The 117,819-nt window shown below is 36.5% G+C and overlaps 1 protein-coding gene and 1 long non-coding RNA gene across 4 annotated transcripts; one reads left to right on the forward strand and one right to left on the reverse strand.

Annotated features, from left to right (window-relative positions):
- Positions 1 to 18,045: 18,045 nt before the first annotated feature.
- Positions 18,046 to 34,325, reverse strand: LOC106628061 (uncharacterized). Its single transcript, XR_001331284.2, has 5 exons — positions 33,982 to 34,325; positions 25,859 to 25,959; positions 24,731 to 24,835; positions 18,969 to 19,068; positions 18,046 to 18,143 (listed from the first exon to the last, which is right to left on the reverse strand). It is a non-coding gene; the product is annotated as an uncharacterized LOC106628061 (long non-coding RNA).
- Positions 34,326 to 34,507: 182 nt separating this feature from the next.
- Positions 34,508 to 113,278, forward strand: PPP2R5C (protein phosphatase 2 regulatory subunit B'gamma). Of its 3 annotated transcripts, none has more exons than XM_005520126.3 (16): positions 34,508 to 34,630; positions 36,186 to 36,251; positions 53,599 to 53,758; positions 84,804 to 85,003; positions 91,032 to 91,142; positions 91,762 to 91,854; positions 91,950 to 92,080; positions 94,648 to 94,707; positions 96,530 to 96,638; positions 98,973 to 99,026; positions 100,785 to 100,955; positions 101,538 to 101,665; positions 103,199 to 103,300; positions 105,187 to 105,259; positions 107,542 to 107,658; positions 110,605 to 113,278. In XM_005520126.3, exons 1-16 carry the CDS (start codon positions 34,604 to 34,606, stop codon positions 110,734 to 110,736), a joined length of 1,734 nt encoding a protein of 577 aa, XP_005520183.2. In that variant the 5' UTR covers positions 34,508 to 34,603; the 3' UTR covers positions 110,737 to 113,278. The 3 variants fall into 3 exon arrangements, with proteins under 3 accessions (XP_005520183.2, XP_087913590.1, XP_005520181.1); XM_088057464.1 differs by lacking the exon at positions 34,508 to 34,630 and adding an exon at positions 35,655 to 35,673; XM_005520124.3 differs by lacking the exons at positions 34,508 to 34,630; positions 36,186 to 36,251; positions 53,599 to 53,758 and adding an exon at positions 65,591 to 65,835.
- Positions 113,279 to 117,819: the final 4,541 nt, after the last annotated feature.

Consider the following 117,819-nt stretch of genomic DNA (forward strand, 5'->3'; position numbering starts at 1 on the left):
GATAGATGATAGATGAGAAAGAGTCAGCAAGAAAGAGACACAAACTATTTCTGGAGTTAACACCCTGTACAACAGAATATAAATCAGCAAAGTAATAAATTCTGAAAAACACTTTTTAACACATTTCATGAGATGAGAATTCATATTTCCACAGATGTTTGACAAAAGTAATTGCATTTTCCATTTTGGCCATTACACAACTTCCTCAAATCAGTTTTAAAGTTAGCCCTCACACTGCTTCTGCATATGGATAAATGATCAGTGTTTCCTCCAAGTCAGGAAGTGTTGGCACACCACACCACTGCATGCAAATTAAACTTGTTTTGAAATCGAAACAAGCAGTAGTTTGATATTGGAAAGATACTTTTTCTAAAATAATTCACAATTTAAGGGTCATTCAGAGGCAGAGGTCAACAATCCCCAGCCCAAGAAGACTGTACTAGATTGTATACCAGGAGTGAGACACTGACCTTTTAGATTCAGCCTGCTGCTATCCATTTGTTTGGACACCTCTTTCTCTATTTCCTTTGTGTTTTTTCCCCCTTATATAGATATTTATTGGTTTCTTTGATACTTCTTCCTGGTAGAAAGGTAAGAGATGATTGCTCATTTTCAAAAGTGATGAAGTGCTCATTTTCCATTTTTACAGAAAAAAAAAAAAATATGGTTCATTGGTAATTGTCTTATTAAATATTTGATGGACTCTTTGACACTATGACAGATCATTGACTGCAAATACTCCCAGAAATTTTGTCTTCCAGCCAAGGATGAAACTTAAAACATGACTTTAAGTCAAAATTGAAAGGGAGGAAACTGAAAGATGCAGAGTGGAGAACTATTGCAATACTGTCTTATATTTTCCACTGTGTTCAGTATCCTGCCAATTAAAACATGCTTATCAAGATATTTTCTATATCTTTCCATCGAGTATACCATTATGTCCTATGACATAACCTAAGAAAGCATGAGATCCTAAATTGTAAGGCAAGCCAAGCTGAAGGAATTATGGAAAGAAAATATTTCAATAAGCAATATTCACCTCTAGAGAAAGAACCAGAAATTATGACTATCAGAAGCCCTACCTATTCAGGAGGAAACATTTAAAAATAATTTTAAAACATTTTACAGTGACATGTATTTATCTTCCACATACTGAACACAGTGACAAACAAGTGTAATACAAGAAACAAAGCCAATTTTAAGGAAAAAAAAATGTTTGCTATTGAAGCCATAGATCTAGTAACAGATGGAAATTGAACCTTTTAGACTGTTCGTACCATAATGACTACTTGGAGAACTTACTAAGTCCAATTATAGCCACAATTAGCACTTTTTAAGGACATAGATGTATAAAGAACTGAGACAGATCTAACACCAATAAAAAAGTACCCTGCTTTCTCTTATGTTGGCTGATCAGACTCCGCAACTGGAAAAGGATTAATCTTTTTCACCACTTCCCCAGATTTTCCCTGTTCTGGCTTCCAGGGAATGGATTTGTCTTCATGATTTTTAGTGACACCTTCAGTTCTCTAAGAGAAGTGCACTACATTTTTTTCCCCATGGTGCAACCCCAGCACATTGCCCTCTATCCCATTTCTCCAATAACGAGGCACTGGGCAGAGCCAGAGGGCACAAAATGAAGTTTTCCAGTGGTTGTTGGATCATCCCAGTGGGGACATTGGCAGTCAGCTTACCTGGGATAGACGAACTCGGAGCACTGCTCTACTATCAGAGAACTTATATAGAGCTTTCTTCCCTTTCCCCTAGGCAACTCCATGGTATATCCCACTTGCAGCTCAAGGTCCAGCAATGTCTCTTAAGCTAACCTAGAATCCTGGCACTGTTTAACTATCACTTTCCAATACACTGTATCTTCCTAGAGCTCCTTCTCATAGAATTTAATCTTCTTTCATTCATAGTCATATTTTAGTTAAACATTACCTGGACAAGAATTATTAACCCACAATGCAGACTGAATTCCTCTTAAAAAGAACTTCTGACATCAGGAGGTTGTTGATACACAATTATTGTTTATTTAAAGAGCTTCTGAGAAACTGTGAGAAGGCTCATTGCTATTTATCCAAAAGCATGGATGTTAGCCTGCAGTTGGAATGGAAACAGACTAATGTTTCCAATGAAAAAAACCCCTTCTAGCCAAATTTTAATTGAAGCTAGATTGCAATTGAAACATTTTTTTCGCCTGGGGAATAGAAGACTCTGAAAACAAAATTGTATCAATGAATTTGGGATTATTTTAATACCAAAATTATAAACAATATAAATTATATACAGAAAACTATTTAGAAATTCTTTTGTGAATAAAGAAAAGCCAAAACTTTTTTCCAGAAAATACTGAGGTGGATACTGACGTGTTTTTCCAATGTGAAAATACTTATCTGTTGGAAATCTGATATCCCCAGCTCTGTCTGCTCATGATCATAGACTAATTCTCAAAATTAATTCTTAGGATTTTCATTCCACAGTTTTAAAATGAGTATCAATGTGTTCTGAAGGCTTTGTTGTCTCTTAGAATTTCACATTAGGCATTAAACAATCATCTTTCTTTGTATACACTGTTTACATCTTGCAGCAAGGTTTACCTTTAATAAATGGTGGTCCAACAAATATTCTGGAACAGACTAATTATTTATCACTACAACGCACAGATTTGTCTAAAAAAGAAGAGATGCTGTTATTCTGTAAATCACAGAAATAAAAATATAAGGTACCCAAATATGCAATTGCTGTATTTTTTGTTTACAAGACACATATACTAAAATCCATTCAGCGAAGCAGTTTGTAGTTCTTTATTCTTCTAGGAAAGCTTTATACAGAAGCTTCCTCTGTAATTCAAACTTAACTTCACACATACACCTTACTAGATCCTAGCTAAATACTCTGGATCAAGACCACAGCTGTAGTGTTCTATAAGCAAGGAGTGTCTGGAAAAATTACTCATAAAATGTTTGGTTCTCTGGGAATATCAAAACTAGTTACTTTAAAGTTTGCATAAAACCTGAGATCATGGTGAAATTAAAATGCCATCGCTGGCTATGCAGAAAAGTTGTGGAGGCTTGGATGGGGAACTTACAGGTGTATCTTAGTGCTGCCTAGGCAAGAGCTATTATACAGATATTTCATTGTATTTAAAAGATAAGAATATTATGAGCCCTAAAGAACTGTTTTCTAAGGGCTAGCGCTAATGCTATCATATAGAATATTACTCATATGCACTGCTATCTAGTCCCTTCAGTAATTAATTACCTCTGATAAAAGACAGTTTATTCACTTTGAAATAGTGGTTGACTTCCTCTCTCAAGTCCTTTGATTGCTAGACATGCTGAAGCCAGGATTCCTAGCTTGCCAGTTATTTCAATAATTTCTTTCAGTAGCCAGAGTCTCCATCCAAAATCTGAGTACAGAATGTAGAAAATAGGGGCATCCTGTGTCTATTGCAAGCTCCCTGGGAGGAAACATAAATCAAAAACTTAAAATGAATAATGCATGGCCAAGGCTTACAATCTTCAAAGCCTGTGAAGGCACAGATCATCTAATATCAGTAATTAGTAAAACATTGTTCCCTTTGCAAGAGAAGACTCCTGGCCAACAGAACTGGTCTAAGAATTCTAAAAACTGTGGAGTGGAGCTTAATTCTGGAAATGAAAATGAAGGAATAATTAGACAGCAAATTCTCTATGAGTTCTGAATGTCCTAGGTTGGCCAGTGTTCTATAGCTATGTAAATCACCCCTTATGAACAGGTAAGACAATAGAATGGGAACCTACATCTGCCATATCAAGAACTGTCAGGAGTGATGTCGTGGCTGAGAGACCGTCTGGCCTTCATTAAAAAGAGAGAAGGAAGTATTAGGACAAAAGAACACAGAGAAGAAGCCATTTGAATCTGTGTCTATAAAACAAAGCCAAATAGTTCAGCAGCCAACACTGCAATGGTGTTGAGAAATAAGCAAGCCCACTTAGACTGAGGAGAGAGGAAGTTGATCCACTTAAGCCAATTCAAGAAACAGACAGCCTTGGGGTAAAACACATACATACCACTGGGTAGTGATATGGAGAATTTAGACTCCCTGGCATGAGCTCTTCTTTTAGTGATTAGAGAGAAGATGAAAATACAAAAGCTTTCTTAACTCCTGAGAAAACCTCAAAGTCTAGCTGCCTTTTGCACAGTATTTGCATCTTGAACAATCAGCAAAGAGCCACATGTAGGCTTGGTCGTGACTTAACCTTTGCATGTTCTGCACAGCCAAAATGAGACTTTGGACTAAATCCTCAATTAAGGAGAAGCAAATATATTAATTGCAAAAGATACACAAATCATTCGCTTTCAACAAAAGAAGTTCCTTGTATTAAGACCAACAGCACATCTCTAGTTATATCACAAGGACAAAATTTTGGATCTTGAGTGCCTGTGATGTAGCAAACCCATTGTAATAGCTAACATGGACCCATTTCAAGAACTTGTGGTTTGAGAACAGACTGTTTAAGACCAGAGGGCATATCTAGGACTTGATTTTTTTTTTCCCCCGGCAACAATAACCTTTGAAGAAAGAGTATATTCTCTAGAAAGGTTGATCAGGCAGTAAATGGAAACAGCAGTGCTAAATATGCAAGGCATTTTGGGGGCCTGTTTCTTCAAATAAATACAGATTTGGGGCAGGTGCCAGACTTAAGAGGGAGAACAGAAATTTGGGGACTGTTCCTCATCAAAGAGATTATCCAATAATAGGGAAATACCAGAAGAATCCCCTTCCCACAAGGTGAACTGCACGTCTGTTCTTTCCTTAAGCCACAACTAACATACCATGCCTAAAATATGAAGTTGTTCAAAGGAGTAATGACACACATTCTTGGTGCACACAATATCACCCTTAAAACTACAATAGCAATAGCCCTGAAAATGTAAACATTGTTACAGTGTTTATCTCTGTACTGGATCACATAAAAAAAACACCCCAGGAAACCTTTTATCCTTCAACGTGTCCAACTGCAAACTGGTGTCCAAGGTCCTGCTCCTAAAAACAGGGTTAAAGCAGAAAGCTATCAATTTCAACAATGGAGGATCTAATTCTATCTGTAACACTAGACAAGAGACTCATATTTTCAGGTAGATCATTAGTCAAAGACCAATTTCTTAAGTACAGTATTTATCACAAAAATACTATGTGAACATAATAAAGGGTTAAGCAGAAACATTTAAAATCAAAACACTTATCATTCCTTTCCACTTTTATCCCTATTCATATCATAACTCCTCAAAAAATAGTGAATTATTTAAACAGTTGCAGATGGCATAAAATGCATTTGGAATAACCATTAATTTCTACAGCTTAAGCAGTAGCACGCTTTATCTTAAACAGTAAAAGGATGCCTCAGATTTGATTAATCTCTTCCTCAAATAAGTGTTTTCTACCTTGTGTAAAAAAAAATAGTAAAATTTTATTTTATAGTAAATACAAACTAGCCAAAGTAGGAAATTAAACAATTTTAGAGTTCAGAAAGGGATGGGAAAACATAAACTACATTAGATATAACAAAAAATGAGTGGAATGACCAATTAACTGAGGTTCTAAACAAACTTAGAAGTCTGATGAACTCTAAATGATTTATTACTTCAATTAAGTCTAATAGTACAGGAACAGAATAGGAGGAAGCATTATTGGCGACAAAAATTAGTCAGGACAGTCAAATCTAAAACTTACAGCTAGCATTTGCAGAATTATGCTGCACTGAGCACAGGAAGTAAAATTCATTAACTACAAAGACAGTATCTCTGACTTTGGAATTTCCTGAACTGCAAACTGCTGGAGCTGGGAAATTCTGAAAAAGTAACAGTACATGATTGCCCTGTTTGAACATTTTTTTTTCCAAGAGTATTTTATTTTAGCCAGTGGCAAAGGTAGGAAACTGGCCTAGGGTAACCTCTAGTTCAACCTAGGACTCATGTTCTTAACATGGATTGTGGATGCATAAAATCAATAAAGGCAGCATAATACATAAGATGAAATAATATAAAAACATAATCTCTTTTTATTATCATAATGAGAGGTGGTCTAAAGAAGACTAATTCTGGATAATTCTTTGAAAATCACACTTAAATATATACCAGGATTCAAAAAGGCACACAATACAAACTACTAGAAAAAACAAACAGAAATAATTCTAAAACAACATAAAACTACCATGTTCCCAACATCTACAAGTTTTGACATTCTATCTCAGAAAAAAAAGAACTTATAAAACAATAGTTTTAACTTCTACCATAATGTCTATAAAACTACAGAAACAGTATCAAAGACAAATAAAAGTGTGGAACAGTTTCACATGGCTGCTCAGGGCATGGATGGGAGCTCTGTTCACTGGGTAATAAACTGGCTGGACCCAGTGAATGGTGGTGACTAGATTTACATCCAGCTGGTGACCAGCCACCAGTGGTGTTCCCCAGGGATCAGTCTTGGGGCCAGTCCTGTTTAATATCTCTATCAATGATCTGATGAGGGGATCAAGGCACCCCCAGTCAGTCTGTTGACATACCAAGCATGATCTGCTGGAGGGCAGGAGGGCTCTGCAGAGGGATCTGGACAGGCTGGATTGATGGGCCAAAGCCAATGGTGTGAGGCTCAGCAAGGCCAAGTGCCAGGTCCTGCCCTTTGGTCACAATAACTCCTGCAGTGCTACAGGCTGGGGACAGAGTGACTGGAGAGCTGCCCTAGGGAAAAAGGCCTGGGGTGCTGGTCAATAGCAGCTGGACTTGAGCCATTGCGAGCCCAGGTGGCCAAGAAGGCCAATGGCATCTTGGCCTGTGTCAGCAATAGTGTGGCCAGCAGGAGCAGGGCAGGATCATCTCCCTGTACTCAGCACTGGTGAGGCCATACCTCAGGTGCTGTGTCCAGTTTGAGGCCCCTCAATTCAGGAAGACCATTGAGGGACTGGAGCATGTCCAGAGAAGGGCAATGAAGCTGGGGAAGGGTCTGGAGCACAAGTTCTATGAGGAGCAGCTGAGGGATGTGGGGGTGTTTAGCCTTTAGAGGAAGAGGCTCAGGGGAGACCTTATTGTTCTCTACAGCTACCCAAAATGAGGTTGTAGTGAGGTGCAGGTCACTCTCTTCTCCCAGACAACACATAATAGGACAAGAGGGAATGGCTTCAAGCTGTGTCAGGGGATGTTTACATTGGATATTAGGAAAAGTTTCTTCATGGAAAGGATGGTGAAGCATGGGAACAGACTGTTCAAGGAAGTGGTGAAATCATCATCCCTGAAAGTGTACAAAAGCCATGTAGATGTGGTGCTTAGGGACATGGCTTAGTGGTGGACCTGGCACTGTGATGTTAATGTTTGGACCTGATGACCTCAAGAGTGTTTTCCAATCCTAATGATTCTCTGTTTCTACGAAAAGAAAAACAAAACACAGTAAGATGCTTCACTTAAAATAATCCAGGAGACTGAGAGCAAAAGATTACTAATATTAATGTTGGGATAACTAAAGTCATTAATGCAACTAAAGAAGCTAACAGAGAAGAATAATCTGGTTTTTGTTGCTCCGCAAATAATAAGGCTGACCAACAGAATTATCACATAGCAAGTGAGAAGCTATATTAAGCTATACTGACCTTTAGTCTCATTTCATGTGACTGATCTGATATTATAAATTACATTAAGTAAACGGGGTCAATAACTTATACATAAATATTCATATAAAAATAATATAAATAGAACAAATGCTTACAATTATTATTATTTTATATATATTTATTTTTATGGGAAGAGCTACTTAAAGTTGAATCAGATTAGCAATTAGAGTTCAGGAAAATGCCAGCCACAGTAGTTTCCTGTACATTTTTACACCTTCTTTTGAAAGCACAAATGTATCAGCAATTTTCAGAGACAGGATACAGGACCAGATGGAATTCTTATATTCAGATGAACATAAAGTACAAGCCTTTAAGGTTCTGATTTTTCACAATTCCTGAATAATTTTCATCTTACAGAGCCACATATTATTCCAGGCAATATACTTATGAGGTCTTATTTATGGTTCTGTATTGTTGATGTTTCTCAAATCTTTACCCCAGGACTACTTCTTCTAAAATATACTTCTTGTCATCTCCCACAGCCCAAGCCTACTGATGTTTTATTTTTTCTTTTAAATTCCAATATGACTTAGGCACACTGAGTAAACAGATTTAATAAGCTGAACTCAATCGTGACTTCTCCACTTACATTTTTTGGCAGAAAATGCCTTTCTGAGTTTCTATTTCAGTAAGATTCACTTAATACATCCAAAGCTGAGTAGGCTTTGATCCACAATTACAAAGTTAATATATATGGAGAAAGAATAATGCTGGGAAAATGGTCTCTTGGCAAATAGAAGCTGGAGCAAATTAATCCCACAAATTTCCCACCTTTAATGAGTTCAAACCACCATTAATAATACTGAAATAGTTATTAACATTTATATAAATATAATGAGAAAAGGTCTTTGGACCTGCCAGCAGGATCGAAAGCTATTGGAACTTCTATCACATGAGCAAGATCAAAACTAAAGCAACTATACTCCTTTTTTTTTTCTTTTGCTTTAAGTAACTCCATAGCCCAGGCATCTGACTATCGTCTTGACTTAAAGTCCTTGGCTATAACCCAAAGACAGGTTCAAATAAGGTTCCTTGATTCCACACACATGCACATACACACGTTCTTTCAATCCACTCTCCTTGCATGCAGGAGTCAACAAGAGTTAAGGGCAGCACTTCAAAGTACACTCAGCACTTTGCAGGATGTGGCCCTTTATCCTTATTTGACCCCTTGTTCTTGCTTAGTTCTGTTTTTACCAGTTCTACTAATAATGTTCCTCTGCAACAACAAATATTGTCCAAACCCCACTGATGCCTACTGCCATCTTTCCTTGAGATCCTATATACCATCTAGCCCCAAGTTAGTAAATGTAGTTTATATATTCTATGTCATTAATTTTAGAAATTAAGATAATTCTAAAAACCAAGACAATAAAATTCTCACTTATATTTGCAAGGTTGGAAATTCTTTAGTAAATACATTTTTTTTTCCCTGAAATATTGTTCTATTGAAGTCTGTAATAAGATGTCTATTTATTTTTTAAAATATCAGGACTGAATTCTCGTTGCTTTAATCCTAAAATGTGGATTAGGGTTTACCCTGTCATCCACTTACTCTAATTTTATTCAGACTGGTAATCTGTCTAAACTGAAAACTTTCTGCCTGTATCCTTAGGTTCTCATTCAACACAAATGACAGCATTATATTAGTGGGAAAGAGGAATGATATGCATATAGAGCTTGTTCTGACAGTCACTTAAGATGCATGTCTGTATCCAGGACCTCACAGACACCATAGCAGAATTCAGTAGTGTATGCACAGCAGTTTTACAAAATTAGCAGTGATGAGTGCATTAAAAAGTCATGAGTCTTTTGGACTTTGTTTATGGATCACCAAATGAACTATTAAAATCTCCTACAAATCAGCCCCCAAAGGTTGCATTTTTTAATACATGTTTAGATACCAAAAAAAAAAAGTGACTTGAACTTTTTGGAAGACAGTCATCAGTTTAACTGTTTATGCCCCTACATAGCTGTTAAGGAATCACATTTTAGCACCAAAGCTTGCAAATATGAGTTCAAATGTTTTTGACTTTATTCTTAGAGCTCATTCTGCATTTAACAATGTAGACATTTAGCTTATCAATTCCTTAAAATTTCTATTGTTAAAGTAATCAATACATTTCCCACAAAGTTTTAGAAGAGCCAGGATGGAAGTTTATCTGATTGGAACCTGAATTGTGGAAACAGCACTGCAGAAGGATTTTTCATTATTGGCTTTTTAACAAGAATGTTCCTAATTTCAAGAAGCTAGGTAGAAGGAAGAAAAAGTTGTCCTCCATTTGAAACACATTAATTGTTTAAAATTTTTGAATTTTTTGATGTTTACAGAAGTATAATAACTTTGTATTCTGTTTCCAAGTAAATTAAATATTAATTGAGTTTTCATCTTTCCTCTGGTCCATTAATACCTTTGGAAAGAAGCAGCTAGCAAGACAGGGAAGAGTACCCCTACTGTAGTATCTGACACTCAGGTTAACACATCCCAACTTCTTTGAGATCTCCTTTTTAGTGTTTAACCATCACACCTCCTTTCCAGGCCTCTTTCTGTTCATCCACAATATAAAATTCTTATCAGAGTAATCAGATCTTTACCATGTTAATATTTTTAAGTACTTACACATTCTTAGATTATTGGCACTAAATAAATTAAAATTGCTGCATACAACTTGCAGACTCCTTACTTAACAAGTCTCATGAGATAGTTTATTAGCAAATAAATTCTCTGTGAGAAAATGAGAACATTGCCCACATATTAGTGTATAAATTCAATATTTTAAGAACTCCATTCATAGAATCATCTCTTTCTTGGAAAAATTGGCACTAGAAATTGCTTAGCCGTAGTCTCTATTATTGTTATTTGCACTAGAACCCGTATCTACTGCATTATTAGTACTAATGCATTAATAAATCAGGATGTATTTTTATATTAGTAAGATACAGTAGATGACTACTGTATGATTGTCAGAAAAAGTTATAATGTGTACACCAAGTCATACATTACAGATGTTGGATGATGTTACAATATAACATCATATCACATTAAATACAGTCCAGAAAATGAATTAAAATAAAAAGATGGGTCACAATACCCTGTAGAAACACCACTTTCCCCAAGTCTGTCTTATACACTACAACGATTTTTTATTTTCAAGTACAATTTACAAGACAGAATTCTACAATCTGTTTTAAAATACTTAAAAGACAGATATGAACGATGCTCACAAAAAAGCTTTGGAACCACCAATGCCTTTCAAGGCAAACAGTAAAGCTGAATGGTCTATTGGTTGTTTTCAATCAAAATGTATTTTTCTTATCCCATATAGGAACTTCAATTTAATATATGTCACAGCTCACTCTTTCCAATGAATCGGTGGTAGGAATCCTAAAAAATGCCGGCCACTGTCTTCTCAAATTTGATATTACTGCACTATTGCTAATCTCAAAACAGGCAACTGATTCATCTTGAAACATGCATTTTAATCTACACTATGTAAAATACTGATATCTGTCCTTAGTTTTGCAGCATTTTAATGTAATCAGTTTCCAAACTAAAGACTATTTTCACACTTAAACACACAAAAAAATAATTAGACCAAAAAAATTACAAGTCTGTAACACAATACATAATATTACATAAGCCACACATATGCAGAATGCATAAGGTCTCAGATTTTAATAGTAAATATTCTGTCATTTATCATTTGCCTCATTCTTCATACCACTCAGTTTTCAGAATCCTTCTTGTGATATGAAACCAATTTTTGTTTTTCACTGGAATCAGTAAGGAAGTAAAGGAAGAAAGAGGCAATTCAGAAAAAAAAACCCCACCCTGTGCATTTACCATTATATTAAATGGACTAAAGCAAATTAAGAAAAATTCTAAGCAGTCAAATAAATACTAAGGGAAGTTCAAATATAAACATTCAAGAAAAATTGAAGTTGTTACATACTCTATAAAGCACCTGGTTCTTCAATTGCAGACTGCTTGTATGTAGTCAAAATTCACAATAACAAAAAAAAGGAATGAAAGGGTAAAGAGAGAACAGTAAGGACAACATCTTGGGCTCCTCATCCAAGTGTTTTTCTTCTGCTGATAAAACTGAAAGGAACACACATTTCATTAAGCATTTCAATGTATAAGTCAGTTACTCTAAGACCTTTGGGGTCACATTTTGTGATCCATTCAGTATAATCAACTGCTACAGTCTAAGATTGTGATTAGATGACATTTAAGGTCCCTTCCATACCAAACCACTCTATGATTCTATGAACTGAGAAGAAAGCACAGAACAAGAGCAGAACAATTCAGCTGGAGCACTGCCTCATGTGGATCATAACTAAGGTGAAGAATTTTACTGGTTTTCTTTCTGTAATGCTGCAAGGGCTGATGTAAAACTGAATTTAGAATCTGAAAGTTCTAAGGTTCTCACTGCTGGCCCTTTGCCAAAAAACTCAGTCCATCATCATTAACATATTTTGAATCACCCTTCACCAGTTTCATCATATAATTCTCACAGAGGCAGTGCTCACATACAAATCTCGTTATTTACTGTAGTGAAGCTCAGAAACATAAAATCCTACCCTTGGTCCCCACCCAGGCAACCTCTACTATAAAATACTGTCTATGCAAAACTCTGAAGCTTTTTGTGCTTGTATGCACTAGCAAATAACAATAAAATATGCAGTTCCTTTTAGCAACAGGAGTACTCTTCTACAAATCTCAATTCTTTTTTAGAATGATTTGATAAATCTGTTAATACCAGTGAAAATTCTGGTTGTGAAAGAACAGCAACATCAGGGACTAGTCAGGAATATGGAAAAAGCAGAGTACTGTGACTAATATTGTTAATGCCTCTTTACACAAGATTACAGAGTCACATTCTCAAATCCTGAGGGGAATTTGGCTTAGTAGTTCACCCTCTCTGATACTTTTAAAGAACAGAATGTAAAGTGCTAAAAATATTTTTTTGGCAAGAAAATTATCTGAGACACTCTTAGGGGTAAAATAATTTCACAGTAGGTGGGTCCAGGCACAGGAAACAGTTTGGAAGGTAATGAAGAAACTGGAGTTGTGACTAACAGACAAAATAATATTATGGAGTCACGTTCTCCATTCCTCAAAATAAACGTGATCAATAACAAACTTTTTTCATGAAGTGTCTCAAAGTATCTACTTAATATTTTTTCCTTTGACTAGTAAATTACTTTGTAAAGTGGTATTATAAACAACAGACATGTAATGAAAGAATGGTTAGAATGTAGAGTCTCATGGGATTTTTTTTTAACTATCATACAATATATCAGAAGCCATGCGTTTGTTTTAGGTGTTGTTTAGGTAAACATACATGTTTGTTTAGGTAAACATGCAAAAAACCCAGCACGTAAGATTAGTATTTAGTTAAATATCTTTAGAAGTACAATTTGACTTACATTGCTAATTCCTCTATTCATAAGTTCGTGTTCTCAAACAAAGGAGAACATGGAATTTAATGATTGTTTTTTAAAGATAATATCAATGAAAAATGGGTATCCTGTCCTGAAGAAAACAGAAAGTAACATAATTATTCAGAAAAAATTAAGAATTAATGTTAATTTAGATTATTATACCAACACTACAGCACTGTTTGGTTTAGGCAAAATGTTTCTTATTCTTAAAGCACTTAGTCCTCTCTCACACTCCATTACCAGCAATTTTTGTAGCACTGTTTCCCAGGAGAGACCTGTCGAAATACAGAAATAGGCACTCCCTGGAAAAGCTGTGTGACTCCTCTGTCTGGTAGCATTTTTGTTACACAATATGTTGACCAAAACATTTAGAACTCTTGCTTAATTTAGAAATTTGTTTTTATCTCATATCAGTTTCTTTTGTTAACTTATTCAAATATAGAAATATGATCTCCCATCACAAACCAATATGTTGATGACTTTAGTACCATATTCTTCATTCACTCTTGCACTCAGCAACTTCTTCAGAGAAAGGCAGTAAAAAGTATGCACCTAGAAATGGTGCCATTTTCAAGCTGAAGAAACAACTCCCCTCTTACATTAAAAGGTTCTCAGTTTAAAACATAAGGCATTAAATTTAATAGCAAATGGCTCCCAGAACCAGATAATGAATGATTTTCACAGTGGTGAGTACTTATTCTCTTATGGTCCCAGCTCAACAAATAGGACAACTAATTTTTTAAGAGGCCATATTCTGGCCTTCTGTTCTACTTGGTAACAAATGAGTAGTTTTGTTGTTTCACACTACTGAGAGTATGTAATATTATTAAAAAATGAGAAGGACATAGCTTATTTTTCAACATACCCAGTCAACTTCTCCTTTCCTCATGTAAGATTTAAGATTCCTATCAGTATGAACCTGCCTGTAGCCTAGGTCTCCACTGAATCCCAGGAGGAGCTACGCCTTTCACAAGCCAGATTCTGATTTATACCATACCTAGAGACAGTTGTTTGAAAGTCTGCAAAGTAAAAAATAATGCAGTATTTTTTCCTCACAAATCCCACAAAGCTGTACATTGAAAACAATTTAATTTTCAAAAACTATAGCTCACAAATTGATACAAAAATTTTACCATCATGTAAAGTACTTAGTACTAAAATAGCTTTTTTTAGTAAACACATTTTTTTTTGGCTTCACATTATGGAAAATCACAAAGCTCTTTTATTCTAGAAAGATTAAGCAGTTGGTGTGGAACCTGACTGGAAAAAAGATTCTACTCTCTGTAGTTCTATAGTATAAAAAGTACTTTACATCTACCCTTCATTGTACTTTAGGTTCTTATACAGCCTATTCAAATCAAATAAATTCTCAGCACATGCTTATATGTTCTGTGTATTCAATTTATATTAAAAAGTAATTCTTAATATTTTCCAGATATTTTGCTTGGGCAGCAATACACATTGGAGTGAGCTGATACTTAATAAGTTTCTTTGCATCAAATCTAAATTACAGCAACTGAAATCAATGAAGACAGATTTTCAGATTTGCTGTCATAGCTCTGCCACATGCAGTTGGTCTGCTTTCTCTAACTTGATATCTCAGGGCCCTTTGTCTAAGACTGATTGCTTCCAGATGTATGGGATAGTATCAGTGGAGAGAAAGAGAAGGTATACTTCAACACTGGTGTAATTGAAATTGAAATGAAAAATACACTCTGCAAATCGAAGTCAACCCCTTCAATGTATTTATTTATCCCCTCCTCTGTTACATGCTAAATTATTATTTCTTATATTTTTAGTCAAACTCCAGAAAAACAGAGACATCTTGCCTGCACAATTTCTTAGACATAAGACTCTGTGCTGCACTATTCAGGGCAAGATGAAAAAAAACCTTATTCACTGAAGAACACCTGAATTGAATTCAGTGAAGCCATCTGTAAAGTGACACATTCGCCATATTAAAGATCTAATATTCTAAGCACTGCATGCAGTACATCATTACACCATGACAGGGGCTGCTTCCCATGGTTATTAGTGGAAACAGAGTATAACTGTGCCAGACTGCTAGTTCACATTCTCCAGGTCATTCCTGTGCAAATATTACCTGCACACGACATTGTAGCTCTTCATTGACCTGTGAGAAATACATCTGATGATTTTATTTCCTGTATTTCTTCACAGGTTTCTAACAGAAGTGAACACTCTGCCATTATTGGACTTTTTGTGCAAATCAGCAAGCAGCACAAATTTTGAAGAAGCAGATAAAATGAACCATGTTATAGGTCAACAGAGAAGGATACATCCAAGGAGATTTCACTATTCTTCCTGTGTTGTCTGCCCTGCTAATTCATTTCTGCAGAGCTAGCAGTCAAGCCCCATTTGAAAACAGGATATTGGATAAGAAAGTCTGTGTTTATCACAGAGCTCTTCAACTGTTCATTCTATACTTCAATGAAACACTGAGAAAGCTCTGCACTGGAATCGAAAACAATAAACCATGGGACTCCATAGCCAAACATATGTTTCCAAATGTTTCAGAATAATCCTTAAACTCCTACATTTGTATTTAAGGTGACATTCTTACAATTATGAATATATAACACTGCAAATTATAATTAATATTTGGTTTTATCGTACTTCTTATTACATAAACAGTACTTTTTCCAGAAGAAAAACTTTAAAAGGGAAAAAACACATAGAAGAAAATAACATTTCAAAAAGCACATCAAGTGTATAGAATTTTCAGTAACATAATATCAAATTAATTTGGTTGTAGCCAATGGGAACACTAAAACACATAATAACCAATATAATACTAAAACTCCATTTTCTTATGTCCTTAAATTATTAGTTCTGGATACATAGAATCAAGAAATACAGACTTCAAGAGAGGAAAGCAGAAACAGGTACAGGAGACAGATTCACCTCGTGGTACTGACCTATTGAAGAGAATGTGGAACTTAAGTAATTTTTCTTTATTCCCTCAGCATTACAGGTTTATTTTTACACAGCTCAAGAGATAAAGAGCACATTATTTTGGTCACCTATGATGTAGGACCTGTCTTCATATAAACAGATCACAGCCTGTCACAAACACACAGTTCTCTTTTACAGATACTCTAAAGCATTTCCCCCAGGATATCTGGGTATTATTTCTTCCTGACATAACTTTTCATTTCTTTATTTATCTGCAGAATACACATAGCAGAGGCAGAAATTCTGTGACTTCTCTTTATTTTACATGGACAATGCTCAACTTTCAGAGAAGAACTAGAGGAAAACAACAAGTCAATCTTCATTGGCAATTCAAACACTGCCAACAAAATCACAGGTTGGTGCTTTCTGTCATTGGCCAGTCTGCAATATAAACCTTTAACTGAATATTTTGGGACTGGACGCATCCAGTTAATTCATGAAACATAGTGTTATGCTGTGACATACAATATTTTGTCACTAGCATTGTGAACTGGAATTAAGTCAGAAGCAAGAGGATCCATAAGTCAATGTAAGACCTTTCAAGCATTGTAACATCTGAATTCTTTGCATGGTGTTTTATAATAACAGCATTCATTGCATAGTTACATCTGACCCTCAGTGGTGCACTACTTAGAGTACTAATAGTTCTTCTTGACACGTTAAAAATAGTTGTCGCCTCATTCAAGAGAATTGTTTCTTGACTAGTTATTGTTCTATGGTTCTAGAATTATGTTGTAACAAATTTGAAGTTTTCATATTGCAGTTTACCACTGCTGTTTATATGATTATAGCAAACACTGCTCAAGAGCATTGTGGAACAAAGGCAACAAGACAATGACTTCTCTCTGTGCACATGAGTTGTCCAAATCAAGTATTTCCTTTGGTCCAAGTACAGACCTCAGAGGGAAAAAAAAAAGGCACTGCAAAACTTTTGTAATATAAATTGAAGGCTGGAGAAAAGAATACTTATTTTTATGTTCTTATTTTTGCTTTTGTTTTTTAAGGACAATTCACATGGAAATTAAGAAATCATTTACCTTGAATTCTTTGTACAGAAAAGCAACTTGGCGCAGTAGGAACAAATACACTTTTGAATTAAAAAATTAGTTTATAAAAAACAAGTAAGTTATATGAATGATATCATATCAATACCAGCAGAAGTCCTTTAGTAGCCAATGTTTATATTTTATGGAGCATTAAATGGTAACATTTAAAAGGTATAATGCCACCTCCTACAACATGTCTAAGTCTGGCTATGGAGAAGAAAAATGGAAGCAATGTTAAGCCAGGTACGTGGTCCTCTAACTGGACCTGATACACAAGTGAGCTGGCTGTGTGTCAAAGGGTCTTCAAAAGTAAAATCAGAACAGTGGGAACATCAACATGTTCATTCCCATCCACTCTGCTTCCCACTTGTAGTAATTGCTCCATACCAAAAGCTAAAGTTGTGTCTTTAACTGGGTTTTCTCTGTTTCCTACTTTCACTTAGCATTGGATCTATGTGGTGCATGCATGAATGGGAAGCATCAAAACCTCCTTATTCCCAAAATACACGATGAAACATTTAGATAAGATTTCTGCAAAATGTGTCACACAAACCCACAAACCCTAACAACACAAACACACAAAGAAAAAAAAACCCACACCAACCAAAAACCCACAAAAAATATGACATAGGATTTTTAACATAGATAAATTTCTAAACTTCCAGAGCAGGAACATTTTTAGAGGATGAGTGAGAAATAATTCCATTTTTTGTACTATAGATACTCACAGTAAACAAATACACTTTCAGTCTAGACTTCAGCCATTTTAGTAGGTTTTAAAAAATGATGCATTGAAATTGCAGAGTTTGTTCTCTTACACCAAATTTTTCTTTTCCTTATTTTTCCTTAAGTCATATGCTGAATTTTTGAAATTTCAAACCAAAAAAAAAGAAATTAAGAATATTTTATGTGCTTGTGCATAACAATATCTAGAGACACTCTTACCATGAGAGTTAAATTTTAATAGCAGTGTTGAAGAGGAGACTAAAAAGTAGCTGGTGGTCAACCATGTTAAACACCACACCTATAAAAAAGTGACAATAGCAGAATACAGAAGTTCAATAGTCTAGAAAGTCACAAGAAATCAATATATATATATTAATCTTTTTTTTCTGATAGTGACAAAATATATGTAGTGATGCTGGTGGCTGGAGCACATGTTGTCATCCCATTGTATGCAGCATTCAGTTATTTGCTCCTTGTTGTGTTATGTAAATCAAAACTCTGAATTTATGTATAATAACAACCACACCCCATCTCTTCAACACACATAAACCAGCCCCCCACTCCTGTAGCTGGAGCCTTGTGTTAACACATTCTGCCACTAGAGGATAGTGTTGCCATATGACTGCACACGCCTTAAGTACAATGAGTACATAAAATTACTGAAAAGTTCAAGTTGTTTGTTTTGTAAAGCTAGGGAAAAAAAATATGTTTCAATAAATGTTTTTTTTTCCCCTGACAATCCTGAAGTCTCTTTTTTAATAAAAATAAGAAAGAACAAAATCATGTTGCATAATTTTTGATTAGCTTATTTTTAGTGGACTTAATATGTAATGTTAGTAATCTTTAACATGTTATATGTTTTAATAAATGAGAATAATGCACCTCAGGCTGAGTGTGCTACCTGGGAATCTCTTGGAAGGACACAGCCCTGATGCAGGGGTCTGACATAAAGCAGGTAACTGAATTTTTTTGTAGTGGTACTTGTGAGAACTAGAGGTATCAGACTGGAAAACTGACTGAGGACTGTTCTGAGGACTAGGAGCCAGATCAGGCCAAGCTTGGGAATACTCACTTATGCTAGTAGTAGGGAATCAGAAACTCACTCCTCTAATACATTACTTACACCTTCACTTCAGCAAAGCGGAGATAAATCAGCTGCAGTTTTCCATCAAAATGTGCAGATCACACTTAGGAGAAAAACCTGTGCAAGTCTCAGGAATATGCTGTATTAAATAAAAAGCCATAATGAATTGCTGCAATCAGGAATAAGAAAGGAAAGGAAATGATACTGTCTCAGTCATCCCCCACAGTTCTACCTGACACACTACATCTACGAATTTCTCCATGTTCAAGGTAAGAATTCTAATTTCTCTGAAAAAAAAAAATCAAAATCTAACTTCAATCCGGTGATTATATGGAGAGTATTCTTCCATGAAGAGGGCCAGGATACATTTTACATACATGTTTCAGCAGTGGGAATCTACAGTGGAACACAATGAACTCATTTATGGTGACCTTATGATGTTATTTCCCACACTGAGCACCACACTCTTCAGAACCAGAGAGCATTTTTTCTTAATGTTTATTAAATGTTCACAATTTACATTACTAACATGACAATACCCAAGGTAAGGTGTCTATTTAATGAGTTATTTTGTATTGCTTTCATTTTTAGCAATTGGTAATATTTAGAGAAGAAAAACAACAGTACATGTGGCTTAGAAAACACAACCTATGGGAGAGATGAAGAATTTGAGAGCACAGAACTTTAATTCTCCTTATACATTAAAAAGGTAGTTATAAAAAGATGATCATTTATTGCTCAATGCATTCACTAAAAGGAGGACTGGAAGAAGAAGAGAAAATATTAACTGAATACTACATTGAAAACAATTTAAATATATATAGTGATAATTCTGCCAAGCAGTAGACTCACTAAGAAGGCTGTAAAATCTTCTTTACCAAATGTTTTCAGTAAATGTGAGAGTGTTGTCATATATTATTCAGGAGAAAAAAGCTGACAAGAGTAATAGGTTATCATGGATTATCTCTTCAGGAATATTCCACCTTTCCTACATATTTGCAATTCTTGTATGATCCTAAGCTGCTGTGAGACAAAAATCTCTAGTCACTTGCAACCTTAGCAAAATCAATACAAACTGGGAAAATGGTATTGCGTCTGACAGGTCAACTCATGTTATTAGCAATAGTAATATGATATTTTTAGGAAAAGGGATCTGAACAAGGTATATACAAAAGCTATTAAAATTAAGAAAAATCCAACCCCATTCTTGATGGGATTCTTTCAGTTGTAAACACATTCTTAGCACACTTTTTTCTATGCCCTTGTACAAAAACGGCGATGTAAATAATTCCTCTTTTTTTAGCTATCAGTTCATCAACAATATTGAGCAATATCCAATCTTGGAGACTCTACTAACAATTTCTAAAAGTTTTTTCACAGTACTGAAACCAGTGAATAGAAAAAGAAAATAGTAGTTACTAAAAACAAAAGAACCCAAATGCTTCAGCTTTGTCATGCCACAACTGAAGCATTCTTCTTTCAAATAGAGTTATTTAAATTCAGTTAGGAATATAATTTTATTAGGTAGTCTTAATTTTAAATGAAGGAAATTTGAGTAATTTTGAACCCAGCAAACTCCAAAAACATTTAACTGGGATTTTTCCTGTGAACTGCTTCATTATGCATTATATTTCTACAGATAGAAGAACCTAACTATGATTGTTTTCATAAACTTATTTTACTCCCATTTTAGCAAACTTTTGTATTAACATCACAATCAAGCTTTACACTTTACTGTTTGAGATAAATAAAATTCTGTGTGTGATCTCTGCATTCTAAAGAAACCCACTAAATCTATCAGATCTTCTATACTGTGAACTGCTTTATTCAGATTAGAGTTTGGGTTTTTTGGCTATGACTGCTGAAACTGGTTTTAAGTTGCAGTTCTGATTTTCTTAACAATTAATTTCATTTTCCTTGAAACATTTGCAACAGCTATTTAATTTCATACAATGTCAGAACATGGGTCCTGTGTTGCTCAATTAAATCATTATTATTACATAATGCTATTATATCTGCATTAACAGGGTATTTGGCTGTAGGTATAAGTGTTTGGGCTCATTCAGCTTTGCTTTTAAACGTACATGATTAAGCAACTGTGAGTAGATAACTGCTGGCAAATGATCTTTACCAAAATGGCCAAGAGCTTTCATAAAAAAGACATCCAAATACATTGTCAACAGAGATACTAAACTCTGATGTACAAAGCATTTTAATCAGCATTAAGTCAGTTTTTTGGGCAAGGAGACCTGAAACTGAATTTCAGGTTCTGGACCGTGACCATTCACACATTACCCAGGGACATCAGTATAATTATTCTTGAAATTTAATCAGCAAGTCACAGAGATATTAAGAAATTATTTTCTCTCATATTTCCCCTTTCAGTCTCTTGGCTTTTGGGATATGGCTATGAAACATTTTCCAATTGCCAGTGACTCTGGAGGACCTGGATTTTTAATGTCAGAGTTGTAGCTGGCTTTTGTAATTTACACAATTCAGACACTTTTTGCATAATCTAAATAATAAAAACAAGAATGTTTCATATCCCACCTTAATACCCATCTCATCTTTAATGTAAGAGCTATATCTGAAGCTGAGTTTGACTTCAGGAACTTACTCATACCACTGAGTCAAACAAGGCCGTGAACCATACCCTGCTGAATGAGCTACTTATAGTGGTCAAAGTTGTGCAGCAGATGTTGCAATACTAGCAAACATGAAACAACATTTGTCCCACTTGAACAATAACAATAAATATGACTACAAAAAAAATCCCCATCTAAACCAGTTTAAGGCCCCTCTGTACCTATTTATCTACATAACCTCTTATACTTTCTTACAGGAGGATGAATACCAGGAACAAAAAATGCCTTCATGCTGGTCCTTTTCCTGAAGGTCAAAACCAAAATGAGCCATCAGACCAGCAAGGAGACCAGTCTGCAGCAAATCCTTAGAGATGCTGTAATTCATGCTGTCAGTTACCTACCAGGTACTGGTTGTCATAGCTATATCTCCTCTGTATACTGTGTACAGTGTACTGCAGTAATACAATCTTGAAGCCACAAAGGCATAAAACCTACAGAGATCTGTAGCAGAGGTAAACAGCCAAGCCTTTGGTGGTTTTGGCCAGTCATAATACCTGATATTAAAATTAATTTTAAAAAAACAATAGGCTAATTATCTTGTAGATGTCTTGGATCAAGGATGAAACCTGCATGCCGTTTTCTCCCAGACACATAATTATTTTCCAAGTCTGTACAAACCACTCTTTGTAAGGAAAAAAAAGATCAATACTTAGAAAAAAACAACACTTCCAGAGACATAAAAACTTAACAGCTAGTACAATCTTCTTTTGGCTGCAGGCTTTTCATCTGACAGAAGTTCAGATCATATTGTTCAGCATTTTAAAAATTAAACTCCTCCAAATGATAAAACTGTAAATTATGGGTTTGAATGGCTTAAGTTCTAATGCAATTATTGCATTGCCTGGTGAAACTGTTAATTAAAAATGTTAAAACACTGATCAAAACAAACAAAATTCTCTAGATATTTCTGGTTATTTTTCTAGCACTGACTTGAAGAGAGCTGCACCAATCCATGTCAGCACTCAACTTAAGTCCAAAGCATTGCATTACTTGTTTCATAGCATTAAGTGATTTATATTATTACGTACCAGTTGTTTTAGTTATAACAAACTGTTATACAAGTTACTCTTCTTTGTTCACACTCCCTCTTTTGGAAAACTATTTTGAAACAGCGATAAAACTTATTAATGTAGTAGAGATTCTTATGCAAACAGTAAGCAAACTCATAGATCAATTCTAATTTCATTCTTATGCTTTAATTCCTTTTATCCCCTAAAACAGAAAATACAAAATAACTTGCCAGGGCTACTAAGAAGATGCTGGAACTCAGAACCTAAATAATGATTATATATAGCTCATGCTGGAAGAATTAATAGCAACATCAAAGCTAGAGCACAATCCACAAATACATTATTAATGATGTTTTCTTCTCCAATCAGCAGATGGCCACTGAACAGCTCAAGTGACTGGTAATAGGATACACAGCTTTTCATCTCCAAGTATCTGCATCAGGTCTGTCTCAAGTGGGTTGTAACTGAAAGGTATTATTTGACAGGCATTCAATAGCAAAAATGTAACAGCCAGTCTCAGTCTAGAGACTGTGCTTTTCCTGTGCAATCTGGTTAACAAAGCTGCCATGTTATTTTCAAACTCAGGGTTGAGTAGGCCAGGAGACTTGATTATCCTTTTAGGTTAAAAGGGTCAGCCCATGAAAACAATTTTGAAACCCAGGTGCAAGTGGGACAATGGACACAGTGGTCAGTTTCCATTAGTGTCCACCAGGTGCTTTTTTCAATTACTAGATTAGCTTTTAAACACACAAACATAAAAAAGACAACAAGAAAAAAAAACTTAAATGAATGGGGAAAAAATAGTGTAATGAGATAGACTATTGCTTTCACAAAAGTTTGCATGAAGGACGTGATGTGTTCTTCTTCTGCACACTCAAGGCACAAAATTTTTTTGTATGGATACAAACATACAGTATGAATATAAAACATCTGTACTGTCAAAAAAAGAATTAATAAATTGATAAAATCAATTGTAATTGTGATTGTAACTCCCTTCTGCAGGAAGCCCAGCATCTGCTGTTCTCAACAAAACTTACCATGTTCAGTGGTCTCCATGAGCTTTGAATATTAGAGGTTTTATATGTTTACTGAACAGAACCACACTTACATTTGCAGGGAATGCAATTGAAATTCAGGGGACTTCAATACAGACTCAAAGGCTACCTTTACCACCTCAAATCTGATACAAAAAATAGTCATAATGCAGAAACCTCCTTTTTGTGATAAGTAAATTACCATCAGGGTATATTTGGAGTAAGCCTAGCAATAGACGTCTCAAACATAATTAATCAGCCAATCTCAAACACAAGGTCAGTACCATATGATAGGTTTTTTTGAGAATATTTCTGAAAACGTATCAGGAATGAAAGAGAATTTTACATGTAAAAGTGCTGCAGACATCTAGCAATAGGTGATAGAGTTGTTGAGTCAGAATTCTAAAAAATACAACTTTGTTACCTCCTTGACATCCATGGACATTATCTTCATGGTTTATCTTCTTCAATATCAGTACAGAATATGAAGACAGATGCTAAAGACTGCTCTCCAACAGGATTAAATCCCTTACGTTAAAGGTGGCTGAACATACAATTTAAATCTGTATCTCTGTATACCTATAAAAACCTATTATAGTCATATCTCAATAAAACAATTGAAATTCAGTTTGTATTTAAAGTTACTTGTTATCACTGTTATTAGAATCACAGTCCAGATTGTCTCCTTCCTTATTCTAGGCACTGTAGAGACAAATTGCCATAAAGATAGACAAGAGAGATATGAGAAAGAAAAAGAAACACTGAGGTTAACTTGCCAAAATCGCACTGCAAATTAATGGTCAAATTAAGAATAGAATCCAGATCATTAAAACCCCAGTCTGTTGCTGAGCTCACAGAGTATTCCCTCAGGCTTTTTCCAAGACATTTTTATTAGCCATCAGTGTTTACTGGCACTAATTAATCTTAGACCACAAAAAGACCTTTTAAACAAAGCATCTGAATTTACCATCTATCAAAATTCCACTTCCTCTGTAATATTTACAAAATAATCAAACAATTGACTAGGAGGCTCCTGAATGTTCATGTTGCACCAAATGTATTCAAAGTTCACTCAAGCCTACACGAGCCTCTCAGGCCAGCTGATGTCTTACCATCACCTGCAGCCAACAGCATGCAGAGGAATGCAAGGAGCAGCATCAGGTGATGAACTTTATCCTTAAGGCCAAGCAATGCTGACCTAGACACAGCTGAGAAGCCTGGAAAAGTATCATCAGAGCTTGAACACTCATGGCAGTGACTAGTGAGTCTTTGCACCCCTTAACATATGTCTACTTAATAAATTATACTATTTAGTTGCTCAGCTTATGATCACTTTCCCCTCATTCTGGTTTCCAGGCCACAACTTATGCATATAGCTAATTTAGCATTTAATTGAATAATACTATATATGATGCATACTGCTTGGGAAGTATATAGCAAAACCAGATTTTTCTGTGAAAAGGACATTTCCCTTACATTTCAATTACAGTGCTATAATGCTTCAGCCTTGAATTTAAATCCCTGGTTGGTTCCATAACACAAGTAAATTTTAAAAAAAATCTTTAAAGATTAGACATTAGTTCATCTAGTTTCTGACACTCTAGATAAATATTAAAGTGCCTTGACATATTTAGCAGAAATAAAATTCAAATCCAAGTTGGTGCAGTCAGAAAAACATCTAATTAACTTGGCATGATGAGTAGGATTTTTATATAAATGTATGTAAAGAAACCTTTATTTATGTATCTTACATACCTTATCTTGTTTCTGTACACAATTTATTTACCTTATTACCATTATCCTCTTTACATATATGAAAGAAGTTTTAAATGTAAAGTGCCCTGGGAATTATGAACACGCACTTACCAATCTTCTTCTTTTCTCTGCTAACAACAGGGATTTTTAATTTCAATTTATATTAAAAAGCAGATAACTTTAATTCAAATGCCTGCTAATTCTTTCTTTGAAAAAAATAAAAATGGAGTACATAAAGAAATCTGGGCATTCAGCCTATAAATTAGATAACACAAGACAGGCAAAGGGCTGTCCATAAAACTACCTTGGTAGCCCCAGGGAAAGGAAGAGAAGAACAGCTTTCACAATTGGTTCTTTAATCATCTTGTTACATGATTATGGAATACTTCTCTGAACAGCCAAGAAATGTATGAACCAAGAGTCTTCAGATAAAGTCGAAAATAAATATGTGAGAATAGCAAAAAAAGCAAAAGCAGAGAACATACAGCATGCTGGAGATGGGAGCTGGTCTGGGAAATTAAACTCTCAGAGAAGAGTTGTGATCAGCTGTGCTGACATCAATACATGCCATTTTCGCAGCAATAAACTGTGGACAGAAAAAAAAGGAGCATTAAGTTAAAAAAACCATGAACCTCTGTGAAGGTAATGCATAAAATATAAAGATTACGTGTCATGGTTCTGTGGAATGCATGCAGACAATAAATCTGTGTCAAAGGCCTTGTTTTATGACTTCTTAGTAATTGTCTACCCAATACTTCTAATCAACTTCCTGATGTTCAAAAGAAGTTCTAACATAGCTAAGAACTGGTGATAAAATGTAAATACAACTCATATCTATGCAAAATTTCTGAAATAAATACTGAACATAAGATGCAAACAAATTTAATGTTGGGGCAAAGTCTGTACAGGAATACCAGATAGTCAGTACACAGCATGATATAAATACAGATGGAAGAGAAATCTGCACTTAAGTTGGTCTAACATTTCCTATTGTAAGTTTCTGGTTTGAAATGCTTATAAGCTTTGCCAATGTTTAATTGCTTTGTCTAAATTCTTTCAGAGTATCTGATTTGCTTAAACCTTCAGTAAAAATGTGACTAAGCAAAAACATCCTGGTTTGATGAAGCTGATTAATTCTTAATAACTCTTATATTGAAAAACTGAATTTAGAATTATGAATTCCTCAGTACAAACAGACTGGACTAGAGCTCCTGGACTGATCTAGCTGGAGGGCTACAAAGGTGAGTAAGGGACTGGAGTGTCTCTCTTATGAGGAAAGGGCTGAGGTAGCTGGGCCTGTTCAACCTCAGGAAAAGCCAACTGAGAGGGGACCCCATAAATGCCTACAAGTATCTGAAGGGAGGGTGGCAAGAGAATGGATCCAGGCTCTTCTTGGTGGTGCCGAGCAACAGGACAAGAAGCAACAAGCAGAAACTGATGACCAGCAAGTTCCACCTGAACATGAGGAAGAAATTCTTTACTGTGCACTGACCATGCATTGGAACAGATTGTCCAGAGAAGCTGTGTAGTTTCTCTCTCTCAAAAACAATCTGGATGCAGCTCTGTGCAATGTGCTCCATGACAACCCTGCTTGAGCAGGGAGGTTGGACAAGATGACCTGCTGTGATCCCTTACAACCCAACTCATTCTATGAGAATGAGTCTCATTCTGAGATTCAGGACTTTTACCAGCCAGTAGAATCTACAGCTGAATCAGAAGCCAAGGCTTCCATCACAACACAGAAGGAGATTATGAATGCACCTGCGCTATCAGTTTGAATTACTGTCTGTTTTGTTCCAAGGTCCTCTTCATTAGCATTCACTCTAAATGTGCACGTTTGATTATTCCTGGAATACTCTCTGAATCAAAATAACAAGGCTTGCTCTTAGAAAAATTCTATAAGCCATACAGTGACGAGATAGCTCTAGGAAACGGTTTGAGAAAAAAATATCTCTATTCTTGGTCCAATCCTCCAACATCATCCTTGCAAGCCTTTGCCTGGCATGACCCTGTAACATGTCTCTCTGACAACATGGCATAGGAGGAGATAAGTGGTGTGCTGCAAGCATTTCTCCTTTTATCTTGGGCAAACAAAAAAAGTCTTGCTATTAAAGAACCTTTCAAAATTGTTCAGATGTCTCATATGCAAAGGTAGACTTCAAAGTGCATCGAGGGACTCGGTCTGGCAGAGGCTTCTAGACTATCACAGTTTTTGAAGACAGGGAACCCTGCAGGATTTACCCTGACTACCAAACCAGACCTGGTTGAGGCTGCTTCATGCCAAGGAGTTTCAGTGTAGATCCAGGCAATGATACTTAAACCCAAATTTCATCCTTCTTAGAGTACACAGTAAGAACTGGCCTGATCCCAGTATGTGAGCACAGCAGAGGAGTGATGCCTGTGCAATGCATGCAGAGAGGCTCTGGAAGGCCTGCAGAGCTCTGTAAGATCCCTGCAGAGCCTGCTCGGTGAAGCAGCAGGCAGCCTGCCCTAGGAGGAGCAAGACAAAAGCTCTGCTGGTGGAAGCTACTCCCCACAATCAGACAAGGAAGTACGGATTGCTCCCGAAAATCAAAAATCCAGCATACGCATCATCTCAGATGAACACTTCTGAGCATATGCAGACAGAGACCCTCATGAGTCCACAAATTCATGGTACTTGCAGGGTTAAGTCCTGAGAATGCCTTTTCCGTGTGTCTTTCAACTCTTCCCACACTGAGATAAAAATATACAGCTATATTAGCTATGACAAACCCTAAAAACAGCAGAAAAAAAGGTATGAAGTGTTGAAGGAGAAAATCTTGTATGACATCAACAGGAGGTACAATTAATTGGTTCTCTTCGTTCATTCTATAAATACCAACTTAAATATGATAAAAATGAAAATGTAGGAGTTTTAGCTGCAGTCACCTTTATGTTACTAGTCTCACTCATCTGATACAAAATTAATCTTTCCTTTGATATAGTGTAGGAAGAAGGAATGCTAGTACATGTATGGGAACATTGTACTTAATGCAGCAAAAAACCTGGAATGAACAAAGACTGCTAAAAATTGCACCAAAACACAACATAAAAATACAATCTGGACATGAAAAAGAGATGAACTATCAAAAATAAATATGTCTCTTCTACCTCCTAAATGCTAGGCACAAACAATAAATTTTAAACAGATTATTATATTATATTTTCAAGTAACTCTTAACTCATTATAAAGACAAAAAACAAACTCACAGAAATAGTGGAAATGTGAAAGCAGACATCCTAATTTATAAATGTCACAGAGTTGCATCTCTTTGAGGTTTTTTTCCTGAAAAGATTCAACTCCATGACATACAGCAAAGTCTTCCTTTTAACATCTTTTTATTTGCTTCACTGAGGCAGAACATCAAGCAATTTGTACAAAGTGTTTTAATGTTACTATTTCTGTAATTCTCATCTCTCTGGAATTTGGGTATCGGCACACAAATTCAGGCACTTCTCATAGGAATTAGCATTCTGGATAAGACAAATGGTTCATCCGGCTTAATAGCCTGTGTTTTACTTTGATCATCATCCGAATTCCCCCATGTAGGTCATCTTAATACTTAATAACCACTGTGGTACACACAAGCAGATAACATTTTTTTTAACTATCATTAGATATTTTTGTGATATATTTGTCCAGAATATTTCTGAATCTCTGTATAGATGCCTGTCATGGTTTAACCCCAGTAGGCAGCTCAGTATCACACAGCTGCTTGCCCACTTACCCCCAATGGAATATAGGTGAGAATGAAAAGGGGAAAAATAGGAAACTTCATAGGTTGAGAAAAAGACAATTTAATAATAATGAAAAGAAAATACACAAAGAAGAAAATATGAAAAAAAAAACAAAACAAAAAAAATTGCTCACCAGCAGCCAACAGATGCTCAGCTAGTCCCCAGGTAGTGCCAGCCCCAGGCAACCTCCACACACCCCCGTCCAGTTTTACTGCTGAGCAAGATATCACACAGTATGGAATATCCCTTGTGTCAGTTGGGGTCACTGTCATCGTTATGTCCCCCCCAGCCTCCGGTGTACTCCCAGTCTCCTCATTGGTGGGGCAGGGTGAGAAGGAGAAAAGGTCTTGAGGTTGTATAATCACTGCTCAGCAATAACAAAAACATCCTTATGTTCTTAGTACTGTTTTCATCACAAATCCAAAGCACATCTAGCCCCACAGAATCTACTAAGAAGAAATGTAGCTCTATCCCAGTTAAAAGCAGTACAACGCCTTAGTAACCTTCTGCATGAGTTGTCCATTCTCATTATTTATGTTTTTCAAGCTCATTTTAAAATTAAGTTGGCCCAAACAGAAATCCAGAATCCTCCATGTGTTAATTAATATGGACAATGGCTACTGACAAGATCTAATACCAGGCCTGTTTCCAGCCATATGTGATATTTCCAAGTGGTCCAGAAGCTCTATTAAAATTTTGGCCTGGGCACCCAAACCTGGCCCACTTTGTCAGAGCTGTATTTGCTTCCAGCCATGTCTCCTTCCCACATGATTTATTAATTGAACTTCCAAGGTGGACCTCAGGCTTACATTGCAGGTGCACCATTTTTGCTGGCCCTGGTCTCCTGGATGAGCCCTATAAACAATCTTCTGTCCAGCCTTGCCTCCAATCTAGATCTCCAATCTCTTCCACAGGAAGTCTTATCTTCATTCTGGCCTTTGGCTCTTTCTCCTGTCACTTTTGAGTGGATTTTTAGGGTGGATGCCCGAATTCTTGCCTTGCCTTGTCTCAGACTGGTACTGTCACCATCCTGACCCCACTGGGTCAATGCCCTGGTCAATGCCTTTGCTTTAGCCATGCTTTGCTCCCAGCTCTTTCTCATGGAGCATCTTCTGCTGCTCCCCAATACAAGACAAGCAAGCTGACTACTGATTTTGCCAATAGGCCTCTGGGAGCTTACTGAAAAGAATGTTAACATGAGTTTCACAACTTATCTGAAGGAAAGAGAGCTCTGATTTTTTTTTTAAAGGGAAAAATCTCCTAGCAAACGTTTTCTATAATGTTATAATTGCCTGAATAACTAATAATATTCATTACATTCAAATGAAGCCCTATTTATTTTTTTTTAAACTTAGAGGCAAGGAAGAGAGTAAAAAGGATCTAGAACAGACAAAACTTAGAGAAATCTGTATTTCAATGTAATAGTTCCACAGTGAGTGAAAATTCTTTAAGATTCAGATAGCATAATTAATCATACATGAACATTTTTTTTCATTTTTTACTAGTCCAAACTTTACAAAAATACAGAGTATTATTACAGCTAGAAGGCATCCAATATGATACTACTACACATATATATGTTTAACTATGGCTCTGAACACACATCTCTGGTTCTGTGTTAAGTGATGCCAATAATTGCCATTTGTAATTATGTGGTCACATGTAGGGCTAAAATATCATGTCGTTTACTTTCATGAAGTTCCAAATTTGACCTGTTACTAATTACCTCAAAAGAGTCTGACTTTTATATGGCTGTGAATAAATTGTTTTGTAGCCTTTACAATACTGCAGATTATGACAGCAGGCCATCCGACACTAACGGATTTTAAAATAATTGAGGAGAATTAAAGCCTTACAATTTATATTGAGAACAGCATAAGAATTATTTAATGTGATTCAGCATAAGCAGAATGAATCCATGCTTGTAAAGAAAGTCCCTGAAAGATTTCTAAGCTTTTTTGTGAAGTTGAGTATACTGGTTTTGCAGCTTTTGACGTTAGATTGCATAGAAGCAGAATCTATTGCAGGTGCTGATTAAGTAGTTTGCTCCCTCAGTTAGTTCCTTGAGACATAATCTGCCAGTTCCACTCTTCTTGCCAGGAAAGTTACCTTAAGTAGTATTTTGGCTCATGAAAGCACAAGAAAAAAATCTGTTTCTATTTCAACCCATCTATTCCAGCCTCTTTACAGCAATTGGTCCTTCAGGTTTCAGTTCTCTGTATCTGACACAGTGTGCCAGACAACAAAAGTCTGTCAATGAAGAGATGTTTTGAGAAACAGCCTGACAATGTTTGACAATTATGTATAATGATGGCAGTTCACTGGCTGCTAAAACCTTGTCCACAAGTGCTATTGCATAGTTTCAGCTGAACCAAATTAACAGCTTCCTAGCAAAAGGTCTCATTGTCTCCTGTCACCAGTGCTCAGTTTTCTGCCATTTTAACAAGCTGAACTGGCACACCACCCAATTAAACCAGAGACAGTGCATGGGAAGCAATAAAGTCATACAAGTGGGGATGGAAGATGTTACCCCTGTCACAGTGACAGTGATCCATTCAGTAAACTCAGGCCAGAGCATGACTGCTCAACCACTGTAAAGGGATTAAAAAACAAGCAACAAAAACATGAAAAGCAATCAACCAGACGAGAATATTCAATACAGCTGGAAAGGACTAACTGTGTAAATATTCCCCTTTCATTGGCACACAGGACACTTGGCCCAGTTTCAAGCTATTAAATATTATCCAGGTGTTTTACACAATACTTGACATTGTTTGGTGACTTAACTTTTGCAAATTTAGAGAATTTGATCAGTACTGTAAAAAATGCATATTAGAAACTATGCTACATGCACTAGGTTTTGATGTTTTAATTAGTGATAACCTAATCAGTGTGACTATGTTCTGGTTTTTGAAAACACCTAGTTTGCATAAAATGTTCAGAAGTTAATGCAAATATTAATATAGTCATATTCACACACAAATTACATCACCTTATTTACATAGTTATTCCTATTTCATAGCAGAATAATTAGGCCCACAGAGCCATACTGTTGTAGTAAAAGTAAGATTTCATCACTTAAGTCACTTATCTTAGTCTCATGTTTTATGAAGACACTAGAGCATACAGATGGAACTATTTTTCTCGTAAACCTTCTCCACCCACTGATTATTTCATATAATAGAGCAGGCCTTGAAAAACACAATTGCTTTCTGATACTGGTGAATTAGACTCTGCAGCAAAGTGAGGTGAGGGGGAGTCAAGTTTTCACAAGAGTTTCTACATCTGTGGTCACAAAGAAAACCTCATAAATGTTAACTGAGTCAGTACCAACTTTTGAACCTGCATTCAGTTCAATGTACTGATTCAAGGTTTCCCAACTAACTGCAAAATAAGGACAGACAATTTTTGCTACTCCTATTCAGAAGTACTTGGGTAAGAACGATACTGACAGAGTTTTTCCATTATTTAGAAAAACTATGAGCACTAGCAGCACAAAAGAGGCCAAGAGCCAATGAGAAACTCATTAAGCTGCTTAAACTGATCTAAATCTAGGCTGTTGAGGTCACATCCCGCCCCCACCACATATTTCCACCCCCTTCCTTCAGCCAATGCTGGTGTTTACAGAAGCAGGTGGTAGTGTGCCAGTTCAAGGCAAAAAAAAAACAAAACCAAACAACAAACTCCAAGCCAAAACTAAACCAACACACCAACACATAATTTTGTGAGGACAGTTTTCAACCTGATCAATCCTACAAAGAGGTTTAAGCTTCACAGTACCAGCATCAGTGCAGGGGAGGGAGAGAGCAGCTGGGAATTAAGAGTAGTTTAAGCTTCTACAAAATTGTAACCTAACTAAGAAATGGAAGCTCTTGCGTTTATCCTTAGCTATACAAACCCTTTCACACACTGATCAAACTCCAGACTACAAACGGAGGTAGATTTTTTTCCTTTGCTGTCTCTTAGTACTTCAAAAATCCATATTATTCTGTTGGTCAGAAATGTCATTTACCAGTAGCAATTCATTCATGACTCACTCTTAGCAGAGGCACAACGGTGATAACTGCACCTCATTTCTTAACTCTCAAACCAGAGAGGATGAGAGAGAGGATAAGAGGCAGGATAATATGTTTCCTAGCACTTAGGAAACAGGAACGAGGACTGAAGTAAGAGGAAGCAGCTCTCCACAGTCAGTAAATTTCTTTGCAGTGCCTGGAGAAGGGAAAGTTTCTTTGTCTTTTTCTCCAGAGCAAAAGCAGTGTTGGAATATAATGAATACAAGCTGATACAAGTATCTAACATTAGATACTATACCATCAGACACAACTGTTTACTAGAATTCCATATCCCAAAAATGACAGCATATGTGCTTGCTCATGCTGGATTTGATACTCACAGGCTGGGTAAGGAATGAGACCAATTTCACTTTTACACTGTAAGTAGTAATTAATTAAGTTGCAATTTTCCCATCCTTTAGCAGTACAACACAGTTAGAACTTAACAAGTATGTCCAATCTAAACGTAAAACATTTTACGTCTTGATGCTATTATGAGTGCTCATGACCTCTGCACTTTTCTCCTCAGTTAACAGTAATTTGTGGCTTAATCTGACCATGGGAGAAATGCAGTTTGCAAATTTTCCAGACTGAGTACTTGCACATTTCTTCTTTTGTCTAAGATTGTCCTAAATTTTGTATTCCGGTTTTGGAAGATTAAAAAGTGATTTGTTTGCTAAAAAATTACCTCTGGTACAGGTGGGCATCATGAACACTTGCACAACTGAACTTCAGGCTTTTAAAAGCAATCAAGATATCGTTTCAAAACCAGGCTGCAACTTCGCAACGCTCACCTTCCTCATCCACATACTGCAAGCGCACATTGAAGTCCTCAAAATGACGATGGACACACTGGATTTGTACAAGAGGGCCAGCGAACTTCAGGTATGCCCTATATTATCTTTTTTTTTTTTCCCCTTAACGTTTCCGCTCCCCGGTGACGAGCGCCCGGACGCCCACGGCGGAGCCCGTGCCCCTCGCCCAAGAGCGGCTGAGGGAGCGGCTGCAGGGACCCCTCGCTTCCCACGGGCTGCCACCGCCTGAGAAAGAGCCTGCCGGAGGCTTAGGGCCCTGAGGACACCTCAGTGCGTCTCGCTGCCCCGCTCAGCCTGCGGGAACACCCCGAGGCGTGGCCGGAGCCCAGGCGGAGCGCAGGAGCCGTCTTGGGAGCCCCGGACCCTTCAGGAGAGCGCAGGAGCCGCCGGGGGGCGGGGTCGCCGCCAGCCCCGCCCCCTGGTGACGCGCCGCGAGCTGCGGCCCACGTGACGCGCGCAGCCAATGGGCGGGCAGGGTCTGCTCCCCGCGGGCGGGGGAGGAAGGGGGACGCCGAGGCCGCCGCGGGGCGGGGGAGCGGCAGCGCGGGGCGGGCGCGGCGCGGAGCTAAGCGGGGCCGGCGGGGGCTGCGCCTCCGCGGCCATGCCGAATAAAAACAAGAAGGAGAAAGTGAGTTGTGGGGATCGGGAGAGGCCGAGCTGCGCGGAGAGGCTATGGGGTGCAGGCCCCGCGGGGAGGAGGGGCCTGGGGTGGGGGGCGGCAGCGGCGAGCGGCGCCCGTTCCCCAATGCTGAGAGAGCCGCGCGAGGGGCAGCCCCGGGTGAGGGGTAGCTCCCTCTTCCGCTGCTGTGTGCCGGCCTCCGCCTCCCCCCGGGTGCAGGGGAGGGGGCAGCTCCCGGCGGGGCCTAGTCTGGGGGTGCCGAGGCGGGGTCCTGGTACCGTCTCGCCGGCGGCCGGCGGAGGGAGGGAGTCGATGGAGGGCGGCCGTGGGTTTGGCGTGCGGGGGAGTGCTGCAGGGAGGGGATGAGAAACGTGTCCTCAGCCGGGGCTGGCTGAGGCGGAGCGGGGAGCGGAGGGTGTCTCGTTCGGGGCTGGCCCGGGGGCGTTGGGGAGGGGGGAGGGATTATTTCCACGGCAAGATGAGGGGTCTGTCCCCACGGCTGCTTGCCCGGGCCCCGTCCTGGAAAGTTTCGCTGCTGCGTAGCTCTGGCTGTAGTGGGAGTTGCGCTTGGGGGATCTCCATAAGTATTCAAGGAGCACTAATCGCCCCTCGGAGTCTTTCAGCTCCTTCCCCTGACAGTAGAATGAACCTGGCTTTGGCCCCGCTTTGCCTCAGGCTCCAGGGAGTGATTTGTCTGGCGGCTACGAAAGGGGCTTGCACAAGTTACGATCGCAGAAAACTTGTAAATCCGGCAGGAAGTTAGCTGGATTGCGCTTTATTTTGTGTGATAGGCAATTAGCCATGAGTGGAAGTCAGAAACAGTGAAGTGTGCTGTCTGCCTCAGGCTGCTGCCCCTCTCGACCACTTTTGTTTGGCTTTTAGTTTGTCAACGTCATTTTAAAATTAGATGTAGGGAGGTTGAGTGTTGTGGTTTGTGGGGGTTGTTTGCTTTAACATTTTCCCAATATCCTTGGCACTTTCCATGTTGAAAACATTGAAACTTTTCACTTTTCTCAGAGTACCAAATCTCAAAAAGGGGTAAAGGATTCAAGGTAAGTACAATGCTGTGAGGCAGAAAATTGAGTTGTGGGCCCACTTCTAACACTAGACTTTCTAGCCCTTAGAACAGACAAAATAATAAAGTATAAAAGGTGTACTATACTGATGCTGGTTTCAAAGCTAAAGGAAATATAAATGTTTCTGAACCAAAAAATCAAACACAGCAAGGTAGTAGAACTAAGTAATTTCTTAGAATCACTTAGGTTCGAATCACTTGCATTTTTTATCCCTGCCTGTTTACCTGTGTGAAAGCATATCTTTATAGGTGAATTTTGAGGCATAAATAAAATTACAGAGTCTTTCTTCAGATACCAAATATTTAAAGTGCCTTTGTAGAGACTTATAGTTCAATATTATCATCTTCCACTTAAAGAGTATCATTTTTATTCTGCCAATTTTATTGCTTTCAGCGAGTGTCTAAAAAAGCCTGATTCCTTGACTTGCAAATCTATCTAGATCTCCTTTTTTTAAAAAAAAACCCTGAAACTGCAAACTTTTTTTTAAGGAACCTGCAAAATCAGTCAAGAGTGGAAAAAGTGGCAAAGATGGACAAGATAACCAAGAACATGAGGTAAATATTACTAAAAGACATAGTATTTTTCACACTTACTTGTAGTTACTTCTAAAATGTGTTTTAAGTTTTTCTGCATTGTAATTTTAACATGACAGGTAGTTTTGAGGGAAAATCATTGTGGAACTACTGCCCTGGTATTTGCAAGATAAGAGACAAAGCTTTTAAGGAAGTCAGTTTTATTTAGAGTAAATAAATATTTGCTTGCTGCAGTCTTAAATACTCGTCTGTTTTCTTTTTTGGTTATGAGAAGTACATCTGTCTTATTTTCTGGTCTTACTGTGAGTTTTTGAGCTTCTCTTCTGTCGTTTTTAGAATCCTCTGTAATTCCCAAAGGTCTCTTCTCTCAAACTGTCGATGCTGGCATGTCAGTTAAGTGTCAGTAGCCCGGTTTATTGTCAGGAGACCTTAGGCTTAATCAAAGGCTGCCAGCTGTTCTGTTGTGTGGTTCCTTTTTATAATTATACAACGAACTATACCATTTTTTACTAATTATTCTGTTGATTTATTTAATTTTGCATTTCTCTCTGTTTTGCCCACCAGCAAGGCACAGCAACTTGAAAAGGGACGATTAAATCATTATTCACTTGTGCACAGTCATCCAGAAACTTAGAGTTAGTACTTTTGTTTGATTTGGAAATCCACTGTCTACATGAATTTCCTGAAATTTCCTTTAAAATATTCATAGTAGTTTGAATATAAAATGATTGACTGAAAAGTTATGTATTTCAGCCTCTAAACATGTCTTGATGATTTTGAGAACAAAAATACTCAGCAGCTTTACTGTTTCCCCTGCTCTGAAACGACTCTTGGGGTAGGTGGGTTGGACTATTTATTGTATGCAGTTCAGTGAGTTCTCATTTATCTGCTGTGCAGAGCGATTCATGCTATTGCCATAAATTAAGATCATTAAACTTGTAAATTACCTGTAAAAGTATTTTGGTAAATTCCCATAAGAATAACTGAGTTTGGATGGAGCTACTAGAAAGGATCTTAGCTACTAGGGTAGCTTGTAGAATGAAGTGGAAAATGTATCAGTGTAGATGTTTATAGTGGTATAAATAGATGTACTTCATTGTGATGTGTTCTGTCTTTATAGTATATTGCTATAGTATTAAAAAGAGTCTCACTTGGCCATAATTTTAATTCCTGTGCAGTTGTAAGGCTCGTAATTTTCAGTATATTTGCAGTATATTTGTTGACTACTTATTTTCTCAAGCTTCTGGATGACAACCTTGCTGAAACCAAGACTTATTTTTTTATTTCCTCTTGGTACTTAAGGATTGAGTGTAAAGATCCCCAAGATAATAAGTGAAGAGCTTTGTATGCTAGCCAAAAATGTATATGTGGGTTTCTTTGTCATTTGTTTCTGTCTTTGTAGACCTAGATTTTTGGGTTTTAAACTTGAAATGTGAGAGAGATTAATCTCAATTGAAGAATATGTTTTACTGTTCATACACTGTTTCTTTTGTCCACCCAGGTAGAATTCTCAATGAAAAATACAGTTCACTTGTCTATACTTGATCATATGTGAGCAGAGGCTGAATCGGAAAGGAACTGGGAATGTGACTGGCACAGTACGGTTCTCATTCCCAGTGGCCATTATTTAGTCTCGGTATAGTTTTGAACACCTCAGTGCTTGTCTCATTATCTTAATTAATAGATTAATTGCACACAAATAGTAACATTGACTTTGCATTCTAACGTGGCTGGCTGTAATCCTGCTGTATGTTAGCTGGTGCTTATATGAGCAGAAAGGAGGCTACTTATTAACATAGTGAAGATTGGTAAATATGGAGATATTCAGGAGCATGCTGTTAATACATTTCTAGGTTTCCTTTCTCTTCAGAAAAGGGTGTCATGTGTCTTTCTACTTATATTTTAATATGGCTTTTAAAAGAAATCCTTTTCTAGACTGTGAGTAGGTTTGGAAATATAACAGTTCATTTCAGCTTTTTGTTTCTCAAAATGCAGTTAATGCATATGCATTTAATGCAAATGAAGTTAATGCAAATGGTAGATTGTAAAGACTAGAAACCGCCTGCTATTCAAAGAACAGGGACAACACAAGCATCAGCAGCCCACAAATACTTTATTTATAGACAATTTTATAGCACTTAACTAAATTCATGATGCCGTGAACTTCTATAGATAAAAAAGTACAACAGTTCTTAGTATTTACAAAAATGAGTATGTGTTTTTCCTGTCTTGCAGTCAAGGAAATGAGGTTTCAGTTGGTGGAAGCTGTACAGCAAGTTTGAAAAGGGATTGAAATGATTCCTGGTATACCAGGTCCAGAATGCCCATTCTGAAAGAGGGTGAAAATCACTTAAGCTGATGGTTCTTGCATTAGCTGTGCATAGTAACTCAATGTAATACTAAAAAAGCCTTGCTACATGTGAAGTAACATGGATCTTCCTTCTGAATTACTATGTGGTCAGCTGCTGATGCTCGAGGAGAGAGAATTAGAAACAGAGTAGATGCATATGTATGATCTTCCATCCTGGTATACTTTTCTTTAAGCCAGTATATGGATTACAAGGTTGTTTAAATGGAAGTTGTGTAAAACTGGTTTTAAATTACTAATTATGTAATTGACATTTATTTATATTTTTAATATATATTTTAGATTTAGGTTTTTTTTTTCCCCAAAATCCTGCTTAATGTCCCCTAGATAGGAGGTTTCCTATTATTTTGATTGTCCTTCTCTTGTTTCCATCTACTGTTCTGAATTTTGTGACACAGATAGCAGAAAAGCGCAGTCTGTATGAGGTAAAGGCACCTTGTCCTTCTGTACCCAATGCCATTACTTCAGTTGCATGTTGCATGTTGCTCGTTACTGAACACTTAAGAAAAAAGCTGTCTCGGTTTGAAAAGACAGGTGTCTGCTAAGGAAGGCAGGAGTCTCTTTTGAAATGGAAAATGTGAACCCCCTCATTCTGAATTATTATAATTTTGAAATTAAAGGGTTCTCAGGCAAACATATGAGAGTAGGAATAACATTTTTTTTATTAGTATGTATAAATAAAAGAAAATCAACTATCACTTAATAGGAAAATTAAAATAAATGTAGTAGTATGTAGTAGTACAAAAAACACTGACAGTCAGAATATAACTTGACACCCTGTTGGCTAGGGTGTTGGTAGCAGTCTGATTAAGTGGTGGCTGTAGTCCTCCTGGAGTGACAGACATGCTTTTGTTGAAGCAGTGATCTTGCAGAAGGGTGTAGTTTTCTTCTGAAGGTCTAGCGGTGATACAGAACGGTCTGGTTTTCTTCTGGGAATCTAGTGGAAAAAGGCTGATGTGGAGTTCTAAGCGGCAGATTATATCCAGGTAGGAATGCTTGGCTCCTCCCCCTGGGAGGAGCATCTCACAATGGGATGATATAATTTTATCAGTCATGCAGTGAGACTCAATGTCCCATTAACAGAAGATACTCCCCTGGAGGGATAATGGGTCATGGAAGAGATAAAGAACATTGCTACACTTGGTTTGAACAGCTGGTAATAGAATACATACTTTTAGTTACATCTTTCATTGCAACTTAAGACAAAAACTAATATGGTTAAGCTCCTGTCTAAGCTTATTTTGTAACCTGTTAGTAAACGTTAATAAATTAGACTAAATAGTTGCCAGAACAATTAGGTAGAACCTCCTATTTCATCAGTTAGTCCAGCATATTAGTGTCTTCAGTTTGTGAACAAAGGCTTAATCTGTTTATTTCCTCACTATGGGAGTAGTGACTCTACTCTGGTCAGTTCTTGGGGCCTTTGTTTAACAGTGCCCAAAAACTATACTTGCACCAAAAACTAATACTGAAAATTAAATCCCCTGGGTGTGGTGATTGTCGATACACTTAGTACCTTGTGGACATATGCCCTGTGATCTAACTGTCTTTTGAAGAATTATTTGTCAGCTGGATAAGCCTTGTTGTAGAGTTCTGTTTTGTCACAGGGGTGTGGAGGTCTCCTTTTGAGTTGAGGCAGTAGTAATTTATGGACAGTCTAATTTTTTTAGAAAAGGTGACTTGGTAATATTTAATGACTGTTGAAAAGCATGACCTTTTTTTATCTCTAGAAAAACATAACCTAACACCTAAAATAATTCAAGTGCAGTACTTTAGCAGGGGTTTTCAAATACTACCACTGGGTAAGGAAGTTAAAATTTTAACCCTATATACTCTTTATTTCTGACTATTTTTTGTCTCTGGGAGAGCAGGTGCTAAAACTTGTTCTTTTCACCAGTCACTGGAACAATCCAAGACAATTAATTCACTACTGTGGTTCACCTGGAGGGATGGAAGAAGTAGCTGGTAGCCATTCATACAAGACAATAGTCTTGTATAAAACTAGGTGACTGGGAGTGATAGCTTCTTCTGTGTCTAGCTGGACTGGCCTAAACTGGCATGAAACTTTTAAATTTAATTTGTATTAATTTTCAATCCAGATGCTGAGTAGTCTGTAGAATACAAAGACTATTTTTGTTGTTTGAGAAAGTATTGGCTTGGTGACTATCAGCAAATGAAAGCAGAAATTATAACTCATTCTTCTACCATGCAGAAAAGTAAACGGAAGACTAATGTGGTTTTGAGAAGCATGTGTGTGTGTATTATCTTGTTTCCACGTGCTGTCCTTGTTGATTCTTTCTACTTTAAAGGTATTTTGTTGGTTTTTTTGGTTTTTTTTCTTTTTAATGCAGGCAAATCGAAATGTAATAAAATGCAAATTGTATTAGCCATTTTTCTTGCTGTGCAAGAAATGGATTTATTGACAGCATGTGTTGCTGATGTTGGACTATAATCACTGCCGAAACCAATTTTAAAAATAATTTAAAATCTTTTGAATGCTGATCCATGCTTCTATCCTGCCACTGTCTCACAACCATCGCTTTTCATTAAGTTTATTACTGTAATGGCTTCCAGTGCAGAAATTTTGTAAGGCTTTGTTTTCAGAAGTTTTTCTTCTGCGCTTTTTGAGGCCTTTTTAATTTAAAAGATAATTTCTTAAGCTACTTAGCATAGTGGTAATACTTTTCAGTAAATGAAATTGCCAAAAAATTACAGAAATCTGTGTTTAATGAGCCATCTTCAAAACACTACAGCACAAGTAAGGATTTTCATTTCATCCTTCTGAAAGAACCTCCAGAGGTGGCTATCCAGTTTTCCATGATCACCTTTCCTATATTAGCCAGCACATAGTGGGGAAAGACTGTCAGTATTTTCACTACTACTTTTAATGATTCCTGATTATATGAGCACATAGAATTGTCACTTTCATTAAAATTAAGAAATTACAAAAGGAATGAATAGTAGAAGCAATGTTGATGTCTTTTCATGCCTTTTTTAGCTGAGATCATATGTGGAAGTAACCTAACATTTAATGGAAGGCAAGGAGCAGACAAAAGCAATAAATCCAGCATTATTTTGTGACAACAAGTTTCTGTGATCAGCAGCAGAAGTTATTTAGAAAGTTGAGTGGATATTCTCTATATATGCTGCTTATTTTTCTTATGTTTACTGTTTGAGATTTTCAATGTGGTGCTGTTTACCCTGAGAAACAAATATACTTCACCTTGAAGATGGTGCATGGGGACTATTACACAATGTCCAGTTTGAGGCTAGAATTTTCTACTTCAGAATTTTTTTAAGTTATATTTGAAAGTCTTGGCACAAGTACTAATTTGGCAGTTCGTTTAGGCACCACAGCATAGGAGGTTGAGGTTTGGGGATTGGGATGGGGAGAAAGTTCTGGGATTGTTTTCTCTTCCTTGTTAACATGTAGTAGGACTACTCCTAAATAATTTCTGGTAATACTTTCTTGTCACAGATAAATATTTATTCAGTTATGTAAAGCATCCATCATTTAGGTCTTTTCCATTATTGTTCTTCAGTTGTAGAATCATGGAATGGTTTGGGTTGGAAGGGACCTTAAAGACCATCTAGTCCCAATCCCTCTGCCATGGGCAGGAACACCTTCCACTAGACCAGGTTGCTCACAACTCCATCCAGCCTGGCCTTGAACACTTCCAGGAGTGGAGCATTCACAGTTTCTAAGGGGAAACTGTTCCAGTGCCTTGCTACTCTCACAGTAAAGAACTTCTTCCTGATATTTAATCTAAACCTACTCTCAGTTTAAAGCCATTCCCCCTTCTCCTGTCCCTACATACCCTTGTATAAAGTTTCTGCATCTTTCTTGTAGGTGCCCTTCAGGTACTGGAAGGCTGCAGTTAGGTCTCTCCAAAGCCTGCTTTCTCTAGGTTGAACAAACCCAATCCTCTCAGCCTTTTTTCATAGCGGAGGTGCTCCCTCTCTCTAATCATCTTTGTGACCCTCCTCTGGACTTGCTCCAACAACAGCTCCATGTCCTTCCTGTGCTGAGGACCACACAGCTGGATACAGTGTTCCAGGTGGGGTCTCAACTGAGCAGAGCAGAGGGGCAGAATCCCCTCCCTCCCCTGCTGCCCATGGTGCTTTGGTGCAGCCCCGCACACGGGTGGTTTCTGGCAGCCAGTGCACATTGCTGGGTCATGTCCAGCCTCTCACCCAGCAGCACCCCCAAAGCCTTCTCAGCAGGGCTGCTCTCCATCTGTTCATCCTCAGCCTGGATTGATACCGGGATTGTCCTGAGCCTGGTGTAGTGCCAGCACTTGGTCTTGTTAAACCACATGAGATGGGCTCATTTCTCAAGCTTCTTCAGGCCCCTCTGGATGGCATCCCACCCTTCAGGTGTGTCAGCCCACACACCAGTTGGGCTGTCTCTGTAACTCAGTAGCGCTGCATTTTGGATACATTGCATTCATCATCTTTGAAGTGTAGGATTGTTATTCATAGAAGCTGGTGTCCTTAACAAAGAGGTACGTTTAGCACTGACAGGCATCTTCATCACATAACACTAGCTCGGCCCTGGTTCTTCTCTTCACTATGTGCTCAGTGTTGTGCCCCAGCTGGACAGCAGAGTAGCCAGTGCTTTCATGAGCCAGTCCCATGCAGTAGTATATAAAGGTGATCTCAAAACTGGTGGTCTTGCATTTGGAAGAAGACATATATTATGAAATAAAATTGAAATTTCAAACAACTTGTCATCTTAACTTTGAATCATGGAAGGACTATAAATAGACAGTGTTAGACACCTTATGTAGCTTTCTAGGGCTATTAATTTGGGATTTTACTTGTAACATTAGCAAAACATGATTTTAAACCAAAGCTGTGTATGAAGTTGAGATGTATTTTCTCTCAGTTATAACTGATACAAAATAAAGTCTGTGGGCTTTGGAGTCGGTTTGTTTGGTTTTAAATTGGTGTGCCAGCTTTTTTAAGAAGTTAATTTGAAAACTAATTTTTTATCATGTCTTGCAGTTCTGATTTTCTTTCCTAGAGAGATTATTTTAATGGGTTTATATAACCATTAAAAAATACTTGAGTGTATACACCTTTAGGACTAAACGGGAAGCTATTTACTGAGTAGAGAGGATGGCATATGTGTTATTCTTAGAGCATCTACGTAACTTTTTGTCTTTAACTTCTGTAATTTTCCTATTTCCAATTTTTATTGACATCTTTGCTTTTTGGTTTTGGGAACTGGAATTTCCTTCTGTGTTCCTGTCGTGGTTTTAAACCAATAACTAAGAAAATTACTTATTTCTTGCTGTGAGATATGGATTAGAACAAGAGCAAAACAGGCATAAAACTTAAAAGGGAAAAAAAAGAAAGTTAATTGACAAACTACAGTAAGAACACCAGAATAAACTTCCAGAAAAACCTTTTCATCCCCTGTCTACCCACTATTCCCTTGTTCACATGACAAAAGAGACAAAACCTTTGGAACTTTGATGGTTAAAACAGTCCCAATTCTTGCTACAGTCTTTTCACCAGTCTTTATAGAGAAACAGAAGTTTCTTCCTGTTAATTTATGGAGTTTCTCACAAGAAAAACTATTTTTGTTATAGTTTTCCATTGCTCTAATGTTAGCTGCCCAGAGCTGCTGTTATTAGAGCCCACTCCTCCCATTTTCACATCACTCTCAAGTGTGTATGGGCCATGAGTCTAGGGATGGGATTTTTAAGGATAAGTTATTCAAAGGCAAAAAGTCTTCTTCATCTGTTTCTGTGAGCATCACTAGAAAACAGTTTTCTCATTGCCTCTCAAGGCTTCAAATCTTCCAGCACTTCACTGTACCATAATTACTCTACTTTTTTACTCAAAATTTACACTTTGAACACTCTATTCCTCCCTATATACTGTCATGAATTAAAGGAGTGTTTTCAAGACCTTATTGTCCATTTCCATAGTTTTAACAGAAAGATATTTCAGCTTAATTAAAGCATCTTCTTAATTCTCTACCTTTTCTGAAGCTCCTTTTCTTTCCTGTCACTGGTAGTTTATAAAGTCTCTTTTCATGTTGATCACTCTCTTTTCTCTGTCTGGATAAAAAGATTAATCCGCAAGTCTCATCTGGGTAATGGAAGAGTTAAAATCTTGCCCAGGCTGTTGTAGGTAGTTCTGTGGCCTCGGCCGGTGCAGGAGCTGGAGCCGTCTGCGATGGAAAGCTCCTCATGGCTGCTCTGGAGAGTGCAGTCGCCGCGCCCAGCCCGCTGCAGGTCCAGAGCCTCTCTCTTTCTTCACTCAGCAGTCTCCAGTGAATCCAGCCACAGCAAAAAACCTGCAGCCGAGCCAGAGATCGGCTCGGCCCGGCCCGGCCAGAGCCCGGAGAAAACCCCCTCCACAGGGCCCGCATCCCCCGGCCGGGAGACGCTGGGCCCAGCCCAGTCCCCGCCCGGCCGCATGGCCTGGGCAGGGAACGGGAGGCCTGGAGCTCTGCCGTCCTTCCCAGCCAGGAAACAAAGAGAACCAAGAGAGCTCTGGTTTTACACTTTAAGGTAGGGTTCACAAGTTGATCCCACTTTTCAATGGCCTAAACTGCTGTCAATTCTCAGCAATGACCGATAATTGGTCAGGAGAAAAGACGCCAGGCAGATCCCAGCAACTTAAACTTTCTTAAAGGTAAAGTAACTCCATGACAGTTCCAAGCAAGGGCACGTTAATACTGAATAGTGGAGGAGTTACCTTAATGGCATTTGTTACGGAACTTTAACATTATGCTTTTAAAATTAATGGCATTATTAAAGTGTACCAAACACTGCTGTACACAAGTATTTTATTACCTAAAATGGACTGCTTCTGAAAAAGAGGATCTTATGCCCTTCTACTTCTTACACAAGGCTGACAACTACTTGTGTAACATAGGAGGTGTGAGAACTGTGTGCGGTTTAGTATTTGCTATCCTCTGCTTCCTAATGCTGTTTTTAAGCTCTCTGAATCCTTACTGAATGGAAGCAGCACAGCAATGAAGGTAAAGGCTGTTCTAATCAAAAGGAGCAAAGTGACTTTCAAAATTGGATGCCAGCATTTTAACTGAAAACATCCTTTTTATCCTTAGTTTCAAATTGCTTCTCTTAAATTTTTTTCGTAAGAGTTAAAGCCACTACCACAGAGAGTACTCAGATGTACATTAACACATGTAATACAGAATTATTAATGTAGTTACATCTTAAAGAATACAAACAGTGAGAAAAAACAGGTAGCTATGAATTTACCCATATGTTCACAGACTAAAAACGTACCTTGTGTACATTTTCACCCCCTCCATTTCATTTGAGGCCAGAATAAATATGTAATTCTAGAAATGGGATGGTAGGCTTTGGGGTTTTTTGTTTGTGTGTCATTCCCTGCAACAGGCTTAGAGGGGTATTCATAGAAACCAACCAACCAAAAGCTAGGAAAAAAAAATCCTGGCCTATTCCTGAATATGCTCCTTAAAAGATGACTGCCAAATATTATCATATGCTACACATTTATGGTGACTTTTATATACTTCCTAACCACTTCTCATTTTATCAGTCTGAAATACTGACACGTAAGCTTCTCCAGCGACATGTAAAATAAAAGCATGATGAGAGCCAAAGATGAAATTATTTGGTGTAACAGTTCTGTAGAAGCAGTTAAGGTTATTATTCATAGAATCATAGAATGGTGTGGTTGGAAGAAACTCATGCCCACCTGCCATGGGGAGGTACACCTTCCCCTAGACCAGATTACTTGTCATGGACTATAACTCTCTCAAATAGTATCTAATACAAATAACCAAATTGGTGGGCAGGAGACGAAGTAAAAAAAGATTTAAATATGAGTGTGTGAAGTGAGAAGCTTCTATGAATAGATCAGGGAGCACAAAAATATGGACCTCAGTGGTAAAGCCAAGTGCAGTTGCCTTACATCATACATATATATACATATATATACATCAGTAGCTGTATATATTTAAATTTACAGTAGAGTATAGGAGTGGGTGCCTAAAGCAAATGAGTTAGTGTGTGATTTCCTTCAAATAATGGGAACTTCACATGTGTATGTGTGTACATGGGTATGTACATATATATATATATATATATATATAAAAAGAACAAAGGTAGTTTTTGTTACTTTGTTGTTTTTTTTTTAAAGGCTCATCAGAGTGAAATTATAAATCAAAATCAAGAACTGAAGTAATTTAAGCCAGACCATCTTTTATCCAGATTCTTAATCCTTGTATTAATATAAATATTTTAAAATAATACTTAGGACATTATTTGGTTTAAAGCTTATTTAATCAGCTAACTGGTGGTTGCAGGTTACAATTTATTTTTTTTCTACGGCCATTTCTTGCTTTGAAGTTTTGTGATAGAAGATACATTAGGAAACAGGGATTGGCTTTGCTGCTTTTGTGAAGTACCAGGTGCTCACTGATGGTGGTGTTTTAGCAAATGCAAAGCAGTTTGAATCCACTGAAGTCTGAGCCTGGGCACCCTCTCATCTTTGCCAGTAGTCTGTGACCTTGGACTGAAGCTCTGAGTGAACGGAATCAAATATCATCTTGTTGCTGGAGTAAACTAGTTAAAACAAAATTAGGTTTACAAGAAGCAAATGGAAAACAAGCCTTATGCTACTAATATTTAATTGTGAATGTAAAATTATAGTGTATTAATGTCAAGGATGCAGCACACTAAGCTGAAACATGGGATTGGTTTGGTGTGTTGCAAGTCCAGTCTATTACACAAATCTGTGATGATACAATTCTTTAGAAGATAAAATTTGAGGTCTGTGTAGAAGCTACTAACAGGAAATACAAGCAATGCTTTGTGTTGTGAAAAATAAACAGCAGCAAGAAAGGCGGAAGAGCTTCAGCAAGTTGTGGATCAGTCTTCTAAACTGGTTTGTTGTGGGTACCCATCCACAGCGAAGAGGCCCAGATGGCCTTCACTGCTTGTAGGACACATCCCAGTCACTGACGCAATTCAACAGACTCCATGCTGTCTCTGGCAAAACACTAATGGAACTCCGTAGTTAGACATTGAGAATAGCCAGCAGTAGCACTGCTGTATGTAAATGCAAAGTCATGGTTGTTAAACGAGTACTACAGCATAAATCTGTGAGTGCCAAAATATACAAACTTTGCCATTACTATCCTGTTGAAAAGTTAATCTTTTTGTTTATCATTATTATAACAGCATTATAACAGCACAGATCCTCAAAGCTTTAGGATGCAGCTCTTGCTGTAATAAAAACATAGTAAGTTATGCTGAGATGTTACACTGGATAGTAATCTCAGAGTGCTTAACAATAATAAGTGTATTTGCTGGAAAGGGAGCTGCAAAGATCATTCAATCCAGGTATCATTCTGGCAAATGATATTGTTGAGGAAAAACAATAGACATCTAAATTGCCATCTGTGTGAAACCACCCAAAGCCTTCAGCACCATAAGCTGCCTCTCCAGAGACTCCTCCCTAAGTTGTCTGTCCAAACTGGCTTGTGGTGGTAAAACTAGTGAACAATAATGGCATAGTAGCAAGAATCCTTAACAAAGAACTTCAGACACATCTGGTGTCCAAAATGGTACCCTGCAAACTTGTTTCCCTGTTTCTCTGCTGTTTTCATCTATGTTGTTTATGGATCAGTGTTTCCTTTTTTATATCCAGTATACTCCATATCAAGCTTTGTATAGTTTGTACTGATTCTCTGTATATTGAAAATCCTGATGTTAAAAATCATACCTACTTGCTCCATAATAAACTCTGCCAGTACTTGTATGTTCTAGAATTGCGGCAGACTGAAAGCTCTGTCAGGCCTTATCTTTAATACCATTAGTAAAAAGAGTTTATTCTGATGTTATCCTCTTGGAAGTCATGTTGAATTGCTGCTGTTAATAACACAGAACTGCAATCAGCTGACAAATACTGCTCTCCTGGTTGTGTTGTCTTGAACAACTTTGCCTTTTTCCCAGCTGTTGATGTCCCATCACCAACCCACTTCTGTAGGCATGGTGTGGATATATTTACCAGGTTGATGGTAGCTGGGCCATATGCCAGATACAATCTGTCCTTGTTCCTACCCCCAAACTGGTAAATGAAGATTTGCAAAGGAGAGAGTTCTGTGGTAGTGTTCAAGATTCTTGGAGTGTGCAGAGATTTTCACGCTACTTTGAAGTTACTGCAGAGGGGAAAGAACTACACGGAAGGCTCTTTAACTGCTCTCCACCCATTTTGACTCCTTGATCTTTGATTTCAGTTCTCAAGAGATTAAATTAAATTCAGCTTCTCAGCCTAATTACATTGATTATGTGTTAAGCCTCAACCTGTTAGCCAAATTATTTTGGTTTGGTACATACTGGGCCGTCATAGAGTTTTTAAAATCAGATTGTTAATGTCCCTTTCATGTTTTGTGATGATCTATGTTTAGTTTCAATAACCTGTATTTCAATTTAATTGTAAGTATGTTTTTGATATAATCCAAAATGCTTTCATAGCATTCCGAGGGTGCCTTGGCAAGAAACAAACTCTTCTGGGTGCTGTAGATCAGACCTTTATTTATCTTAATGAAAAATAAGTCCGTGGAGGTTACTTACTATACTAAAAGGAGAGGGAAGGGATTAATTCTGCATTAAAATAAGCATTTTCCCTCTGTTTCAGATTCAGACTGATGATTCTTTTAGTGTTCTGTGCTTTTTGCTCTTGTATTTCACAGGGAACCTTAATCATGTATGAATTGCTACAGGGTACAGATATCGTAGTCCAGAGTTTTTTCTCAAGGTTTTGCTGCTGCCATTGTGGAATGGTGTGCACACTGATACAAACTTGAAATCAGTGGTGATGCTTCTTAGAAAGCAGAAACTTGCATATTAGCCTTAGACTGATCTATGTAAAGAAACACCATATAGGGTGCTGCCACCACCATGTTTCTTCAGGCAGAGGATCTCCATTGCCTTGTGCTTAGGAGATCAGATTTTTGTCACTAGTAAGCCATTCGGTTATCTTAATCTTTTATGACAGATGCACCAAGGTGATTTTACTGTCATTTTCAAAACCTCACCCTGCTCTTACTGGTTTATCTTAGAAGGCACTATGCAAACTTGCTGTATCATTATAGAGTTGATCCCACTCTAGGCTTGGCTTGATTTTTGATTTTGTGGATCAGAAGACTTTGTGTCCTTTGGTCTAATTCAGTTATTAGTGAGTGTGCTTTGAAAGGTAAGGTCAGAGAGTTCTTCTGGTTGCCCTTGTTTGTCAAGGTAGCTTGAATAGCACTTTGGGTAGACTATCAGAAAGGGAAAAACAGGTTCTTCTGAAAGACTTATTGATGTACATGGCATGCAGGGTGGATCCTCCTTCGAGGTCCCACCATACTCTCTCTTGTGCCTTAGATAGTTGTCCAAAAGTAAAAGTTGCATTGTGGGATGCTTGATGATTGTCAGTTTAATTTAAAAAGAAAAATCAACTGTAACTATAGATGTGGTTGCTCTACTCATATCTTTCTTTCCCTGGTTGCAAACTCAGCATTGTATTCTTATCTTTACCTGCCTGTGTAATGTCAGAAGGGTGAAAGATCCAATTTTGCTCAAAAGAGTGATGTCAAGAAACGGAATGTACCACATTCTGCTTGATGCAGGATTCAAGGGATGAAGAGATGCAAGGGTTATCTACCTTGAACTGTTGTGACTGGCAGGAAACCTTCTCCCCACCTTTTACTCTCTTGAATTAATTTTAAGCTTAGTCCTGGCACTGAGAAAAGTAAGCTGTATACTTTCAATTCTTAAAATGAGAATTTAAAAGTTGAATTCACACTTCGGCTGATTGTCTTAATGTTCATTGAAGTACGTAAAGGTCTAGCTTTTCAGAAATAAATTGATCAGAAAACCTGAGGGTTGTGTTTTAATAATGATTTGAAGAAATATTTTCAATGTGACATTTTTTTCTTAGCAGTTTGTGCACATTTTTAGATGTTTATCAGCACTTTTGGAATTGAATGTGTCTGCCTATATAAACATTTGAGTAGGAGGGAGCTGTTTGCCAGAACAAGGGCAAGAATAGGTATTGCTTATTCTAGTCTTAAGAAGAGAACTGATAAAAGGGTGTCTGCAGCTTGACTGTTCTGGTGTCAAATACATTGAACTGTTCACTGATGTAGCAGAATGTCCATCATTTACTCTTGGAAGTTGTGGTGTCTGTGGTGGTTTGGTTTATTACTGGGGGGAGGAAGCTGAGCTTGGCTCTTCCATCTGAACTCAAAGGCACTGCACTCCCATAGAAAGTGTGTTACCTTGAAATCTTTAGCAGATGAATACACAATTGTTAATCTGAATTAGTTTACCTTTTTTTAAGAGATGTGATTAAAATTGCTGAGCTTTGTGGCTTAAATTGACTTAGCTCACTTTCCAGGTGCTCTTCTATCCAATGTTGTCTGCAAGCCCTGGAGGCCAGCTCTTTCATGGTAGCATCATAATGCCAATTGCAGAGGTCATTGAGTACAGCTGTATGGCACTGAAATAATGGTTTAGAAATTATTCTAGCAGCTTTCTGGTATGTGCTGGCTGACAGGAGCATGATGGAAAAGCAAGGGTGATCATGGTAGGAAGGAGTTGGATAAATGGTCCAGTGATTCAGGGCTAGAATTACTCTGGAGTCATCACTTCTAGATGGGAAGTTGCCATAGCAACAAAAAATGCTTTCTTTCAACATTCTAATCAGAAATGTTACCCATCCTCTTAAATAACCACTTTTGGCTAATTTTAGAATTTTTCTGCCATTTAGAATACTTGCTTCCCTGAGATGGGTGCTACCTTAGGGTACTGTAGTGTGTGCATGTGTGCAGACACATGACAGCACCTGCTAATTTGAAATGGAGAATTTGTTTGGGAATAGAGGAAACAGGAAAATAGCTTTTCCTGTTCCAAGTAATGAAAAAATACAGGTGGCAGTGGAAAGTAGCCAGTTCAGAAAAACACCATTAGGCTCAATAGCAATATTGAAAGTACAGAATCCTGTGCAGTAGTAATGTTTATGAGGCATCTTAATTAGCATTTATTGCTTAATACTCAGTAAGTCATTGCTTCCTAATTCTTAGTTGCTGTTTTTCTTTTAGCTTAGTCTATTAATATTTTTTGTTTGTAATGCTTTTTAAAATTTCAATTAATGGATAGAAATTCTCTTGAATTTCACTTGTATTTCAGCATAAACATTTTAAGCATTTAGTGTCTGAGATTAAAAAGTGAAATAGTCTGAAGAATGCAATGTAACAAGTATTAGTTGTACATAAATGCTTTCATTTTGCTGATGTATTCTGTTTTTACTGGAACAAGCTCTAGAGTGTTTTTGGTAACTGGGACTTAAATATTCACTGTATTGTCTCCCCTTATTTGTTCTATAAGGCTGTATAAGGGGTTTTGCTTTTATAATATTAAATTTGCAAAATGGTCATCTTAAACATGTTTGATGAAACTTAAATTTTGCTTTCAGTCATCTTTGATATATTAAGTGCTGTATATATAATATAATACAATTGTTAATCTAATCTTGAAGCATGTATTCTTTCCCAGTCATGCTGCTAGAATAAAATCTGAATGAAATTACGTGGAGACTCAAAAGGTAGATATTTATGTATGGTAACGTTTCCATGCACACTGAATGTATACACTACAAGACTATGCAAATTGCTGATGAATAAGCTTTTCTAAGAATACTTTTCAGAACATGAAGAAAGTTGGTTTATCTTATTTTAGCAATATCTCTATGAAAATGCCAGTGATGTTATTTCATGCAGGAATGAACCTGCTTTCATACCTATAACACTTAACAAAATTCTAATTAAATCAAGTCAAACTGCCAAAGTACCAGTGTTACAACTTGATTTCCATCATGAATCCCATTCCCATCTGATTTTTTTTCCCTATTACTTATATTGCCTATTACTTGTGGGCACTTTCTGAGAAAAATATAGTCTTTCCTGTAAGGAAGAAGTGCCAAGGTATATTTTAAGACATGTGTGCTTCTAGTTTGCAAATTTCAGAGACTTCTACAGCAAATTAAGGGCCTACAAAATGAATTACAATGATATTGCAGCAAGAGAACATTGTCAGCTGTTTCTATATTTTTAGTGTAGGTCACTAAAAGATGTTTTATCATTTTTGTAATGAATGTCATGAAATCATTCATATTTTAAAAGTTAACTATTGCCTCCTTTCAATCTGCTTTTCCTCCTTAAAAAAAAAAAAAAAAGGGAATGAGAAAGGCAGTACCACAAGTTCTGACAGGCTTTTGTTAATGATGCATTTTATTCAGCTTGAGAGAGAGCACTGTCAAGTGCAGTCAAGGAAATAACAGCAAACAGGAAACCTGTAGTGGGAACCATTTTTCTGGATTTATGTTATAAACTTCATACAGAGGTACAGTGACAATCTAATAAGGATTATTACAGTAAAAGCAACTTGCTTCGAGTAGGCAGTAAACCACTACAAATCTTAATGTATGCTTTAGAAGCTGTTAAAGCTACTACAATAGTAAGACTCACTCCTTTAACTTCATATCAAACCTGACTGCCCTAGCCAAGCTTAGGACTCTAGCAGCAAGGCACAGGATGAATAGGTAGTGGAAGGTTCACCTTCTGTGCATAGACAAGTTTCTCTGGTCTCTTCGAAGATGAACTTAACTACCTAAGAGACCTCTCAGGAGCGGAGAAATGAGTAGTTGCGGAAATACATTATTTGAAAATTTCTTTTCAGTTGTCTGGTAACTTCAAATAAATGGGCTACTGCATGTACCAAGGTGAATTATTCCCATCTGTGTGAGGGGCTGTGGTACAGAAATGAGTGCTGAAAAGATGAGCAGAACAATAGGTGGCAGTACATTCAGAGGATAATGGATACAATAATTTAATTAAGAACATATTAATTTTCAGTTATTTCTGTGACTAAAATGGCTTTTAAGAAGATTTTTATTTCTAAGTTCAGCTGTAATTAACTGCTTTAATTTCTTTTTAAACAGGTGTCAAACAAAAAATCAAATAGCACTCCTCCCCCAGCACAACTATCTAAAATCAAAGTACCAGCACCACAGACTGTAGTGAAGAAGGAAAAGCGTCAGAGTTCTTCAAGGTTTAATGTTAGTAATAACAGGGAGCTTCAAAAACTGCCAGCTTTAAAAGGTATGTCTTTCCAAAGCAGAATTACTGTTGTGGGGAAATTTGGGCGTGAGACCGAGAAGCATCTCAGCTACCATACTGCTAATATGTGGACAGCATACATAATGCATCAAGTAAGCACATATGCAGACTGCACATACTTGCACTGGGTGGTTTTTTCTTTTGTTCTATCTGCATTTGAGGACTTCCAGTATGTTGCCTTCTTGGCAATCAGTATGGCATTGTCTGTGTGACACCATATTCACTCATCTCGCATAAAAGCAGAATACTTGGCCTCTCTTTGCAAAATATTAGGCATCTGTACTCAGTGCAGTGTGCTCAAATCTTGTTTTGTTTGTGATAAAGTTTCTCTTGACATTGTTAGAAGACCTGGTCTATCAGTATGTATGGGTCTGTTTTTCCTGAGCATGGGTCAGGTATGTGCTTTTTAGTACATATGAATTTTTCCTTTGTTGATTTTAAGGCTTTGTTATCTCTTAGATTTATATTTACTTCCATCTGTGACAAAAAGATGATGATAATTGATGCCTTTTCTCTTATTAACCCAGCTTTTATCATCTTTATTTGCTCTGAAGGCTTATTTAGAGGAAACAAGAAAAAAAAGACAGTTTTGAAGTGCAGTGTGTAGTGCTTTACAGTGTTCAAGACTGGCAGTGAAAGCCTAATAGATCAGTGGAATACGCAAGTAGTACTGGTGTAGGTAATGTGAAATTACTAGGGAAATTACTGGATTCTTTCCTCCACTCATCATTTTCTTAATATAATATATTAGTGTTTCTTGAAAATAAACTCTGCGTCTCAGCCTATCAATTATACTGCATTTCGTTCAGATCAAATTAGATTGCAAGTATTTCTCTTCACACAGATACTGTTTTTACAAAAAGAATCTGTCCATCATGTTAGTATAGCAGCCTATACACAAGATGCTGTTTAATATATTTCAAGACTAAACTACTGTTTATTTAGTTAATTTCAATCTATTTATTAAATTTTTAATATGAATATTTAGCACCACAGATTATGAATAATATGTTCTGTCTTTTAAAGTGACATAGAAGGTTCATGCACACAAGCTGTGACAACCAGGACATGAGTGACATAAGCAAAAGACACTGAATTAAAGTAGTCATTCTTATAAGAAGTTGTGCCTACAGCCACATTGACTGGCATAACCTTTTGTTCAGACTCAGCCACAAAGAAAATAATTTGTTTCTTGGTCCTATTTTAAATACAGTGGTTCTGGTAGTGGCTGGGACTGCAGCTCAGGGATACCAGAACTGAGCATGCAATTAGAAGCAGTGTGGACAGAGAGCTGGAAATGGAGAAAATGAATGCAGACAGGACAGGGGAGAGCTAATTCATTCTGCAGTGGTAAAGGTGAAGTTTAAGATGTGTTTCTTACTTGGCTGTGTTGCAGTTTAAACCAGTAGCATGTGTACCAGTGAAGTACAGAAGAATGCATGATTGTAGCTGGAGGAGAGAGGAGTAAAAAAAAAATAAGAAAATTCTTAAAAATTGTCTGAGGTATTTTCTCAGAGCATTCTAACACTTTTTCACACAGTGTACCTATTTGTGAAGAGATGGTAGGAGTATTGTGCATTCTAATTGCCTGGAGTCTGCAATCACTCCCCACACGCTCAGGTGAAAGAAATGAAAAGGTCTTGAGCTTCTCCCTGGTGGATGCCTGATGCTGTGTGTATGTCCCCAGGCTGTCAAGGACCAAAGTTGGTTATGGAGCACTGGTGCAATTGTTGATCTAGTGAGGAGTAGTAATTGCCACCTTTTACTGGTAAAGGTAGTAATAGCTTTGTTATCAAGCTGTACCCAATCTCATGGATCATACCAGATGTCTGCATAATGGTCGTGCTCACTGCATGTGCTTACTCCTGAAGTAATTCCAACCTACTAAGGCTGCTGAGAATATTGTTGGGGCATGCTGTTCCTCTAAAAGATTCTTGATACTTGTCCCTCTGAGAGATACTTGACTTGATGTGCATTTAGTGGATCAAGCAAGTTAGGGAAACTTTCAACATCTTTAAGTGTGTTGTTTAATGTCTGTGTCTGGACAGGAGTTAAATTGGATTGGCAGGCTGTAATTTAAAGGACTGAAATGATGAAAACAGGTTTGACTTCTGTGAAATGCTGGGAAGAACATAGTGTTCCTTCAGGTTAGCTGCGCTTAACCAGCTTTCAAACTTCTGTTACTCATAACAGGTGGCTGTAGTACCTGGGGAATCTTTCTTTTGTCTGTAGTAAAACAAGAGATGTGTCTTTTCTTACAAATGTTGCATTGACTACTGTGTGGTGTGAAGTACTTTACATGAGACTGTATTTTAAGCACAAAATATAGAATGGAGTTCTCTTTGCATACTTTAAAGTCCCTGTTAGATATGTGAAAGCTTGTAACTGGTAAGATATCTAAAGTCACCTTTCTTCTGCACCCCAGGTCTGGAGATGAGGTCAGCAGATCACTTGAAATAGTGGGAGGGAAAGGAGGAGCTGCCAAAGTGGCTTTTCATCAGGATTTCTTATTTTTTGATCTTCAGGCATGTTGCAAACTTTCTTTTGGGTGTTACACAAAAGTGCTGCTGATAAGCTTCTGGAGATACCAGCATATTTGCCCTGGTGACTGGTATTAGTGGGGTATGATTTGTGAACATTGGAGCAATTTATTATTAATGTTATGCACCCTCAGATTATCCAGGAAATGGAGGAGCAGATAGCTCAGATAGTGCACAAAGAAATGGAAATAGATTATGAATTAAGGAGCTCTGAGAAGAGAGCTGAACGTAGAAAAGAGAAGTCTCTGATGTAGTAGGTTTGTAGAGCATCAAGATCCATATATTAGCAAAGCTCTCTGCAGCACAGTGCAGTGCAACCAGATTTAGTTGGGTAGAACATGTAGTTTGCCTGCCCACAGATAACTTAGAAGTATCTCTGGAGAAGTGACTTCAGAACAGTGTCAAACATCTTGAAAAGATCTTACCTATTTTCATCAAAAAAAATAAAAATTCTGTGGTAACAAACTTCTGCTTTGTTGATTTCTGCTTATCCAGTTCGCTTTGTTAGCTAACATTGGTAATACAGGTAATTAAGTTACAGAAAATTGACTTTTGCTTTACATTGTTTATGAGGAAAAAAATTACTTACTGGACTTAAAGATGCGTTTTGTTTTATTTTCTTGCGGTTTGAAAGCTTGCAGATTAATGCTTTGTTTATATCAAGTATAAATGGCGAAGGGATGCTTCAGCCTTTAGAAACTTAGCAGTTTCTTCATTTTTGATTTCCTGAGAAAGCAGTTTGTAATTTAGGATATGTTAAAATTAGTATATTAAATATAAAATATTAAAATTACATGAAATTTTTTAATTGTTTACCATTTTAAAGATATGTTCTTTATGAAATAAACAACTTAAGTTCAGTATTATTATGTAAATAAATTTTAGAAGTAGCGTATCCAAGCTTATGCATACCTGAGTACTGACATGGTAAAGGAGTTTGTGTTCTTTGCAGATGCTCAATTCAACTTTATGCAAGAAGCTTGAATTCATTGTTACATTATTGGTAATTTTTTCATTGTAAATGAGATTTTTAACTGCAAACAGGTGAATGTACTTGTATTTGTACATTGTTTTGCATGAATGTGCTGATTTTAGTAAACAGTAAGTGCAGTAAACTGTAAAATAGAAATGACTGTGCAAAGTGGTGAAATTTTTAAGGATGTGGTCTGAATCTTTACAATATGTAAGAAAATTTCACAATGAGAATTTTTTAATATAATATTAAACACCCTAACTAGGATAAAATGTTTTATGCACTGTCAAATACAGTTGTCACAAATCTAACTTTAACCTTCAAGTAATACTCATTAAAAGGAATGTTCTCTGTCAGTTCTAGAATAATAAATTTGAAAAAATAAGTTAGTACTACTTAATATTCTGAAATGTTGCAGACTTTCCCAGTGAACATATGTTAGTCATGCATATGTAAATTTGGTCACGATTCAAAAATACGCTTTTTTGTAGCATTTTCGTATATACTTTTCTAAAGCTGGGTAAAATCCTTTTACATCCAGGTAAAGGCCTCTTGTGATGTGGTGTTGTGATTTAGTTTGTGCATTTAAGATTGGGTTTTTTTGTTGGTTTTATTTGGGGTTTGGGGGTTTCTTTCAGATAAAAGTGAACATTGTTAGATAAGATAGAGATTGGACATCAGCTTGTATTTACAAATACAATTCTGAATTTATTTTTAGTTACTATTTGCCTCTTGGAGTTGTACTTTTTGATCACAAAGATATGGATGCAGTATTCTTATGAAGTTTTCTATGAAGGTAGGGGCTTCATACCTTCATGAATTGAAGCTACATTGACAGCTGAGTACATATGTTGTATATGTATTTATATGACTTTATTGCTGAGAAGTATAGAATTGGTTTTTTAATGTAGAATATCTGCATGTGATAGGATTAAACAGATTCTGGTATTTTGTTGTTGAAGATCTTGCCACACATTTTGATCAGGCCTGGTTTTGATCTTCTGGTGATGTCAGTTTCTGCTTTAGCATGGTTTTAATATTAGAAATACTGTTAGTCATATCAATTTGAAAAACTCAAAAACAAAAAATACCCTACCCAATAAAAGTGGGAGGTGGAAAAGAAATGAACATGACAGGTCATTTTTCTGAGCACATTTCATGCAGAGAGCATGGTTCGTGGTTTTTTTCAAGCAAAGACTTCAGAGCTCTGCCAAATTCTGACTCTGTTCTGTGTAAAAGAACATCAGGGTAGTGTCTCAACTTGTCTGCCTGTGATACAGGACTCTGATAGGGAGGCAGGCATTATTAAAGCTTTCCTAATGTTTTTAAGTTGTAAATGGCTGTCTAGGAGATAGCTGTGTTTTCATTGTCTCTAGAATATTAAAGTCTTATGAATCAAAATTGCAGAAGAGGTGATTCTAGTTTGAGTCTGATACCTAGAAAACAATTGTACCAAATTTTAAATGATAAAACTATTGAAACTGTGAGAAAGGAAAAAGTGAGAATTGCTCAGGAGGTCAGAAATGTAAAATTATTTTGTGTTTTCTCAACTGTAAGATAAGTAAGCAAAACTGATACCAAGTAAATGGGAAAGCAAGTCAAGTTTTGTTCTCAGTACTGTAGAGAAATTCAACCATGAATGCTGAGAATTTCTACAAACTCATATTGGAATGTTTAAACTTAAGCAGAATGTGTTACCTGTTCATTTAAAAAGAGCATCTATTTTAATGATACAAAAGAGACTGGATGTGTGCAATATAATTGAATTTATGGGAATCATGGCACTAATGGACTGCTTAGGGGTTTTGAGGCACATTTTTCATATAAGCTGTTGAAATTGGAGATCTCAATGTTTAAGGTTACTTTCATTGCAGAATCTTACTCCTGTCACTTGTAATTTATGTAGAGAACAAATATGCACTACTTTGGCCTTTCCAGTTTAACTGTACTTCTTATGCCCATGCATGGCAATTAAGGAATTGTGTCCGGCTGCAAGGTGGTAGCATTCCTGTTTAGCTAAAAGTATTTTATGCAAAGTAAGATGGTAGATTAAACAAGATAATGCTGCTATAAAATATAATTTGCCCTAATACATAATTAATTTAAAAGGCAAGACACTGAGGCAAAACAAATTAATTCTCATGTGAAATATCAATGAACGCAGTTTCATGAAACAGATCATTCTCCTTTCCCTTTTATGTGATCTATAGTGGAGTAACTCAGTATGCTAAATACTGTCCTTCTGATCCTGACTGTGTTTGTGCTTTTATATGTTTCTTTGGCAGCCCAAAGTTGTATTTAAGTTATTAAAACAAAAAGTCCATAATGGGAAATACTGCAGAAGCTTGTTCTTTCCTATATCAGTATGGTTGTGTCAGTGAATGTATGTATTATATTATGTGAAGGAACTGTGGAGGCTCTTTCTCCTGTTACTTTAGCAACTTTATCCTTGAACTTTGATCTTAAAAGCATTATCAGTAATGCCTAAACAGACTTTCCTGTACTGATTTTTCTTTTAAATGTTTAAAATATTAAAATTTGTGTAGTAAGCATATACGTTTTTTAAACAAAAACCAGTTGTTTGGTGTTCATACAGAAGCATATGATCTATCAGTAGTTATAAAGTAATTAATATTAAAATATTAAGAAATTATCCAGTCTGAATTCCTATGTAGCATTTTAAAGATTAAGAAACATGATCGCTAGTGAATGAAGAACTACCAGAAAAAACGGTTGTAGAGGAAAAATACTTCGCTTGAGTGTGTGAATTCTTTTCCTTCAGCTAGTTTTACAGGAAATCATAGGCTTGGATTAATGAGCCGTTTTTCATTTCAACTGCCCTATCAAACACCTACTCATTAGTCAGCAGCTGAAAGTGTTAGAAGAATGCACTACATCTGTCACTGGCAGCATTTCCTGCCAAACTTGTTTCCACTGAAGTTTGGATAGAATCCATAAAAATAGGATTTAAAATGTGGTATTATTTTCTAGATTCTGACCTGTCTCTGAATTCAATTTAGATCTCTCTTAAAATGCCTTTTATTATGCCCTCATTCACAAAAGGAACATTTTGTTCCATTACATAGATCCTCATTACAATCAGACCTACACGTTTTTGCTGCTGCACTGAACTTTGTTCTTCTTAAGACCTCTACAGATCAAACATTGAATTTATACACGTAAATATCAATCAGTGGTTGTTGGATAACTAGCCTGGTTTCAAAGTTTTACTCCTAAATGTCAATTTTGCACTTTGTTTCTTAAAAGTGCTATGCGTGACCTATGTAATAAGGCCACAGACATCAGTGAGTTTGGTGTTATTTTGGTGGATTTTGCACAGGACTTGATCAAAATAGTGTGCCAGTATTTGAAATGAGCTTCTGCAATCTGCCCTAGGAATTACATTTTTGTAGCAATGGTATTTTTAAAAGAGATTTCTTTTAAGGTAATGATTTTGTGTTGTACAGCTTACTGAACTCAGCCAATATCTAATGTTTTTTCTCCCTACCTCTGCTCACAAAACTTCTTGAGTATACATGATTGATTGAAGGAAAATGTGGCAGTGTTGAACCTGTGTGCTACACTGACCATGCAAATATTAGGAAATCCAGATAGAGACAGGAAGTCCAGTCACAGACATTTACTAATTCCTCTTTTAACCAATTTTCGCTGTATTAGAAGGAGTGAATATTAAAAATTTTTCAGTGAGGAATTGTCTTTTGCCATTCTTCGGTCTTGGGAATTTTTTAAGGAAGCTGCATAATAGTTCATATCCTTTAATTTATCCAGGTAAGTATATGTTTCTTATCTCTGTATTTCTTTTGATAGCTAGATATTAACATGGTGTTTACTGCTTCTGTTTCCTTGAAGAATTTCTTGGCTATCCTTTGGAACTGAGTCAGAACCTACCTAATAGGAGAAGCCTATATCATTCTTATTGCTACAGGTTCTCCTCCAGAATATGTAGCATCCAGTACCTTTCCTTCTCTAAAACCAAGTTACCATCTTTGAGTAACTCATTGTTTAGGGTTGTGATGAGACCCATGTTTTCTTTTAGCCTGACATCATTTATGAGAATAGTGAGTTTCATGTAGGCTGTAATTGGAGGGGGGGAAAGTAAACTACATTGCTCCTACCAGAAAAAGCAAGTCATGTTTATTCCTGTCCCCTTTTTTGGCTGTCTGTCTGGTGGGCCAGATAATGGAATCAACATGGCTCAAACTCACCATTTTCTCATTTTAACTGTGCTCAATTTCCTAATCTGGTTCAGCCATACAACTACACAAACCCTTGTACAGCAATTTCAGACAGTTGGGCACCTGTGCCTCAGAAGAGAGGGGATTGCAGCAGTAGCTCCTATAGGTTCAGCTTAGACTGACATGGAATGCTGTCTAAGTTAGCAGAAAACTAACCTGACAATAAAGTGGCTTTCTGTTGGTTTAGGGGATTACACCAACTCAGCTGGTGACCACCAGATGAGAGCAAAATGTTTTCAAATGTAAAGAAGAGAGGAGTGCAGGAAGCGGTCTGAAGCAGCCTGCAACAAGGCTGGCTTAGGTTGATGAGGAATAGCAGTTTCAGCAATTGTGGTAATAAATATGCCTTTAGTAACCTTAGAGCTCAGACTAAATGTCCTCCTTTCCTCTCTCAATCAAAACACAAAAACTCATATACTCTGAGAGGTAACCAACCCAAGTGTCTTCATGTAAACAGAAGTTCGTGTAATTTAAATTATCTTACATTGTTGATTCTGCCACTATCAGTTGGAATAGTAGGTGATGTAGAATGGAAATAAAGGCAACCTTTGGGCCAGTAAATTTGCTGTGTGTGTTGTGGGGGAGTGAGAAGCAGGGTGAGTAGTTGTTTTTTAAATCAATAACCCAAATGGAGTGTTTGTTTTTGAAAATGTGGTACATAGCCTCCAAGTGTAAAGAGTATTCATCAGCTGTAATGCTGGATCCTAACTAAATTACCTTTAAGGTCCCTTCCTACAAAAACCATTCTATAATTCTAAAAAATCACACAGCTATATCCTGAGAACTTTATAGGATTTTTCCTTCATTCCCATCATTGGAAAGTTAGAAATGATGAGCAGGGTTCAGGGGAAACCTGTAATAGCTACAGTTTCAATGTATTCAGTATGGGTTTTTTTTGTTCATTTAATGCTAAAAAGGGATAGCTGAAGTTAATACTGTTAATACTGCAACAGAAATGTCTTCATAAATTTGTTAAATTAAGCTCTTCTTCCTCACATTGATATTCATTAGCTCTGCTTCACTTGAACTAATATTCTTTCCCTTCCATTAGGAAGGCAATTCCTAACTCAATTTTCTTTGCAATTTTTTTCCCAAATGAAGTTGCTCGAAATAATTCAACTTAAGTAAATATTTTCCTTTGATGGCAAATCAGATATTTTAAGACTGAAACAAAGGGAGGGTATACAAACCTCCTGAGCAGAATGTACTCTCAATCTGTACAATGGTGAGAAGACTGCAGATGTTAACCTGCAAAAGGTCCTATGAAGACCAAAGTACTTCAGCTCCACTAGTGCCATCTCAGAATGATACCATGAATACACTGATTTGTGGGTGTTTTAACCAGTTTCTCAGTGTTTTTTTAAGTACTGGACTCAAGCCTAACAGAGTCCAGCAAAAAAAAAGAAATCAGAACATTTCTGCAGGAGAAAACTTAATTAATGTGACTACTGAGTGTTCTGCCAATAGGACTGCTAGCTCTTTGAATGTCACATTTACACTCTCTAAAGAAGAGAGAATTTTCTAGGGGGCTTGACCATTAAACCATTACCTAAAATTTGCTAATGAACCTCCAACTATGAAAGTCATGCTTATGTATAAATTAGGAAACAGCACTGTAATTAATGTTCCCTTTTTGCTCTGTTGTTAAATTATGTCCGTGGCCACAGGGACAGCCTTCCTGATCATTTAATCTTTGCAAAGAGTTTGAGAGAGACAGAAGCAGCAGCTGACTATGAAGCAAAGACATGAGTAGAAAGGAGTGATAGAGCAGCTGTTCTTAAATAGATGGTTATCAGAAAAACTGGAATTTTAAACCTAATTTTTGCTACTTCATATTGTGGTCTATTACTATAAAATAATCTAATTCTGCTTTAAGTTCAGGAAAAGAAACAGAATTTGCTGCAAGATCCTGTATGTAAAAATACTTTAGAAAATTACCCAAGTTGTTTCGTTTTTTTCCTTCATCCATCAAAATCTTGTAGAAAACCTTGTTAGAAGTCAGTCTTGGTTTTATTTTTCGATCTAGTTTTTTTAAAGGCACATCTCTATGGTAGCTTTTTGTTTTACAAGGCTAAAACTCACACTGAACTTGGTGATTTTAAAGGTCTGTTCCAACCTTGATGATTCTAAGGTATACTCAAGGGATATATAGATACATAACGTGAATTTTTTGAGAATACACTTTCCCTGGTTTTACCTACATTGTAAGGACAAAGGATTTGAATCTCTGTAAGAGAAAAGGTCTAAAAAGTTCATGTGGTTCGTTTTGATGTTGTCAAAAGCAGGATCAACTACATTTATGTCACACATTATATTTGGTCATTTTAAAAATTACTAGAAACTGTGCAGTAGTTTTTTTCAGTGTGCTTATTGTGATAGGATTTAATTTAATTTCTTACCTAATCTTCTTTGAGGTAGGATGCGTTTACTGTTTGTAGTGAATGTAGAAAAATTAATTCCTTCCACCTCTGTAATTATTCTTCAAAGTATTTGTATATTCTCAGTAAAGTCCCTTCTATTTAAAAACAAACCAACCAACAAACAGCCCACACACCACATCAAATAGAGGAGCTTTATTTTTTTTAACTAAGTAATATTTTAAAGATTTGTTGTCTTTGGGCCTTCTCATCAGGTTTACATCCAGGATGTACTACTTCAAATTTGGCCTTGTCAGCAATCATTAAATCCAGTTGATTTCTTTGTGTGTCTTATAGATGGTATTCTTCTTTTTTATATCGTGGTTAGTCTTTTCCCTTCACCAATTGAATAATATTCAGTACAGCTCTAACTCGCCTTTGGCAGTGTATTACTGTAGTGTGATGTAATTTTCCTAACCAGGTACACATATGCCCTATAATTTGTTTTTATTTCAAATTTTCATCAGCAAATTACCTAATGGAAAAGGTCTTCTGATGTGCACCCTTTTTTTGTTTGGTTGGTTTGGGTTTTTTTTTGGAGCAGGTAAAAATTAGGACAGTGTCATAAATTAAGTAATCTGCATACCCATTTGCACTAGTATGTGACATATACAGTATTTGGGGAGAAGGGCAGATTTGGAGACAGCAGAAGTAACAATGCCAATTTCTCTGACCATCACTCCCAGCAGACAAAATGGTCCTTAAAATAGCTCATTGTAAAAATAAATGTGCAAGTCTCATATGATGAAAAAAAGACTGCTCACAGTTTTGTTGTAAGTACCTTAAAAAATTGAATTAACAAGTTCAGAAATTGTTATGCTGTGGGGTTTTTTTCTATTGTACTTCTAAGATTATGCAGCAAAACTGCTTCTGTATGCCTATATATAGCTTCTTAGTCCTTTACTTTTCAGTAATAGTTTAAAAAGTTATTTATAATTACTGATCTTTTTAGAAAGGAAAACCAGTATTTTGCAATATCCAGATTTAGGAACATTAACATAAACTGAAGGCAAGATCCATTTCTAGATTGATAGAAGTATCCAGGTCCATTTCTAGATTAAAATAAATATTTAGCATGAAACATGAATTTTTAATCTGGTGCTTGTCATATACATGTTATTTTTATTCATAATGTACATACTAGTAACCAGTGGTAAAACAGTTAATGGAATGCTTATGAGGTTTTATATTTCTAAATCACCAATAATAATCCAAGAACCTGTATGTTATCGTGAACTAACTACCTTTTGTTATGGCCCTTGAAAGGTAAAGTTGTAGAGGTTGCGCTCAATGCTGTTTTTTTCCACGGTTAAATTGAACATTGGTTTGATTATCCTGGGAAACCGTACTGAAGGAAAGGCTAAGGAAAGAGAAAAGCTAAAAATGCATGCGCTTTTTCTAGCAGGTGCTACTGAATATTATGGAGGGGGCGGGGGTACAACAGCAGCAATGAGATCATCCTGGTAATAATAAAAAACCCAAACCCAACGCAGCAGACCCGTCATCTCCGCAGCCGCTCCGCCCCTGCCGCGGGCGGCGCGGGGCCGGGGCCGGCGCGGGCGCGGGGGGAGCCCCGCACCGGCCGCGCTCATTCGCGGCCTCCTCGGTGTCATTTGAAGTTGCTGCCGTCGGCCAATGGGGCTGCTCCCGCCCGCTGACATCACTCCCCAGCCAGTTCCCTCCAGCTGCAGAGCGCTTCAGTTTCTGTCTTTTTTTAAACTAAAATGGAGGCTGGTTTCTTGCCTTAAGGAATACAGTGCCGTGCCTGCTGGAGCCTAGATGTTGACATGTAACAGAGCTGGCAGCAGGATGGTGGTTGACGCAGCCAATTCCAATGGGCCGTTCCAGCCCGTGGCCCTTTTGCATATTAGAGGTGAGTTATTGTGCGTGTGAGAGTGAATCGCGACCCTCTGACGAGCGAATAAATGGCTATTGTGGAGCTCGGAGAAGAGGAGCAGGAAGTCCTTTGTAGCTCAGTCCCTCTCGGTTTGTTACAGCCGCAGTAAAACCGGCAGAGAGCAAAACCCATTTTCTGTTAAATGTGTTTGGGAAAGATTTAAGAATTCGTGGAGGCATTGCATAGTTAAAAGCAGGTTTTACAGCTTTCTGCCGTAACTCTCCCATCCCCCTTCCAAGCTGTGCTGATGTCAAAGGATGTGAAGTCACTACCCCAGAAAGGTACTGAGGGGGGGAGGGAAGAGCCAAGTTATCCCTATACCATTTCTAAAGAATCAGGGCAAACCTTCGGTGTGCTTCAAAGCCTTTTTTACTGTTTGAATTGTTCAGATAAAGCTCCCTTAAAGTGCGCTGCAGCTTGTAAAAGAATTGGAAGTGTGGGAGAGGAAGAGGGGGGGAAGAGATGTGACACTTACTATGAAAATATCCTTTATGTATTTAGAAGGCATTTCCTAGAAGAGATGTAGTTTGGTTTTAACAGGCAAGCTCTTATGTGCCTACCGTGTCGTATGGTTCTGAATGTTCAGTTCTTCACTGAATATGTTCTTTTGGGTTTATAGAATTAGTGCATTGCAAATTACATTTTCTATAATTTGAAAATTATTTGAAAGCATCATGTTAGTATGATGCTTCTGTACAATACTGAGTGTGTACCTCTTGTTCTTTTTTTTTTTTTTTACTTAGTAAAATTTTGCATTGTGTTGGGGATTTTTGGTGTATTTTTGGCTGGCTCTTAAGCAACCACTGCTTTTTTTTTTAATATCTGCCTTAGGGTGGTTGTGGTTCAGAACTTTATGAAGGCAGAACATATATTAGCTAGGATGAGCACACCTTGAACAATGATTTTTATATGCAAGAAACATAGCTGATACCATTCTTAATTACCTTTGCTTCTCAGCTTGCACTGGCACAGGCTAGATGATAGTAGTGGAAAGAATATTTTTTCTCATTAATACTCCATACATTAAAAAAATTTTGCTTTGGAAGCTTATAAAACGCAACTGTTGAGAAGTCTGTTGTTTTAAGTAGGAGTATGGATGTACAGGTATTTAAAAATCATGATTTTGCTTTACCTTTTAAAGAAAGCATAACCTTCTCTGACTGAAGTGGTAGTGGATGAATTCTAGAAAATTAATTTTGATATGTGACTGGGGAGGAAATCCAGTAAAATTCCCTTGATTTCAAATAGGGACTGTGCTTGTTGTCAAGGAAATAAAAATGGAACTGCCTGACCTGTGGACAAGCCTTTGCTTTTCACTCTGTACAAATCATGTTAATTTTCAGTTAGATGCTGCCTTTTGGAACGGTAAAAGCACCATCTTTTGAAGGTGGAAGTTAGGAAAACAAACCAAGGTTGGAATCGGAATAATGAAATATTGTGATGATTGTCCTTAATCCTTTGTCTCAATATGATAACAAGGTTCTTGTCATTTAACTTACTATCCTGCCTTTGCTCCAATGTAATACATAATTGTGGAAACGATGGATTTTGAGAAACTGTTCTGAAATTTACTTTCCCAAGACCTATTTTTTTGCTGCACTGAATAATACAGTAGTGAAGAAGAGGTTAAAGGGTTTTGTGGTTTAGGGCTTTTTTGGGTGTTGTTTTTGGTTTTTTTTCTTTTTGGTTGGTTACAGTTTTTCAGGGGATTATGAGTGTAGGATTGTAAGCAGTTAAAGAATAACTGGGAGATTGTTTTTCATTTTTCAGGTGGCAGGAAATAAAATGGGTCTCTGGTATTATAGCCGAGAGGAGTTTCTTGACACTGGGAACATCTCTTCCATACATCCATGTGTGCAGAAGTTCCTTTGGGTTTTTTATGCGTAGCTCATGTCACCAGTTGCATTGATGCTGCTAGTACTGATGCTTCCAAAATGAAGCCTGTCAGAGCAATACAAATGCCAAAATTAATGGCAGTAAAAATTCGCTGGTAATTCTGAAGGCTAATGGCATGTTATTACTCTTTGTCCCAATGCATGCTGCTTTTACAGCTGTCCTTCTGCATCATCTCTTGTAATATAGGATTAAATTCCTAATAGAAGTGTTCCTCTTGGCAGCTGTAAGAGCTAAAACTTGAAGGTCAAGGGCAGGGGGTAGAGGCATAAGCCCCTTGGGTGTTTCTCATAGATATAGTTTATTGAAATAGAAAAAAAATATTTCTTAAGCACCAGTTCCATAAAATCTTTAAAATTTTGAGATGGTGTAGCTACCATATTTGAACTCAATCTTGCTTCTAAAAATATACATGAAACCTTGTAGACTACACTGTTAGTACATCTTTGAAAATGAAAATTTTAATCTTACTTTTAAAGTTCATTCCAAAGCACTTTCTGTACCTGGATCATATGAAATATGTAATGTTTGCATAATCAAAGGGAAATTTTTAGCAAGCAATGATGTCATGCCAGATCAGAACCTTTCTCCTGTGTGTCCTGAACTGTAGGGAGCTTTGTTGTCTGGGTTGCTTACAGCTTTACTTAAACTACACAACTGGAAAAACAGATGCGAGTGATTTTTTAAGAATTATGTTAAAGCCTTGTGAATAGGAAATAAGAATGTCAGAATTTTATTGACTGCCATTGCTGACACTGGTATCTCCGACATCACCAAAGGAAGGAACAGTAGGTACTTGTAGGATAGGAGGCATCACGGCCACAAATACCCCGTCCTCTGGCAGTTCATTTGGCTGCCAGTACTCAAGTTCATCTTTGGTACGGTGCAGCCATGTAATCCTGACTCAGACTGCTGTGGAAAGAGCTGTGAGTCTTGTTGGGGTTCCCCTTTGATTCAGGAGATGTCTTTAGGCTCAGGCCTGTGGCCTTGCTTGTTGCCTCAGCTGTGTTGCAGCTGTGTGGTTGTCCTGTCATGTGCCTCGCTGATCTGGATCCTGGTGTGTTGACTACCCAGCTTGGTGTCCCTCTTCACTGAGCACTTTTTTGGCAACCATGGGACTGTCAGCTGACCCTGCTCAGTGTCAGTATAGCTGCTCTGCTTTCTTCATTCAGGTGCTGTGAGACTGTGACCTTTGTCACAACTGTAGACTGTTGGCAGTTGTTCAAGAGCAGCACGTAGAAATCAGAAATGCAGGTGACTTTTGACCCATTGTTGGAAAATAACAAGCACCAAAAAAGCCTAATCCACACCAAATGCAAGTGGTATGGCACCATTGCTGTACATTATCTGCTTGTGCTGAAAACATTGGTTCAGTGAGAGTGATTGGCCTGCTGGGGTAGTGAGCTTTTGGTCAGCAACAAGCTCTCCTGGTGATCTGAGTTACGCTACTGCTACATTAGTCTTTCTACAGTACAAAGGTAGCTAAACGTTATGCCTTTGAGTTGATTGTCACTGATTGTCATCATGAACTGAAAACTTAGTTGTATTGGAATGATATAAAGCTTCCAGGAAAATTACAATTTCACTCTAAGCAGCTGTTACAGCCATGGAATAGCTATTGTGGTTTGTGATCTTGAATAGAGACTTGACATTGTGAAACAGCTGTAGCTGAAGGAACTCATCATGAGTTATCTGCATGGAGAGCTCCTTTAGGATCTTTGTGCATTGACAGCCACTTGCAATCAAGATGATATTAAGACAGCACAGAGGGTTATTAGGTATTATGAATTGAGTATTTTTACAGCAAGGAGGGAAGCAGATCTAGATGGTATTTTCAGTATTCATCCCTCCTTATAGAGCCCTTCCGGCAGCTAAATGCCCAGGGTGATGGAAGTTCATTCAAGGCCCTGACTGGTCGAGCCGCATAAACAAGGTGAGGCTTGAGGAAAGGAAACATTTTGATTTCCATCTCAGCACTTCGGGCAGAGAAAGTAGCTGTAAGAACTGCACTGATTAGGACAAACAATAAGCGTTTGTCACTAGACTTCGGAGTTACCATTTTATATTTACTGTTGATTGCTCAAAATCATAACTATAGTACAGAGTGTAGTAACAGGTGGAAAATAACAGTTATTCATTCTGTAGGCAAAATATGAATACTCAGGGGGGACCAGACATTTTTCATTAGGAATACAGTTCAGTGTTGATAAGAAAAATCCCTTAATATTGTTTTGTCAGAGCACAGAAGTAGCCCAGATGCCAATGTTTTCATGAACTCAAGATATATTTTGAACAAATTACATATAAAACTCTGTTCTGATCTGCAGTGACAGAATTAGCATAATGTAAAGGTTACTTTAATGACTTGGTTGCTGACTGCTGGAACTGGTAATGTCTGTTAATGCTTTTCAAAAATTATTTTTAAGATGTTTTGCAAGACATTCTGAAAGTTGTGTGGGACGAAGGGTGAGAACACCCTGATACTATGTTAACTCAAACTGATGCTTCCTGTAGCCCATAGCATGCTTCAAATATCTCATTGTCCATCCTTCTCCTTTGCCTTCGAGAGTAGCAAATGTTTTTTGACAGATTTGACTTGTCATCATTTCAGTTACTTTAGATTTTGTGGAAGATGCACTGACTTTTTTCCAAAGATGATGTTAACTTCATCCATTTTTTCTATGTGTTGCTCGTTCATCTTGAGTGAGGGACCATGGAAGGTAGTTCAGATTCCACCTTTACATAGTGTTCTTCAGGGTAGAAAGTGTCAGTGGTAGTGTTGCTGTGATGTAAATATCTGAATATTTAGATAGAAATTTGCATGTTCCTCAAAGGTGGTGAGAGATAATTTGGGCAATTTGTATCTTAAAGGAGAAAAGCTTGGCACTTTCATTTTAGAAAAAATTCATCATGTGTTTGTCTTGAAAAATAATTGACCTGAAAATACTTCTGTCTAACCACAGTTGCTAAAAACTGTTGTTAGACTGTTGCTTTGCAGGAATTGTTTCTGAGCTGAAAGAAGAATAAAAAATGATCCATTTTGTAATTAAATGGGAAGCAGAGCCCAAAGCTCTTACTTCAGAAGTAATACAGACCAAACTCAGCAGGCAGAGCAGTAACCATTTACCTCATGATGTACAAAGGGAAGCTGAAAGAATTGGATTTGTTTGGTCTAAAGGAAGGAAGGTGGAGATTTGATCCTCAACTAACTGATGGGAGGGTGTAGAGCACAGAGCCATGCTCTTCTCAGAGATCCACAGTGAGTGAATGAGAAGTAGCCAATATGACTTTGCAAACACTGGAGATTGCAATTGTATGCAAGGCAAAAATATTTTCACCATAAAAGTGGTTAAAAGCTGGAACAAGATTCCAAAAGGGGCTGTGAAATCTCTGTAATTTGAGGTACTTTGACTGGAGAGCAGCTGGGTTTATGTACTGGGGGATTAGACTAGCAGGAATGACTGTCCCTTCTGGTGAAAATTATTTTATGATTCTGTCGTTCCTTGGTGTTTGTGGGACCAAAAATGACTGACCTTGCTGTAATGTAAAAATATTACAATATGAATTTAAACATAGGGGTTTTTTTTCAAGGTCAAAGAGCAATATTCTCACTATAAACTCTCTTTATTTCTTTTTAGTTACTAAGACAGACTTTTTAATACTTGGTGCTAGCATGCCTATTAGTAGTACTTTTACTTCTGTTAACTCAGAATTTTTGGTGTTAATGGTTTTTAAAATTATTCTTACCATGTTTTAGCAAACTGTTAAAGATAGGTCACTGGAACTGCATGCAGTATTAAAAACGTTGGCATGCTAAAATGATGTTTTATTAATTTCTAAATCTTCAGTTAGGAGCTCAGCAGCACTCCATACATTCTGAATAATATAGAACTAATAAATGAAAATAGCCAGTTATTTCACCCACATTTCTTTACATTTATTAGCTTTTGGAAAGATCTAATAGATCAAATTAATTTGCTCAGTACTGTGAGATTTTTCTCTAGCCTTTTTTGACAAGTTTGAATTGACAATGAGTACAGCTTTTAACAAACTGTGTGACCTTGCTGTTCATCTTCTGTGGTGTTTATGAAAATGTTGAACAGTGTCATTTCTAACACATCCTTACGACATGTTTGTAGTAATCTTCCTGCATTATAACAACATTATGTTAAAAATATAAAAATCCCAGGGTAATTGTCACTTACCGACTTAAAATACTTTCCAAGAACTTGATACATTTCAGTCATCATTTCCTTTATGCATGTAGACTTTGCCTTTTGGGGGGTGTTAATATTTTATTATACTCTGAAACTAGCCTATTCTGATTATAAAAGCATACCTAAAAATCTCAAAGTCACCTTTCATGATACTGTTTTTTTTTCTCTTAGTATATTCTGCAGCAGAAGATTATTCTGGTTTATACCATCTGTATTTTCTGTGTAACTACAATCTTCACCTTTGCATGTGTCTTGCATTTTCCACATAAGTATGTATTTTAAGGATGGTGAACTTATTTGGTCTGAGCACATATGTTTATTTAAATCTTAATTTTCTTTAATTGTTTATCACATTTAAATTCAGTAAACATTTAAGGTACAGTCACTCCTTGTTGTGAGACATGAGCAAGTCTTCCTGAGAGGGAAGGTACATAGAGGAGACATCTTAATTTTCTTCTGAGATGCTTCCATAGTAGTGATGAACTGTGTTAATTCTGATTGAATTTAAATTTTAAAATGGAAGGCTTGTTTGTACCTTTGTGGAAATATTTCCATGCAACAGACCTGAACTTTTTTTAGCCCTGCCAATCCAATAAATGGGATTTCGCATGGTCAGCACGCACCTTCTGTCCTGCTTGTGGGTCATAGTTGTTGGGTTTTGACCTAATGGATAAACCTCAGTTGTGATTTAAAGAAGATGAAAATGATTGTTCTTCCCTTTTCTCTCACATTAGCAAATTATCATTTGGTAACCTGAAGGGATGAGAATAGGTATCAACCTTGTGTTCAGGTTGTTATGTTCCTGCCAAGCCACCTGGACTCTGTTGGTACATGGCCTGACTCTTGGAGCTCACAGTCATCCATTTTGCCAAAAGTTTCCAATTACTCCTAGACAATTTTGAGCCACTGCTGCTCTTCAGCATTGCTTGATGACTGGTACACTTAAGTCTTAGCTTTGAAACCCATCCACTGTTCCTTTCGAAAAGTGTTGCCTCAAAAAGGAGAAGCAAGGCCATCTTCCTCAAGGACAAGCAGCAGTTTTATTCTTAATGAACTTAGGCCTCTCGTATATATGAAATTATGAAAATTTTCATCTGTTAGTATTAAGTACTCACCTGAATTACCAAAGGATTGATATTAGCCAACAAATGCCTCAGTTGTATTACTTCTTTGTTCGGTTTTGCTAGATTTTTTGGAAGGACATTTAGACATTGCCAGACATAGACTGATGTTTTTTTAATGTATCTACCAAAGAAACTCATGGGGAGTGTTTTTAATACTTGACCAAAAGCAGATTTAAAGGGGGTTGCTTAGTTATTATTTGTGCTGCCTTTAATTTTAGCATGGTGACATGCTTATTGGCCCTCCACTTACCATGGATCACATTCTATCAAAGAGTGTATTTTATCTTGCTCTGCTGCTTTTACTGTTTGTTCTCTGTCACACCTCCTTTCTTGACTTTGTTGAGTTGCTTTTACCTTCGTATAGACCCCTTGCCAATATGAAGAGTGTATGTACGGGTTCTTTTGCTTGAAACAATGAGGGTGTTAAGTGTTCACACTGCATGTAAAATATCTGAGGGCATGACTGTAAAATGTCTCTAGAGGGGACTTTTTGTTGAGCTAAAAATACCATGAAATTATAGGAAGGTAGTCAGCTGGAATTTTTGTATTTCTTTTACTGACTCATGGAGTAACATGCATGCCCTTTCAAGGAAGCAAAAATGTATGCCCTAAAATTTTTATTCCTACTGTTTTGTGATAGTTGCTATGAAATACGTTTTAAGGTAAAAATTAAGTATCTGTGTGGAATTTTTTTTTCCATTTCTGTTTGAAGAAATAATAATAATTAAATCTGGTCTAATAATTAAGACTTCTGTAAAATCAGCTAATTAATTCCATGTGCTATCAAATAGTTAGCTACTGAACCTGCACTGTAAACCACACAGATTAAGTGAACACCAGCAATATTTAGTAGATACAGGGTTATTAGCATCATGTGCAGATAAGATGTTCATCTGGGGGAGATGTTTTTTATGCTCTAACCTTTCTGCCAGAGGTGGACACCTCGTACTGGTGGAAGCAGAGTCTCAGCAGCCTCGTAGAGCCGGTGTCTGCCCTCTGTGTGCACCATCGTGACTGATAAAACTGAGGGAAATGGCACCTGGAGTGCATGATGTTTTAAAACCACATCCACACATCCTTTAATCAATTCCAGTTTAATGCACATATAAATCATGTGGTACCATTTCAACCATAACTTATCAATGAAGTTTTCTTTTATAAAAGTGTAGTTAAACTTAGGGGTGGGATCTGACTCTGTACTTTTATCAGTAATGGAAGTGACAGTTTTGTATCAGTTTTCATAATTGCTCTTGTTACTGATAGTGATCTGAATTTTATGAAGAAAATATTTTCTTTTTAAGTTACACAAAGAAAAAATACACATGAAATGTAAAATTTAAAAACTAATTTAAAAATTTTTCATTTGGGACCTTTCTAATTGTTTGTAGAAGCCTACCAATTTGAAACACTTTTTCATTTTAAAGATTTTTATGGAAGGCTTTTAATTTGCATTTTGGACTAAATCTACCAGCTGTGTGGCTTCACACAGCCTCTGGAACCAAATTCTGTTATTACTTTTAAGAAGTGAATGCATAATAGTGTCAGTGTTTCAAAGGTGTCCTGTGGTCATTCAAGTCATGTTGGAAAGAAAACTTGAACAAAATTATCAAAGCCTACAAAAAACAAATGTGGTGTCTGTTCTTTGGGTGTAATAAGTTTTTCTTCAAAATAATTTTCTGAAGAGACTAGTCACAGCACTAGAATCTTTCTTCTAACCTATTCCCAGAATATTTTTATACTTTTTGCTCCTGTTACATCTAATTTTCTGTGTAAAGTGTCTTAAAATCCAAAAATGGATGCACAAGGTTTTATTGAGGATTGTCTTAAAGTTGTTCGCATGCTAGAAAAACTGCATTGTTCTTGTCCCAGTACAAAATTAAGATTTTTATGGCTTTTGAATTGGAATATTACATACCCTCTCAAAACCAAAATTTTGAGCATATATTTCACTGCCTAACTTTTCTCACTTTATAATGTTGGAAACTCAGTAATCATTAGTGTATCTTAAGGAAGAAAGTATTCTAAAGCTTGTAGTTAAATAGAAGAAATTACAACAAGTTTCTTTCATTGCACATTAAATTTTCTGTTAAAAAGGGAAAATGTAAATAGAATAAGTAGTATTTTGGAAAATGTGCTGGGAGTGAGATGTCTTAACATATCCAGGACTTGTGGACATGTAGTAGAGAGTCAGTCTTGGATTCATAGCTAATACAGCTAATCAATTTGTTTATACCCTGTAAATTCACTGATTTCTTAGAGGTTCCAATTTAAATGTATTCCCTAATGTAGTTCACTCTTTCTCAGTTTCTCTCAGTGTGGGAGGGGTGGAAATTATCAGCAGAATATCAGCTTTTCTGGCAGCTAAGCAGTAGGGACACTATTGCTAATAGGTACATTTTCAGGTCTTACTAGAATTCCTTTGTGAGGATATTAATTTAACCAGAAACCAAAGACATCTGTTGAAGTGTATATTTTCAGACAAATCTGATGGGAGGAAGATAATGTTGGATTGTAGAGGAATAATTCCTATGTTAAATGGATAATCGTTATGCTCTTAATTCCTGACAAATATGCAGGTATATTGTATCTTTAGTTTTCTTGGATGTTGAAAGTATTTATTCTTAAATGGGCATAGTTGGCTTTCTAGTTTATTTGAGTCAAAATTTTCATTGCTGGAAAGTAATTTTTATTTCCTAACAGAGATTTGCTCATAATTGCTCTTAGCATTTGACATGGCCAGCCTTGACTTCTAAGCAATTTACTGACCTAGTTCTAAACTTTTCTTTATTTTCTTAACCAAATCAGTGTTTCTTTGTTGTTCGATCATTTCTTTTACCTGTATCACCTCATACAAGGCAGCTAAGTTTCATAGGATGTGGGACTAAGAAGGGGTTGTTCATGCCAAAAAATGAGAACTATGCACTGAATTGGAGTTTTTTTCCAGTGGATACAAAAAAACCAAACCCAAAAAAAAACCAAAAAAACCAATCAAACAAGAAAAAACCTAAACCAACCAAACAAAAACCCACCCACCCCCAAATACATACCAAAAAAACCAGTACTAGAGATAGGCCTGCAGTCTACTGAAGTCTACTGAGAAATTGTTCTCAAGAAAACCACAAAAGCCCTGTTGATTTCTGGTGAAAACACGTTTGCATGTTTTCTGGTGAAAACACGTCTCATAATGATGTGTGACAATTTGAGATGTTGGTCGGCCATTCAGGACCTTAGTTTGCATCTTAAGCTCAGTGTTACCTGTTGTGTTTAAGCTCTTCCTATGAAAAAAGACTTACCCTTCCTATTTCTAATTTTAAATAGAGTCATGAATTTAGAAAACTAAATCAGGGTTGTCCTCAGGGAATATTTATGGAAGTTTTTGTGAATTTCAAAATAAATGTTTGCTTCAGACGAGCAAGGATGCTCTTATAACTTAACTAGAGTTCCTGTGTCGGGACTGGGCCATTTGCTTTAGGTTGCATTGGAGTGTGAAACAACAAATCAGTTTGATTATAGAAAAGCCAGGGGGGCTTTTCTTCCTGCTTTGTAATTTATTGTGTGATCTATTTCTAAGCCTACACAAGATCTAGCTTGTGACATCTGTTAATGATTATTCTAAGTGTCATCATTAAATTCACCAATTTTGGCATTCAGAAGCATCCAACAGAAAGCGAGCAGCAGCCCCCAGGTTTAGCAAATGTACAGGCAGTGAGGAGAGGGGGAGGCAGTCTGACAGGCTCTGGAGAAGGAACCAAGTTATTTTACATTTTAGCAGTTGGGTGTTCTTTGAATTGTATTTATCACGGATGTGTGACAGGTACTGTTGACTGACAAGTTACTCAGAGCAGTATCTGACTAGAATTAGGGATTGGTGTGTGGAGTTGGGTGTGTTTAAGGAAACAGTGCATTTGCTTATAGCAGATGGTTAGGCTTGATTACCTGGTAGTTATTTCATCCAAGTGTCCAAAGTGACAGAGTTTGTTCAGGTTTGTGTGTTTCTTCAGTTTACTTAATGCAAATCTCAGTTACACCGTACACTTTATGTTACAGAACATAATTAAGGTCTGGCCTCAGAACAGTAGTGCTTCATTTTCTCAGAGAGACTTTTGGATATATTTAAAAACTTTAAAAGTTTTCAAAGGCATTTTAAGATGTTGGATAACTTGAGAGTGGATTCAAGCATACGCTAGTGGCTATGAAATTGAGGGGTTTTCTCTTAGTGTTTTGTGTTTAAAAGTGAGATTTGCTGTCTTATTAACTGTATGTGTGCTGGAAAGCTTTGCTGAGAGTACTTTGTCTGTTTGGTTTCTCTCTTTCCCTATTAAGACACTTTTTTTATTCCATTGTCTATTTGATAATCCTCCTTGACATTTTTCTCCCTAATTTTCAGGTAGAATTTCCATTTCATTAGCTCAAGCCCATTTTGGTTTGTTTCACATGTCATTTCCTGTATAAGCATTCCTGTTTTCCTCTTTATGCTATGTTGATCTTAAAATATTTATGCAGTTATCAATTTTACTTTTCACTTTTGTTTTTGAGTGTTTTAATATAGCAGAAAAATCCTTATTTCTCTTAATTATGATTACAAATACCCTCTTAAGTTATTTTTAAAATTTCACATGGTTTCTAATAAAACAGTTGACTTTTGATAAAACTCTTTGTAAAGCAAGAGCTTGGTTCAGAGTGGCATTAGTCCGCTTTTAAAAAGTCATTAGACAGTTTGGTGTGCGTGTTATTCACTGTTGATCTACTCTTACCGTCATTAGACTTATGATTTATACCTGGAATAAAGATACTGGCATTAATTTCAGTGCCTGAGGTCGTTTAGTATGTAAAAATTATGCCAAATATTTTAGACTGACAGCAGACCTTTTTTTCTGTTTTGTTATTAATCAGTCCTTAAAATCTCCCATCTTTAATCCTTGACAGTTAAATGTCATTACTTAGTTCCTCTATCCTCAAAACCATGGTGTAATCTCTGTTAGGAGATAGCTGCCACCAGTGCTGGATTCCCCAATGACTAGAGATTTCAGAGGGGATTAGTGTTGTAAAGCACTTGCCTTGAGCTTCACTCTGGGACTGACAAAATATGTGCTTCCCATTCCTTTCAAGCTCTTTTAAGCTGTAGGATTCTTGAGGTGTTGTCATTTTATTTTTTTTCTCTTTTTTTTTTTTTAAGTTGCTGTTTAATTAGTCTGGTAATAGCTCATTTGATTCTAACAGCCTTTTCTTATTTGCATTGCATGGGAAAATGTATTACTTTAAAAGCCTCATAATCAAATGAAAAGCCACTCTTCTGAATGAAAATTTAGCCAAAAGATTTCTTTACGTAGAAATCAAAAATCTGAAATGCTGTGTACCTTAATGAATTCCAACATGTTGCTGTTGCCTTCCTCTCCCCATTTCTGTATCATAGAATCATGTCATAAAATGGTTTAGATTGGTAGGGACCTTAAGGAACGTCCATTTCCAACCCCTCTGCCATGAGGTGGGACACCTTCCACCACACAGGGTTGCTCAGAACCCCATCTAACCTGGCCTTGAACACTTTCAGGGAAGAACCTGTTCCAGTGCAACCTGTTCCAGTATCTCACCACCCTCACAGTAAAGAATTTCTTCCTAATGTCTACATTAAACCAGCCCTCTATCAGTATAAAGTCATTACCCCTTGTCCTATCACTCCATTCCCTCATAAAAAACCCCTCTCCAGCTCCCTTGTAGCCACCCTAAATACTGGAAGGTGCTATAAGGTCTCTCCAGACTGCTCTTAATATGCAGAAGAACCCCATCTCCCACAGCCTGTCTTCACAGATGATGTTCTTCAGGCCTCTGAGCATCTTCATCACCCTTCTCTGCGCTCACTCCGGCAGGTCCCTTCACACAGGTCCCTGACACTTCCTGTGTCAGAGACCCTGGAGCTGGGCACATGATTAAGACTATTTCCGTGCACAAGCTGTCATAGATGAAATAACTTCCTTATTGTAAGTGGAGTAACATGGTGGTTGGAGAAGGACCTTAAACTTATACCTCTGTTCTTTTAGAGTAAGCCTCTGTTCCTTATGACACTTTACAGCACTGACATGTACATCCCTTTATCTTTAGTAGAGAGATAGAGAGCAGAAGTTTGTTCCTCTTTTGTGCCACTTAAAATGTTTATATGTGGTGCTTTCTTGAGCTTCTTGAGAACTTGCGCTCTGTTTTTCCATGAGTGTTCCTGTGGCTTTTTGGTCACTGTGGTAATTTTTCTTGTTTTAAGCATTTCTTTTGGCAAAGAAAGATTTCTGCAGGGTCAATAAATGAAACAATATAAACAGCAGTATTTTCTATGCATTTGTTAGTCCAGTGTATCCATACAACATCTTGCCTGCTTTATCTGCAGCCAAACTCCCAGTACTTGAGGTGATAATTATACTATAAAATGTATTGTGTATAATTTTAGTACTTTCCTGTATTCCTTGAGTTTATTTTTATATGCTGCTAGAATAGCTTTAATTAAATTTGTTCATGCATGAATTGGAAGTTTTCTTCCGTGTGCCACCCACTTATTTCCAGTATCATGTGTTAGGATAGAATTCTGTTAATGGGAGACTGTCATCTTTAATTAGTGTTAATTATTGTCATCATGATTTCAGTAAAATCACTGAAAACTATAAAGAGTTGGTCACATAATAGAAATGCAATAAAAATCATTGCAGAATAGTGTTTGTTGCTTTGAATTGGGTTGATAATTAAACAATTTCAAAATAAGTTAAATATTTTAAATGGAATTTTATCAAATGTTAGTTCAGCTTTTGTAATATTCTTTCTATTTTTTTTCTACTTCTTCTCACTTTTAAGGACTTGATCACTAGTTTTGGAAAAACTATTAGTTCTTGTAAACCCATGTTTTGACAGATTATGTTCTCCTTTCCATACTACGTAGTTCCTCTGCCTTTGTGTCTGGCAATTTCCATTTCTCTTATTCAAGGCACTGAATTCTATTCTTTGGAAAAAGGCTGCTGCGGTATCATCGACTGAAGTGTTCTAAGGGAACATTGCAAGATGCTAGACTCCCCTTGCTGAAGTATATAGGGCATCTTAGAAAGTTTCAATAAAGCTTTAATGCTGCTTTTTTTGCTAATGAACATCGAAATTTAAAGTGCACTAATACTTCTGACCAGCAGAAAGGACCGTGTGACCAATAAATTTAGGCATAGCCTCTGGGTAGCACTCTACTTGACAATTAAATGTTGTTTTTCTAAATCATTACCAATTCTACTCCTTCATTAGGGTTGCTGGCATGTTTAATGAGATGTTTTGTCTACTTGCAAGAAGGAGTCATCCAACATGCTTGGGCTTTTGCTCTATACCAGTGTATTAAAGCAGCAGTTACTTTCAACATATGATTTTTAGTTTGTCTTTTCTTCTGTGACCTTGCTTTTGCACATGCTCCTTCCCCTTTGTGTGATGATATTCTCTGGCTTAAACTTCTGTGTATCTTTCTGTATGAAAAAAACCTAGCTGCCCATTTAAAATGAGAGGAGCTTTATTTACTGTGTGTGTATAGTCCTGGTTGGTAGCTGTGGGTATCTGATAGTGTTAAAGAAAAAAAGAGCTACTTTTCTTTCAATGAAGCAGGGACCTGTCAGCCAGCCAAATCTGGTACCTCTGCTAAGCTTTTATATATGAGTTTAAAAGTACTCACACAACTGAGATAAATTTTGTCTTTTGAATGTATTTTTTGCAAGTTTACAACCATATCTCTTGTTTTCTGCTTTTAAAATGATGTAACAGTGAGTTCTGCTGGCCATAAATTGTGTTTTGTGGTAGGAATTGCATCAGCTCTTCTCTGTGTCAGAATATGACCTAAAACTTGAAATTCAACCTTATTTCAGTTCCAATCTGTACTAGAAATCAGCTGTTTTATGTGATGTCTCTGGGTCACCTACTTACCCTGCTTTCCCTTTTGTCCTCCATTCAGCAACTATTGCATTACACTGTTGTCACAGAACAATGGGCTTCAGTGAAAAAGGTAGGGGATGGATCTATCAGCAGTGCCCAGTGATGTCACAATTACAACACAAAACTAAAAATAGAACTTTTAGATTTGAAGGAACATAAAAAATATAATTGAGAAAACAGTAAGATGTCTACAGTCCTACATGGCAAAAATATTTGTGTGTCATAGAACACTGAATATGAGCTCAGGCACTGAAAACACAAACTTTTTTTAAACGAGAAAATGAGTGTTTTCTCGTTTATTTTTACTTCAGCTAATTTACTTAAAAACCAGGAAAAATTTGTTGTAATATGAAGACCTCTTGATTTGTTCTTATATTCATGTGTTCTTTAGCTGGTCTATACATTACAAAAGAAAAGGTGGGGGTGGTAGCTCCTGGGTGCAAACCAGTGCCACATCCTGGCTGAGAAGCACGAGAGGTTAAGGACAGCTACCAGCGTGAAGCCTGTTGGCAGTGAGCTCACACTGTAAGAATTGCTGAAGACATGCCTGCAGATTCCATAGAATGTTTCCATACAGAGTTCAGTGTTTGAATTTAAGCTTTTCCAGCAAATTTGTGTTCTGCTAAGGCACATGGTAGCTGAGTACCTCTGATCTTTACTTGGCTGTTTCAAAGGGAAATATGGACTGGAAGTGCTGCCTTTCAGAGTGAGATATTGGTCTAGTTAATCTGATAATAAAGGCCCAGCTAGTATCAGTTATAATGTGGAAAGTAACTTACTTTATATTCATCAGTATACAGAAAAGTCTGGCAAGGCCACAGGCTAAGATGATGTTGAAAATTTTATACTGAATAGCTATTTCTGTATTCATACTGTTAAAAAAGAAGGGGAAGAGCTTGCATATCTGTAGGTTGTATAATTTGATCCAACAGTAATCCTGTGATTGTAAGGAAAAAACCTCTGAATAACTCAAACAAGACAAAAAGCTGATCCCTCTGTCCCAGAGCCATACCTTGCTCTCATAATATCTACCATATTTTGATACTTTTTCTGGTGTATATTTCTGTCTTACAAAAAGGACAGTAGGATAAATGATGCAGGCTTAAAATATGCCATAACAAATTTCTGTAAAGCTGTGTCAGGAACTGATGGACATTCAATCCAAATGTAAGACTGACCTTCTTTGGGCTTATAACAACCTGTGCCCCTGTTCCAGTAGAAGAGCAAAAGCAGTACTCATTTAAAGTATGAGTACTGACAGGGATGAGTGTTTGGAGTGAATAAAAAAGGTTATTTTACTGCTACTGTTTAGAAGCAAGTCCTGTGAAAATTATGTTAATTGTCACTACCAGTTGGGGAAGAGGGGTAGAATATATGGGGTTTTGGTTTGGTTTGATTGGGAGTGATGGTGTTTGGGGCTTTTTTTAAAAAACATTGCTTAGTGAATAGCTCTAAGTGTCAGTTCTGGTGTAATTTTAAGGAGTAGCTTCTGAATAATTATTCACAGTCATTGGGGAATGGAGCACCAGAGTTGCACAAGTAGGAAATTTTTTTCCCCAGTGTGGGGGGGGAAATTAATGCCAGTTAATTAAGCAAATGGAGGTGAGGGGTTATTGCTTAATTGAATTGGAAGGTGATTTAGAAATTGGTATGCAGAAAGAACATAACCAGATAGTCCCTGGCAAATGTCTGAGGATAAAAGACTTGTTGGGTGACCCAGAGTTGCTCTGCAGGTGTGCACACATGCTCTGCAAAAAAAAATTATGGGCTACTCAAGTCATCTTAGCCATCTTCTGCTTGGTATCATGCTGAAATCATCCTTTCAAACCTTAAAAGTAGGGATGACCCTGGTTTCAAGGCAACTGCTCCAGACCAAGTACTAGAAGAGATGTGAGACACTTGAAAGCTGTGGATGAACACTCCTAAAGGAGGGGGTTATATCTCGCTCAGATAAAAAAAACACAGTTCATTAGAAATGATGTGTGGTTCTCAGTTTGTATAGAGATCTCAAATAATGAGGATGACTCAGGTACTTAAAATAGTTAGGCCACCTCAGAATAAATGGCAAGGGAGGTGGCTTGCCTAGCTGCGGGTGTTTCTTGACCTTCTTAGTTGTCAGTCTTTAACTTTCACTATAAGCTGTAATTACATCTTTAATGCTTCCTCTCCTTAAGGTTAGTGTACTGTAATCACTGTAATTGTATGTCCATTACCTGTATAATTATAGTCTGTATTTAGGCTTTGGATTTTTTGGAGTATGCATTCATAGCACAGTATCCCTAAGTGTAACTGTTGTTATGCTTCAGGTTGAACCACTTACTGTTTTACAGTTAATTGGGGAAAGGTAACCATCCAAACCACTTTGTATGTCTGAGACTTTTTTACATTCAGGTCATAAATTTGGCTGGCTTTCAGTATGCAAACTTCTCAATTAATTACTTTTTTGACATTTTCTCAGGAGAAATTATTCATTACTTTAGTTTTTAATTCAAATTTTAAAAAAAGCATGGGTATTCAGATGCAAAATTTGTGTGGCTTTGTTCGCAACACTGGACAGGAATTTTGGTTTATTTGTCAGAAAGTTGTTGCTGTGCATGGGACACCTGTTACCTAGCACCTTCTTTCTGCTTCTAGAATTCTGCACTGTCTCAGGTGTCTTGGTGACATTGAAGTCTAACTGGTTGTGGTTTCTTTCACGAAGGCAACATTTTTATTTTTTATGTTCTTCATTACTATTACTATACACTGTTTTCTTACTGGAATTATTCCTCAGAGCAATTAGGCACACATAACTTTAAAAAATATTGCCAGTTGTTTTAAACCAAGTAAGTCTTCCAGGTTATGTAAAAAATACTTTGGAAAGCAACTTCTCTTCAAGAGAGGAGCTATTCCAGCTTTGTTATCATAGGATGTTTTTCAGGCATTTATAAGGGGAGCAACTGGTATTTAAACCACTGGACTGTAGATCTGTTGCATATTCAGTTAATTAGGTTGTACATACACTGTTCTTGTATTCAGTAATACCACTTGAAATGCTTAGATGGTAGCTCTTGATGCTTGTGTAAGAAAATTCTAGAGTTTTATGGTACTCTAAGGAAAAAGGAAGAGTCATCAACTGGAAGAAGTCGGAATAAATTGCAGAACTATTTACAAAGTCAATCTAGTCCTGTTTTTTAACATGCCTTAGTAGTTCATATCTAACAATAAAAAAGTCATGCTGAAACATAAAACATGTTATGGTATTAATTTAGGCAGATTCTCTGTGGTGTGTTCACATTTCATGTCTTAAGCTTCATGTTGTAATCATGTGGCTATTTTAATCGAATACAAGTTTTTGCTGCAGTCAAGACATGGTACTGCTTTCTTTACCTCTGGCCAGTTACCTAGTATTTCTTAAATATTTAAGTCCTGATCCTGGAAGTTTTTGCTGTGTATAATTTGTCATCTCACAGATACCTGTCATTTTAACAGCTCATGGGATTACTTAAGCAAAACACAAAGCACATTCAGGCATTTTTTCAAGTATATATTTTTTCTATGCAGTGTCTTTTTCTGACACGGGTAATTTTTTAGATCATCCTGACATGGACAGGGTATTTCAATGGGGTTCATATTCTGGACGATGATATTCCTGAAAATCGTGTGAAGATTCAGAAAGTTTGCTTGTAATCTTAAACAGTTCTATACCTGTGTTTCACAAAGTAAAAATGGGGAGGGCAATGAATCCACTACAGTATAATTTAAACATTGTATAATTCTTTTCACTTTTCAGATGTTCCTCCAGCGGATCAAGAAAAGCTTTTTATCCAGAAGTTACGACAATGTTGTGTACTTTTTGACTTTGTTTCTGATCCACTAAGTGACCTAAAGTGGAAGGAAGTAAAACGAGCAGCTTTAAGTGAAATGGTAGAATATATCACACACAATCGCAATGTGATTACGGAACCTATTTACCCTGAAGTAGTACATATGGTAAGTGATTTAACAATGAGAACTTTCTGTTTTGCAATTCAGTGTTGCTTCTTCAGTTGTATCAATTTATCTTAAGAATTTTTGCTGAAATCTTCGAAGAAGATCAACTATCTGCAGAAGAATAACAGGGCTTTGAAATTTTACTGCCAGTGTTGATTTTTTCCTTTTTCATAAGACAGAAACTAGTCACATATATGAAGCAGAATTAGATGATGGTTTAAGTTGGTAAAACCAAAATCTTGTATTTATAGGGAGGGAAGTTATATATATATATATTTAAAAAACATGTAAATTGTAAAACTGAAATTTTAAAAAATTGGACTATTACAATTAAGATCACCTGTGCAAGCTTGACACTTGTAATCCTGTTCAGTGCCAGAGACTGACTTTATTCTGTGTTCAGAGGCAAGAATGAGAGTCAGACTTTATTAAGTACATAGGATGGCAGATGAGGTTTCTGCTGGAACAAGTTATGTGAACCATTCAGACCTGCATTGTCCCTCCTTTCTCACTATCCAAATCCTGCCTAGCTAGACTTAGTGTATTTTTCTGTTGTGTGCAAGTCCTCTCCAGAGGAGGAAGCCACAAAATTACAGCAGAATCTTTCAGCTCTCATCGTGGTGGTGACCAGACACCAGTGGCTTGGAGTAGTAGTTGGGTTGAGGTCAGTAGCTGTTGTCTGCAAAACCCTGAGAATAGAAAGCATCTGTTGAAATCCCTAACAAGCCTACAAGAAATTCTTGGCTATGTGTAAGAGGATGGTTTTTCCCAAGGCTTTATATCTTAGAGTGAATTTTCAGTGGGTTGAGAAAACGGTGCTGCTTTAACATAAATGGGAACTTAGTCAAGTTTAGTGGTCCTCCTGCAAATCAGAGACCTTCTTCAAAGATTCTAAGGATTTATAGTATCTTGGATGTTGGTTGTGATGAAGATTGTTATCTAAATCAGCCCTAAGTGTTTACTGAGACAAGCTATTTTCATGAGAACTTCTGAGTGTATGAGAATACTCATAACTCTGGATATCAAACATGCACCCAAAGCACTGAGGATGGTTAATGAGGAGATGTAGGATCATGGCTTTTCCCATGTTTTGATAACTTATTTATATCTCTGGGTTTTTTTCTAATTTATTGCTTGTTTTGGACTACTTGACACTGTTAAAAGGAGAGATATAAAAGATAATAAGCTTGCTGAGACTTTCTTCGGGCAAAGTGGAGTTCATGATGAATTCTTGAATTCCAAAGTCAGACAAAGTCAGAACAAGAATTCTTGTTCCGTGCAAGAATTCTTAACTACCCAACTGTTCATTGCTTCTGCTTTTTGTGCCTGCATTATCTTCCTCCATCAAGCAGTTATGGCCAGAGTACATTTGGCTAAGGAGAATGTATACTTTCTTTGCTTTCAGATGCACCCAATGGTAACCTGTCAGCACTTTGGTCAGTTGAGCAGATCTTGCAGTGGAATTTGGCTGCTGTCTTGGTTGCCAGTCTTTTGCTGATAGCGTGCAGTGTTTGAAAATTAGTGAATTTAAAATGCTTTTTGTGTGCAAAGGTCTAAAGGGTGTGGGGTTTTCTTGCACAGGTTTTCCACCGCACTGTGAGAGACACTATCAGTGAAGGCACCTGGACTGGTATTTTGAGGTTAAATTCAGATAGTTTTTTTTTCCTTTGGTCATTTGTTGAAACAACTGTATTCTTTCTCCAGTAGTGTTTTGATCTTTCCTTCAGGCATGTATGTGTAGATTGTCAGGTACACTTGCTAAATTCTAGCCATAGGTATTAATTGATTGTGAGGATTTTAAGGAAAATAAATGTTATGTCTTCATGTACTTTAAAATTCTTCCAAGAAACATTGATAAGTTATGTGCAGCTACTCCCACTGAATTATATTAGTAAGGAATAGCATTTTCAATAAAGCTTTGAGAATCAAGAAATATTCAGATTTGAGAATGATTCTCAGTTTGGAAAATTTGTGGAGTTGGCAGGGAAATTTGGATTCTGCTACTCCATTTTGCTAGACTTCACAGCTTGGAGGTTACTTGTTTGTGCATATGTACATGCTATATCTGTGTGTGCCCAAGTTCTGTTTGGTGTTATTAAATTATTATTTAGGCCAATCACTTAGGGCAATGCATTTCACAGGTTATGTGTTTACTAGAAATGAAATGCCTCCTTTTCCATGGCTTCAAACATTCTTTCTCTCTGACGAAAGAAACATTTACCTTATAATCTTATTCTTTATTCTTTGTAGTCTTAATGCTTATGTCATGTCTATCCACCCCACCCTTCTTTATTTACTTTAAGTATCCTGGGCTAAGTTATAGTATGATCTTTTCTTTAAGCTATATATTCATCTAGTGGCTTAGCTAATAACTTAACGTTAAGCTTAAGTCTTTTTTTCAAAAGGTATGAGAAATTAATTTCTAAAATGTATTTAATGTTCTTCTTTCAGAGTGGTTTCAAGAGTATTTTCCCTTTCTTCTTCAAAGAGACAGTTGATATGTCCTTCAAATTCATTTTATATTACTAAGCAAAGATGTGATGAAAAAGGAAACGTTTTATTAACTGCTTGTTATACAAGTTCCATTTCCTAGGTGCAATATAGTTAAGTACCTCTTCTCAAAACTATAAAATGTGTAGGCAAACGTCTGAGTAAATTTTGTAAATGTACATGATGTATTTAGGGGTTTGCAATGAAAAGCATCCATTGCGGATTCTTACTTAGAAAATAATATATGCTTTTTTTCTTTAGCCTGGCTTTAGAAGAAAGCAGGGCTTTATGAGAATATTCTGTTGTACATTAGCACATAGGGTAGTACTACTTTTTTTTAATTTATACTATATATAGGAGCAGATCTAATTTTGTTTGGCAACTGAGGTGGTTTCCAGTGCAACTTTTTATGCATTACTTAAACTACATACTCAGTTATATGCGTGTGAGTTTAAGGTTTTGTTGGTTTCTTGTTTGGTTGATTTTTTTTGTTTTGTTGAAGGGGCATTGCAGGTGTGGTGTTTTCTGTCTTTGCTCTAGAGCAAGAGGGATTGTTGTGAATAGGAGTATGCTGCTTGTTGCTCTATTAACTATAAGGTTGGCTTTCTTCATATGAATACACAAGGCACAGACTTTGGGTTTAATGTGCCTCTTCATTCAGAGCTGTTCACATCAAGCTTCACTCAGGCTGCTCAGCAGAAGGGAGGAGAAAATGTGTAGTATCTCTGATGCCTGCTTGCTTGAAAAAATACTCTCATATTGTATGAAATGGGCCGCAAGAAAAGCAGGATTTGTGACTGCCATTGCAGCAAAAGCCCCTGAACTGGTAAAAATGCAGGTTGTTTTCCTTTCTTTTTTTCGTTCTCCCATCCTCCTTTTATGTCCTTTGAAGTCAAGTGCTGTTAGTACTGGCAGCACTGACAGAATTTTGGCACACTAGGCCAGTATTCATAAAGATTCTAATTTCATAAGTTTGGGGGGACTTGTGGAATTTTGTTGGTGGGAGAGGAGTGTTTTTCAGATGTGCTGTTTACTTCTGTGGGAAATTTGCCTTAGAGGAGATCAGGCTTTTCAGATTGTGTCATGTCTGTTTGGTCAAGACTGAGAAGTCAGAAGATCAGCCATTTAGTGGGTAAAGGTCTCACTGATATTAATTCATTGTAAATTTTCCTAAACCTCAATGTCTTAATAGACAAGAGAGTTTCAGGTTTGTTCTTTCAATGACAGATCCTGCAGCTTGATTTGAGCTGTTTTGTATTCTATTGGTCAAGAATATAAAATGCAAAACAGATCACATCAGGCTTCACTGGTTCCATTACTCATGGAAAAAAAAGTACTCTAGGTTGTTAATCTTTCTGTTTTCTGTTTTCAAAAATGCAAAGTATAAAACTTCGTTGCTAACACCTGACATGACCCAGATGTTCTTTTTTATAGTGAGAGTCTGAGACTAAGAATTCGTTAGATAAGCTTATTCTTCCATTTGTTTAACAACCGTAGCAAGTTTTAAATTTCAAGTCTAATCTTCTGGATTTTTTTTCTTGGAAGAACACTGATTATTGCAAATTTCCACCGTATTTTTTTAAAAAGGACAGAGGTGGTTAATTACTTTATGTCCATGCTTTTAAAAAGTTGAACATAAAGACATACCAGCTTATCAGTGTTACCGCTGAAGATGAATAGATCACACACACACAGGTCAACGTGTGGTGAAAGAAAGAACAGAATTTATTTTTCCTCCCAGGATTGATAGGCTTGTGACCATGGCCAGGGATTGGATGGTCAGGATAACACTTTCTCACTGCACTGGCCATGAGAGATGCCCATCACAAGACGTGTAACAGAAAGAATGTACACATATCTATGTTTACAGTTACTCTCCTGGGAAAGTCCTTAGAAAACTATGTTAGCAAGCTCAGAAGCTGAGTTTTCAGGGCGACATATCAGCTTTACTTGTAATTACTCTGACATGTCAGTCTTCCCAGCCTAAAATCTGGGAAGAAAAACCCAATAGGGACGTGAAAACAAGAAAAGTGAATGGGATGACATGAAGTGCAGGAATAGGCACCACTTGATCCTCACTGAAATTGCAAGATTTCATTTCCCTTCAGGAAAGGGAGTGAAATCTTGAAATTGGAGGACAGAGTTGAACAAACACTCTAGAAAGGAATATGGTCAATCAAATATTAAATTGAAAAAAACCAGAAAATTTGAAATGGAGTGACTACAACCAAATGAATTGAGATGAAAGGAGGTGCAGTGAACAGGACCAAAACCCACCAAAATTATTCCCATTAAAATGCTTAAAATTTGGGAGGAAAGGGAAACAAAGAGACATAAGATAAACAGAGGAAATAAAACTTCGGAAAAGAAACCCAAAAATACCTGATAGGATGTGAAAACAAGAAAAAAGAATGGGATGACATGAAGTGCAGGAATAGGCACTGAAGCTTGCCCACTTGATCCTCATTGAAATCTCAGGATTTCATTCCATTTTCTGAAGGGAAAATCTTCTTGGAATTGGAGGACAGTGCTGAACAAACACTCTGGAAAGGAGATGGGATCAATCAAAAATGAAATTGAAAAAACCAGAACATTTGAAACGGAGTGACTACAACCAAATCAGACCTATGTCTCAGTTCCTTGAATGAAGGAATATTATGCAGAAAAACAGATCATCAGGTTGATTTTTCCCTCTTGGTAATATAATGTAAGCCTTGCAGATTTAGCTGATGCAGTTTGATACTGCCTCCCACTGTCTGCTCATCCATCTGTCAGATGTTAGATGGCAGGACAGCACATACATATGCTCATTTGCCCTTGTATTGAGACAAGCACTTGGAAACTCTAAAATACATGTGTATCAACAACTTGAAAAGTAGTTCCTGTTTGTAGACTGGTCCACTTCCAGGATGCTAAATGCTTTTTAGGGGGTTCAGAATTCAAATATTGAAAGGATTAGGGTGTGTAGTTCTCCCCCTTTAGTGCTCTTTAATGTCAGGTATATGGACATGGTTTAAGAGAAATACCACAGGGGATGGTGATGTTGTGGAATTTGGTTTTGAAGTGTTCCCATATGTGTGCAGCCACTATGTGAAATGAAACTCATATTTTACAGAGAAGAACAGATGTGAGTTATCTTTGTTTTGCATCTCTGCTTCTGACTTATACTTCCGCAGGTTGCTGCAAGGCCTTGTAAAGTGTGTATATATAAAATGTTCGTGTAAACATTTTACATACATTTGCTTACATACACGTCTGTGTGTAGAGAGAGCAGAGCAGTGTCCTCATAAACACATGGTGACAGTAGTTTTGTGGTTCAAAGAGTACTTACTGTGTGGAAAAGTGTTCCCCAAGTTAGAACTATTTAAAGAAGTACAAATGTTCCTTACTGTTTCAAATACTGCATTATATAGCTTGTATTTTTGCAAATGTTAATTAAAATAGTTAATGTAAAGAATTCTTAGTCAAAACCATCTTGAAAGTCTTTTTCTTAGTCATTCAGTTGTTTCAGAGTTTTTAAAGGCACATGTAATTTCAGTTTGCAGTTAATATGTTTCGAACATTACCACCGTCTTCCAATCCAACGGGAGCAGAATTTGATCCAGAGGAAGATGAGCCAACCTTAGAAGCTGCATGGCCTCATCTACAGGTATTACATAGAGGCTGAGGCATTGCAGTCTGTAACAGAATTTTGACATTAAATTAATTGTGTATCTATTCTAAGTTGTTTAGGTTATGTGTTTATCTCAAATCAATTACTTTTTTATTTAATTTTTAAAATGTGTTCTTTGAATTGAAACGGAAAATCTTTTTAAAAAAAAATCAGTTTTCATAGGGTAAAGGCTCATTGTTTCTTGTGGTAGAGATGTAACTGCTGAGATTTTAGTTGAGCTTCTGTTTGTCACTATGAATACTTTGATCTGGCTCTGACACAGCTTTAGCTTTCAGAGGTACCATGACAAACAGAGAACAGAGGCTTCTTAGAACATGTAATTCTGGGCTTGATAAATATTAGATTACTGTGTGTCATTTGAGTAAAGCGTAGTGATGGAGCTCAGCAGAATTTCTGCAGTTTAAAGAACCTCCAGTTGTTGTAATATGTCAGGAGAACAAGAGCGAAGTTTTTACTGTGTGTTCTATAGATCAGTATAACTAAATACATTTTGCAGTTCTGAGCAACTAATCAGTAGTTTTAGTAATGTGATGCTTATAAAATAGTTTTCGTTTAAAAGACTAATACTGGGTTTTTTGTTGTTTATTTTTTCCAGCTTGTTTATGAATTTTTCTTAAGGTTTTTAGAATCTCCAGATTTTCAACCTAATATAGCTAAGAAATATATTGATCAGAAGTTTGTATTACAGGTGAGGTAAAAAAAGATTTTTTTAACTTCAAGCTTTAAATTTTTTTTACAACGCATTAGATTGAATAAAAGTGCATCTTCTTTCCCTCTTTTCAGCTTTTAGAGCTCTTCGACAGTGAAGATCCACGTGAAAGAGATTTTCTTAAAACAACTCTTCACAGAATATATGGGAAATTCTTAGGCTTAAGAGCTTACATCCGGAAACAAATTAATAATATATTTTATAGGTATGTCAGCATCTTAGTATTGTGGTACATATGATCAGGTATGCAGTTAAAACACTCCAAGACACTGCTAGCTATTTTTAAAATTCTTAATATGTTTATACTCAATATTGCTACATCTAATAATAATTAATACCACTCCGGGAGATTTAAGTTAGGGTAATCTTGCCCATGGCATAAATCTGGCAGCTGGAATTTGAGTTAATATATGATTTAGTGGGTGGTTTGGTATCTTTGTGTGAGGCTTTTTTTTTCTTTTTTCTTTTTTTTTTTTTCTTTTTTTTTTCTTTTTTTTTTCTTTTTTTTTTTTGGGTAGTAGTGTTTGTATTACACTAATGCCTTAATAAGGTGTAGTTCTTTATAATGCAGAAAATGGGCTGAAATTGAGTGATTGAGAGATCTGTAATTTGCTTGAAGGAACATGTTTGCTGCCTCTTCTTTCCTCAGAATTGACATGTGCAGTTGAGCTATTGTGAAATATTTGTTTGTTGCCATAGAATGAACTGTAGTATTATCACTCATACAAAAAAACCCAAAAAACCAGAAAAACTAATCCCCTGTATTAACAAAGGTCTTTGGAAGTGTGTTTTTACTGCTGTCACACCCAGTGTGAATGCAAGATTGTGGTGCCTGTTTTATTTTTTTCTTTTTGATATGCTTTGCTTTTCTACAAATAATAGTGTTGTATATCAGTTTTACACTCCTTCCATCATTCTCCTTCTCTACCACTGTTTTCATCCCAAAATGAATGTGTGGTTCTCTTTAAGACAGTAGCAAAACACTTCCAGGCCTTCAATGCCATATCATGAATGGCATCTGGCAGTACCAGCTGTAGAGGGAGCTGATCTTCCCTGCTTGTGGCAACAACTGAGCCTTTGGAAGGGATACAGAGGAGCTACTTTGAAATAATTAGTGAGCCTGTACTGTCTTGCAGTCAACTGGAAGTTGATTTTACGGGAAAAGTGAAGAGCCAGTATAACCCAAGGAAAAAGTACAGGTGGAACTTAAAGATGCAGATTTTTTTTCCCCCACACGTTAATAAATTCCCCATGGATTTTATTAAGTTAAATCCAAAATGCATAATTTGGTCAAATATCTGAACCAGATGGTAAAACAGTATCATAGCGCATTATATGCACTTCTGAAAAGTGTTTTTATTTTCACTTATTGCACTTCGCTTTCAGAGATAATGGAAGTCTTCAAATACAGATAGTTCCAGTGCTAAGTTTTTGAAAGCCTAAGAAATGATCCGGTCATTAGATCAACTTTGTATAGTTTGTATGAGACAGTTTTCAATCTGATATGTATATGGGAGATTACATAATTTGCACAGCTATGAAGTTGTGGAGAAAAAGAAAAGCCAACCACAAACTTACAGAAAAGCTTACTTAGCTGTATAATATTTAGGAGCTCAAAGTTTAAAAATTTTACATCCAAATGTAAACTGGTGCACTTGGATATGATCACCAAGGAGGGAATTTGTTCCAGCTTCTGTCTGGAATTAGTGAATTGGGCTGTGTGAAATGATAAACTCTTAAAGTGTGTGTACAACTTTAAAAATACTTTATTTTCATATACTTTTACCTTAAAGTTGTCAGTTTATTACTATGCTTACCTAAGAAGTGCATGGCCTTCATTCGTCTTCTAGTCCTTGGCTAGAATTACATGAATTCTTTCCCCATAGTGCATTAATCTGTTTTTGTTCCCTGAAGTAAAACACTTTTTTTAAAAAATTATTAAACCTGTATGTACCTATTTATTCAATTCAAACCTTTTTGCATCAGTGTGTTTAACTTTGCTTGGAATTGTTGTCCTGAATTATGTGGAAAGGATCTTCAAGGATTAAAAACTGTAATTTCAAATATTCTGGATTAAGAGTAGCTGTTAATATGTCAGCCTGTGACAAATTTTGAAATGAAGAAATGCTTTCAAATTAGTGGAATTATTTTCTCCTAAGAGTAAATTTTGATAACTCTACCTGAAGCCATGCATAGAACTTTGTCAATAAATTTATACTGGGGTGAAGGAGGCTGGAAAGGTGACTGCCTGGTAATTTACAGTGCTCTGTCAAAAAAAGATTTAGGAAAATGTGGCTTCCTTTGTTCATTACAAGTCTTTTATACAAGCCCAGAGATGTGTAATGCCAGACAGCCTTTTATATCCAGAAGCAGTAACTGTTCTAATACCTTGTGCATTTCTTATAGAAGGCTGAGTAATGACATTTAATTAGGCCAGATATTCTTGAGTTATTATAATATTTAAAGTGTTATTTGCTGTGTTCTGCATTATTAAAATGTCATAAAATATGAATATTGGGAAAAGCTTGAGTTTAGGCTCTTTATTAAATGTGGGAGAAAAGAGTAAGCAGGTGTGAAGGTTGAAAGAAGCTGGGTGTGCTAGTGATTTTTGTTTCCACAAAGTTTCTTTTCTACTATGTCTCTCTGCTTTCCTTCTACTGAGTGACTAAAATATTTGGGATCAAGGCTATCTGTAATGTTAGATGGGGCTCTTGGTATATAGATTCATATCTCTCTTCAGCAGTAATCCAATAAAATGTTTCATTTATTTAGGTTTATTTATGAAACAGAACATCACAATGGCATAGCAGAATTACTGGAAATACTGGGAAGGTAAGTTGTACGTTTTGTTTAATTAAACTCACTTTGGTTTTAAGTCTTGTTTTCTGCTTAGGATCCTTGTAATTAACATTAGTTGTAAAGCAGCTGTCAGTAGAATGCAGTGAGTTGAAATTTATTAAAAATTCTTCACTGAACACTTTTTGGGTAAACAAAGGAAGCACAGATTGTGAAACTTCAGAAACCTCATTTTGCTAACTATAATTTCTCAGACTTCAGTGATGTATCTGTAAGCCTTTGACACTAAAATTTTACAATTTAAAGCTGATAGCCTCATTGAAACTAGTGAGTTTTTTTATTAACTGATTTCTGTAATCCATGTGCAAGCTGTTGGCATATTTTTATGCATTAATACTCTACAAAAGCTCAGTTAGGATTACCTTGGGGTATTTCCATATCTTTGCACATTGAAAGTAACAGATCAGCAGGAGCTGGTTGCTCAGGGTTATGTCTGGTCAGGCTTCATTTATCTCCAAGGATGAAGACTCCCCCACAACCTTTCTGGGCAACAGGTTCCCATGTTTGACCACACTCACAATAAAAAAAGTTTTTTTTTCTTGTCTTTGAATTAATACCCCATCTTTCAGTTTGTCTCTTGTCCTTTCAATGCACATTGCCAAGAAGAGTCTCACTCTTCACACCATCCCTTCATGTAGTTTGTACACATGGGTGAGATCCCCCTGAGCCTTCTCTGCTTCAAACTAAACAGTTTTTTCAGCCTGTCTGTGTATGTGAGATGCTCCAGCCTCCTCATTGCACTTTACTGGACTCCCTCCAGTATGTCTGCATCCTTCATGTCCTGGACACAAACACCAGATGTCAGGGCTGAGCAGAGGTGAAGGATTACTTACCTCAACTTACTGGCTTCTAATGCACCCCAGAAGACTGTTGAAATTGGAAATATGTTTTCAAATTTCCTAGGTCTACATGCCCGCCCAGAGTAGTTCTTTAATTTTCAATTAAATGTCCAGTGAGTAAAGAAGTTACATGTCCATCATTACTTCAACACATTATGCTCAAGTAACACTCATCAAAGCTCATCATGAAAACTATAAAGTTCAAGTGCTAGAATATGGAGCTAAATCTTCCAAATGGTTACTGAGTCACAAGCTTTTTCATTCTTGGTTTTGTTAGGTTAGCTTTAAGTACTGCATATTTAAAAGCGATGTTGTCGGTTTGGTTTGGAGATTTTTTACCCCCTCAGGCTTCCAAATCAAAATTTCTAATAGCTCAGTGAGGCTTCTGTGCTGTAACCCTTCTGTACTGGTTATTCATCCAGTCTGTTAAGAAGTTTCACTGAGCATGTTGTTGGCACAGAGCTTCTTGTTCTAGTACTGTGGTTTTAGATAAAGGTGCCGTTGACCTAGTACTGAGCTACATCTGCACTCAGCTGTAACTGGGATGTCTTGTGTTGGGATGCTGTTTGGTTGTTCTCCAGGGCCTTGCAGAAATACTGTTAAGCAAAAGTCATATTTTGACTTGTCTGCTCTCCTGGATTCCCTCTTCTACATCCAGTCTCTGTTTCACTTGTTAATGCCGTGAAGAAGCTGGGAGAGATGTGTATTCAAAGCTTTGAAACAGTGAGTAGTTCATAGTGAAGGGTGAGGTCTAAACTGTAGGTACAGTTCTGTGCAGCTTGGAGGAGGAATTTGAGACTTCAGGAAACTTGGTTAAGATACGGACAGAGGTTGATTTGACTATTCTATTTGTTTGTAAATATTAGGAAACAAGCCCAAGAATTCTTGTATGTCCTGTACATTAGTGCAGACTTCTATATAATTACTGATCCTTATTTTTAAATTTCTTTCCCTGGCAGCATAATTAATGGATTTGCCTTACCATTAAAAGAAGAGCACAAAATATTCCTATTGAAGGTTTTGTTACCATTGCACAAAGTGAAATCACTCAGTGTCTATCATCCACAGGTAAGTTTTGCTTGGTGTTTTTCATATTAGTGTTTAAGTAACCTTGCTTGAAGAGGTTGGCAGACTTGAGTAAGTCTGCTGTGAATTTTGTTCTAAGCTCCAAAACTACCCTGCTAACCAGCCTGGGGGAAATTACTTTAACACATATGCTTATAATGCTTGTCAATAGAAAAATAAAAAAAATACCTGTGTATACAGTAATACCTTTTTAAAACCACTATAGTGTTTATAGATGAAACACATGTAGTAGATGGTTAATATGAGAGTTCTTAGTATTTATCAATACAGGATTCTTTATCTTCTTGTCTGCAATGTTTAGACATTAAAAAATTGCAGAAAAGTATGGTTTTAATGAATGGCATTTATAAACACTTTATTCTAAATTACATGAAGCAATTCAGCTAAATTCAGTTTGTTGGTGTTTTGAAAGGAATTGGGAATTTAGTAGGACATCATTATTTAATTCAATAGATCCTTATAGAAATACATAGAAAAAAAGGGGGATTCTGAATTGTATCATACTTTTAAACCATCTTTTCTGTGCTAAATTTAGTTCCATTCAGAATTTCTACAGGAGTGAGAAATCATACAGTGTGAGAGAAAATACTGTATTGTTGTGATATGCTGAAATCTTCTGTGAGAGATTGTTACACAACTTCTGGGTTTTTAATTTGAAAGTTCAGTATTTACTATGTAGTTTGAGTATTCCTGAGTTCTAAGTACCATTTATTGGAATAAAATTACTAACAACTTGTATCTTTTAATACCTTTTCTATAATTAAAATTCTCTAGCAAAGAGAGATATTTGTAAGCATTTGCTTTGCATCATGTCTTCAATGGCTTCTGTCAGTTGCTGTTGAATAAAATATCTCCCATTTCAAAATTTATTTTTTATTTTCTAATGCCGTGAACAAAACCTGTTGGAGTGTGAACAGCAAGACCTTTGTATCTCAGCTAGAACAGATATCTGTGATCACCTGTTGTAGTTTAGGGTATAGCGGAGCAGAAGAATTCGGGATGTAACGGAAAGTTAGCAGACCCCCCTCTCTGTTAAGATAGTAAGGCCTTTTGCAATTAGCCAATAGCACCTAGGTGTGACATATGCAAATGGGAGTAACACAATGACCCTAGGTTATAAAATGTTAAATTCCCCTGCAATAAATCGCCATATTCGCCATCCATCACATTGATGCTGTGGGATATGGTCCGTGTGTCTGGAGATAGCCACCATGCTGGCTCTGGCCAGGGTTTCTGCCTTGCTTGAAAACCGACAATCACCAGCTTTATTAGTGACCTGAGACATGTTGTTCTTTATCTGTTCCCCTTAATTCACAAACTAATGGTCCAAAACCTTCAGCTGACTTGCATTGCTGTTCAGCATCAGTAAAAACAGGGTAGTGACATGGGGATGCCTCTTACGTGTCCTGCTGAATGAAATGGAAAAGTACTTCAAGTGGGTTTAGTGTGTGAAACACCGGAGTAGATAAAAATTCACATTGAAACAATGGCAGATAGAAAGATAGGCTGCTGAAGACATACATGGAGAAAGTTAGTTAATTTTTGTGTTAAATCAAATTTACTTTAGAATAGGGAAGAACAGCAGCTGTAGTAATCTCAGCATATTCCTCAAATTACCATGGGGCATTCCTCGTAGGAATCATCAAAAAAAGGAAAGAATGGGGTCATCAGCTGGTCAAAAAAAATGGATGATGGCCATTCTTTCCTTATCTTCAAAAAAACGGAGAGTCTTTAGGAAGATGATTAAACAGTCTGTGAGATGAACAGTGATCTCCCCACTTACTTTGGGATTGTTGGCTTCTGGAGTGAAAGGAATGTAATACTTGACTATTTAGGCACAGGTGGACAGTCTCATTTTCAGCATTGCAGTTGGTACATACTGTAATTCAGCCTCAGGTTGCATCTGCTTACATTGATAGGCATATAGTTATCATTAGTTGTGATATATAAAAAATCCCAAGATTTACAGTGTTCAGTGCACTTTTATCTAATTCAGGTTGTGAAATAGAAAACACTTAATCAATCAGCATGGGACACCAAAATGTTAGTGGAAAGCATTCTAGAGGACAAGGTCATGACTTTTAAATCCCATATTTGAAAAGATGAAGTGTGATGAAATGCAAAATACTAGGTCTAAAAAAAACCCGTCAAGTCGTGTGTCTATATTATAACACAGAAGAAGGTGAGGACAGAATTACAGAAGAAACTTGTATTTTATTTGAAGCATTCAATATTGTTCTTGACTTATGCTAGTGATTTCAAAATGTGTTCAGTTTCATAGTGAGAATTATAAAAACTCTTTTTCTTTTACTGAAGCTGGCGTACTGTGTAGTTCAGTTTTTAGAAAAGGACAGCACACTTACAGAACCGGTAAGTTTGTTTTGCTATTATTACATATTTTGAACTATTAATAGACATTACATCTGTAGACTGTTTAAGGAGGTTTGGGGAGCAATTTATTTGTAACTGTTTATATTTGAGTCAAATATTTAACTATTTTGATCTATCAAATTCAGTTTTTTCCAACAGTTGTTCGGAATATCCCGAACTAATTAAAACAACATTAATAGTATAGGTCTTACAGAGAGACCAGATTTTATTCTGCTTATTTTGTTCTGGCTGAGGATATAGGAGATGGTGGATCCAGGAGCAGTTTAGTCAGAAATTAGCTTGCCTGAAGTGTGCTCTGGTGAGAGATGGATGTTATGATGGAACACAGGTTTCTGTGTTTCTGACACACAGCTACCTATTGGTGCAAGGGTTTTGAATCAGATCCTGTTCATGTCTACGAGCTTTGGACAAAATCAGACTTTGGTCTGGCTGCACATAACTACATAGATGAATAATTTTAACTGTCCTTTATAGTATCTAGTGGTTTGCTTCGTTGCACCCATTATCAATTAGGTAAGAACTAATCTGTTTAATCAGTACATCAATAAAACAATTGCTGCTAACAAAATGCACATTATTAGATTATGACCATTTCCATTGTGAAATTAAACTGTGTTTCTTGAAACAAATGGAAGTAGGCACCTGAGCAAGAGTTATCTTCTAGCTGGAGCTTTTAATATTTAATAAGATAGCACATGTCATACATTCTATCATTTGTACTACATGAGATCTTGTTTTCTTAGCTTTCTTCCAGACATCAGATAGGATATTGCATATTTCCTAGTAGAAATCTAAACTAATATTAAACCAAGTTTGTTTCCTTTTTTGATGCCAAATTAGTATGTGATTACAAGTTTCTTTAAAAACTTAGCACACACATCAGCAAAGTACTAAGTTCCTCTTCAAAGGATGCTGGTCCTTTGAAATTTAAATGCTTTTCTCCCCCTTATAATTGCCACATGAGACTTCTTGAGAATTTTTTTTTTTTAAGTCTATGTATATTAACCAAGGCTTCATTGAGGACATAATGTCTGCTTTCATGATTAAATAATATATATGTGAAAGAAGCGCTCATTTTTCTAAGTTGTCTTGTCAGTGATGATCTTAAATGTTGCTTACAACTTTTATATTTAAAAATCATAGAATTAAAAAATGGTGTTTTTTGAGTGTTCATGGTTTGATAGGTACACAAGCTAGGTAAATAATGTATTAATCATGAAGAAAGTTAAGACGAAGATTATAGTAAGATGGCCAAATCAAAGTTTAAGAGCAGTGTATCTGGAGTAGTTGGTCACCTGTCAATTCAGACATTTATAGTAAATACTTCGTTAAAATATATTGATAGAATTTAATTGCTTGTGTTTTGGATTACATCCCTGAAAAGGTAGAGATTTAAGGTAGAGACTGCTGTCACTTAAGTGGCAAGTCATTTTCCTGATAATATAGTAGCAAATTTGCACATTGATCATATTAAGTTAGATGTTAAGTTTTTTCTCTAGTATTTTGATTATTATTTTTGAACATGTCTTTTAGATGTATAACTTAATTTTCTGAAGAAGTGAGTTTAGACCAATTAACAGTTATTTCTGTGATGCTGAACCATGTCTAATCACTACTTCTATATGGAACAAGAAATCAAGAGTTTTATGTTCTGACTAAAATACCAGGCTTATTAAGGCATTATAATTCAGTTCAAGGCAAAGTGAAATTATCACAAAATTATCTTTCTCTCTGTAGGTGGTAATGGCACTGCTGAAATACTGGCCAAAGACTCACAGTCCAAAAGAAGTCATGTTTTTAAATGAACTAGAAGAAATTTTAGATGTTATTGAACCATCTGAATTTGTTAAAGTTATGGAACCTCTCTTCAGACAGCTAGCCAAATGTGTGTCCAGCCCACACTTTCAGGTCTGTATTTACTACATGTACAATGATACCAGAATTTTTGTAAAGCAGACGTGTAATGTATTATTCACCATAGTGAATTTTACTTGTTGCAAAGAAGTCTTCAATTCTGTGTCAAGTTGCAGGGATCCAAATATTACCATTTATTTTCAATAATGCAATATGTGCATTAATCTTGGGTGATTCACTTCAGTATTATGCTTAAGATAAAAAAGCTGAAAAACTCAGTATTTTCAGAAGTACCTGAACCCTTCCAGTACAATTTGCATTTCATTACTTGTAATACAAGTTCTGCAAATGCTTGTTCTTTTGGAAAATATTTATTTTCTTGAATTTCAGAGTTCTTGGGTTATAGATTGAATCATGTCCCTTGCAAGGAAAAAAACAGTTTTTCTGTCTCTTTCCATCAGCTCCATGACTCTCATTAGCACTAAAAAATCCAAGTCTGAGTTGCAACTTTTCTTACCTTTCCCTTATATTTGCCAAATGTTATAATTTCTTACCTTTCCCTTATATTTGCCAAATGTTATAATTATTTGCTCTGTGAGAGATTGAAGAAGTGTTCCTTTTCTCATGTCTTCTTAGGTTGCAGAGCGAGCATTATACTACTGGAATAATGAATATATTATGAGTTTAATTAGTGATAATGCAGCAAAGATTTTACCCATCATGTTTCCATCCTTGTACCGGAATTCAAAGACGCATTGGAATAAGTAAGAAACACTTGTACAAATTTCTGTTACTTCACTTATGTGTAGTTCTAGGTTTAAGACTTCAGATCTGTGAGTTGCTAGTTTAACAGTGTTGAGCTGTTTATTTCTATGACATTGAAGTTGCTGGATAAAGAAACTTCTGTTGTCAATTTTTAGGAAGTATTAAGAACTGTGGAAGATAGTTTTTCCTGTTTTAATTAAACAAGAAAGAGTGTTTAATGCATCTAATGTATGATACTCTTCTATAAATATGGAGTAAATTTGGCATTCACCTGTAGTTCAGATATTTCTAAAGACTAACTTTGATTTCTGATCACTAACCTATTTGCTGATTTGCATTTCTTCTGCATTCTAGTGAAATGTCTTGTAGATCAGATCATTTTTTCCCCTTCTTTTTATTTTCTTTTTGTTTACTGCCTTTTTTTCTTCTTTCTCCATTGATTATTTTAATTTTTTTCCCCCACAATAACGTAGTACTTACGCATGAAAACAGTCCTGGTCAGTTCCCTTCTGCAGCTGTTCCATTGTAAAGTACCTCTTTATTTGAGCCATTGTGCAACTGCGGGGATGGTGACAGTATCCCAGTCTGGCTCTAGCTGTGAATTGAGGACTGCTAATGGGCTGGCCAAGAATGAGTAATCAGTCTGCAATTAAGCACTGGGAAAGAAATGGAAAATAAAATGATGTTAAAATGGTTGCTTACTGTCGCTGGGTGCAAGCAGTAACAATTAATGTACTCATTAATAAAATTCCGATTCAGTGATGCAATTGTACATAGTAAATGTGGGTTGTTGTTGGTTGGTTTTTTCTGACTTTCAAGGTCATGCATTCATTTTATTCTGAGCAAAAGTCATGCTACCCAGTACAGCTGCACTCTTACTTGTAATTCCATATAATACAAAGTAATCATTTAACTGATTGCTTTTTGAGCAGCAGTACATTATAGCCTGGAACTGTAAATTAATCTGTAAAAATGCCTCATAAAGCAGATTGGTTTTGTGTAATTTTTGTGACATTTTCAACTTTACTTTTCTAACACATTTCTAAAGAGTTCTGGCATAATTGTTTTTGCTGTGTGGCAGTTTTCAAAAGGAATGGGGCCTTTTTTACACTCCTTTTAATCACTAACTCTTTTTTTCTTGAATTTATCAGTTGCCAGTGAGTTACTTACATCAAGATCTTTAATGTCATACTGCATTTTCTCTAATAACTGTTATAGATTAGTATCAGCTACTAAATTTCACAACTAGCCCTGTATTGATACACATAGTGTTAAGAGTGAAGTTCAAACGTCAGAAGTGTAAGTGATGACTAGTACTACAAATAAAAAAACTGCATTCAAAGTTGGTAATTCTAGTACTTGTGTTAGGGCTCTTGTGGGTAAATTGAAACTTCCACTAATTAATTTTGTTTCCACTTATTCTGAAATGATGTAATTTTCCAGTTATGTAGGCTATTGGCTACTGTTGACCAGAAAAAGTAGATTTCAAAGTTTAAAGTACTCTGAGTTTCAACCAGAAGTTTTACTTATAGGACAATACATGGCTTGATATACAATGCTCTGAAACTCTTCATGGAGATGAACCAAAAACTGTTCGATGACTGCACACAGCAATTTAAAGCAGAAAAACTGAAGTAAGTTTTCACGTCAGTGTGTCTGTCTGTTCTTGAGTAATTTGTTCAGAGTGCTTTAGCTCTGAAAAAACACTGTGTCATTAGTGGGAAGCTGCCCATTTGATTCCAGTACAGCAGTCTCAAAGTTGCCATGCTGAAACTGCTTCTTATATGTGAACTGAAAATCTTCTTAACAATAAGGTGTCTCGTGTAGGCCTAGACCTAATACTTCTGGGGTTACCATCTTCCTAAAAACTTACGTTTTTGAGAGGGACTAATGGTGTAGCCCAGTGCAGAGGATCTGTTAAACAGTTTAGTTCACATCCTGTGTTTATTTTTGCATGCTTTATTTACCCAGTGTTACTTCCTTTCATGTTGTCACTCAGTTTGCCCCAAAATACTTTGCCAGTATTTTTCAGCACTGCATTGTGTGTTAGCGTATATTCATATTATTATAAAAGTTACCTGAAATCAAGTTGTTATTCTACTGTAGTGCAAGTCTCTAGTACAGATTTTATTTGATGGAAGAATCCTGCTAAAATGAGATAGAAAAGTCAGAAGTATTAATGGTTTGGGTCTCATTTTAGGGGCTGGAAGCAGTTAATAGGTACTGAAAATATCTGGATTTGAATTTTACTTTAAATTTCCAAGTTAACAGGGATTCTTTCAAGTAGTGCTTCAGATTAGACACCTATTTTAAACTGATACACTGGAAGTAGCACAGATTCTCAGTGTAGATTGATTTGTCCAAGTTTTGAAGTTCCTTACTAGAATTCAAGAAGAAATGAGCTTGTACTGTAACAAATTCTTAAGGTATGTGTTTATAGATGACAAAATGTGAATATTGGCTCTTCAGTAAAAGACTCTAATTCTCTTTTCCCTCATTGCAAGTAAGTGGAACACCTTTTAAATGAGAAATATTTTCTTCTCTGATTTTTGGGAATTTTTTGGGTGATGTTCTGAGTGTGAACTGAAGCAGAGTGCTGAGCGATGAGCTGGTAACACCAAAACCGAAATAAAAAATCTCCCACCACATAAGAACTGAAAAGTGGGATGGTTAAAAGGTTCCTACTTCCCATCTTGAATTAACTTAATTGAGAGCTGGAGGCAAATTGTGTATGTGCTTGGATATAACTGCTCTTCCTTTTTTTTTCTTGACATTTGGATCATCTGCTCTGTGCACTGAGAGCATTTTTAGCACTCTTAAAAGTCTTTAAAAACTTAAAAAACTCTTGAAATTCTTTTAAATTCTACCAGCCATCAAAGACAGGTGATCTTTCTAGTCTCTGCAAGAAGATGTTTATTTGTAAGAAAGAACCTAAAACAAACCCTAGACTTTACATTTTAAAATTTCATTATGCATAAGAAGACAAACTTTTTCTACTTTATTTAAAAAACAATCCAAAAAAAGAGGCACTTTTGTCATCCCTCTGGGCTTGTTACTCCCTAGAATGAGCATGGTTTTGTTGGGTACTTCTCTGTTAGAGTTCAGTTCAAAATGTCTCTGGTGCCTTTTCCTTTACCCTATTACCTGAAGCCATTGGGCTGACAAGTAAAAATCTCTGCCCTTTTCATTTTCAGTTCTGGACTTTTTATTTACCAATATAGAATTCTAATTATTATAAATAAAACACAAATATGCTTTCAGCCTAGATCAAACCTTCTTTCTGTTTTAATTTTTACTTCTAGCAATGTACACATTCTAAAAATAAACTGGTGTCAGCCAGTTTGTTGCTTTCATGAGAAAATCTTGAGGTCTTTCCCTTTTAATGTTGATTTGAAATCATGCAGTATTGATCTGATGCAAATTATCCTCAACAGTGGTGTTTTGGGCAGTAGACTCAAACAGGTATAGCTAAATAATTTATTTTGTTGAATTCTTTTACTTCTATATGATTTTTTTTCAGAGAGAAGCTAAAATTGAAGGAACGGGAAGAAGCATGGGTTAAAATAGAAAATCTAGCCAAATCAAATCCCCAGGTACTTAGAAAAGATTAACATGATCATGTTTAAATACTCTAATTTTGTTAAATATCAGTGGGGAAAGCAGGTCTGACTTATCATGGAAATAAAAGAATTTCACCAACTGTATTATGAAAGATACACAATAAAAGTACTTTTCAAATTTGTAACCTTTCTCTTGTGCAAGTAATTATTTTTTTTTAAAAAAGGCTTCTGAAAACTGATGTGAAGTACTTTTTCCTTTCCTTATAATAGGACTTATACCATATTGCGGTTTGACAAGTTATTGTGCAAAATTATGGAAAAATATAGAGAGGCCATAATTGGTTTCTCTTGAAAAGCTGTTTTGCAAATAATATATTACGAAAGAGATCTTTCTGCAAACAGTGAGTTTTGACTGGTCAGTTTTCCTTTGTGTCAAATGGATTAAAATAATGTATGTTCTTGTCCGATGCATTCGTTCTCATACTTGCACTGGGCCAGTCTGCTGGTGAACCTGCTCCTAAGGCCTTTCCTAAAGGGAAACATCCTGTCCGGCATTACTTGATATGACTTGAATTATGATAAAGAAACAAAGGTCCTTTAGACTGTTCATTGTATTTTGAAATTATGGGAGAAGGAAATGGTTTGGCTTGGGTTCTCCTCCCCCATCCCCTTCATTTGCTTGGAGATTGCTGCCAGTTTTCCTTTGTCTCAATCATGCAGTTTTCTGGTATGAACAATTTAAATTACTTTGCAGCCAGAATTCTATTATACTGTAGCAAGAAACTTAATGTATATTTCCAACTGTATATTTCCAACACCATCTAGATGAGTTTAAAGTGATGGAAGAGGGAAAAATGATACTCTGTAAACAGAAGTGGGACACATTCTGATCTCAGTGCTATTTTAAAACAGAAAGTATGAGGTAATCTCTTTCTCTAAAGAAGAGGAAATTCATAAATGGTTTTTTCCTCTTGGGTCATTCGTCAGGGAACAATTACTAAAATACTTAAGTAAAATCTATTAAAATTAATAAAATGTCAGTTGACAACAGATCAATTAAATGAATCAAAAAGGGCTATTCATATGAATGCAGTAGTTGTCTTTAAGTGACAAAATATTTCTCTAAGGACAGAAGTTATACAAAAGCCTTGCTTGAAGAGTACTTGATATACATGGTCATTTGCTATCACAAAAGATGAGCTATTACATGTTTGGCTAAAAAAGTGGATTGGGTTGTGGAAAAATTCAGAGTTCTGCAGTAGCAATTTCCTTTTCTTTCCAAGGAACTTTCTATAAATACATTTTCTGATACCAGTTAACTCCACCTGTATGTTCTGCAGTCTGCTTGAAGAAAGCTAATATTTGGAAGAAATTTAAAACAAAAATTACTGAATGCACTGAATTGACATAAGGATATAAATGCTTTTAATGCTCTAGATAATGGATTTTTAGGAGTTTCTTTTTTCCTGGAATGTCTGTTAACTTTTTAGTTTGTCTAATGACTGATGATTCTTGTTGTTCAGAGCTGTTCCTGATTCTGCATGTCACAAAAGTACAATTTAAGATTTTAAATCATTATATTTGTTAAATCCTTGCTTTGAGGGTGTTTTTTTAATGTATTCTCATCTACATTAAGTTATTGGTACACTCAAATACCAAAATATTTATGAGGAAAATCTGATGAAAACGTCTGTGTGTGCATGTAAATAAGTTCTGAACTCAAAACTATATACACTTCATCTAAATTAAAACAAGATCTGATATACTGAGATTATTGGACAACAAATACTTTAATTAATAAAATATTTTTATAATTGTTCCACTTTCCAAAGACAGAAAAGTTTAATATTTTGCTTTGAAATTATATTAACTGTATATTAGGTAAGTTTGGTCTTCTAACAGTGTATTTTCTCTTCCAATACAAAATTGCATCAGCAAATAAAATGATTGTATATGGATTACTACATTGTTCACGGAACACTTGACCCTTATATTAATAAGGTTTCAGATAACTGATTGCCAGAGTAGACATACAATACTGACAAAATCTAAGTATTTGAAAATTGAGTCTCAGATAATCAAACCTTTTTTTTTTTTTTTTTTTTTAATGCTAACTGCATTTTTCAGCAGCATATTTTTGCCAAGTGTGAAAGTCTTAGAGTTCCCTTCTAAAATCTATTACTTAGCCCCTGGAAGCATAAAATATTGAAATTAGTCTCAGATAACTAGTCATATTATTCAAATGCTCAAATACACTCCTAGTATTTAGTTATTATGACTAAGAATGATTATTTTAACGTTTTGCATTTTATTAGTACCCAACATACAGTGACACGAGTTTGCTGAACAGTCCTGTTGCAATGGAAACAGATGGGCCTTTAATTGAAGATTTGCAGACGCTGAAAAAGACAGTGAAAGAAGAGGCTTGTCAGGTAAAGCCTTGTGAAGATAGCAAAGTATTCCAATTTATGAGCTAATGTCTTTAAGTGACTCTTAATCAAAAACTTGGCTTGTATTTTCAGCCCAGTAATCATTTGTTCTGTAGTAATACACTTCATCAGGGCTGCTACTTTCAAGTGATAGCGTAGCAGCCAGAAATAGTGTTATGTTTCTAATGCCTGTGAATATGCCATGTAGACTCTTTTAAGGGTTCTTCTCAGAAACTTTGTTTTTATTTTCACTTAGGAATAGCTTTTTGTGTCATGAGAACAATGATGATGCTTTAAGGATAGTGAAAGCTATAGCTAAAATCTACAACATCACGTTCTAGTCTCTATATAAGGGTTTTGATTTTTCATAAGAAAAGCTTGTCAGTACTAGAATCTGACTGTACTTTACACATTTTTATTTGTTATTCAGAGCCTTCATAGTGATTAAAGCTCTTGTGTTTTTAAAAAAAAATATGTAAAGTGCCCACTCTTGGGTCTTCTTCCTCAGTCCACCATCTGTCAGGTTCCATTACCCACTGCAGGGTGACAGCTCTCGAGGTCATTTCCATCCTTCTGTCTTGAGCTAATGCTCAGTTATAATCATGTCTCTTTAATTTAACATCTCTTAAGTGGAATTATAATACCAATGTTCAAACTAGAGATTTCAACTTGGAGCTGGTTGAAAATGGAGAGATGCCAGGTAACACTGCAGCATCACTAAGATTTCTGGAAGGAATATGTGCTATATAGTACTATAAGTCTGTCTAAATCCAGCTAAGTCTAAGACTGGAGAAATGGACCCAGAAAAAAACAGTTGAGTTTGGAGATAAAGTCTGTTGACTTGAACCAATGTATTCAATAAGACATTTATAAAAATAAGCATGTGCTCAACCTAACCTCCTGAATTACTGTGTTAAAATTCCAGTGACATCCTGCAATATTATCTTTTCCTTATTATTTGTTATGTGGTATTTTGGGTGAAGGTTTGAAAAAAGAAATGCTGGAATACCTCTAAGACACACTCAGGGATTGCTGTTATTTAAACACTTATATATGTTGTAGATCCCTGTGTATTACATGTAAATCTTTGTGGCTGAATTACATCCCTCTCCAGGACAATGAACAAGAGTAGCATTCCCCTGAATGGGAGTGATGGATAGAGCTAGTCCATGAGGAGCACCGGGCTGAATAAACTTTCTTAACCTCTGCCTTTCTTCATACCTTGGATAGCTTAGCCAGGCCCACTTGAGGGAGAAAGGGGCCTCCTTTCACTTGGCTTCAAAGCCTAAAACCAGTTCTAATGGAGAAAGATGCATACAAAATTATTTAGAAAAATGAGTACTGCTTAATTTATAGTTGTGTTGATCATAGTGTCCATCTTTGGGCTATTTCCGAGTACTTAACTATTTTCTTAGGGTTTATGAGACCATGGTTCACTTTCTATCCTGGCCAGAGCATTAAAATTCCTACTTCCTAAGTCTTGAGTGCTCCAACATAAATTCTAGAAGAAAAGCAATCAGAGTAGAATTCTGTGCTAGTAGTTGGGACAGGAAGTTAAGAACAAAATTCCCAGTCTCAGCTGCTTGGAAGTTTGAAGATTTGGGCCAGTATTATACAATATAAAACACAGAAGCAGTAATGTCAGCCCAGACTAAAACCAGGGACTCTCATCTAGGTTTTACCTTTGTTTCTACAAAGAATTCAGCTTCATGAGCTATAAAGTTTGGGCTACATACAGATTCATTGGTGGCTTTCCAGCTGGAAAACTACTGCGTCATATCCCTATGAGTGAGCTTGATTTGCCAGCTTCCACGACTGTAAGGAAGGGTGGAGACCTAAAAAATGAAACTAATGGAAAATAAACAAGTGGTAAAGAAAATTCTGAAAGTTAAGTTGGAACCGCTCAAGTGTTCCATGGCCATCTCTCCCAAGTGTGTGCTTTCTTCCCTTTCCTTGCTCACAAAGTGTGCAAAAAGCGAGATGACTAAAAGATGGTAAGCCAAGTTTTCAAAGAGAAAGATCCTGTCCTAGCAGAGCTAATAGAATGTCTTAAATCAGGAACTATTAGTAGTATTATTAGTATTAGTATAAAAACTAAGCCTGCAAGAGAATGGGTAAGTTTGGATCACCAGGCAGGAAAAGATTTGATTAAGGATTAGGGTATTGCAGAAAGCAGGTGTAGCGGGTAGCATTCCTGCATCAGTCTTTGAGAAGACACTGGACAGACAATTAATATATCCCTTGCGAAGTATTATCAGCAGTTGATGTTAAAACAAGATCTCTATAGTTATCAATTGAGAAAAAAAAAGAGCACTCAAAAGGTCAGCTTTGTTTCTTAAATTAAACTTCGGAAATGAGAAACTACGTAAAGATCTGTATAGTTTCAGTGAAAGTAAGGTTTATTCCAGAAGCTGGCAATGTAACAGAATGTCCCTATTGAAGAGGTCAGGAAAGTAGATCAGGAATTTTTTTCTGTATGAGACTAACGTGAGCATTTTTAGTGAATGCTCTGCCACAATAAAATTGGACCACTGTGACTTAATACCTTTGAACATGCCAATAAATAAATGGCTAAGTAAACACCAGGCAGGTTTTTTTTAAGGATTTGTTTCTAGGGGGAAAAAAAAATAAACAAGTAAATTAGGGTATGAAGTTGAAAGCTACTTTGTTAGGAATATTGTCTGGTTTTGAGAGAGCATTGGTAAAACAGTAGTGATGTCATGATAGCTTAGAATTTCATAGTTGTTTCTAGTTTTCCTCTTAGCAAAAAAACTTATTTTAATACTTGGAACTGCATACCTTGTAGGGTAAGGAGGAGAAAGTATAAACTTCTTTCCAGATGTTTTTATTTCTTTTCCGCTAAATGAGCATACTGGTGTGTAAGAAGTACTCTTAGGTAATGTTTACTAATTAGTATGTTTGGCTAACTTTGTTCTATTTTTATTTCAGGCACAAAAAGATCAGAAAAAAGATCGTCCTCTTGTGCGACGCAAGTCAGAACTGCCTCAGGATATCTATACCATGAAAGCCTTGGAATCACATTGCAGAGCTGATGAATTAATATCACATGATGGGCATTAAACTATTACAGTGAAATATTATTTTGGAGGAAAAGTTTTTTTTTTTCTGGACTCAGTTCTACAGTAGAACTTAAATTTTTGTGCCATACCAATCAGTTACACACAAAGTCAAAGCTTTCTTCAACCCATTTCTGTAGGCAATAACTTAATAGAGTATGCAGCTCAAGATTAGTAGTTCAAACAATGGTAAATTACCCAGTTCCATTTGCAGAATATTGGGTTGACTATAATCAAGTGGACACAATTTCCTGGAGGTGTTGTCATAGTACCAACCAGCTGTTAACATGCAGTTTTTATAGTCGTATTTGAGAAAATCATTCTATAATCTTTCCACCTAAATAAGTGAATGACCAAAAGTTGGTACTAATGATAAACTTGTGTTTTCAAAAGTAAAATTATTTCAAATACAAGTATTAAGCTTTTTCTAGGATTTCTCAGCTTTACAGTTGTTTCAACATTATTGCTGTCTTGTTATATACCAGCAGTTTTGAAAATACAATTATTCTTTCATATTCTAAAACATGGCTTACAAACTGGTAACGTTCATGACAATCCTCAGTCATCATTCCTTTCTAAGAATTCTGTAAATTCATTTCTCTTTTACTTAGGATAAAGATATATATATCCATATATACCACATCCTAATACTTTATGTAGATTTAAAGCCATATCTTCCAGTCTTTAGTGTATAATATGGCACCAGTATTCCAGGTATGAACTGGTAGAAGAATTTTTCCTAAAATGAAAATTTGTTTACTGTGACTGGGAATAGACTGAATATAAAATTTCATTTTAAGTTTTTTCAAGTCAATAAAGTAACTCTTTCACTGTTTTCTCCCTTATCTGAGCTTTTAATACTCAGCATTTTTCCTGGGCTCTAGGAGTTCAATATTCTGTGGCAGATACTATGTGTGATTTCAGTTGCATTAGTTTTTATCTGAAAGATGAACACAACATCATAAGCTTAGTAAAATTTAAAAAAAAAAAAACAAAAAAACCTGCTTCTTTTTCAATGAGTCTAAGAGCTGAGGAGATCGTGACCATAATTTTACCGTGAAAATATTTTTGTTGTTGTTGTAAAGAGCACATGTGCTGCAAATACACCTCACAAGTGAACTGAAAATGCATCTGAGTTGCTGATGATCTTCAAATGCTGCTATATATTCCACAAGATTACTTGCATGTAATGAGCTTTTTGTTGTAGATGGAAAAGCACGGGAGGAAAAATCTCTTTAAAAATATAGTGCTTTGTCTTCAATATTTGATTTCTCTCAGGGTGGCCAGTATTTTGACTTACTTATCCTGCTTACAAGCTGTTTGAAATGTGTTCTGCTATTCTAAATGGGTGATTAGTTTCTTTTGTCTCTGGCAGTAACATGATATAACTTAATGTTTAATGTCTTGATGCATAAAGAGATAAAAAAATGTGGCTTCTTTAAAAATAGTTTTGTTTTACTTTTTAAGGAAGTATAACATCTCCTGCATCCATAAAAAAAATATTCTCAAAGCAGACATTCATAGTAACCTTGTGCAGATGTAGTGCCTGCTGTTTGTTGGTTGCATTTAACATTCAATTTCCAATATTTGTTACATTGTCTATTGGAAGAAAATTGTGAGTGGTAAATATTGGCTTACAACAACTAAATTTAAAGACCAACCCAACCTTTAAGTGGAATGTCCACTGTGTCTGAAAACATTTCCTGTAAAACTTGAAAAAGAAAATGCTTTACCATTAGGATAAACTACATAAAAACAGTTTAAAGATGCCTTCTACTTTTGAGGGGAAAAGGGTGCTTTTTTAATTGTGTAAAGCAACGTCTATGTATTTTGATATACCATTGTTTGAACTTCCATCTTTAGCTGGTAGATTATCAGTTACCTTTGATTTGGGTGTTCAGTATGTCTGTGCAAGAGATTGCTGAAAGGAATTATTCTTATGTTATCCAAGGGGGGGGGAAAAAAACCCAACTGTATATCAGTGTTTGATTGACTGTGTGATACTCAACGTATAAGAACATCTTTCACTGTCTAGATTTTATTTTTCTTCTTTACTGAAGATAAACACTCACCAAAAAGGGAAGCATTGTGGTAATTTAGACGCTTCAAGTTCTCTATAAAGGCATATTTGAAATTTTGGGCCACTGAACATTTGCTTAGGCAATATTCCAAAATCTTATCACCACTAATCGTTTAGCATGTTTGTTATCAGTATTTATATATTTCGTATAATCTTGTACTAAACAATTCTAAAACTAATACATCCAAAATAAAAAGAAAAATTAAAGTAGGATTTTGGTGACTGTTGTTCTTCATAAAGTTCTGTCTGATACCTTCCCCCATTTTCCAAAATTACACCTGTACATCAGGAATGTCAAAAGTAATATTACAAGTGTCTTTTTAGTGTGGCTTTAGTATGGCTTCATTTTAATATTGTACATACATTGTACCTTGTTTTATGGTAATAAGTAATAAAAATGTAGACTTCATATTTTGTACAGAATCGTCCTATGTACAGAATAAAAAGTTCCTAGAAACAGCAAAAATAGGTAAGTGGCACAATTATTTTTCATTAGACAGTATCTGTAACATTATATGTTAGTGGAATGTTAAGTTCAAATGTACCTACATATTTTTTAACATTTTGTAATTCAATTTTTTGTTCTGGCATTGTTTCTGAAGAACTTCATACACCTGCCATTTAATATGCTTTTATCTAATTTTAAAACTTAAAAAAAAAAAGGTGTATTATATGGACAAATAAAGAACATGTGAATTTTACTTGCTCATCATGAAACTAAGTTTAACACAAGGTGTTTGGGGATGTGTTCAGATTATCACTGCTAGCAGAATCATCTGTACAAATAAACTTCATAAATTTCACAAAAGCAAAAACTACAGAAAGGCCATTAGGTTAAAAAAAAAATAAAGCAGGAATAGTTGAAATTCAGTATAAAAAGCAGACTTTACCTGTAGAACAGCAATCAGTACTAAAATTTGGTAATACTTCAATCTAACAAATATTAAAAATGCATCTTTCATACCATAGAATTTTCTCCAGTAACATTTGTGTATTGACAGGCTTCAAGCAAAGTAGCCATAAAATCTGGGATTATATTGTGGCACTCAATACATAATCAGGTGGCAAGGATATAGGGAAAAACTGAAATATGCAGTAAAAGTTGTCTTCCCTCTGCAATCCGTAGAAATCCTCAAAAGAAGTAAGGAAATTAATCACATAAAGCTGACGTTCAGTAATTGGGGGAGTTGGAAGGGGTGTTAGGGGGGTTGAACCTGGGATCAAGAGCTGACTACTGGCTTGAGTTATAAATATAAGATCTGAGTTACAAGTTAGGTCTTTGTGTAGTGAAAGAAAGAGTGTTGTGCATGAGCTGAGTAGTAAACTCATCAAATCATGAATGAAAAACAAGATACTGAAAAAACTGAGGATCCCATTATTCACTCTTGGAAATCAGGGTTAAATATATCTCAAAATACAATGTTTTCAAATACTGACAGCAATGACATTTTTTTCCATATAAATACTTCAGTGGGTTACCAGCTTTTTCAGGAAATGACCTTTAATTCTTTCTCTCTATGGGTATTAGTCTCAGAGGCTTTGACCAGCAGCCTTTTTTGGCATTGCTTTCTTGGTTTGGCTTTGCAGAATTGGGAAGGAAGGTGCTAGTGTAGCATATATTGCTTGTGTTCAGGGATGTGTTCATTTGCTTTATGCACCTCAGAATTTTAAAGGAGATAGCTGTGATTTCAGGTTATCCCAGTGTTCTGGATCCCTTTATGGGCCACCCACCTAAAACTGGAGCGCTTCTGCCCATTGGATCTTGTCCTTACTGTGCACAGTGATTGTGGAGATTCTGACTGTGTATAGCTAATTAAAAAATGCCATTCTAATTACTATATCACTGTCTCCCTGGATTATAGTTTCTTTTCTATGAGGAGATGTGGCTTGAGCCCTTTACTTTATGAAATAAAACTTAGATGTAGTTAAACATTTTGTATGAACAAATTCCCAGGGGAGAATTTACTGTGGAGTAAGAAGGCAGTGCATTATTCCCTCCTCGCCTCACTGAAGAGCAGCACGGCTGCAGCAGGCTCTCGCTGGGGCCAGGCACGTGGGGACTGCATCGGGAAGGTTTGTAAGCAGTGACCCTGTGGTGAGGAGGGAAGAGGGCAGTCACATAATTGCCTTGAGCTATTTTAGCTGTTTTTGTGATCCAAAAAACCACACTGAGAGGATTTATGCTAGCATGAAGACCTTGCCACAGTCATTTTTCTAGTACACTTGCTGTAGAATTAAAGCTGCAAGAGGATTAGAGATGGGAAAGGAGGTGGTTTGCTCTAATGGTTATTTGTTGGGTTTTTTCCTTTGTTTTTGGTCTCAAATACTACCAAATTAGGTTTTCTTTATACATACATTGTATTGCATTTGCCAGAAGTAAGTCTTGTATCTTGACAAGTCCTGTTCTCATTATGATTCTCTAAAATACACGTCTTTAGTTAAATTATGTGGGAAATGCATCATATTGGCAATCTTGCCCTTTGGATGGCTGATTTCAGTGGCTTCTCACACCTGTAAGAAGTGCCAGGTCTTCGTGTGCCCAGGAAAAGGATGTCCATAATTAACTAGAACCTCATCAAGGCAAATTATTTTTCTCCCTGATTGGGCAAGTGAAGCCTTTTCTCTCTCCATAGGCTTTGACTGCAGAAGAGAACTTGTGTAAAAAAACTAGTTTGTCTTGTCTCTGCTTTAATTTCTTTTAACTTAATTTGCATCTTCCTCCTGCTCCCTTTAGCATAGTAGATAAGGCTGAAGTGATTAAAGGAATACAAAGTCTCTACCTACATTGGATTTAAGTTGCAAGTAGCCTAACATTTAGATACAGAATTCAAGACTTGTTGCATAGGGAACATTTCTCATTATAAAACCTACACTGATGAGCCTTGTTGACAGTTTTTTGACCCTACTTCCTCAGCAAGTCAGCAGCAATATATATAAGTATTTACTTGAATTTTTATTTCCTATCCTTCTTTCTTCTACTTCCTTCTTTTCCTTATCTGCATTTCTTCCTGGCAACAGTTTTACAGCAGTGAGATACTGTATATTGCTTTGTAAGCTACAAAAATTCTGTGACAGTTTAGCGCAGCAGATGACAACTGCGACTGCTCCAGAAGAACGAAAATGCCAGTACTTGGAACAACTTGAGCTTGCTTGAGCTCACCTCCAAAGAGATGCCAAGTTACACTTGAGATATATCTAGACTGCTTAGGAATATTATCAACACCCTTTTAATGAACATCTCCACATCTAGAATGTTAATTTAGCCTGTGGGTTTTGGGTGCTTGGCCTATACTGGTGCTAATTCTCCCCAGAATAGAAATAGCTAGTTCTCCCCACACTGGAAAGCTGTCAGCCAAGACCAGATACAGGATAGCCATGGTGGAATTCAGACAGCCATGCAAAGTTAGTACTGTTTTTCATATGAAACACAACCTTGAAACAACCTGCATGTAGGAGAATTATAAGGTGGTGTTGGGATGCATCACTGGTGGCTGGCTTCTTTTCCCCCTTGGACTGAGATTGATGAGAGAGAGGCAGTTTTCTCCTGTTCAGACTTGGTTGGTTGTTTTTCTCTTATCTATATTACGTGTATACAGGGTACAAGGAGCTACATGCACTAAGAAAGGTGCAAAATAGTTAACAGAGAACTTCAAGGTCTTTGATATGTCTGTTTATCCAATTAACAAATGCCAAGTAAATTATTTTTTTTAGTGACCCAATGACTCGACAGCTGTGTGCTGCACTGCAGCGCTTTTTATCCAATCACTTATTACTACCCAAAAATCCTTCGAAGAAGAAAGAAGAGACAACACCCTAAATCCTCCATCTTGTCTTGTTTTTTAAAAGAGCTTAAAAAGTTACACACTCACGCTCCAAGGTTTTTCTGTTTAACACTTGTCTACATGGTGTTATGTGAAATTCAGTGCTTTCTTGAATGTCAGAGCGAGGTATCAGAGATAAGGGCACACAGTCTGTGCCCCTGACTCCAACAGGTGTGAGCAAACTCAACTTTGGAAAATTGAAATGTGTGAGTGTTCTATTAAACACTGTCTCAGTAACCATTCTATGGAGAGAGTACTCAGAGAATTATCTACCATTATTTTTCTTCATCGAAACATTTACCTTTTGGGGGGGGGAGGGGTTCAAATAGGTTTGATTCATCAATAAACAATCACCTCTGTTAGTTTTGGTGGTTGCAGTTGAAAGTTGCTGAACAAATAATTTTTCTTCCAGACAAGAATGTTTGAGATTTTTATTACTTTAGAAATCGATTTTTTCAAAGTTAAACTGGCCTGATAAATGCTTTAGGAGCCTGCCTAAGCATAGCATGATTTTTCCCTTGGTAGAAATGGAGGAGCTGGGATATGTGGGTGGGCTTTCCAGATTTCTAGGGTCATAGCTGGACATACGCAATTTAATGCTCAGTTACTCTTATGTAGAGACTTAGAGATCAGGTCTTCCTTTACCAGGCAAGATATTCCACCCCAGCTTCCTTACTTCTTGGGCAGTACATCCGAACAGATCTGAGCCTGTGGGTCTCTGCATTTCCCTGTGTATCTCTTGAGGAAATGCATGGGAGGTTCAGACACAGTTTTGTATGGTTGCTTTGCTTTTCTTTTGGGGCCAACATGCCCTTTTCTACCTCCATACAAGCAAAAACTGGAGTTTCAGTCAATGGGCCACCCCTAGTGTACTTTTGGGGAACTTCACTGCCCCCTCCTCTCTCTCAGACACCTCCAAATGGCAACCAGGACCCGGGACTAGTATGGGTGAAGAGGAACAGGATTGTCCATCTCAGCAGCAGTGAGTTAAACTCATCTAATACCTTGATCAGTCAAACATACATTGGGATGTGGTGGCTGTAACACATGTTTAGGAATTTTTAAAAATTAATTTTTTTAATTCTCTCATTTTTAATTAAAGTCTCCTTTCTTGCTGATGTACTCTTTGTCTCCTTTTATGTCCTTTGGTTTTGGGAAGCAGTGTCACAAAAGACTGGGATTCATG

The sequence above is a fragment of the Pseudopodoces humilis genome, chromosome 7 (assembly GCF_049639895.1).
Source record: "Pseudopodoces humilis isolate 2021_Gansu_Grassland_sample_001 chromosome 7, ASM4963989v1, whole genome shotgun sequence".
Classification (NCBI taxonomy): Eukaryota; Metazoa; Chordata; class Aves; order Passeriformes; family Paridae; genus Pseudopodoces; species Pseudopodoces humilis.

Bases quoted from the DNA above. Each gene is read 5' to 3' on its own strand.
- PPP2R5C (XM_005520126.3), top strand. From the start codon at position 34,604: ATGCCGAATAAAAACAAGAAGGAGAAA. The intron at 85,004-91,031 runs GTAAGTGATTTA...ATGTAATTTCAG, and splicing joins ACCCTGAAGTAGTACATATG to TTTGCAGTTAATATGTTTCG. The intron at 107,659-110,604 runs GTAAAGCCTTGT...TTTTTATTTCAG, and splicing joins TGAAAGAAGAGGCTTGTCAG to GCACAAAAAGATCAGAAAAA.